At 47.5% G+C, this 125,440-nt stretch overlaps 1 long non-coding RNA gene and 3 pseudogenes across 1 annotated transcript; 2 read left to right on the top strand and 2 right to left on the bottom strand.

The window, feature by feature from the left end:
- Positions 1–19,595: 19,595 nt before the first annotated feature.
- On the bottom strand, positions 19,596–20,547 carry LOC149325169 (uncharacterized; annotated as a pseudogene).
- A 9,507-nt stretch (positions 20,548–30,054) lies between these two features.
- LOC149325168 (uncharacterized) lies at positions 30,055–31,838 on the bottom strand (annotated as a pseudogene).
- Positions 31,839–63,040: 31,202 nt separating this feature from the next.
- LOC149325167 (uncharacterized) lies at positions 63,041–86,518 on the top strand. Its single transcript, XR_016286045.1, has 3 exons — positions 63,041–63,477; positions 85,902–86,101; positions 86,181–86,518. It is a non-coding gene; the product is annotated as an uncharacterized LOC149325167 (long non-coding RNA).
- A 22,520-nt stretch (positions 86,519–109,038) lies between these two features.
- Positions 109,039–111,569, top strand: LOC149325166 (uncharacterized; annotated as a pseudogene).
- The last annotated feature ends 13,871 nt before the right edge of the window (positions 111,570–125,440 follow it).

Here is a 125,440-nt window from a genome sequence, read left to right as displayed (position 1 = left end):
TTGTTCACCCATCCATCTCCCATCTAACTTAGAGATACTGTGGCTTTTGTGCCGCACTTCACCGCATTCAGTCATAATCGGCGTGTGTTATAGGCCTCCGCATACTAGCCCAAACTTTTCTCGTGAACTCAACAATATGCTAAACCAGCTCATGATATCTTATCCGAACGCGCATATTCTTCTGTTTGGTGATTTTAATTATCCAGGTATAAACTGGCTCAACCGTTCTCATTCACAGCCAATCAGTGCAGAATCAAGGGGTTTTCTAGATGTTTGTTTGAACTTTAATCTTTACCAACTAGTAACCAGCCCAACACGCATCGCAGGCGATTCGAGCAACATTTTAGACTTAATACTAAGCTCTCATCCTGACAGTTTGTCATCCATTACATACTTAGAGCCCATTAGCGACCATAAAGTCATTCAAGCAGATTTTTCCTTCCGCACCGAGCGCCATGAAACACAAAAGAAAACAATCACCCTGTATGACAAGGGTAACTACAATGCCATTAATCATGAACTGAGCATTTTTCTCCCACTCTTTGAAGCCGGTTATAACCAGAGATCTGTTAACGAGAATTGGCTAATATTTAAAGATAAACTTCATGAACTAACACAAAAATTTATCCCTAGAATAACTTTTCGTGAAAATCGCTCTAAACCCTGGTTTTCTAAGACACTAAAAAGACTGGAGAATAAAAAGAAGCGGCTTTTTCGCGCTGCCAAATTTAAAAGCAATTCCGAAGCGTGGGAGAAGTACTTTTCAGCCGAAAAAGAATACTTGACTTCCGTCACCAACGCTAAACACTCATTTTTTAACAGCGACCTACCGCGCATGCTATGCGATAACCCCAAAAAATTTTGGCGCATCATCAATCCCGCACCATCACACTCAGTCACTCTCACTCATGCATCCGGTATTCAAGCCTCCGACACAGAATGCGCTAACATCTTCAATACGGCGTTCTCGTCAGTTTTCACCCAGGAGCGCAACCCGCCTCCAAGGATACCTCCTACTAATGCCACCTCACCGATGGACGCAATAACTTTTTCTTCAACTGGCATCTCGTCTTTAATTGAGAAAATGAAACTTTCCTTGTCAGCCGGCATCGACGAGATAAACACTAAACTACTAAAAAACACGAAATGTATCAGTGCAGTGTATCTTCAATTATTGTTTTCGCAATCACTCTCTACAGGTCTCATTCCGGAAAACTGGAAAGTTGGGAAGGTCGTTCCACTCTACAAATCAGGTGACAAAAATTCCCCTCTTAACTACCGTCCTATTTCTCTAACTAGCGTCCCCTGCAAGATCATGGAACATGTCATATACTCTCATGTAATGGACTTCTTAGACGCTAACAATTTCTTCCATCCATCCCAGCACGGTTTCCGCAAGGGGTATTCATGCGAAACACAACTAGCCATGTTCCTCAACGACTGACATGCTGACCTGGACGCTAACCTTCAAGTTGACGCCATCTTTCTGGATTACGCTAAAGCATTTGATAAAGTTCCACACCAACGTTTAATACAAAAGCTTTCTATTCTAAACCTTCATCCTAACGTGCTAAACTGGATCAAGGCCTTCTTAAGAAATCGGTTTCAGTCAGTCATTGTCAATAACCAGTCTTCCAACCCTCTCCCTGTAACATCCGGCGTCCCACAAGGCTCTGTTCTTGCACCCCTATTGTTTTTAATATATATTAACGATCTCCCACAGTATGCATCCTGCCAAATTCGAATGTTCGCTGACGACTGCGTAATTTACCGCCAAGTAACAAACATAACTGATCAAGAAGCCCTCCAGCAGGACCTTAACCAAATTGAACAGTGGTGCGCAGATTGGCTTATGACCCTCAACCCTAGCAAATGCAAGCTTCTTTCCATCACCCGTCGCAAAAAGAGTCATGCCTTCCAATACAAAATCGCTAACGAGTCCGTAGAATCTGTATCATCTTTAAATACTTAGGCGTCACATTATCTAATGACCTAACATGGAATGCACATGTTGATAACGTGATATCATCGGCTAACAAAACTCTGGGATTTCTTAAACGTCACCTTCGCCTCACCTCACATCACGTTAAATTGCTCGCCTACAAGTCACTCATTAGACCTAAACTTGAATATGCATCCGCCATATGGGACCCGCATCATATTAACCTCGTAAACGACCTAGAAGCCATTCAAAACCGCGCTACAAGGTTCATTCATTCTTCTTACTCCTACGACGTCAGTGTTTCAGCCTTAAAAACCAAATCAGCACTATCGCCTCTTTCCGTTCGTCGTCGCATAGCCACGCTATCACTGTACCACAAGTTCTTTTACTCATCACTTAACCGTGCCCCTTATATCACGCCAGCATCATACATTTCCCACCGCACTAGCCACACGCTTCAAGTTTTTCGCCCACGTGCCCGAACTGTTACTTTTTCAGCCTCCTTCTTCCCACGTGCAGCTAAAGATTGGAACGGCCTTCCCCAGCATATCGTCGACATCACCTGTCCTTCATCATTTGCAAGCAATCTAAACAACATTTTTTGTTCATGATCACAAATAGCATTTGTCTTGTACCTTTTCTGCTAATCCCACCCCTTATGTAATACCCCGCGAGGGGTCTTTAAGGTAATAAAAAGAAATGAAATGAAATATGCATCGAGTCTTCAGATATGTTTGCTTAGAATTAATAATTGTTGTTAGTGGGACAGTGACGAGGAGAAAGTTCGTGCCGATGGCCGATACATGAGGGGCGGTACCTATGCAACGTTATTATTTTCTGTGTGGAGGCCCGCAGTGCTATATTTTATGAAACGAAAAAATTCGAAATGTTTTGCGGCGCAGCAACACGGTAAACCTACGCTTAACATCACTACGTTGTGCTCACTTTTCGGTTCCATTTCGGAAATACAAATCAAAATGCGTGCTTTTCCACCATTACAACAGGATTATTTCAAATTTTATAATGAAAATCGCAGATGGCAGCAGCGTATTCAAGTTTTGGCCGGATAAATGTTTTAAATTGTATTTTAATGAAATAGTGGCTTTGATGAAAATACGTTGTAAGTATCGTAACGTGTGATTGGTGTTGCTAGCAATTTGGTCAGAGTGAGATTTCGAATTCAATCAAAAAGAAATGGTTATGCCGATGTATCCGTTTGAGCACATGGGCAGAAGCGGAGTGTTATTGTGTACACCGAGGCACTTTCACCTCGTCGAGAGGCAGGCATTGTGTTAAGTTTGTTAGTGTTTAGTTTTATATGTCATTTCACGCACCAGAGAGGAGCGTTCATTATATCGGTGCGAAGTATTAGTGTGTTATCATTATTATAAGCTTCGCGATAAATGATGCAGTCGTCACCGCATAAGCGCATGCAAGAGGAGATCGAACTCTCAAATTCTTAATGTACAACAGCTAAAGAAAAGTGGCTATAAAACAGAGCCTTGTGGGCACAGATGATCTTCTTTCACTTAAGGGATAATTGTAACCGTTGATGCAGGAGAGCTGGAAGCGAATAATGAGACAATATTCGAGCCAGTTTAGTAAAGCGGGATCAAGATGCAGTGCAGAATTTATTCATTTGTAACTTATGATGAACCCTATCAAAAGCCTTGTAAAAGTCTAGTAATATGCAGTTTTCTCGGGAATTCTGGTCACATATGTCGACTAACGAGTGTGCGAAGCAAAGGCCCTGACTTTGGCACGTGAAGAAAGACTGAAAACTATGCTGAGAGAAAAAAGAAGTCAAGAGTTTAAACAGGTCAATGCCCCCGCGCGGGTATGTGCCATGTTTACTGAGGAGAGGAAGAGGAAGAAGAAGAAGAAAAGTGATAGATATGGGAATACAATTTATGGCGCAATAATTTCCACGCAATACTGGCAAACGATATGGGTCAAAAATAAGAAAAATGACCTTCCCGATTTTCCAACCTCTCGGGAAAACCTTTTCAACGAGCTGTTGCTGGAGAAGTTTTCTAAGAAAAATTGTTGAATACATTATCGTTTCTTTCAAGAACTTTTGATTGAATTTGTCAATGCCACATGATGAGGCAAGTTTTATTCAATCAATTGATTTCACAACTCCAGGAGGACCAACGACAGTGGGAGTCGTCGGAGAAAAACTGTGGTGCGAAACAGCATCCAGCCGTCGAGTGCACTTCCCAGCGATCTACGCTGTTAAGACGCTTCACTGAGCCAAAAATGCTTTCTTTTTTAGTTAGCCTCTTAGTGTTTTAGTGTGCCATGGTGCATTTCAATTGCATGGGATATGTTTCAATGGCACATGTGCAAACTTCAGTGGCAAAAAGGCCCCAGTTTTCTTGAACACTCTGCACTTTCAATGCTGCAAAGTATCAAACTAAATAAAGGACAAGTTTGGAGTTTACGGCATAAAAATCTCCCTTTCTGTAATCCTGAATTGATTTCGCCACTGAAATTCCACGTCGGGCAGAAATGGTAAGGTCGAAATTCTGCAGTGAGTGATTACTGAAACAAGGTCGCCTCGTTTCTAAAAGTGTAATTCAGCGCTACTTATTCAGAGACATGCAAGAGACACATATGACAGGATGGGTGCTGCCATTTCTCTCTACACGTCTGAGATAAGCAGCGCTCAATTACTCCTCCAGAAATAATTAAACGCCATCTATCTCCTCAACTCGTTTTATCAGGTAGGCAGGTTATAGGAATACTAATCCCGGGCGTACAGAAAGGATTGAATTCAGAGTGTTACCTGACTGCGTTTTATATCTGGCTGGGTACGATACAACCCGGAGAAGGTGAAAAGCTGAACATTCAATCAAAAAGTGTTGACACTGCGAGGACGTTCATTTAACAAAAGGATAAGGACCAAATCAGGTGATGCTAGGCAAGTTGAAACCGCCGAGAAGTCCAGTGTGGGTGAGGGATATCTAGAGACCACTGTATTCGCGACGTCGTAAAAGTTGTCAACACAAGCTTCAGGAGCGTACGGAAGATGTAGCAGGAATCTGTAACTACTGGGACATTATAGGCGGTAATACACATAAAGACTGTTTGGAGATCACAGATTGTAAAAGTTAGAAAAGGGAGAATATTTCTTCATACTGCTGTTAGTTTGTCGCAGCAGTGTCGAGACTTTTTATTGCTGCGTTATACATTATTTTCATTGATCAGGAGAAAATTACTGTGCTGAAAACTTTTGCGCTAAGCCAATTCAAAATAACAACACCGATTTCAGCTTCAGTTGTGCAGGTAACAGAGTATAATCGTCCTCGCTTCTTCATGGCGCTAAGGATGTTTCTAAAGATAACTCGAATGAATGAATTCACAGAAATCTCGCCCATATCTTTTGTGAATTTTTAGGATATATCACACTGCGTACCCCTGGTTGGTGATGACGGGTTGTGTGCGCGTGAGGGAGCGTTGATATGAGGTCGTAGAATAACTGAAATATCATGACATATACGAATATAAATTAAATTAAGTACGCTGAAAAGAAACTGGTCAAATCAGTTCAGAATCGAACCCATGGCCCTTGAGCTGTGAGCCAGACAGGCTGCCTCTAGGCCATTGAAATACGTTCGTTCGACTTCGTTAAAGGAGAAAAGATTCTCAGCGCAAATAAAACGCACACAGAAGACCAGACACAAAAAAGACAGGACGGTGCTGCATCAGCATGCCTTGTTTGTTCCAGCGTGTGTTTTACTTGTGCGGCGAATCTTTTCTGCATTATGAATACCAGCTGATTGGCCCAAACCACCGTGCTATTGTTAAAGAGAGACATTAGCGTCTTGTGGCGCATCATGTGGTGCAATATGACGAATGATGTATGGTTATGAGTCTGTGCTATTAGAAATAGGTACTAATTAAGAAAAAATAGTAAATAACATTTATCGCGACCCCTAAGGTGGAGGTCAAGGTTTACCCCAATTTTTTTTCAGCCCTTTTCCTCTCTTGCCGACTGCTGGACTGCCATATAACCCTTTTGGGACTATTTTCCCATGACATTTTCACCACTATACAGGAACCAACTTTAAGCGGTATTATAACCACATATCGAAGAAAATAAAACACATTGCTATTTAGAATGAACTAGAAGTTGTTGTTCTGACTCAAGCGGGAGGTCCTGGTGATCGCAGAAACACTGAGAAAGCCGACCTGAGCCGGCTTCCAGTTCGCTACCCCTGCCCTAAAACGTCACAACCCATTTTTTTTTTACTATTACTGCATGATTCGATAAAACGCACTGTTCGCCCAGGACGGTTACATGTGATCAGGATGCACATAAGCTGCAGCTGTACTCGCAGCGGGAAGGCACTACACATGTCGCACGATTGAAAGAGAGAGAGAGTGGACTGCGCACTTTTATATGTGCTTGTTTTTTTACTGCAGCGAACAGCTGGCGTGACGAGAAATCGGCCACGTCCGTTGGGTCTAGTGTAAGTTTCTGATCGCACTGAAAACGCCCTCGCAAGGCAAAGAATTATAAGGACAAATCAAAACCTCACAGCAGCTGTGATGATGTTTTAACTCGGTATCGTTAAGGGCGTCGTTGAGCAGAGCATCCAGCGTAGCTGGCGTCATCTCCGGTGTGTGCGGGAAAACCGGATTAGTCGAGATGGTCGTGACACGGGGAGCTGTGGAATGATAAGTGATCAACCACATTACAAAAATGAGTTTAGCGTCCCGACATGACTGAACACTCATTAGGACGTCATCATCATCATCAACTTGACCTCACTCACTGCAGGACAACGAACATACAAGTGTGAGAATAAATGCTCTGGGCTGAAAAGAAAACTGCAGCAAATAGTCGGAAGTCGGTCTCCTTAACCTTAAAGACACGCTACCCTAGACCTCCAGTTAACACTATCGCGTCATAGCCTTAGAGGCAGCGCTTACCTGTCACAGGTACCCACGGGTGGCGGCAGCTCCCATCACTGGGCTGTGGCGCGTCGCCTGACCGCTTCATCAGAGCGCCAGGAGTGGTGTAAATGTGCCCAGCTATCTATGAAGAACTTAGGTGGGAAACAGCGCACAACAAGACAAGGACCCGTTTTCGACGTAAGATATGCACCAACTAGCCCACCAACACTCATTACTGCTGTAGGGAATCACCCATTACATATATATGAGCATTAACCGATTAACGCGTCATACTCTTAACGCAAAGGAAGTCCGATTTCGTCTATCTTTGTCTGAAGCCTGCTTGACCTAGAAAACCGAGCTTCGAAGTGAAACCGAAGTGAGAACCGACGTGCTAGCCCCACTGATTCGGATTTGGAGTAACCATGCTAAACCGGCTCCATTTTAAAATGTTTTTTTTTTGCATTTCACCTAGCTCTGGTCTTCTATGAAAACAGCTTTGGGCGTAGCTCACTTAATATTCTTACAGATCTTTTGGGTGTGGAAGTTTGTGCGCTTTAAGTTTCAGTCGCTCGCTCTCACATGCGTGCTTAGATTTTACGCCTTATTTTGCTTTTCATTCCTCGTGATTGAAATACAATACACTGCAATACAATACAATACAATACATCTTTATTTTCCCGAAAACAACTGGATGGTGTCTTGGGCTATAAGCTACACAAAAGCTTGACGGGGCCCAAGAGACCATTACAAGGCAGCAGCGTAATAAATACATAATAGATGAATAGTACATAAGTAGACAATAATAACGAATGTTACTATTATTACGCTGGGAGACTCACCCTGTGCCGCACCATAAAAAAGGTCTACCTCGAGCTCCGCCTCGACAAACGCCTTTGCCCTCCCCCTCATCCATCACTCACGGTGCCGGAGTCTCGCCTTCTTCGACACATCCAAATGAATGCAGTCATCTCCCTGTTCCGCCGCTTTCTCTATCGCTATCGATGGGACCCTTTTTGTCCCAACTGCCCCGGTATCTATGGGGACCTGGCCCATTGCCTCTTCTATTGCCCGGATGCTCAGAAGTCAGGTTCCTACCTCCCACCTTCCTTATCCATCTCCACCTGGCTCGACGTGCTTGGAGCTGAAGGAGAGGAAGAATAGCGACCTCTGGCGCCCAGGCGGTCGACATGCTCGCCTGGAAACTAAGGCCTAATAAAGGTCTACTACTACTACAACTACTATGTCGACAGAAGGGAATCGTGCTTAGTTTTACAAAAAAACACTGCTGGTTTTATTTTTGAAAAAACAACAACGAAAAAACGTACCGTCTTTGTCAAAAGTCTAGAGCCCAGGAGGTTCACTTCGAAGATTTATATTGGGTCTCGAGGAGAATTCTCGGAAGTCCTACGTATTGCAGGAGGCAGTACCAGAAATCTTCTCACGCTCAGGAAATTTGGAGCGCTACAGATTCATTAAGAGCGAAACAGTGTGGCTCAAAAGAAAACCCCCTGGGTTTGACAACGGCTGTACATCAGGCGAGGTGCAAAGCGCCGATTTGCACCTCGTTAGTTTGGATCCCTGCAAAAACTGAGATAAAACTATGTGGAACCTGATTATTTTTTCTGCAATTGTATGCAAACTTTTCTGTTGGAAGCAATGTAAAAATGCTTTTTTTGGCTTGTATATATTAGGAGAAAAAACCGCAAACATTGCTGCCAAAGTAAGGCATACAGTGAGGACAGTTTTAAGGACAACAATGAGGCTAGAACGGGTGATAACTTGTGGCTCAAGTATTTTGTCAGTATTAATCCGTTCTTCTTACTATCGCTGGAGAAATTTGGTAGTTCTAGAAAGGGCAGATAAGTTTTAATTAGACGCTGGAAGCATCTAGAAGTCGAGAATTTGCAAAAAAACGCGAAATTTGGAGAAAATTAAACAAAAAAACCTCTCCTATTTTTTTTTAAATTTCTCTAGAACACCTTCAATACCTGGGGATTCTAGAACTAAAATAAAGTTTGTATTATATTGCCTTAAACAATAAAAAAGGCCTAAGACAGACCATATTTCGTTCATTTGCCATTACTGGATATTGTCTGTTAAAAAGAGCAACACCCATGAATTCGACTTCGAACTGGGAGAATGTTGTTGCGTTCTAGAGAGCACAATGGCAGAGTCCCGGATAATACATTGGATGCATGTTTTTGTTAGTAAGCGTTTTCTATAAGTGAAAACAAGTATAGGTTTGCTTATTCACGTGGCTCCTATACATCCGGTTAATGAGATTCAGAATTTTGCGCTATTTCGAAAGAATTTCAAGGCAACTTCGCTTAGAATCAGATTTATGCAACACTTACCTGAAACTTTTATAGCTTTTACATCAACTATTATTCGTTTCATTGAACTTTAACTAAAGGCGCGGATAATGGTATATTTATGCTTTGTGCTTCTGGTAGTCCAAAAATTTGCCCGGAAAGCCTTTTCTACCAGAAACACGCAGATTATTTCATATGTCGGAAGACTAGTGCCTCCTGAGGCTTCGGTAAGGACAAGCGTTGTCGAAATGAGTAAATTTCGCCACGAAAAGAAAAATCAACTTTGTAGTGAGCACGAAAGATAAACGGCATCTTCGAAGTCGAAATGGATGGTTATATAGCTGAGACTTCTGCATTGCTGTTAAAATAATTTTTATGGAAGGCCCCTAAAGTACTCCACGCAAGTACACAAGATCTATTCGAGCAAGGTTTACGAATGAAGTAAGGAAGGCAGAGCTATAAGTAGGAAATATAGCTTTGCATTTTCCCTCTTTCTAGTACTAAACAGATGGGTTTCCAAATGTTCCCAAAGCGCACCAATGGCACAAAACAAATTCCCGTTCTTCGCATGCTCTGTCTGACGAGCCGGCACCTGCATGGCTCGCTCTGTCGAAACCAAGGTGTAGCATGCATGAACCCAGCGCGTCTGTCTGTATGCAAAGGCAACTGTTGCCAATGAAAGGACTCCAGTTGCTGTCAGATCAAATATTTGCTTCATGAACTCCTACACAGGGGATGTCATATAACAAAGAGCCAGTGGCTTTGTAGGCGCGCTCAGAGGAAACCTGAATGGTGTTAGCATTCAGGAGGTTTGGCAAAGTCAGCTTACTGACATTTTGGACAGGATGGAAGAGAGCACAGAAGGTACAGGACAACCACATGTGTCGAATGCAAAGGTGTTGTATCTCATTTAGGCAATGCTTAGGTGGCCTACACCGCTGTTTTGGAGTGGAATCAGTTCTGTACCTATTTACAGACTTGTGCGGGGCCACTCCTTGTTGGTATAGCGACATCAACGGTCCCTCTTTATTTGGTAACAGAGTGTGCGGAAACGGTGTCATTCGCCAGAAAAAAACCTTTTTATTTGGAGAAGTTCACTGTTCGTCTAAGACATTGAAATGACAACGGCTTAGTGCAAAATACCTTTTGCAGCAACACAATTGGACATGCACGGCCATCATAACCCTAAAACCCGACATATGCAAGAGACGAGAGCATTATTGCCCATCGAGTAAATGAACCTGCTCCGGCTCGTGCCTTAGCCTAAATTAACCGGCCAGTTAAAAGATCCTTTTCCCGTGTTAGTAAGGATATTTGCATTTACATCACGTGTTAGCAAATATATTTACATCTGGAAAAGTTGCCCGTGTTAAAACGCACAAATTACAGTTTTTATGTGGATCGCTGGTGATATAAAATGCATTAAAAGACTATAAATAATGAAATACAATGATCTAACAATACTCACTATAGCTAAGGAATAAAATAACATTGCAAGATTCAAGTTAGGAGGGACGTAATATTTGCCTTTGCTGGCATTAGCGAGACTCAGAGCAATTACGAGAAATGCAGGACATATATTATCGCTGAACGTCATTAAAACAAGACTGACAAGCAAAACTATGTGCACCAGATATGTTGTAACGCATTGTCATTATGATGATTAAAATACAACCACATACGTTTAGTTCTAAGTCGAATTCATGACCGTTGCTCTTTTTAACGCACGCTAATCAGTAATGATAACTGAACGAATTATGGTCTGTGTTGGGTTTTTCATTTCATAGTTTGAAACAATATATTGAAAGACTTTTTTCTTCATCAAGAATTACCAGGTACTAATGGTCTTCCGGTTAAACTTTAAACACAATCGGAGAGGGCGTTTTTTAAATATCCGTCAATGTTTGCCTTTTTTAGATGTTTTCAAATTCTAGAGTATTTGAACACGTACTTAAAAATTATCTCCCCGTCCTAAAAGCACAAATTTAGCCCTACGTTAGTTAAAAAAATGGCTCAATACTGCAAAAAAGTACAGCCTTTGGTTGTTACTGGTTCTTCTCCTATTATGATCCTAAAAACTGGCCATTTTGGAATGAGTTACTTTTCAGCAATGTTTCCGATATTTTGATAAAAATAATAGGAGCCAACAAATATTTTCGCATTGCTTCCAACAGCATTGTTTGCACAAAATTATTGAGAAATAATCAGGTTCCATAAAATGATGTTTCAATTCGGCAGGGAAACAAACAAGCGATTGTGCCAAATCGCTAAAAAGTGTATACGACTAAATAGGAAACTGTGGCGTTTCTTGCAAAACTAAATACGATTCCCTTGTGTCGACACAATTGGCCGTAACATTAAAATTTAATAGAGAACTAAAATGGTCCCGAGACCTCGATTAGCGTTCTTATCTGCACACACCTGTATATATGCAGGGCGCATCTCCCGGGACTTTACACACAATTTTTAAATATAAGTTTTTGAGGTACTAGAGCGATTCGGCATCACACTTTCATTCATGTAGTAAATCCGAATACATCTTAGACGTGTTAACTAGCACGCTGGTTAACTAATATTGAGTAGTTAACTTTTTAATTATTACTCTTAGGCCCCTTAATTTTTTACAGCAATACACATTTATCAGCGAAAGGCATATTTATGAGCCACAAAATTTCATTTAAAGAAATTACCGCCAGTCAATTCAAACTCAGGGAGTACTTATCGAAAAGGATGCGTTGTCACCGTTTTGTAGTAGATGGTGGTGTGGCGTAACCTCAGAGACCCGCACCCGAAAATCAGCCCTCACGCACGCATTTTACTTCCGAAATCTGCTGGTGATAAAAAGAACTGATTTTGTTTCTATGACTGTTCTATGTTATCAAGCCACCGTTTTCGATGCGAATGGCTCTTTGTGATTAGAACGTGGTACCCTACCGATTGTGTGCATAAGGTGGCCACGGCTCGCACGGGACCAAGTTGGTTATATGCTATAAGCCGTTGTCCTGCAGTAAGGGTAGCCAGACTTGTGCTGATGATGACGACCCTTCTGATACAGGCAAACTTTATTAGTCCTCAGTGTCTCTTGAAAGAACCCCACGCGGTCGAAACTAGCCAGGGTCCAGTATGGGGTCTCTCTTAGCACACCGGGGACGTTAAAGGGAGACTGAAGCACTTTTTCTGAAAATCGGGCTGGCAGCGGCATCCTATAGTTCTTCATGCTGTATACTGGAATATCGCATCCAAATGAGGCAAAAACAAGCGCGAATTGCCTTTTTTTGCCGAAATATGCGGCCTGTGCCGCGGGGCACGCCGCGCGGCGCGCCGCCGCCCGTGATTGGTCAAGAGAGGTCGTGACGTCACTTTGAGGACTGGAGAAGCTGCCGATGCGGATCCGGCGCTGCGTTGAGGGCAGATCGCAGCTTTCCGTGTCGTTGTAAAAGCGAATACGGCGACTATTTTTTTTTACTGACCACCGAAGAAAAGGATACTACAGTTTGCTCATTCCACGTATCGCCTGAAACCAAAAAAGACACAAGAAAAAATTCTACGCCTAGCACGAGCATACGCCAGCATCAAAGACGCGATGCAGACCATGCGTAAAAGGTGCCAGCACAACCTCGGCTCATACTCTCGGAAAGGAAGGGGTGCGAACAATACTCAATTCAATTACCACCACCGGACGCCTCTTGGCTCGCCCGGAAGAGCGTCATCCTAAAGAAAAGGCCCAAAGCACTGTGTACAAAAAATCCTGTTCTCAGTACCCGGCGTTGCAGGTTGGGGCAAGAAAGTATTTCAAGGAAACGATGAAGGAGCACAAAGTTGGTGTCAAAACTAGCGAAGCGCAGTGGCCAAGCACTGCGAGGCATGTGACCACAAGATAGTGACGCAATCATGGTGCACTGGAAACCAAGCCAAATAGGCGCACAAATACGCTTCACTCCTGGCGCGTTCAGCAGATGCCAGAAAATATTGATCGCTGCCTCGGAAACGTTCGCCCTTCCTAGATTTGCAGTTTAGGTTCAGTGAAGTAGTTGCCTACTATATGTGTGTTTAAAAGCCAAGCTAGCTGCAACTCGCTTGATGCAACAACTTGATGAAGAAACCGAGTAAGGTTGCGGTGTTTTTTTGCAAGAACTCGGTTGGCATTCATTTCTCTCATAAATTTGCATCCGAAATCAACGTCGAACACTTTCATTTTAATTGCTTAGCTAGGATTAAACGAGATGCCGTATATGAAGAGCTTCGATGCTTGCTTGCTTTGCTTTATTGTGCTTTGCTCTGCTTGCTTGCTTGCTTGCTTGCTTGCTTGCTTGCTTGCTTGCTTGCTTGCTTGCTTGCTTGCTTGCTTGCTTGCTTGCTTGCTTGCTTGCTTGCTTGCTTGCTTGCTTGCTTGCTTGCTTGCTTGCTTGCTTGCTTGCTTGCTTGCTTGCTTGCTTGCTTGCTTGCTTGCTTGCTTGCTTGCTTGCTTGCTTGCTTGCTTGCTTGCTTGCTTGCTTGCTTGCTTGCTTGCTTGCTTGCTTGCTTGCTTGCTTGCTTGCTTGCTTGCTTGCTTGCTTGCTTGCTTGCTTGCTTGCTTGCTTGCTTGCTTGCTTGCTTGCTTGCTTGCTTGCTTGCTTGCTTGCTTGCTTGCTTGCTTGCTTGCTTGCTTGCTTGCTTGCTTGCTTGCTTGCTTGCTTGCTTGCTTGCTTGCTTGCTTGCTTGCTTGCTTGCTTGCTTGCTTGCTTGCTTGCTTGCTTGCTTGCTTGCTTGCTTGCTTGCTTGCTTGCTTGCTTGCTTGCTTGCTTGCTTGCTTGCTTGCTTGCTTGCTTGCTTGCTTGCTTGCTTGCTTGCTTGCTTGCTTGCTTGCTTGCTTGCTTGCTTGCTTGCTTGCTTGCTTGCTTGCTTGCTTGCTTGCTTGCTTGCTTGCTTGCTTGCTTGCTTGCTTGCTTGCTTGCTTGCTTGCTTGCTTGCTTGCTTGCTTGCTTGCTTGCTTGCTTGCTTGCTTGCTTGCTTGCTTGCTTGCTTGCTTGCTTGCTTGCTTGCTTGCTTGCTTGCTTGCTTGCTTGCTTGCTTGCTTGCTTGCTTGCTTGCTTGCTTGCTTGCTTGCTTGCTTGCTTGCTTGCTTGCTTGCTTGCTTGCTTGCTTGCTTGCTTGCTTGCTTGCTTGCTTGCTTGCTTGCTTGCTTGCTTGCTTGCTTGCTTGCTTGCTTGCTTGCTTGCTTGCTTGCTTGCTTGCTTGCTTGCTTGCTTGCTTGCTTGCTTGCTTGCTTGCTTGCTTGCTTGCTTGCTTGCTTGCTTGCTTGCTTGCTTGCTTGCTTGCTTGCTTGCTTGCTTGCTTGCTTGCTTGCTTGCTTGCTTGCTTGCTTGCTTGCTTGCTTGCTTGCTTGCTTGCTTGCTTGCTTGCTTGCTTGCTTGCTTGCTTGCTTGCTTGCTTGCTTGCTTGCTTGCTTGCTTGCTTGCTTGCTTGCTTGCTTGCTTGCTTGCTTGCTTGCTTGCTTGCTTGCTTGCTTGCTTGCTTGCTTGCTTGCTTGCTTGCTTGCTTGCTTGCTTGCTTGCTTGCTTGCTTGCTTGCTTGCTTGCTTGCTTGCTTGCTTGCTTGCTTGCTTGCTTGCTTGCTTGCTTGCTTGCTTGCTTGCTTGCTTGCTTGCTTGCTTGCTTGCTTGCTTGCTTGCTTGCTTGCTTGCTTGCTTGCTTGCTTGCTTGCTTGCTTGCTTGCTTGCTTGCTTGCTTGCTTGCTTGCTTGCTTGCTTGCTTGCTTGCTTGCTTGCTTGCTTGCTTGCTTGCTTGCTTGCTTGCTTGCTTGCTTGCTTGCTTGCTTGCTTGCTTGCTTGCTTGCTTGCTTGCTTGCTTGCTTGCTTGCTTGCTTGCTTGCTTGCTTGCTTGCTTGCTTGCTTGCTTGCTTGCTTGGACACGTCGAAATGTGTATAAAATCACTAACCGAGCCTTGCTGAGCACGTCTCAGGTGGTCTGGCCGCACCTAAGCTGAGGAGAGCGATACATGCTTAAAGGTGCACTGAAGAGGATTCTGAACTTGTCTTTTTGCCGCGGGAACTCGATCTACACGTTCCAAGCATTCTTAGAAACTGCAACTTATTGCCCTGTATGGCCGATTTCCCTAATTAAATCGAATTAACGTCCGGCTCCCGCCCTTTTTTTTTGAATTCTGCCTCGTACGATGGGCGGAGTCGACCAACGCGTGAAGTTCCTTTCAGCCAGCTCCGTGGAGGCTTTGCTTTCGCTTTATTTTGTTTTTTAGGTTTCCATGAATAAATAGTTTCATTCGCAGATAATATAGCCGCAAAATAACCCCGCAGAAATAAAAATACGCGCGGACTATTTGCTGCTACGGACTACTACGTATTACTCCGCCGATGGCAGAGCGGCTAGCCGCCACGGGACTGGGTGAAAGGCACTCCACGCGTTGGTCGACTCCGCCCACCGTAGGAGGCAGAATTCAAAAAAAAAGGGCGGGAGCCGGCCGTTAATTCGATTTAATTTGGGAAATCGGCCATACAGGGCAATAAGTCGCAGTTTCTAGGAATGCTAGGAACGTGTAGATCGAGTTCCCGCGGCAAAAAGACAAGTGCAGATTCCTCTTCAGTGCACCTTTAAGCCTCTACAAGGTTTCTTCAGGGGCTAAGTGAGCATGTTTCTACTTTTAAAAGAGGCACTTCTTCGGAATGGTCGGAATGGAGACACGCCTCTTATGCGCGAGGAAATCGATGAAACTGTGTCATGGTTCAGCTGCGCCTTTTCGACAGAAATCTCCAGAGATCACACTAGGACAAGCTCTGCCTGTAGCCGCTCTTACGAAAGTGTTTCGAGCAGAGTAAGCTTGCTTTAGTCGGCTTGAATTCTTCGTCACAGCAGCGAGAGGTTGCGCTGCGAGCTTGTGATCTTCCGGAAAACAGTGGAAGACGACACAGTCGCGGCCGTAGTTGTTCGTGGACACGAACGCAGAGTAGTACCTGTTGAATCTGATTCTCAGGGTCGGCTGACACGCTTTGTACGTCACAACGCACGCAGTACGAGGAACAACGCATGCAGCACGAGAAACAACGCGCGCTGAAAGCGCGCTCGGGTGCGCCGAAGCATCCCCGGCTCCTCAACATGACGTCACGCTGGCCGACATGGACGAGGTTTCCCTCTCCGCTGTTCCCCTCTCCTGCGCTCGCGCGGGGCGCGGGAAATTTAAACATCGCGTTTTTAATTGGTGATTGCGCCACTGTTTTAGCCAAAATCGAAAAAATAATTGCACAGACGTCATCAGCAATGACACTACTTCAATACCCTAGAAGGTTAGCTGATTCGAAAACCGCCTCAGTATCCCTTTAAACCTGCTATGTCATGTACCACGATGAACTACTGCATCGCGCAGGCCTTCGGACGCTGACTAACCGAGCAAAGGTACATCGCTTGAAGTTCTTATTTCAACTGCTTAACAATGCCTTGAAGATTGATCTCTTAGCCTTTGTTAGTATCAACCGTTCTAGAAACACACGCCGCTCTCACGCTCTCACGCTTCAGGAATTCTCGTGTAAAAATAATGCCTTTCTATACTCTTTTTTTTTCCTCTCGCAGTACGCGAGTGGAACAAACTTGATCCAGTGATTGCACAACAGAGCTCACATGATAAGTATATCCAGCTTGTAGAAGAAGCGCTATTGTGGCCAAACGCAGAGTAAAACTATTTTATCATATCTGTGTCGTTATTACATTGATTATTTTGCTTTCAGTGTTTAGTGTTTCATTTCTTGCATGTATTTTATTATCCTAATTTTAGAAATTGTGTACTTAACGTTGTTATATATGTATTTTGAGACACAGTAAGTATTCTGCGCTGCCCCTTGAATTCTTTCTACATATCCTTAGACACGTCCTGTAATAATGTGACAAGTCGATTGTGCCGCTCTGTCTCTGGTATAATTATTTGTTACCAACGCTGTAACACCTTTTTTATTTTGTATCCACCCCTGTTACGATCCCTCTGGGGATTGACAACATATTTAAATAATAATATAATTCCAAACTACGAGTATGGGGATTGTCGTCTGCCACAAGTCGAGCTGGTAGTAACCGTTGGAAGACGCATAGCCTCCTAATGATTACGAAGTCGCGTCATTGATGTCCCTGCACATTTCCAGAGTAGGAGCTGAGCAATGGTCTTGGAGGCAGGTTTGCGCTTTCGTGATTTAAATCTACCACTCCAAGGACTGACTCATTTGTTGTTGCTATGACTATTGGGGGGAGGGGCACGGACACCAGCGCCTGCTTCCCATAGTTTATTTATTTATTTATTTCTGATACCCTTATGGCCCACAGTGCGTTATTGAGGGGAGTGGTACATAGATATAAAATGAAACTGTTACAAAGAGGGGGGTAAAGCATACATAGACATGCCTACAAAACTGATACGCATGATCGCAGAAAGAAAACTAGCTGCAAGAAAATACAGGATTCAAAAAAGCGAAACAATACAATAATTAGGAATACCAACACCGAAACAAATAAATTCACAAAAACAGTCCAAAAACGTTGCATGTAAACACAAAGATATAAACTAGAACATCACCATTCGTAGAAACATTGAACGGGTGCGATGGCAGAAGGCTATTAATAAAACAAAGTGCATACGAAAAAAAAGGAACAGAGCTAAATACACAATATTCAAAACGAAGTGAACCAATTGAGGCTACGGTAAACCATATTGTAATGACAACAGTGTCCTAAACTCATCAACGTCCTTTGCAGCTACAATATGTGGTGGCAGGTGGTTCCACTCCGACGATGTTTTTGGAATAAAGGAATTTATGCAGGATGTTGTCCGGCAACGAGGAACGCCAACTTTCCGTGAGTGATCGATGCGGGATGAAACATATGTTGGTGTTGTGATCAATGCATCTTTAAGAGTAGAGTTCACGCTGTAAATTTAAAAAAAACAGACACAGACGGGACACTTTTCTGCGCAGAGCAAGAGGGGTTAACGATAAAGTATTTTTTATTTCTGTGACACTGGCAGCACGATCATAGTTGCGCACAATAAAACGCGCTACTCTATTCTGCACAGCTTCTAGGGCGTCGATAAGTGTGTTAGTGAAACGGTCCCATACAGAGTTAGCGTATTCTAATTTTGAGCGCACAAGTGACTTATACAGAAGAAGCTCGACAGGGGTTGGTGCTAAGTAAAAATTGCGCTTAAGGTATCCAAGCATGCGGTTAGCGGAAGCTATGATAGAGCTGACGTGTGCTTTCCAAGTTAGATCTAGTGTTAGAATGACGCCGAGATATTTATCAGATTCCACGGGTGTTAGCAAGGAAGTAGATATAGTGTAGGCAACAGGACTGGAATTTTCGCGACGGGAAAAGCGCATTACTTTGCATTTAGTCGTATTAAGAGTCATTTGCCATTGTGAACACCAGTTAGAGATAGTGGTTAGGTCTGCTTGAAGTAATTCAACGTCATTCATATTTTTTATTTCGCGATAAACGACACAATCGTCCGCAAAGAGTCCTACTGAAGATGTTACATTGTTAGGCAGGTCATTAATATATACAAGCAACCGCAAATGACCTATAACAGAACCTTGTGGGACGCCGGAGGTCACAGGAATGGATGATGAGTTAAAGCCATTAGCGTGTACATACTGCAATCGGTTAGACAAATAGCACTCAATCCATCTTAGTACGTTATGGTCAATATTAAGTTTACTTAGTTTGTAAAGAAGTAAGTTGTGCGACACTGTGTCAAATGCTATGCGAAAGCCTAAATAAATACAGTCAGCCTCGTTGCCATGATCAAGTATGAAGTTAATATTGCTTGTAAGACTTGTTAATTGTGTTTCGCAAGAGAAGTGTTTTCTAAAACTATGTTGTGCACAGTTGAAGAACGAAGATGACTCAAGAAAGTTAGCTAGGTGAGACAGGATGACGTGCTCCATTATCTTGCAGTGAATGGTGGTTAATGATATTGGTCGATAATTGAGTGAAAGGTGTTTGTCGCCTGATTTGTGGAGTGGAACCACCTTACCCAATTTCCAGTCATCAGGGAGTTCACCGTCTTGTAGGGATTGCTGAAATAATTTTGACAGTATTATGGCAGAATATGCTTTAGTTTTTTTCAGAATTTTACTGCTGATATTATCTGGACCGCAAGAAGAGGACAATTTCATGTGATCTATGATACTTATGATGCCTTCAAAATCAAAATGAATAGATCCATTGGGAATCTGATGTGACCATCATAATCCGGTAGTGATGTGGTAGAGGAGAGATAAAATGCCTTAGCAAATGTTTCATTAAGTACCGTAGCACTGTCGCTAATAGGGATGGGATTAGATTGTGCTTCGAGAAGAGATACTGATGGCTGGTCTGAACCGTTGACAACGTTCCAGAACTTTTTTGGATCAGTTAGTAAAAGTGATGGCAGAGCAACGTTAAAATATCGCTCATGGGCTGTTTTTAACGCATTTTTTTACTCTTCAACCACACCTCTGAGTGCTGTCCAATGTCGAGGTTTTCCCCATGACTTTACCCTGAAATATAACCGTCTTCTTTTGTTACCAAGGCGTTTTAATGACCGGGTGAACCATGGTGACCTGCCATTAGTAGTGATGATTCTTCGAGGAACATGCAATTCAGTTAGCTCATGCAGTTTGTTCTTAAATAAGCACTAATTTTCATTAACAGACCTTTGGTCAAACATTATGAGAAATTCATCCAAAAATAGCTTAAGGCCATCATTAATTGACGTAAAATTTGCCTTAGCATAGTCGTAAATGATTTTAGTTTTATTTCGCGATTTGTTAGACGGTAAGCTTAATTCGATAAGGAGTAGGCAATGATCGCTTAAACCTGGCAAGTAGCTTACGTCGGAAACAAGGTCTGGAGAACTAGTTAACAAAAGGTCTAATATGCTTGAGCTTGTAGACGTCACCCTTGTAGGTTGTGTGACTACCTGTGTTAATGAAAAAGTGGAGCAAAGTGCTGAAAAACTTGTTGATTCTGATCATCCATCGTTGCCTAAATGAGTGTCTGACCAGTTAATGGCAGGAAAGTTAAAGTCACCAAAAAGAAAAATAGGCTGATTAGGAAACCTTGTTTGAATTATGTTAAGAATGTCATGGAGGTCATTACAAAAGCCAACGGTAGTAGATGGTGGATGGTAACATGCACAAAAGAGGAGAGCTTTGTTGTTAATTTTGATCTTGACACAAATGAACTCCAGAGTAGTATCAAGGTTAACTTCAAAGCATTCTATATCCTCAGATACAGTGATTAAAGTGCCGCCGCCGCGGCCAGAAGGGCGGTCACAACGAAATATATGGTAACACTTTTGTGAGGAAAATTTTTCGCTATTGCGCACGGATTCATTGAGCCAATTCTCTGTTAGTACAATAATATGAGCCCCCATGGCATCGGCGGTGCAGGATAAGCTGTCACGATGACAAAAAACACTGCGTATATTAGTGAAAAGGATAGAAATATTTCGAAGTGTTTGCGCAGGTCGATGTTCATCTTTATCTAGTTATCTTGGGGAAGAAGGGCTTGAGTTAGTTACAACACGTGTTGAATTGTTTTCCCGGACACTATCAGTTATAGGGCAGTACATGTAACACCTTTTCATGTTACATGAAAAGATGAAAACAGTTCAGGATTACATGAAAACAGTTAAGGAGAGCACTGGGGTAGCAAGGATTAGGATCGCTGGGGGTTCTGTCAAGTCCGGGAAATCACGATTGACAGACCTTGTGCAGGCTGACAAAATCGAGTACAGCCCAGTCGTGCCCAAGTAGACCTCGAAGAGCCGAAGGCTGTGAGGTATTTGCGAGTCGGACACAGGAGGTGCACTCCTGTGTCGACAAGTAGGCCCAGTTCTTGAAAGCGGGGCCTCTGGTTGGTGTGGTGCGCTGGACAGTATCAGAGGAGGTGGTCCATGGCCTCGTCCTGGCCGAAGACAGGGAAGGCTTGCGACTGGGCTCTCCCATGGAGGTAACTCCTGTCCGCTGTCTAGGAACAGCCGACGCGTAAGCAGAGGAGGAGAGAGCGTTCCTTACGCGTCAGCTTAGCAGGTAGGCGTTTCAAGCAGGCAGTTAATGCAATCCGATGTCTGGATGCTGGCAGATGACGCCTTTCTTGATGGCTGCCCTAGACTAGTCGGAGGCCATCACCGCTATGGAGACGGTGGGAAGGGATTCAAGGCCATCAGGAGCTCTCGCAAGCATGCCGGCTTCCTCGTTGCCAGGCGCGCTGATGGGGTATAGCAGCCATTTGGTGTAGAGCCTGTGGCCACGGTCTTTTATCGAATGTGCCTTGGAGAGTGCCAATAGCTACGCACGGGGTTGTCCTGTCGGTTGATATTTTGGAGAGCGGCCAAGCTGCGGTCGCCCGCCCAATACATAGGACAAAGCCGTCCGTGAAAATAGGCTCTCCGCCAAGAGTGATGCGGCTGGATGTTGCATTGCAGGCATGGGAATTCGGCGCTTGCATTGGCCCTGCAGATTCAAGTGGACCGGGATGGGACGTCTGCTTTCTTACTTCCTCTCCCTCTCTCATCTTCCTTCCTTGAAGACGGAAGATGCCACAGCCTAGCGAGGAAGGAAAAACCGTCAGGGATATGCTGCCGCCTGTCGATGAAGAGTGGACACGGTCAGAGTAGGAGAAGAGAAGTGTTCGCACCTTGGCCAAGATGCCAGAGACCGGGGATGACTTCGGAACTCCCAGGCATCTTCGGATGACACAGCGGTAATGGGTCTCCAGCCTATTCATCCGGAAGGGACGGAGGGAGACCAGAGACAAGGCATGCAGGAAGTTGGTCACAGGTGCATCATAGAGCTCGAAACCCGAGGTAAGGGTGCAGCATTTCCTGCCTGCAAGTATCTGGACTGCTCCCCGGCCCACTCGACGGAGTCGTGAAAAAAGGGCCATCTCCACCGGGCGGACTGGACTTCGTTTCTAAGACTGCAACTAATCGGTGCGGTGATGAATATTCCCTAAATTAGACCAAAAAATTTTTATTCTAGACCCTTTTACTCTGAAACAAAACTCGGACAACCTCAGAAAATTCAGAATTTTCTTCTTGAAATACCTCAAAACTTCATTAAACTAATATTTTCGCCAAATTTCACCCCTCCAGTTACCCGAGAAAGGGAAACTTTTCCGACGACTATAGAATGAAACTCCGAAGACTGGCGAGCGCTGTACCAGGTTCCAAACATAGAAATCATTCTCGGCTGGTCCTGCCGTATGACTGCAAAAATAGGGAAAGCTCCTGAAGGCGTGCTGCGCTGGACACAAAGCTTCTCCACCCTCTGAGGTAAGAAAAAATTAATATATGATCACGATAACTTTCTGTGTCTCTACCACCAAGGCTAGGAAGGAAAGGGAAGGAGACGAACTTTTGACACCCTGCTTTGTCACTGTGAAAAGTATCCACGGGGAGTATATAAGGAGAGGGGACATAATCGTTCGGCCAGTTGCCGCACAAAAAAAAACGTATTCGAACTCAACCGGCGTGTCTTGGACACCGCTTTCTCGCCCGATGCTTATTCCCATGAATGTGTGGGGCGACTGATGCCAACAGCATTAGATGCCAACAGCATTAGATGCCAACAGCATTTCTGTACAAAAGAAAAGGCCGTTGTTCCTGACGTGCTGACAGCAAAAGGCCTACTCCTTTCTACGGAGCCTTAAATGCCTAAAACACCCGATCAAGTCTCTATCGACGTCATATTCCCAGCGCTCTCGGGTCATTGCATTATTAACGCATCCGTGGTGGCATGTCGCTTTAAATTCCAAAAGTCGCTCTCGCGACCCGGAGAAATCTGTCAGCGACTACACCGCATCACTGAAAAAGCTTTCAGCGAAGTGTGAGTACGTCAACTTCTCTGCCCAAATGCTGCAGGACAGACTCGTTTACGGCATTACTGATGCGGCAATGCAACGGTGCCTGCTTAAAGAGCCAAAGTTGACCTTCGAGCTTAATTGAAGCATGTTGATGCAAGCGAAGAGCATGGCCGAAACGCAGGCAGTTCACACTATGATGCAAGCGCAAATGAAGCCGGCCATAAGTCATCGTTTTTCAGAGGCACACTACACGACAGCTTTCCAGCACGCCAAATAACGCGGTGCAACGCATGGAGCAAGATTGGGCACGCATGCGGCCAGAGTATTCCACTCAGTGATGCTACCTACACGAAGCAGCAGAATGTGTCATACAAGCAGACTACACTGCGGTGGCCTACTGGTTTGAGCATCCGCCTCGCATGCGGGAGGTGCAGGGTTCGATCCTTAGCTACGCGGGGTACCCACCCATGATACAGTGGTTAGAAGCTTTGGTCTGTGTTGTGGTCGGCTTCTTTAGCGTTGAATGCTTGTAAAATGGGTGTTTGACTTTACATTGTGCAATGAAAACTACTTTGTGTCATGGCGCTCTTTGAACAAAAGGTGCCCTTGCGCCATAAAAACTCATCATCATCATCAAACAAGTAGACTAAGCAAATACACAAATATCAGTCAGTACACAGCCCTGCGAATAGTGAGAACATTTCTGCAATCCAGTCACAGGTCTACAAGAAGTGTCAGATGAAAAGCGAGCAAACAGTTCCTCAGTTTGTATCAGCTTTAGAAGTTGCAGGCGGGCCTCTTCGAATGCAGCTGGACACAGGGACCAGTGTATCCGTAATGATGGAACCGCATTCCAAAGCGGTTTTGTAACCTCTCAGTATGCCTATTAGATGTAGTACTGAGGAGTTATTGTGGAAGGCTAACACCCGTCAGGCACAAGGTTACCGTGCGAGTCCAGTTCGGCCGAAGAGAGGCTACACTGCCTTTGTTTGTAGCGCCTGACCAGCGTCCAAACCTCCTCTGGAAAAATTCAATCAGCGCGCTGCAGGTCCACCTAAACCACATAAGAGACGTTGATTCCCTTACGAGCATTGACGACCTCCTGACTCGCTACGAAGACGCGCCCTCAGAGTCTCGGACCACTCAAAGGTGTGAACTTAAAAACTGTCGAGGACGATGTGGTCCCTAAATTTTTAAAGCAGCTAACAATTCGCATACCAAGAAAAAGTTGTAGATCAGTCGCAAAGCATGTAACGAGAAGGAATAATTACACCCTCAGAATGTCAGACTGCGTTGTCCCAATTGATCCTGTGCTGCAGCAGGACGGCCGCGGGCGCGTATGTGGCTACTTCAAGGTCGCAGTTATTGGGCCGTAGTACTGCAAAACTATCCTGTACAAAGCGTCGAGGACCTCTGGGCGAACATTCCAGCTGATCAAAATTTTACTGGACTGGGCCTGAAAGATGCTTAACAGCAGGTAAGGCTTGGCACCAACTCACGGTGGCTTGCGACCATCAACGCGCGTCGTTGCCTTCTCCAGTACACCAGGCTACGTTCTGCAGTAGCTTCAACGTCAGCCATATTCCACAGGGAAATGTAAAACTTACTACAAGACATTCGAAATGTCACGGTGTGCTTTCATGACATTTTCGCAATGGGAATGGGCGACGCAGATCGCTCGACGAACGTTGCAAGTGTAGCGCCTACAAGAAAGAGGTCTCAAGCTCAACTTAGATACACATGTATATTGCATGTGCAGCGACAGAAGATAAGTACCTGCGCCATATGATAAGCGCAGACGGACTGAGGCCAACACCAAAGACAATAGAAGATGTCGCATATGTTCAAAGTCCCAAGGACGTCAAGACTCTTCAAAGCTACCATGGGCTCCTTAATTTATACAGTTGTTTTCTTCCTACGCTCTCGACAGTTCTCGGGCTCCTGAATCTCCTATATATTTGTTAAAGAAACTACATGGAATTGGAGAGGTGTACAAAAACTTTTCAGAAAAAGAAAGCATGTTATGACTTCATAAGTGCAAACTGCCGGGCTAGTTGCTGATGCATTTTGCGAAGTAGTTAGCGCAAAAAAATGAACAAGGAACAGAATAAAGGACACAGAAGACATTCACGAGCGCTGCTACCAAGTTTTTATTCATGCGGTCGTACAAGGCGTATAAAAAGGAAAACGGCGAGCATGCGCGAATAGAGGGCAGAAAAGGCACAGCAGTCTAGCAACAAGTTATTAAAAAAAGGAGTCTAAAAAGCGCAATCAGCAGAATATATATGAACACATGTGTCGCCCAAACAGCGCTCGGAAACCTTTGATGTAATAAGCCTCTAGAAGGAGGCTAGTCTTATCGTTGTCGCTCTTGCCAAGAATCGTGGTGTTCTCAAATCTTGCCCTACACGTGCTTTCACACGTAACTAGGTGCCGCACGAGGTTCGTATTTGTGTCCTTATTTTCTGCGGTATTACCATGCTCCTGTAGTCGGTTATTAACAGCAGGCGTCCTTGGACCGGTCATTTCAGCTGTCGCTGAAACCCTCATGCAGAAATAAAAAGGCTCCCGGAAAAGAACTGAACCCCCTTCCTGAAGGCCGGTGGTGGTCCCTTATGTCCACCAACTCTCCCACAACCTGAAAAAAGTGGCTGGCAGGCACCATGTGCCCTCGGTGTTCTCTGCAAAAAACAACCTGTCAAAGCTTTGCCCTTGCATCACTGGTTGTGCCGGTGGGGGCTGCAACAAGAAGCATGGGATCGCCTATGTTAAAAGTGCCACAGGTGTGGTTTACCGCAACCCCCTCTCTTGTCGAGCTTTATACGTAGGCCAAACTGGCCACTGCATTAATGACCGGATACGGGAGCATGCTAATACCGTAGAAAATAAAGACAAAAATGCGAACCCTATGTGGCAACTTGCTGCGTGTGACAGCAGGTATAGGGCAAGGTATGAGGGGACCACGATTCTTGGCAAGAGCGGGAATGATGAGGCCAGGCTCCTTCTAGAGGCTTATTACATCAAAACGTTGTCCGAGTGTTGTATGGATGACACATCTTTTCACGTATATTCTGCGGAATGTGCTTTTTAGACTCGTTATTTTGATAACCGGTTGCTAGACTGCTATGCCTTTTCTGCGCTCTCTACGCGCATGCTCGCCGTTTTTCCTTTTTATACGCCTTACGCCTTATTTTCTTCTACCATTAGTCTTTTTGCAAAGTATGAAATTCTTCCCATATTCGCATTTTATACTTACAGACTACTATTAAATTATAAATCTCAATTAAAACACCCCAATAATCTCATCATTTTGCTTGCACAACTCAGAGAAAACACCAGCTGCCGTGACACCAGACATAGAGAAACCTGGTTTGCCCCAACACCAAGAGCCCACTATGTGAATGAATCCGTATGTTATAACCTTCCAACTCTGCTGAACAAATTAATCCAAGAAAATTTTGATAGAACCAACAAATCAAAACTTGAAATTCTGGAATATTGCCGGACAAACTGTTTTCCTTGAATTTCAGGTGCTGTTTATTATTTTTATTTAATTTTATTTGCGGTGTTCTTTTGTGATGATTTATGACATTATCTTTTTTTTGTGTGTTCGTTAGTGCATGATGTGCATAAGTGGTCTGTAAAATGCAGATTTATTTATTTTTTTGAGCAGTGAGTGATGTATTCATCTTGCTGATATATTTTTTTATGTATGTATGTACGCATGTATGAGTTTAGCCATCGTCTTCCTCCTGTACTGTCGGGAATGTAAAGGAGCCGGGACCCTTTGTCAAGCTGTCACTACAGCTTTTAGTCCCGGCTCCTCCTTCGTAACAAAGGAAATTAACTTCAACTTCAACTTCAACCTCAACTTCCTTGTACAGTATGGTCCACTGTTAAAGGGAACCTCGCGCTGCGTTGCCGGCGCGCTCTGCGAAGCGCCCCTTTTGAGGAGCGGCGAGAATTGGCGACACCAGGCGCATGCGCAATTACCGCGGAAGGTGGATCCAGCCCCGCGTCGTCTGCTACGGCGCTCTTTCGGCGCTTGGCTTGCTGAGGTAGAAACTCTGGAACGCGACGGGTGAACTAAACATAAAAACCAGGTTTGCCTCGCAGCTATGTGGTGCACGTGCGTTTAAGCAATATATATTTTTTTCATTTCCGATTCTTCTTAGGCAATCTTTCCGCGATGCAATAGCGGTGCAGGACAGACGTCTATAGTTCTCGTCCACTTTCTGTTCTGAACCCACGAAAGCAAGAAGCTGCGGCGGGGCTATTAGTGCATTTGGTCCGCCGCCATCTCGACCTGACTGCTGCGAGACAAGTGAAACCATTGGGAACCGAACAGCGTCTTATCACCGCCGTCTGCTCCCTGGGAAATACGAAATGCCGCATCATCTCTTTTGCGACCGGGCTGCTTTATGGTATCTTCGACTGGTGCATTGAGAGCGCTCTGTAGTGCTCTGAGAGGCGAACACGCATTCGGCTGGTCGAGAGCTGGCGCTCTGATCACATTCGCCTGGTTCTTGCGCAGTGCTCTCCTCTCACTCAGAGCAGCTCGAGACGCTCTGGCTTTTCTCTCGGAGCAACTGGACGCTCCCGCCGAGTTCTGATCACGTGACAGGCCCTCGCCCTATTTCGACGGCCACCGGCGATTCTGCATCGGCAAATGCGAAGGGGCGAAGGCAAGGTGGCGAAGGCGCGAATAGTTCCGTTTCTTTCCGTAGCTTGGCCCTTATCTTACGCGATTTTTGTCATGGGAAAGCGGAAGCATATTGCGACATTTGGAGCACCGTCAAAGCTTCTTCTGGAATTAGGAGAGAGCAGTGACTCCTCTAGCTCCGACGACTGTGAAGCTTACGAGGTGATGTTCGCCAAACTGTTCAGTGTTCCGCAAAAAATACCGAAGGTCACAAACTACGTGGAGACAGTAGTGCGGCTTTACTCCGAGGAAGAGGTAAGAAAAAGTTGAGTGAACATTGTGACAGCGGCTGTCTATATATGCCTGTTCTAAACCAGTTTCGCAGGAATTTTCGTCTCCCTATGAAGGCATGCCATGGGCTAATCAAGAGATTCGAGGGCTCTAGGTTTTACCCCTGGGACGCAACTCACGGTGGCTCCCCGGTGAAAACTGCAGAAGAGCACATTCTCTCCTTTCTTTGGTGAGCAGTCTTTTGTTTATTCTATGTATTGAATCGGGAAAAGATATGTTCTTGGGGTGCGTTTCTCGTGTTGTTTTGTACTGTACATGCCAAATAGACCAGCTGCATGACTGCTCTTTAAAGCGATAAAAAAAGTACTTGTCCGTATCCTTTCTGGATTTCACCTCCATGATTGATGTCTACTCACGAACTGTATTATAGTCAAGGGTATGGCTGGGAAATAATAAAGATGGCAAAGAAATAAAGAGAAAAGAAGCGTCCCTTTATACAACCACTCCTTTGCACCGATATAAACGCAATCCTGACGCCTAATCTTGAAACGTAATTGGTTGCCTGACAAATATGCGATTATTGAAGGAACTAAAGAATTTTTACTACCGCTACCACCGTTGCTACATCAGGCAGGCGATTGTTACAACTCATAAATCGGCACGTCAACCACACCTGTTCAAAACTTGTGTAGCTTTTCTGCCAGGCTGCGGTGGAAAAGATGAGGGTTTCCTTATATATATTTATTGGTCTCTTATATCGTGTTTTATAAAGTGCTTCCGGGGCACTTAGAGCGCAGCCAGGAACATCGAAGTGCTCTGCAGGGACAAGGCAAATCACATCTCCACACATGTATATCTACATTGATGCTCTATGAATGTAGGCCATTCTTATGCAATGATAATTTCCAGGTACGCTGGCAACAAGGCATCAATGCGGCAAGTAGCCACCCTCTTCAACATGGCCGATTCAACAGTGCAAGTGGTGATCACAAGAGTCATGGAATTTTTATGTGACATTGCCCCAGAAATCATTTACTTTGCAAGCGACAAAGAAGTTGTGGCTCAAGAATTCGAGAAGGTAAGCTCTTGCATGAATGATGTTACAAGCTTTCTAGGGATTATCTTTTTAAAAGTCTGCCTAACAGTTGTGGGCAGGTAGCCGACGTAGTTGCTTATTAGGTTTGATGTCAAAGTCTTAGCATTTATACAGTAGAGAAGAATCGAAGCATGGAAGTAACATGCATATAATGCTATAAGGAAATGTCATGTTATGCTTCTAATGCAACTAATACATTTCAGATTGCTGGCTTCCCCAATGTGCTTGGCTGCATTGATGGCACCTATGTGTGTATGCGATGTCCGGACAACAAGGTTAAGTCTACCTATGTTAACAGACATGACCAGGTGTCACTGACGATGCAAGGAATTTGCGACTCAAGATGCAGATTTCAAGACGTTTTCACGGGAACACCTAGCAAGATACATGATGCCAGGGTCCTCAGGCTGTCTACAGTGCACGAAGAATTACCAGTGGTATGCGAAAATAACAAGTACCACATCTTAGGAGACGCAGCGTATCCAATAAGGGAGTATATGATCACACCTTTCAGGAATTATGGCACCATGACTCGGGCAAAGATTTCATACAACTACCGCCATGCTGCAACACGAGTGAAAATTGAGAATGCATTCGGCATGTTAAAACAACGATTTCGGCAGCTTCGGTTTGTGGAGTTTCATACTGTGGACAAGATTACGCAGCTCATCCTCAGCTGCTGTGTCCTTCATAACATTTGTCTGGATGCCGGCGACTGTGATGTTGGTGACCTGCTGAGTGATGACGATACAGACGAAGGGCATTGCAGGCATAAGCAAGGAGACTTGGCAACGCACCAACCGACACAACCAACTGCTCGTGATAGTGCCCTTCGGAGGCTTGGAGAACTGAAAAGGGAAGCTTTGGTACAGCTCTTTTGAAGCTGCAATGATGTTGAGGACAAATGATTGCTTTTCTCGAACTTTTATTGCTGTTTTAAGAACACATGTTGTGATTTTCAACAGGTACAAACGAAGGAACTTTGTCTAAAGTGCTGCTTGATAATATTCTTGAATAAATAGGATCTTTCAATCATGAACAATTGTTTATTTGGAGTTAAAAATCTCCCTCATCAGTGCCATTTGCTCAGCATGAGCTTTGAGCAGTGCCTGGTGCCTTTCGACTTTTCTCTGCTCTCTTGCTTCACGCCGACCTTCTTTTTCATTGTTAACCTTTCTCATTTCTTCAAAAAAAATGCCATCTCTTGCATCCTAGATGTGCTTGGGCGCGTCTTTCTGTCTGGGCGGCACCTTTTATTTTCTGTCCCTTGACATGAACCAGAATCTGCTGCATGGTCATCAGACGATATATTAACACTTTCCTGGCTGCAGCCATCAGAACTGTCTACACTTGAAGGCACTGCACTAGCAGTATTTGGTATGGTCTTCTTATACGAAACTTTTCTTACACCTCGCAAAATCTCTGGCTCGATGCTATCATCGATTGCCCTGATTGCTGCAAATTCCTCTTCATATGACACTGCGCAGCGAGAATGGCCGGAGGTTGCATTATTCTTGTCCTCGTTGCGCTTTCGTTTCGCCAGCGTCTTGAATCTGGTTTCACACTGCACTCCTGTGCGAGCGATTCCAAGCACTCTTTTAATGTCTTGTGCGATCTGTTCGTACATAATCTTCTTGCTGCGGAATCTCCGTTGAGGGCCAACTTGTGGTGTGTATCGCGCATAATGGTCGAGAAGCAGCCTAGTTTCACCTGTAGTCCACGTACCTGTCACAGGATATAAAGAGAAAAATTTAGCACATTCATACCACTTGAAGCTTGGAGCTTGCTTGCTCTGGTACAAGTGCAAAATCCACATGTACTAATGCTACTGCTTGATAAATGTTAGACGTGCAAGGCTTTGCAAGAAGGTAAGTGATTTCAAAGCGAAGAGGTGAGATTTCCACCTGGGAGTATATATACATACCATTAGGTGAAGTGATGCTGCTGCTGGACTGCCCATCTTCAGGCACTGTTTGCAGATGTACTTCGTTTTCACTTCCTTGGCTTTCTGTTCAGGAACAAAAATTGGAAAAACATTTTAATTTACTTCCTCACACATGGATGACAGGCAGGCAAGGCAATTTATTTATGCCCGGAGAGTCTGCCACAGAAGCCAACAACAAAAAAAATCTTCACACTATCAGAAGTGCGTTAACTCCAACAGCTGTCAAGAAGAAAATAATCCAAGTCCTCAGCCCCATGCACATAATTTAACTGATGAGCTGACATAACCGTCTCAAAGTGTATTATGACCCCGGTAGTGAATTTCGTGAGGGATCGCCTAACATTTTGGATTTTTACAATTGCTGACGATTTCACTACTGATCGTGGGGTTTCGCATATGCACACCGCTACATGCTTGCCCGCAAAACACAGGTGGGTCATTTGTAAGTGCATCTAACAAATAAATGTTTTGATAAGCAAAGCGACAACGCTCGCAATATCTGGTGCCGCGGCGCAAACACATTTCGAGCGGCCACCGCGACGAGGTTCCAACACAAGTCGGTAATTTTTCGCTACGTCGCGTCACTTGTAGAATTCGCTCAGTCACTTGCATGCTAAACTGCCTCAATATGTGCTTTCGAAAGTGGCCTGGGACGCACACAGAACACCAAGCGACACTATGGCTGAGCGCGGGAAAAAGCCTGCGTCAACAGCACGTGAGTCGAAAGCCATAACACACTGCGCGCGTTCTTCGTATTGCAAACTTACCGTCATAAAGGCAGAAGAGCAGATGCTGCGCAGCGGTCGTCGGGGTGTCCATATTGGGAAGCTGTCGGGACGGTACAGATACTTTTTTTCGCCTACTTTTGCCTGCACCTAGCAGACAGACGGCACTATCAGCCTTTCGGAACGTCGCGGGCATGGTTGCGGGGTCGGGCGGCGCTGTGGTCTGATATTGGCGGAAGTAGCCCTCTGCAGCTATTTCCGTCCCTCTCACTGCTCGGAAGAGCGTTCGGCTGGTGCGTCTTCCACCCCGCCTCTGATTGGGAGCTGCTCCAGTCGCTCTGAACGAGAGAACCGGAGCGACCAGCCGAAGGTACCATTAGAAATCAACGGCATTCTGGTTACATCCATCTCAGTTTGCGTTCTGCCTTTATTTTAGTCTTTCATGCGAAACAAGTTCGAAGAACGACACTCTTGGCGTGTGGCGGCGGGGCTCCGTTTATCGTTCTGGAGCACTAATACCGCAACCATGTCGGCACTTGATGTTGGGCGACGGACCAAAGGCACTAATAGCCCCGCCGCAGCTACTTGCTTTCGTGGGTTTAGAACAGAAAGTGGACGAGAATTAGAGGCGTCTGTCCTGCACCACTACTGCATAGCGGAAAAATTGCCTAAGAAGAATCGGAAATGAAAAAAATATATATTGCTTAAATGCACGTTCACTACATAGCTGCGAAGAAAACCTCGTTTTTATGTTTAGTTAACTCGTCGCCTTCCAGAGTTTCTACCTGCGCAAGCCAAGCGCCAAAAGAGCGCCGTAGCAGACGACGCGGGGCAGGCTCCACCTTCGCCGATTCCCGATTACTGCGCCTGCGCCTGGTGTTGCCGATTCTCGCCGCTTCTCAAAAGGGGCGCTTCGCGGAGCGCGCCGGCCACGCTGCGCGAGGTTCCCTTTAACAGTGAAACATACTGTACAACCGCATAAATAAAGAGTTGGTTGTAGCGGTCATGAATGTCTTATCTGTACTTGCTTCGTCCTTTGTTCATTTCTTGCGCTAAATTCTTCACAAAAAATTCAGGGGGCACTTTGACTGTCTAAAGTGCGTAGAGGCGAAAGCGTTTTTCGCACCACTTTCACTGCTTCTGTGGCACTGGTGGCGTCACATGTAATTGAGTACTAATTACTAAGTGATGGCAAATCACTAATTAATTGTTAATTACTTATTAATGCCTGAATACTATTTAACTGCTAATTAATGACGCTTAAGTTTCGCCTTTACGAGTGGAACGCGACAGCGTGTTGTAGTGCTGCCAGGGAGTCCACGGAACGCCACCACCCGTTCGGCGCGATGCCTTGCCGTTTGAACGCAACGGTTTTTGAGGAAAGGGAATGGCGCAGTAACTCTCTGTCATCTCGGTGGACACCTGAACCCCACCGTAGAGGAACGGAGGAAGTGGGAGTGAAAGAAGAAAGACGAAGATGGCCCGTAATGAAGGAAATGAAAATTGTATTCGAGGAAAGAAAATTACGCAGTAACTGTCTCACATATCTCGGTGGACACCCGTCAAAATTCAGGGGGGGGGGGGTGCACTTTTTGACAAAGTGTGGTCACTGATGTGTGGTTAAGATGTTAGCTTCGCCTCTAAGAGTGGAACACGACAGCGTCTTGCAACGCTGCCAGCGAGTCCATAGAACGCCATCGTCAATTCGGTTCTACGCCTCGCTCGTCGGTAAAATGGTTTTTCAGGAAAGGAAATGTATCTGTCTCTCATATCTCGGTGGACACTTAAACCTCGCCGGAAGGAGGATGGGAGTGAGCGAAGACACCGTATTCACTAGGCGCCTTTGTTCATTCCAAACCGTCGAGCTGGCATGGCCGAGTGGTTAGCATGCTCGTCTCACACTCCGAAGACCGGGGTACGATTCCCGAGCTCGACCAATTTCTTACTAGGTTTTATTTATTTATATGGCCTCACTAAAGAAGGTAATTAGGCTATTTGGGTAATTAAGTAATTAGCTAAGCTCAGTCCCACTTACTTGGAGCATCACTATATGGTCCCTTCAATTGGTTGCATGGTTACTAGCCAAAGTACAATTGGCTCCGTTAGAAATTGGCGCACTGTGACGTCACGACCGTTTCGACCAACTGAAAAGCGTGACATTCTCTGTCGACAACTGCTGCTTACAACGGTGAGACATTAAAGGCTTTCGCCTTAAAATCTATTGACTTCCCCGCCGGTACTACATACATTTTATTCTTCCAGGCAAATCGTACCCACTTGCGACGCCTCACCATAAGAAATTGAGGCTCTTCTCGCCCACCGAGATGAAACAGCGGAACATACTATTGCTGTCGCATCGAGAAGCCATCTTCAAGCAGAAATGAATTACAGGCTGCTAGATTAAAAAGTTCTTGCCCGCACTTTCGGCGTTTCGAAGTTTCATCATCATCTCTGTGGGTTACTGAACACAAACCGCTTCTGGGACTTCTCGGACAGGTCAAGTCTATCCTATACAAATGGTCACCAAGAATAATGCGCTGAACAATTACACTGCCTGCGTACAAGTACACACTTCTCTGCCGCCTTTTCACCAACATCAGCAACACTGGCACGCTGTGTGGGCTACTGCTTCTTACAGAACCCGGCACATTACAGAAGACCGTTGATGTCTGCATACCTGAAAGTTCACATCGACGAATTCTTTCATCATCCGCCATCGACAAAGCCTTTGCTCAGTTTTCGTTCAGCGCATTCCAAGGTTGTTAAATGTGTAATAAACAGATTCACAACAGCGCTACGGAACAAGGACAGAAGGAACACGAAAAACACAGGACGGGCGCTGACTACCAACTCTTTATTGCGTGAAAAACCAGCACAGATTTATACTATTTCCTGGACCACGTGATGCACTGTCAGCCACGGGACACAGCGAAGGAACGCTTCACACGTTTGGGGAGTCATCACACAGCTCGACAGAACTCATAAAACGTGCATGCACTATCAAAAAATATAGCATTACCAAGCTAATGATAAAGGGACTAACAGATACAAAGATGTGCATGGACCAGCTACAGCCAATGACAACTGCAGCTCAGATAGGCAAGAAAATGAGTACTTCAAAGCAAACCGGAATCTTTGGGCTACGTAAAAAACATTCAGGAGAGCGAGAAGGCGTAAAAGCATGAGAAAAGCATGAGCAAAATGGCGATGAAAAAAGTAAAAGTTGCTAGGCAATAGGCACAGTCAGCAGGCTAAAAGCGAAAACAGGAAACCGACACCAACAAATAACACGGTAAAAGTAACAATCGTTAAAAAGGGAAACTAAAAGAAAGAACAAAAAACATGAACCCCCACCGGCCAAGCAATGAAGACGGTAAAACAACTAAAAGTCTTTAAAAGACAGAGGAGCAAAGCTCCGCATAAGGTCAACAAACAAACCAACGCAAAATAAAACACTATAAGGTGAGATGCAGGAAAAACCGTTTGTCAGGATGTCTAGCAGTTAAAACGCAAGAATCGCGTCCGTTCAAGAAAGGACCTTTCTTTCTCCTGTAAACAGACAGATGAGCTGCTGATGCACTCGTCCCCAGCCTTTTCAATCAAAAAACCTTCAATAATCTCCCTTTCTATTCTACTCCTTGCGGTCGCCAGAAACTTGGTGTCTGAAAACATAGGTCGACAATCGTGACGGGGTTGGTTACAATGTAGTGCCATGTGGCTCCCAGACTTGTTTTTTACGTTCAGGAAGTGTTCGCTTGCTCTGTCATTGAAGCAGCGTCCGGTCTGGCCGATGTATACTTTTCCACAAGTGACCGCAAGGAGTAGAATAGAAAGGGAGATTATTGAAGGTTTTTTGATTGAAAAGGCTGGGGACGAGTGCATCAGCAGCTCATCTGTCTGTTTACAGGAGAAAGAAAGGTCCTTTCTTGAACGGACGCGATTCTTGCGTTTTAACTGCTAGACATCCTGACAAACGGTTTTTCCTGCATCTCACCTTATAGTGTTTTATTTTGCGTTGGTTTGTTTGTTGACCTTATGCGGAGCTTTGCTCCTCTGTCTTTTAAAGACTTTTAGTTGTTTTACCGTCTTCATTGCTTGGCCGGTGGGGGTTCATGTTTTTTGTTCTTTCTTTTAGTTTCCCTTTTTAACGATTGTTACTTTTACCATGTTATTTGTTGGTGTCGGTTTCCTGTTTTCGCTTTTAGCCTGCTGACTGTGCCTATTGCCTAGCAACTTTTACTTTTTTCATCGCCATTTTGCTCATGCTTTTCTCATGCTTTTACGCCTTCTCGCTCTCCTGAATGTTTTTTACGTAGCCCAAAGATTCCGGTTTGCTTTGAAGTACTCATTTTCTTGCCTATCTGAGCTGCAGTTGTCATTGGCTGTAGCTGGTCCATGCACATCTTTGTATCTGTTAGTCCCTTTATCATTAGCTTGGTAATGCTATATTTTTTGATAGTGCATGCACGTTTTATGAGTTCTGTCGAGCTGTGTGATGACTCCCCAAACGTGTGAAGCGTTCCTTCGCTGTGTCCCGTGGCTGACAGTGCATCACGTGGTCCAGGAAATAGTATAAATCTGTGCTGGTTTTTCACGCAATAAAGAGTTGGTAGTCAGCGCCCGTCCTGTGTTTTTCGTGTTCCTTCTGTCCTTGTTCCGTAGCGCTGTTGTGAATCTGTTTATTAAGCATGAACCAACTAGCCCACACCAGAATCCTCTTAGAATGTTAAATGTGGCATAGCAGTTTCTTGCTTAGGTGCTGCCATAGCCAAATCATGCGTGCATGCTATCAGTACAAGTTTTAATCAGCAGGTTCAGAGGCTAAGAAGTGCGGGCTTTCCAGATGATGTTTTATTACTTGCTTCCAGTAAGATAATTTAAAGGGTCAAAAGGCATGAACCACAGGAACCTTCAAAAAAGGAATAAAAGAAATTCGTTGTTCTATCGTACATTCACCAAATGTCACACCGTTTGAAGCAAGTAGGCAGCAGATATGGCATTGATGTTCTTTTTTCGGCACCAAACAAGCTCGGAAAATTGTGCGCCATTGTAGATAGAAGGGCCACGGAAGAGGAAAAGAAACGAAGAAAAACAAAAAAAGGTTGCCAGATTAAGCATGACTGGAGGTTTGTCCCTTGTGCTGAAGGGGTTGTGTATCAAGTGCCGTTCACGTGCAGGAAGACCTATATAGGTCAAACAGGAGGGTGCTTGAACATCCGCTTAAGAGACCACAACACTTCATTAAAAGGGGCTCCGTCAAACTTGGACTTGCATTACAGGAACTGTTCCCAAAATAACCAACCTGATTCTTCTGAAAAATCATGTACCCCCCTTTTTAATGAAATTAGGATTCTGTACAAGCACAAAGATAAACTGACACGGGAAATCAGTGAAGCCTTTCATATCCAAAAAAACAGTGACTCGTGCGTCAGCATCCCCTCTGTAACAGTTCATAACTGTGAACTGAAGTATCTTGATCCAGGCGATTGATATATCATTGTAGCTTTAGGTGTTGCCATGCGTTCTTGGTTGTCGATGGAGTATATATTGCGTGTTGTTTCTAATAAAGCCTTCAGTTGATAGCCAGCGCCGGTCCTGTTGTACTCTTTTCTTTGTCCTTCGTCTTAGCGCTGTTTTTTCCAAGTATGGACAAAGCTACAGATCGTGATCCTGTGACAGCATGCCTGCGCCGTGTGCTGTTTACTGGCGATGAACTGCAAAAAAAAATGATTGGAAACTATTTCAGAAGAGCTGTAAAGAGTAAAGCGTTCATAAAAATTGCGTCCTGCGAGGAACACTTGTCGTCGTTTCTAAACAACTACAAGCAGAAGTCCTTGATCTGCTTCATGAAACTCAGCCAGCGTGGAGAAAAAGAAATCAGTCGCACGGAGCCGTCTGCTGGGAAAGTCTCGGCAGCAGCACCGCAGAGAAAGTGCAAGTTTCCAAAAGCTGTCAAAGATATCATAGACTCTGTGGTGTAGCCAGAAAATTTGGTCCAGGCGGTGGGGGGGCGGGGAGGGGGGGGGGGGGGTGGCTCATGTGGCAGCGCGGCCTCCTCATAGAATTTGTGGAGTGATCAAACGAAAGAATAATAACTGCACTGCCATTGAGAATGCCACTGTATATTAGATACCACTAAGCACTCTCTAGGCAAGTGAAATATGTATTTTTGTAAATAGAAGAATTTATTCGTACGTCTTAAAAATCGTACCAGATATAACTGATACCAGTGCTTCCAAGTTTTTGCATATTTAATAAATAAAGGAAATGTCACACGAAGTCTAGGACTATATCAGTCCGAAACCAGCAAAGCAGTGCATGCTGCTGATATGAAAAACGTGAAGGTCATAAAATGAACAAGTAGGTTGGTTGGTTGGTTTATGGGGTTTATCGTCCCAAAGCGAACTAAGGCTATGAGAGACGCCGTAGTGGAGGGCTCCGGAAATTTCGACCACCTGGGGTTCTTTAACGTGCACTGACATCGCACAGTACACGGGCCTCGAATTTCTCCTCCAAAGAAACAAGTAGAAGACAAATACTTTAATGAATGTTACAGAAGCCAACAGCCACAGAAACCAAGGGGCACAGGGGATTTTTTTTTAATTTATTTATTTAGTTTGTGGTGTTGATCAATTTAGAATATTACAGAATATGTTATCGCTTAAAGATAATTGATTAGAAAAGCAAAAGAAAAAACAACCACATGCCGCCGGTGGGATCCGAACCCACGACCTCCGAATTACGCGTCCGGTGCTCTACCTCTGAGCTACGGCGACGGCTGTCAATTCTTCTGCTTTCGGGGGTATTTATGTTTACAAGTAACCTAACCTTGAGAGTGTTCATCAGCGCCACCCACGTTCATAAGCGGCGGACGTAGAACGTCCTAAGTTACCGCAGGTGTGACGTAGAACGTCATCGAACGGAGAGGGTGGAAGCCGCGTGAGAACCCTCTTATGCTTCCTATGGCGTCATGGCTGCCAGAATCGAGGCCCTCGCTAAGCAATTAAGCAAACAAGGGAAGGGGAATGAGGGGCTCGTTATAAATATGACAGAAGCCAACAGCCACAGAAACCAAGGGGCACAGGGGAATTTTTTTTTTTTGTTTGTCGTTCAAGAACCTTTTTTTTTGTGCATATCCAACGGCCAGGAAAAAATATGAACGACGCTGCACTTTGTTCCAGTGTACGGCGCAGCAGCAGCTGTCACAAGTCATGCATTGCGAATAATTGCATGGAAATTTTAGTCGCAACAACGAACACATGCATAAACGAGGAGTTCTGCAAAATATGCATTGGAAGTGCGAAAATGAAATGGAGTATTTGAAATGCGACGATACAACTTGATAAAGGACAAAAAAGTATGAATGGAAACAAAGCCACTCTAATGATACACAAAACCTTGCCACAAGATATTTAATTACACGTATGTCTCCATTAAATCTACGTATCTAACAAAAGCCACTCTATATAATGCGTCAAACAGGGCAAATAATCATCTTGCGCAATCACAGATAGTACACTTTACACACGGAAAGACAGACGATCGAGGCAAGAACAAAAGTATGATAGCAGAAGTCGTGGTATGTACTTGGGCCATACATCACATGGTTAGAATAACAGAAGAACAATGCAGAAATCAATTCGAAAGTACGTATTTTTTAACTGCCTGAACGGCGACCATTATTCTGCACCCATAATTACAGAAGGGTCTCCCTTTGGTTCAAAGAAAAAGTAAAAGCAGTTAGCTAAAAGGAAACAGAAGAAAAAACGAAAGCCACGAATGATGCCGCAAGTTGAAATAACCAATATCCGAGTGTGCATGATGGTAAACGCCGCGTGGGCAGGGCTTTCAATAAGCAAGGTCAAACAATATCGGTTATTGATATCCTCAAAATTTTCGTATTCGCTTGCCAATTTTGATCATGATACTAACTGATGCTTGCTTTACGTGACTCCAAGTTCATGAGCGTTGCCACGAATTCCAACCCGAGTCAATGTTCGCGCCAAAATGTCTTTTCTAGTGTTAAAAAGATATTGTAGGGGGCAGAGAGAGAGAGAAAACTTTATTGTCAGCAATACGTTGGTGAAGTTCTTAGGTACTTTAGCCTCTCCAGGTGGCCGGCAGTTTGAGTCTGTCGACGACCTCTAGCGCTCTTGCCGTGGCCCTGGACTGAATATCCGGGTCCGGGCTAGTGAGAACAGCTTCCCATTGTTCAGGCGTGAGCGATGTGACTAGATCTGCCGGAGGCGGACCCTCTGTGCAGCGCCTGATTATGTGGTCTAAGGCGCCAGGCTCGCCGCACAGCTGACAGTACGGATTTGCCATATCTGGAAAGTTATTGGAATATGTCCACGGGTTTGGCTGCGACCGCGTTTGCAGCCGCCTCCACGTGGTAGCCTGTTCGCGGCTGAGCGAAACGTGCAGAGGAGGCAGGCTCGCTCTAAGCTCCCTGTAATAATTTGTTCTTGCCTGATATGTAATTAGCGTCTCACCCCTTGGGGCATCAGGGTCCGAGACCCCGTCACCGGCTCGGCTGACAAAACCTCGAGCATACTGGTTGGCGGCCTCGTTCCCTGGAACACCCGCGTGGGCTGGGACCCACACCAGATCCACTTCCTTCCTACAGTTTGGCATCGTACGAAGATTTTTGTATGCAATGGCGGAGATACGTCCCCTTACGAAGTTGCGTAGGACCGCTTTAGAATCACTTAGAATTGTGCTGGTGCCTTCTTGAACGATCCATAGGGCTATTGCAGCCTCTTCGTCGTCTTCTACTAGGTCCGTGACCACCGTAGCCGCTACCCTGCGGGAGATGCTCACCGCGCTCACAGCGAAAGCGTCTTTGCCTGTAATGTGCCGCATCAACATACACGGCACTATCGTCCACTAGATACTTTTTGCTTAACGTCTTCGCCTTGGCCCTCCTCCGGTTGTCGTGACGGTCCGCTTGCATGTTCTTGGGGATAGGTTTGACCCGCATGCGTTCGCGCATCTCAGTCGGTAAAATTACCTGGTCTGAAGGGTCCTCGCCCTCTATGCCTAATCTAAAAATGTAGAGCCCCGTATCTGTCTGCCTAAGCTGCTGCTCTTGTGATGTAAGTTGCGCCTCAGTCAGCTCTTCGAGGGTGTTATGGACCCGAAGAGACAGAAGTCTCGCGGTAGATTTGTTTCTGGGGAGGCCGAGAGCCGCCTTGTACGCCTGCCTTATCAGGCAGTTCAGCTTTTCACTCTCTGCTCTCTTGAGATCCAGGTAAGGGGTAGCGTACACGAGCCGACTGAGGACGAAAGCCTGAACGAGCCGACATGTGTCGCCCTCTCTCATGCCCTTTGCCGAGTCGCCACGCGCTTAATGAGCCATATCGTCTGCTGGAGCGAGGTCGTCAACCTGTCCAGCGTTACTTTGTTGCATCTGTTGGTATGTATATGCATTCCAAGCACACGTACCGTTTCCACTTCTGGAACTTCGTTTCCACGGATTGTTACTTGTATCCTCTTTGGCTTCGTTTTGCAGGCCCATCCGTTATACGGACGACCAGCAGCTCCGACGTTTGTGGGGAGCATTCCATCCCTGCGCAACGGGCGTGGGCGTCTACGACGTCCGCCGCTTCTTGTAGGGCCATCTCAGTCTGCCGGTCTGCTCCGCGATTTATCGAAATCGTGACGTCATCTGCATACAGGGTATGTCTAACACCATTTATGGAGTCAAGCTTCATAGGGACTGTGATCAGCGCGGTGTTGAATAACAAGGGCGATAAAACCGATCCCTGCGGGGTACCCTTATTTCCCAATGGTATGTTTTCGATTTTAGTTCCCCTATAGTTAGCTTCGGCGTCCTCTTAGACAAAAAATCTCCTATGTACTCGTAAGTGTGTCGCCCTACGTTGAGTTTTGAGAGGTTGGCGAGTATTGCTTCGTGCTAGATGTTATCAAACGATTTCTTCAAATCCAAACTCAGGATAGCCCGCGTACCATGGCCGTTCACTGGGTTTACTATTTCCTAAGAGAGTTGTAGCATTAGCCCTGCGTGGACAGGTGCGGCCTAAATCCGATCATCGTGTGCGGCATGAGGCGATGGATCTCTACATCATTCTGTAAACGCGTAAGAAACAGGTGCTCCATGAGCTTACCCAGGCATGACGTGAGGGAGATAGGCCGAATGTTGTCGATGTTCAACTTCTTGCCGGGTTTCGGTATAAAAGTAACTTTTGCATGTTTCCATGCCGGTGGGAGGCTCCCTCCTTTCCAGCACTCGTTCATGTAGTCTGTTAGAGCCTGGACCTAGTCATCATCCAGATTTCTGAAAATTTTGTTAGTTACTCCGTCATGCCCCGCTGCCGAGGACGTCCGAAGTCTCCCCATCGCATCCATTACCTCTGTGGCCGTGATGCCCGCATCTAATTCCTCTGTAGGGCGTAAGCTGCTCGGAGATCCTCAGAGAAGACAAGACGTGATGAAATTCTAGAAAGCTGGAATTGAGATTCCACTTGCAGGAACCACACGGCTGGGTTGCGTTCCCAGTACGGTGGGAGACGCACTGTGACTGCAGAGACGGCTTCGCCGGGCACATCTGGCGTTGTCTGGTTGAACCAAGTCAGCTCTTGCGGCGGATGACGCAGCTTCTCGGTAGCAGTGTGCAGGCCAAGGACAGTGCTGTGCTACGTGAACTTTTTCTACAGCGCCTGCCGTCCAACGTCCAAATGGTGCTTGCCACAGCCACAACCATGGACTTAACATCACTCGCCGCGCTAGCCGACAAGGTGATGGAAGTTCCCACACCACACTTGACCGTCGCTGCCGTCAGCACGCCCACACAGTCGTCGCCGTTGGCCGTCCCCGTCACCACTCCTCAGCCGTCGCATATTGCATCCACCACCGCTACGCCTTCCGAAGTTGGCCGCCTTTGTCAGCAGCTCGAAAAACTGATTGCGGCAACTAGACACTCAGAGCCGCCTCTACGCCGTGGACGCCAACGTCACCGCTCCTCAACGCCTGGACAGCGCGGACAGAGTGAGCGAAGTCAATCCACAGGCCCACGCATCTGCTATTACCATCGTCGCTTCGGCGCCAACGCCCGCCACTGCCTCCTGCCTTGCAGCTGGACGGAAAACCGGCCGGCCGACCACTAGCGGCGACGAGCGGTCTGTGCCAAGAAGAGTGTCGCCTTTTCCACGTCTAAGACAGAACCACCGGACATAAATTCCTTATTGACACCGGCCCAGGTGAGCCTTCTCCCAGCCACAAAAGCAGAGCGTGCTTCCGCTGCAATTTCGTACCTGCAAGCAGTGAACGGTACGCGCATACCTGTTTACAAACAGCGCTCTGTGACGCTCAACCTCGGGCTTCGAAGAGTCTTCCGGGGGGTATTTTTAGTCGCCGACGTTGGTTCTGCCATAATTGGTGCCGACTTTCTAACGAAGCACGAGCTCCTAATCGAAGTCAAGCGGAAGCGTCACATTGACTCCGCAACGAAACTCTTTATTCACGGCATAGCAGCGCGCGCAACTACCGATGTAGCACCCTCATGTGCTACAGTTGCCAAAGAGCCGTTTGCAGCCCTGATTAATGAATTTCCCGTCTCAACCCGTCTGCCACGACGTTCAGCACCACATCATAACATCGGCACCACCTTTTTTCTCTCGCCCACGACGCCTGGCTCCGGACAAACTCAAGGTGGCCCGTGCAGAATTCGAGCATATGCTGGAACTTGGCATTATTAGGCCTTCATCCAGCAGCTGGGCATCTCCACTCCATCTTGTCCCGAAGAAGTCAGGAGATTGGAGACCATGCGGAGACTATCGTTTTCTGAACACCAAGACCGTCCCGGACCGATACCCATTGTCCAACATACAAGATTTCACGTCTTCTCTCCACGGTGCAACCATCTTTTCAAAAATCGATCTTGTTCGGGCATATCATCAAATCCCTGTAACAGAAGAAGATATCCCCAAAACAGTGATCACGACACCATTCGGACTGTTTGAATTCTTGAGAATGCCATTCGGACTTCGCAACGCTGCGCAGATCTCTCAGCGTTTCATCGACTCCGTCGTACGTGGCCTTCCCTTCGTGTTCGCCTACGTGGATGATATTCTCGTGGCAAGTGCATGTATTGAAGAACACCTGCACCACCTCCGCCAACTTTTCGAGCGTCCTTCGACTAAAGGCATTGTTGTCAATACCGAAAAGGGTGAGTTTGGGCAACCAGCTCTCGTATTCCTCGGCCATCACTTGGGCAACAACGGCATCCGCCCGCTTCCCGAAAAAGTGAAAGCAATCACCGAGTTTCCCAAGCCCATTTCAAGCACGAAGCTCCGCCATTTTCTTTGCCTCGTAAATTTTTACCGCCGATTTATCAGAAACTGCGCCACACTGCTTGAACCACTTGACCGCATGTTGTGCGGCAAGCACGCGGCGAAAATACTACACTGGGACACCACTGCGGGCGATGCCTTCAATGCCATCAAGCGCGCTCTGGCCGACGCCACTCTACTCGCCCACCCAAACCCTGATTATCCGCTGGCACTCATGACAGACGCTTCCAACACTGCGCTCGGAGCTGTCCTTCAGCAGCAGGTCAGTGGCGTGTGTTAACCCCTCGCCTTCTTCTCAAAACGCATGACTCCTGCCCAGACACGATACAGTGTTTTTGGCCGCGAACTTCTCGCCATATACCTGGCAGTGCGTTATTTCCGCCACTTGCTTGAGGGCAGCGCATTTACCGTTTTCACGGATCACAAGCCTCTTACTTACTCAATTGGCCGTCCTGCATCCCTATATACGCCACGGGAAGTGAGACAACTTTCCTTCATTTCTGAGTTCTCGACTGACATCCGACACATCAGTGGTGCCGACAACACCCCGGCTGACGCCCTCAGTCGCGTCGATGCCGTCACGCGCAGTCGTTCCGAAACATCGACTTCGTCCTCCTTTCCCTTCGACATACATGAACTGTCTGCAGCGCAAGCAAGTGACCCCGAGCTTTCCCGCCTACGTACAGCGCAAACATCCCTGAAGCTCGAGACAGTCCTCATTGAAGACGTGCCAATCGTGTGTGATACCTCCACAGGTACGCCAAGGCCCGTTTTGCCCATCGATTTCCGCAAGAAAATTTTCGAATCCTTGCACACCCTTTCTCACCCTGGAATTCGTGCAACTCAAAAGCTGATCACATCCCGCTTTGTCTGGACCCGCATGAACACCGACATTCGCGACTGGGTCCGCGCGTGTGCACCTTGCCAGCGTGCGAAAGTACACCGGTACCCTGTGCCCCCAAAGCAGCGTTTCCTGCAGCCCGACCAACGCTTCGCAGTAGTCCATATCGACATCGTTGGCCCTCTACCCCAATGTCAAGGCTACCGGTATTTATTGACATGCATCGATCGCTTCACCCGATGGCCTGAGGCTACACCAATCGCCGACACCACAGCAGCCACTGTCGCCGCGGCCTTCGTCTCTACTTGGGTAGCGCGGTTCGGCTGCCCCACAACCATCATCACGGACCGCGGTCGCCAGTTCTAGTCATCGCTTTTCACAGAACTCCTCAAAGTGCTTGGAGCAGCACGGCTACGGACTGCATCTTACCATCCACAAACAAACGGACTCGTAGAGCGTTTTCATCGGCACCTCAAAGCAGCACTTACGGCGCACGGACCCCCCGCCAAGTGGCTCGATGCTCTCCCGCTCACGCTGCTCGGAATCCGATCTGCCTTCGAAGAGGACCTTTCGTGCGCCTGTGCCGAGCTTGTTTATGGAACCTCTTTCCGTCTTCCAGCCGATTTCTTGGAAAGCACGAAACCCGCCGTCCCGTCCACAGCAAGTGAATACGTCGACAGGCTTCGGCATATTCTCCCCCACCTTCAACCACAGCCGACGCGAGAACACCAACGCACTGTGTACGTGACTCCAGATCAGAAGGTTGCGTGTTCATCACGTCCGGGTCACCAATTGTAGGGCGTAAGCTGCTAGGAGATCCTCAGATAATAAACGGTTGAACAGCACACACGTCTTGTCTTCTCTGAGGATCTCCTAGCAGCTTACGCCCTACACCTCATTCTCCGCTCCAGTATAAACCGCAGCTGCGTTCCCACCCTGTGTCGTGCTGAGGTATTTATAATTCAAGTCGTTCAGTAGGTCTTCGTCCGTGCCACTGTACTGGTGTACTATCTGGTTCACACGCGTCCGAGCCGCGGACTTACTCTGAGTTGGGTCTATTTGGTGCCGCAGCAGAAGCCACCATTTCCTATTTCGTAGTTTCCCGTTTCAGTCCTCACATATCTACCACCACTGTAGCCTGTTGAGCTCATTGGCGTGGTCTTCAATCTCCCATTCCAGCCTGGAAATACGGAGTCTCAGCCTCCTATTTTGTTTTCCCGACTTCCACCTGCCCAACAGGGACGCAGGTGCCTCCCAAATGTCCATGAGCCGTTTGTCTCCCGCACGGTGTTCTTCAGTGATGTCCACCTCTCCGGTGGCGCGCTCAGCGTCTCGCTTGAGATCGCTTACCCAGGCGTCCAGATTGACTTAAGATTGACTTCAAGCGCCGGTGGTTGTTTTGGTCAGCGGTGGGTGACAGATAAAAATTCGGTCGGGGCGGGAAGGGGGGGGGGGCGGTACTGGAGCCCTACAACCCCCCTCCCACGGCTACGCCACCCCTACATGGAAAGCAAAGTCTAATCCGTGGAGGTTTCTAAAGAAACCATGGTCAAGAGTGCATGATGAACTTGGTGGACCATTTCACGGACAGTACATTTGCGTCCTAGTCGATGCCTATCCTAAATGTGTAGAGGTGATTCCCGTTTATGCGCTCTCACCGGACGCGCCACGATTAGATGGCCGCGCAACACATTTTCCACACAATGCATTCCAGACATCTTTGTCTCCGACATGGCATTAACCAGCAATACGTACGCTGACTTCTTATCCCGCCATACCACCAGCATCTAAAGGAGCAGCGGAACTCGTCGTGTAGACAATTAAGGGGATACTCCAGAATGCAGGGCCTTGAGATACTTAAGCAAACATTGACAGAATCCTTCTTTCCTACAGAACAACGCCGCACGCGTTTACTGTGTCCCCTCATTGTAAATACTAATGGGTTGGTAGCTCTCATTCGACGAATCCACCCCGGCATAACGGCCTATGTGGACATCAAGCAACTAAAGCAAAAATGCGATGCGTTACTAAAGCACGCAAAATGTCTTTGTCTTCGTCCGGACAGCACGTCTGTGTTCGAATCTTCCGATCAGGCCCGGCTTGTATTCCCGAAACGGTTCGCCATCCCAGATCCGTATGCCTGATACGGACCACGAGCGACCTCGAAATACGCGATGTGTTCTCTCGGGCGACGACGAGACTCTTCCTGTACTAGCCGCGACAGCGAGCGGACACAGAGCAGCCGTCGCCATCTCGCTGCTCATTACGCACCAAGCCATCTACAAAAGCCTCGATGCGGCAAAAACAGCCAAATGCTACCCACTCGCACCCCCAGCTTGGCCGATCTTCACGGGTGCGAAAGCATGTTAGCTGTTACCTGCCACAGAAACGTAAACAGTGCACCGTTCGTGCCACAGTGCCGTGCAGCAGGCTTCATAACAGAGGGAGGGGAGGGAGGGGTGTGGCGATTTTCCAAAGCGGAGAACGAGACGGACACCGCGCGCGCCTTCTCAGAAGCATCGAACTGGGCGGTGACGAAACCACAAAGTTAAAAGGAGCTAGGCGTCTGTTCCCGGGCCCTCGTTACGACATGTCTGGCCTGTTTTGTCGTTGGTTTCAAGCTTGCCCACTTATTATGCAATTACACAATTCTCCCCCGAAAAGCATCGCGTCGCACACGTAGACGCCTACAGCGCCCCCACTAACAAAATTTTCGGGTGTCCTCAGGATTTTACGTGAAGGTGTAACTGTCCTTTCTCAAGAGCAAGGAAGACAGATCCGTTCCTCCGTGCCTCCTTTAGGAACCCCAGCAACCGTTGGCCTTTTATTCGATGCTCTACTCAAACTTCACCTTGCCCCGGCTTGGGCGGATGTCCTACCAGCGCATAACATTTTTGAGCGAAAGCTGTGCTTGCTTTGTATAATCCATATAAGTCGTACAACCGCGTACAACGCGTTAAGCGTAACGCTTTTGAGTTTGAGGTGTCCACTGTGAATCGAGACAGTTACTTTGCCGTTATCTCCCTCAAAACTTGTCGGCGGCTCTCACTCCCACCGTTCACCCCCACCGTTCAATCCCTCCCGTCGAACGGAAAGAGTGAAACCACGATGAAGCCTTTCGCCGCTATCATAGCGCGGACGCCACGATCTAGTTTGAGCCGGGCACTCCAGCTCAGGAACCGAGTGCATTAACCACCGAACCACAGCGGAGCGCAGTGGTACTGTGCTACCAAACTAGCAAACACCATCATTCGCCGGCGCCTTCCATAGAGCGGGGGCTCGAACTTTCCTCCAGGACCCGCTACATGCATGAGATGTTGCTTAAACGAGTATCAAAAACTAGTGTTTGCCGTTCATTCTAAGTGTCCGTTAACGCTATGTCCGAGGTTAGTTTTGCCAAGTATACGCACAAATTTAACGTCACTTACAACAACGACAATGTGAAAGCGAATACACCGAGAAAAACTACTGTGATTTCAATGCTGAGAATGTCGGTTGGAGTCAGCCATGAAGCTTTCAAAAGATGCAGAACAGCGCTTTGAAGAAAAGGATAAAGGAGGGAGTGAAAGAAGGAAGGGAGAAAGAGGCGCCGTAGTGGAGGGCTCCCTTACTGCCTATGCCCCGGGTGCTCTTTTGCGTTTTATTGCCAAAGCACTATTTCGCAAGGTCTAACCGGCTCATCGAGTTTGCGTGAAGTTTGACCTTGAGGGTGACCTTGGAAACAATAAATAAATCATAAATATTGTCGCGACTGAAACTCGAACCCACGGCGACGCGAACAGATCAGCTTCGCTTGCAACTGCACGACACCACTATGCTATCGCCGCAGCCGATCATGCTTCGCGTCAAACTGCAACACATTCTCGCGCTTTGCATTGCACATCGTCGTCTTCGTCAAGTAATACTACTGCTGAACATCGTCGCCAGGCGTGCCGACAGCCCGACAATGCAAAGCAAGTTCATGAACCAACCATGCTAAACACATGCTTTCGCACGTGTACTCGTTTGAACTACGTTAATACCCTACCAGTGTATTCCTTTCCTCCCTGTCCTCCTCGCCACGCCAGCTGTGGCTGCGGCTACGGTGTCCACCGAGAGATGAGACAGATACTGCGTCATTTGCTTTCCTGAAAGGACGCAGCTGCGGAGTTCAACGGTGCGTGGACGAGGTGCAAAGAACAGGAGTCCACGGCGGATGTTCGCGCAAAGTGTGCGCCAAGTGATGCTCGTTAAATCGCCACGTGGGCGGAAGGAGATATCCTCCGCTCTGACAAGAAAGTCGGTAGCATGTTTATTTAATTTTACAGATACTGCAATCCACGGGGGATTTTATCAGGGTGGGAATATAACGCAAACGTAATCAAAGGCAACACAATGAAGGGAAGGCAAAGTACACTGCCAGGTACAACAACAAACGCCATAACAATCGCCATTTTTTTAACACAATGCACTAACCAGCAAAATATTAACAATTAAGTTTTTTTTTCGGCCGTCAGCAGAGACTGGCGGCAAACAAAGAAAGGGAGCGTTGAGTTACTGCAGTATTATTTAAGTTAATGCAGTAAGTTACAGTTCTGGGAAAAAAAGAATATTTAAAACAATAATTTCTTACACGGAATGGTGTCATAGTTATTTATGCCTTTGCCTGGTGGCATATCCGGAAGATAATTTAATTGGTTTGGTTTATGCGGTTTAACGTCCCAAAGCGACTGAGGCTATGAGAGACGCCGTAGTGAAGGGCTCCGTAAATTTCGACCACCTGGGGTTCTTAACGTGCACTGACATCGCACAGTACACGGGCCTCTCGAATTTCTCCTCCAAAGAAATTCTAGCCGCCGCGGCCGGGATCGAACCCGCGTCTTTTGAGTCAGCAGACGAGCACCATAGCCACTGAGCCACCGCGGCGGCGAAAATGTAATTATTACACAGATGTTAACTTTGCAATGTCTATTTACAATCTGAAACATAGTAGTAGTAGTAAAAGACTTTTAATCGACCATAATTTACAGGCCGAGCATTTCGACCGCCTGGGCGACCAGAAGCCGCTGTTCTTCTTCCCCTTCAGCGCCAAGCCAGTCGAGCCAGGTGGTGATGGATAGAGAGGGTGGGGGGAAGGAACCCGACTGCTGAGCAGCCGGGCAATAGAAGAGGCAATGGGCCAGGTCCGCATAGATACAGGGGCAGTTGGGACAGGAAGGATCCGATCGATAGCGATAGAGGAAGAGGCGGGACGGGGTGATAACTGTATTCATCTGAATGTGCCGAAGAAGGCGAGACTCCGGCACCGTGAGTGATGGATGAGGGGGAGGGTAAAAACGTTTGTCGAGGCGGAGCTCAAGGTAGACCTCTTTTATGGTGCGGCGAAGGGTGAGTCTCCCACCGTCCTCCGAGGGCTTGGGCCAGGGGATCAACGGTGCCCGGAAAAGTGTGTCGCGGGCGAGGTGATGGGCCAGCTCATTGCAGTCAATCCCTGAATGCCCAGGGACCCAGCGGAGGAAAACGATGGAAGGCTGCAGTGCGGAGACCGCTCGTTCGACCTCCTGTTGGAGAGAAGGGGTCAGGGTGCGTTTCTGTATGTGGTGTAGAGCGGCTTGTGAGTCCGAATAGACTGTGTACTCTTGGAGAGAGGGAAGGAGGGAAAATGACTGGAGGGCATGCGCAATGGCGAGGACCTCGAGGGACAATGCGTCTGGAGGGTGTAGATACGGCCCGCTGGTGTGGGTTTCAGGAGCAGGGAGGTGTGGATGGTACAGGGCGTAGCCGCAGGAACCTCGAGGAGCCACGAAGGAGGCACCCGTGTAAGCTACACCCTGGGTATCAAAGAGAGGGGAATGGTGCTGTGCGGCCGCATGACGACGTCCGGCGTGCAGGACGGGGGACATGTTGGTCAGGAGGGGAAGGATACGAAGATTGGGGCGGGGGTGGGAATAGGAGAGGTAAACGGGGAGATTGGAATGGGCGAGATACCCGCTTGAGTCAATAACCACTGACCCTGACGGGTAAGGGAAAGCCGGGCAAGCTGCGAGTCACGATGGAGACTGAGAAGAGAACGAAGAGGATGGAAGAGGCCTGTGGCAAAGAGCTTAGTGGTAGAGGTAGTGATAGGGAGGTTGAGAGCTGCCTTGTAGAGGCCCACAAGGGCAGTCTCGAGAGCGTTAAGTTGAGTCTGAGTGAAGGAAGCGTAGGGTGCAAAGTACAGGACCTTGTTGAGGGCCAGCGCGTGGGCAACTCGGCACGCGTGAGCCTCGTGGAGACCTGAGCGTCGAGTGACCACGCGCCGCAGGAGGTGAGTTACAGAGTGGCAGGTGGTGACAGCGCGGTGAAGGGATTGCACATTCTTAGCCGCATGCAAAGGGAAGCCAAGAACTTTGCACTGTGGGACGACAGGAATGGGAAAGAGAGAAAGGTGGAGAGAGACGAAGTGGTTGTGTGAGCGCTGGTAGGAGGAACGGTTGAGAAGGAGAAGCTGGGATTTCTCAGGAGCAGGAGAGAGGCCAGCGGTGGTGAGAAAGGAGTCGATGAGATCTAGGCCACATTGTAGGGTGTCCTGTACGTGACCGGGAGAGGCAGACGAACACCAGAGAGTGATGTCATCGGCGTAAAATATATGATGCAGGTCGGGAATTTCAGCTAGCAGGGAGGCGAGAAGGGCCATAGCGAGATTGAAAAGGGTAGGAGAGAGAACAGCACCTTGAGGAGTGCCACGGGTGAGGTGGTGTGGGTTAGACAAGTGGGTATCTACTCGAAAGCGAGCCACACGTTTAGAGAGGAATGAGTGGATATAGGAGTACATGCGGGAGCCACAATCCAAAGAGGCGAGTTGAGAAAGGATGTGATCGTGGCAAACACCGTCAAAGGCCTTGCGAACATCGACGGTCACAAGTGCGTAAATTTGAGTAGGTGTAGGGGACAGGAACGTTTGCTGGAGAATCAGAAACATGTCCTGTGCACAGACGCGGCGTCGGAAGCCAATGAGAGAATGGGGGAAAAACTCCCGTGCCTCAAGAAAATCAGAGAGGCGAGTCAGAGCCATTCGCTCAAGGGTCTTACCAACGCACGACGTCAGGGAGATTGGGCGGAGGTTAGAGAGAGAGGGAGGTTTGCCCGATTTTGGAATCATAGAAATAAGGGAGGATGTCCAGGAGCTCGGCAAGCAGCCGCTCTCCCAGGCCTGATTGTAGGTTTGAAGAAGGAATTCTTTGGCGCAGTCAGGAAGGTTGCGAAGTGTGGTGTATGTAATGGCATCCTCACCGGGAGCCGAGCGTGCAGAATTAGCAGCCAGAGCAGATTCGAGCTCCCGGAGAGTGAAGCATTGGTCCAGATCGGGGTCAGGTCCACCCGAGTACACCGGGTAGGAGGGTGCCAGAGGGGGCGGGAGGTAGAGAGAGGCGAGTTGATCAAAAACTTCGGAGGGAGTCCCCTGAGTGAGGGCTTTAGCTAGAGTGGGAGCAAGGGCAGGCTTAGTGCCAAGGAGGGATTTAAAGAGAGACCATGCGGATCGCGAGTGCAATGCAGAATCAAGGCCATCACAAAGAGCACTCCAACGAGAGTGCTCGAGGGAGGCGCAGTGGGCGACGATGTCGGCCCGCAAAGCAGTGATCCGGGAGGAAAGTTGGGCATTGTGTGGTTGGGAGCGAAAGGAGCGTTGAAGACGTTTACGGCGACGCCATAAACGGAGAAGGTGAGGATCTGGGTCTTGGATTGGGTAACGAGAGCGATTGCGACGGCTACTGGACGTGAGCGCTGCAGAGATGCGCGACGTCCAGTCGTCGTAGGATTGAAAGGAGTCGGAGGCGAGATTAGTGCGAAAAGCATGCCAGTCAGTGTGAATAATGGGATGACAGCGAGGGATGTGGGAGAGAGAGATGGTGATATGGATGAGAAAGTGGTCACTTAGAAGAGTTTCGGCTGTCACCTGCCAGTGAAAGGAAAGTGAACCCCGAGAGAAAGTGAGGTCGGGTGTCGTAGGGCGTTGTGAGGCAGTGCCCGCTCGAGTAGGAGAGCCAGGAGTATTAAGGAGGGTGAGGTGGCGTTCCTGGGCCAGACAATGGAGGAGGCGGCCGGGTTTGAGGGTCTCTTTCTTCTACCTCCCATCTCCTCTTTGGTGGTGACTTTAATGCCCCTCACACACTCTGAAATATAAACTTTAGTCGGGAAACTCGATTACGCTGGGTTAGTTGAAGCAAGTTGGCTTGTCTTAAAACTTCTGTGACTTACGTACGGCAGAAATTATTATAGATAAAGCAAACTGCCTTTTTCTGCACTCGTTCAAGCTTTTTAATGTTAGTTTACGTAAAAGGGACCCAGATAATTGCGGCGAATCTAGTACTGGAAGTATAATTGTGTTATATGCTAGTAAACGGACACTGATTGTAGACAGTTTTAAAGCTCTTCTGAGAGAAAAACAATTTACGAGAAGCATTAGCGGTCACTTTATCAATGTGCAGATTCCCTTTCAGGTTGTTAGTTATCCAGAGACCAAGTTATTTGTATTCTGTTACTTCAGAAAGAAAGATATTGTTAGCTGAGTAATTGAAATTGAGCTTATTCTTTTTGTGAGTAATACAAATAGACAGTTTTCTCAAAATTTACCGACATCTGCCACTCGTCACACCAAGCAACAACTTTCTGAAGAGCATTATTTAACAACACTTGATCCGAGGGATTTCCGAGTACAGTACACAGTCGTCTGCATATAATCTTATTTTTACAGGGGCATCTTTTACAACATCATTGATATAAAAGAGAAAAAGAAGAGGGCCAAGGACCGAGCCCTGGGGAACGCCAGATTCAACGGAAAGCTTTTCTGAGTCTTGATTCTTGAAATTAAGGAATTGATTACGTGCCATAAGGTATTCCGATATCCAATTAATAAGCTGAAGATTTTTAGAATTTTGTTTAGTTTATGCAGTAGTTTATTATGAGATCTTAGAAAAATCTTTGAAAACCTTTGAAAGCTTTGAAAAAATCCATAACAATTATGTCTGTTTATTTACCGTTTTTTATAGCATTTACAAAGTCGTGTATTGTTTGAACCAATTGAATTATTGTCGAGTAGGCTTTTCGAAAACCATGCTGGGGATTTCGTAGGAAGTGATGTTCCTCAAGGAAAGCCAGAATATGTTTTTTAATTATGTGCTCCAAGATTTTACAAGTAATGGATGTTAATGTGATTGGGCGGTAGTTCTCAATGCGCTGCTTATTTCCTGCTTTATGGAGAGGTTTGATTCTGGCGGTCTTCCAGTCGCTCGGCACTTGACCAAGGCGCAAGGATTGTACAGGTGCGGCCAGAATAATACGGAGCACAGGAAGGGTCGCGGAGCAGCGGAAACGTGCTTATGCGCGCTGCCTAGCAGTAGCGACAGGAACTATCATAATTTGGACGCAGCGAGATGGCGCCGGTAGCACGGACCCACTTTTTCCGCAGGCCCATCAACATCACAGCATATAGCATGCAATCCCTTGCTCTATGATCGACTGATACTCTGCTGGCAGCGCCATGCGCTTCGTTGTCCCGTTTCTCGCATCGAGGAGCGGCGGGCGCTGTAAACGGGCGCAAGACGACCGTTTTGGCATATCTCGGCCCTTCAGTCCGCGCAGCCACCGCTTTGCAGTTTAGTCGACGGCGCGCGACACCGAGGCTGAAGTGAGCACGCCTTGATGAAGGCAGCAGCTGGCGGTGTTGCCCGAACCAGCTCAGCATCTTTCGAACAGTGATAACGGCAGGGTTGCAGCAAAGAGGGGCGCTCGGCGGCAGGCACTCTCGCTGCGCGCGGATAGCCAGGGGTGTCTTTGTTGTGCTGATAGGTGGCGCTTAGATGCAGTTTCTGCTAGCTTGGCCGCCTTTCGCGTGCTCCGTATTATTCTGGCTGCACCTGTACATACAGAACAGGTAAATATTTTGACACCCATTCTACATAACGTTTAAGAAGTCCATTCGGGATATCATCTGGGCCAGAAGATTTTCGGATGTCAAGATTAAGAATCATATTCAAGATGTCCTCTTCAGTTATCTGAACATCAGGTATAGGAGGCAGGTATGTAACATCGTAACATGGTAAACTGCCTTATCTTTGGCAAATACAGATTTGAAGTGTGCCTTAAAAAGGTTTGCTATATCTTTGCTGTCATGAGTCAACGTGCCATTCACATCAAACACATCACACTGTTTTCATAGAGGGCTAATGCATCTCCAAAATTTATCTGGTGCCGATGTGATGTAACTTGGCAGTAAGTCACCATAACACCGCTGCCTATCTCTGACTACTTGGACTTTAAGCTTGGAAGTTAAATCAGAGACTTCTTTTTTGATATTAGGAGAGTTTTTATTTTTTTCTTTAACCATTTCAGCCGTCTTTCTAACCTGAGTGTTTCACGTGATATCCACGGATTTCTATGCTTCTTTTTCTTCGTGATTCGCGGCACAAACGAGTTTATACAATCGGTTATAATCTATTTAAAACGAACCCAAAGCTCATTTACATCGCATTTGCCGCTTGCAAATTCATCAAAATGACACGCTAGCTTGTCAATAGTTGAAACGTCACCTGCCCGAGTGAAGTCAGGGAAGGATAAACACTATTCTTTTGTCTGGTGAAGTATTGCTGAGGGTTAGTACCACCGCATGGTGGTCCCAAAGTCCTGGAAAGACCTCGCAGTCTGTCTGAGCATTGATGGAACCACTTACAAAAAACAAGTCCAAAATTGACTTAGAGGATCCGTGAATTCTGGTATAGTCTTTAACTATTTGCAGCAAGTCACATGAAAATGCAATATTCAGCATTGCTTCACCACCAAGATCGTGTTTTATGAGTGAGAAAGTGGGACAATGTATATTGGGCAAATTAAAATACCGTTGTAATATTTCCATGTAAATATTTCTCCAGCTCCTCGAACACAGAAACAGGTCAGTTAGGTTCTCTGTGTATTGTTCCTAGAATGTATCTAATACCATTGTAATAAGGTTTACAAAAACTACCTTCAATATTGTGTATATCCGGCATTCGCAGGACATTTAGCGATGACTTGAAAAGAATACAGACACCTCCGTATCTACCGTCTCGATCTTTCATATATGCGCTGTAGCCAGTAGGAACAAACTCACTGTCATATATGAAGTCATTGAGCTAACATAGATAGATAGATAGATAGATAGATAGATAGATAGATAGATAGATAGATAGATAGATAGATAGATAGATAGATAGATAGATAGATAGATAGATAGATAGATAGATAGATAGATAGATAGATAGATAGATAGATAGATAGATAGATAGATAGATAGATAGATAGATAGATAGATAGATAGATAGATAGATAGATAGATAGATAGATAGATAGATAGACAGATAGATAGATAGACAGACAGACAGACAGACAGACAGACAGACAGACAGACAGACAGACAGACAGACAGACAGACAGACAGACAGACAGACAGATAGATAGATAGATAGATAGATAGATAGATAGATAGATAGATAGATAGATAGATAGATAGATAGATAGATAGATAGATAGATAGATAGATAGATAGATAGATAGATAGATAGATAGATAGATAGATAGATAGATAGATAGATAGATAGATAGATAGATAGATAGATAGATAGATAGATAGATAGATAAAGATAGATAGATATAGATAGATAGATATAGGTAGATAGATATAGGTAGATAGATATAGGCAGGCAGGCAGGCAGGCAGGCAGGCAGGCAGGCAGGCAGGTAGGTAGCTAGGTAGGTAGCTAGGTAGGTAGGTAGGTAGGTAGCTAGGTAGCTAGGTAGCTAGGTAGCTAGGTAGCTAGGTAGCTAGGCAGGCAGGCAGGCAGGCAGGCAGGCAGGCAGGCAGGCAGGCAGGCAGGCAGGCAGGCAGGCAGGTAGGCAGGAAGGCAGGCAGGTAGGCAGGCAGGTAGGCAGGCAGGCAGGTAGGCAGGCAGGCAGGCAGGCAGGCAGGCAGGCAGGCAGGCAGGCAGGCAGGCAGGCAGGCAGGCAGGCAGGCAGGCAGGCAGGCAGGCAGGCAGGCAGGCAGGCAGGCAGGCAGGCAGGCAGGCAGGCAGGCAGGCAGGCAGGCAGGCAGGCAGGCAGGCAGGCAGGCAGGCAGGCAGGCAGGCAGGCAGGCAGGCAGGCAGGCAGGCAGGCAGGCAGGTAGGTAGGTAGGTAGGTAGGTAGGTAGGTAGGTAGGTAGGTAGGTAGGTAGGTAGGTAACTTTTATTCATGTCAATTGCCAGACAACATAAATCAGGCCTACCAAAGCCTCAAAGGGCTTGAGTGGCAGCGCCAGGCGGACAGCGAACATTGGCAAAACAAAGGAAAATAGAGACGTTGCAATGAACTTTGCAAAAAAAGAAAAAGGTCACCAAACATAGTGAAACAAATATATAACTATTACAACTTCAAGAGAGATTGCAGTAATTTGAAATTAATACAGTAAATAGATGAAGTAACTGCGGGGCAGAAAGCACCAACAATTCCCTTTAACGCCTCCAGGAAAGAAGGTCGCCGACCGCATAATGGCGGCGTGCCCAGCCACCGTCCCAGATGGCAGCGAACCTCTCCTCGCCGGTGAAATTCCATCGAGGGGTTGCATTCGTAGGATGCGATGGACCCATGAGAGACGGGCTGATATGGCCTGGGCTGCCCGTTCTCTATTGAAGGGAGGTCTTCAATGCGACAGTCACCTGCAGGAAGAAAGAAGGTCGTGTTTCGATATTTTGCTAGCCTTCTTAAACTTTGCCTCTGGCTGACGTTGGAGGCTGACCAACTTCTGCCAGCAGCTACCTACTGCGTCGTGCTGCTTTGCGTTGCACAAGTAAACGTATAATTCACTTTCTTCGTAACTGTTTACGTTCTCAATGTTTTTTTCGTTGCTTCCTTTTCGTGTTAATATAATGAATGATATTCGACGCACAGGAATGGGTTTTAAGAGCACGAATTAAATCACTAACGTTTTTAGCCAGAATAAGGGCACCAGCCTGTTTGTTTTTTCTTCGTTACCGAGGCTATTGCGAAAAGCGTTCCAGAAACCGGCTTGCATAAAGAACATTTGTTCCGATGTAAAATTGAACAGCAGAACCCAAGGTCGCAGGTTCGGCGCGGCCACCGCTGCAGCTCTGTTTCTGTGGAAAGGAAATAAAAAATCCCTTTTGCACTGGGATCTCGGTGGTGGCAAAGTTAATTCGGAGCACACCGCTACGGTGTGCTTCACGCATGGCTGCAGTGCTGCTATGGCATACAAAAAATGCATCTGCCGACAAGGCGATGGAATTTTCAGAAGTGATCACACTCTGCTTGCCCATTTTACTCTCCCAGTAATGGAGTTGGCCGCTACCACTTCGTACTACGCCTCGTATCCTCACACAAAAAAAGAGTGGGCGCTGTATTAGGCGGCTGCAGCCAAAGCCATGTGCGCACTATTTGACGGCGCCGTTCTTTCGACCTCGGCATTGCATTCAACATATGGGGATACTGCCAACCTGCGGTGGGCCTTCAACGTTTCTCTGTTGCCTCTCGCTTACGCATCCTTGTGCACGCCTCCTAATGTTCAGCACTCTCCGCGCTTAGACGACTAAAATTGCTCGATATATGAAAGTAGCGAAATCCTCCTTTCTGTTCCCGTCGTCCTCCTTGGTTCTCCTCTTTCGCCTAGCACACGCATTTTAAGGCCACGGCGTACTTTTCGTCCTTATGCATTGGCTGGAGCCGTAAAGCGCACCATTGTTCACGCTAATTTGCCACTTGAATATTTAAGGGAACCGTAGTAATAAGATGTGAAGTATTTGAAAAAACAGTATAAGTACTGCTACGGGGAGAAAAATATTTCAGTGCCAAAATTTGGTAGAGAAGGCGCAAGCATTAAGAAAAGCGTTTATTATATTCGGTCAGAAAATAGAAAAATATGGGAATAAAATGTATAGAATATATGATTTTTGCGTAACTATGTGAAAAATGATTATTCGAAATTACCGAAATCTTCATGATAAACTTACCGATCAGTAAAAAAAAATATATTGCTCGAGCGAAGTGTGTGGGGCTACACGGCAGTAAAGCGAAAACTCGGTGAAAACTCGACGCGCTACACTTCTGTTGGCACGGAATCATTCACAACATGCCTGGTGCCTTCATGCAGGCTCGGAAAGCAGTCAGTCTCCTCAGCAAGGGTGAACATTAGGTTGCCGATTGTCACTTGTCAATAATCCTGTTTGGGCATCGTAGTAATCTTAGTGTGAACTAAAATGAGACGAATAGACGCCATATTTTCACACAAAGCTATCGCTTGTATGAACAAGCGAAGTGTAAAAGCTGCGGAACCGCTACAACTCCACCGCTGCTGATCACGGCTGGCGTGAGACGAAGGCGTAGCCTTGGATGCCCTGCTCGCCGTGATCACTTCGCGAAGACAGGCTTTTGCAGAAAGTTAAAAATATGCTCTCATACGATTAACGAAAAAAGCGAAATTAAAACTCAAGTATGGCTTTTTCGCAACATACTAGAAGGTGGTACTTCTCCAGAAGCGGCCCTGATCGTGTACAATATGCACCATTCCGCGCCATTCTTCAAATTGAACGATTTGATTAGTCATGGTGCGGAAGGGTTAATAAGAACACACATATTCTTTTCTGGAAGCTTTGTTCGCTTTTGTCAGCAAGTTTTTTATTGCTCTAATATTATAATATTTTGCACTGTATCGGATAGAAGGTGATCCCAATGCTAAGAAAAGTAGCGGCCCGATGTTCTGTGCCTTCCAGACAATACCATCACCGTTTCCAAAAAACACCAAATTTCCAATAGAAACACATTTTCAACGCACCGTTTGCGCTATGCAGTGGTGGTTAAGTGATTTAAGGCGCCAGTCAGCTGTTTTACTAGGTCCGTGGCGTCGTAGGTTCAAATTCGGCTGGAAATATGGGGCTCTCTTTCTCTTTTATGAAAGCGTTTAGGACGGAAATTCGCTTTGGATTCGAAATCACTTTCGACGTCAATTTCTTCTCGGTTTTTGGACAATGTCCTGAGGAAATTGCCCAGAATTCGAGATAAAAAGTATTTCATGCTTAAAATCATATGATCGCGCAACTCGCAAGGCTAAAAAAAAACAACTTCATAACGCAAAAAATCGAGACTTCACGATGGTATTGGCAGGGTGTTAAGGTACTCGCCGCTTATACTGGCGGCTCTTCTGGGACTTGTTTATGCACTAACTCACTTGCAGCTGAGGACACATCATGCGATCTAGTGAAAGCTATTATTGTTAAAAAATTATGGCACCTATGTGTTTTAGTTATCGTGCTGGAAGTTCCTGCTACAACTGCAGCCACAAGGGCATTTTACATCACGATGCGTTTCTAACCACACATTCATTGCGAAATAAACTACTGAACGGGTATTTATATGTTTTGCGTTTAAAGTGGTGTCTCCTTGCGCGTCAGTTCAGACAGTCAAAAACAATAATTATTTCTTCATTTTGAGTACGCCGTGCAGAGCCAAAGCACTGTAGCAGGAGGTTGGGTACAACACCAAAGTGATTATGAGTAAAATAAAATCACATCAAACGCATACGCTCATATCGCATACAGGATCAATCCTCAGGCGAACAGAGGGCTTTTTTCCGACTGCATTGCGTACATATAGCAGCCGGAAATATTTTTCTTAGTAGATAAAGTGCAGAATTTTCGCGTTTACAAGTGGCCAACGCCAGCAGTGTTTTTCGCTTGGCAGAGGACAAACCGCTATTGCTCAAGGCTTAGTGGAGGCACAATTAAACTGCCGCAGAATTTATTTACTTCAGTTATATGGCTACAAGCTGATCGTATAAATGAGCGCTGTAACTAAGCAAGAGAACGAATATGAAAACGAGGTCGGACATCGGCAAATCTATTTCGGAACAAGAAAAAGGTCACTCCTAAATGTGTTTGACTCCGTAATGATTTGAGAGGAACATTTTACATATTAGGCAGTCTGTCATTCTATTTGCTGTGAATTCATTATGAGACGTATCATTCAGAAATTGCCACACTCTTGGCCACCTACTAGCGCCGCCATCCGGTGCGATAGGATCCGCCTCACCTCCTTGTCTTCACCTGCTCCAGCGTGGGTTGTCAGATTGTGGCTACCGTACTAGTCCTGGTGTGCCCTTCTGCCCTTGTTCTAACGCTGATCTGGCTCTCGGGGATATTTTGGCGGTGATTCTGGGCATTTCCTGATGTAGAAAGAGCTCCCGAGAGCGTCCAACGCCCAGTTACACCACGTAGACAGGAGAACCTGTCCCCAAGGAAAGCCTCCGCTTGCGAGTCTTAGATCCCGAGTTGCCACCTTTCAAAACAACACCCCGCACCATGACGTCCACGGCGGCAAGCAAGACCATCCAGAACTCCGTCAGGTTTCCACCGCTGCTTGTCCATGCGCTTCGCACGCTTCTCGCTTCATGGCGAGAAGTTTGAAGACATGGAGGATTGATTGCAACGCTAGGATAGGGTCGTTGCGTTTAATCTCTGGGGCGAGGATCGAAACATACGGAGGGCCAGTTTCAACCTCGAAGGCGCTGCCAAGATGTGGTTTGAAAGCCACGACAACCAGCTGGCGAGATTTCCGGCGACAGTTTCTCGACACCTTCGGCAGCAACGAACGGAAGGAGCGAGGTTAACTTCACCTGCAGTCCCGTGCGCAGCGGCCAACTAAGAGCATCGCCATGCTCGTAGAAGACATGACGCGGCTCGTCAACTGCGGAGATGCTTCCATCTCTGAAGCGATGAAGGTGCATCACGTTATGCGAGGGGTAAAATGGCAGCTTTTCGCCGGACTTGTGCGCGAGCATCCCAGCACTATGGTCGATTTGCACGGGTGGGGACAAGCATGGAGCGCACCCTACAGCAGAGGTTCGCGCATTGCCACTGTTCGGCACATATATTTCCTGCGGATTCCCACATGTCGCTGTCCAGCTCCAAGAGAGAGGCCCTCCGGGTGATTGTTAGGAGTATTGTGCACGACGAGCTACACAAGCTTCGCCCTGTCAAGCAACACCAGGGCGTTAGAGCCATCTCGGACGTCGTTCGTGACGAGGTACGTCGAGCGGTACAGCCAATGCGCTACCCACAATCGCCGCCTGCGCCGTATGTCATAGAATACAGTCCTTGTCAAAAGTAACCAGGCTCCATGGTATGCTTCTCATTAGCATTACAAAGCCCGCACGGCTTCCCTAAAGATCAAGAACTTCTTTGAAGGTAAGACCAGGGGATCTTCTTACCATAGAGAGATTTAGAACTCGAGGGTTCGCATAATAGCTTTAATGTACGACTAAGAAGAAATACGTACAGCCTGGTTACTTTTGACAAAGACTGTAAAGCGAAGCGCTACGCAGTTTTGTGCCAGCACAATCAGCCTCTTACTGCCCTGCTCCTCCCGCATCGTATCAACCATTCCCGACCTCGCCTGCTCTGCCTGACACACAACCACCCGTCAGCAAAGCACACGTCTGGGGCACGTCGAACAACTGGCGCCTGTGCTTCCATTCCGCTGAAGCCGGCCGCATACTGCGCCGCTACCCGTTTCGTCGGAAGGACCTGCGAAGGTTTTTAAGCATGAAATGCCTTTAGCTCCCGTTGTCGGCAGTGTGGTGACGTCACGCCGAGACCGAGAGCCATCATCCGGCCTCTGAAACGAGAACAACCGGGCACCGTACGAGACTTAACGAGATTTAACGAGACTCTCTAAGCCCTCCTACGCGACAGGCATGCAAGCGCCGGTTGGTCTCCAAACGAGTCACAAAAAATAACTGCTGCCGGTGCCTTCTCAATGTTTATCAAGATATCAGTCGAGCTGTGCGTTTGATAATGCACGGAATTATAATTTCCGATTTGTAATAACTCGTGCAAAAAGCACATATATGCCACAATATTTAAGCATGAAATGCTTTACGGTGCGGTTCGGGTGTCCACCGCGATGACAGAGAATTACTGCTCCATTTCCTGTCCTCAAAAAACGTTGCGTTCAAAGGGCAAGGCATCGCGCCGAACGGGTGGTGGCGTTCCTACCTTCCTGTAAGGTGCGGCTCGGGTGTCCACCGAGATGGCAGAAAATTACTGCGTAATTTCCTTTCCTCAAAAAGCGTCGCGTTCAAAGGACGAGGCATCACGCCGAACGGGTGGTGGCGTTCCGCGGACTGCCTGGCAGCGCTACAACACGCTGTCGCGTTCCACTCCTAAAGGCCAAGCTTAAGCGTCATTAATTAGCAGTTTATTAGCATTTAGTCATTAATCAGTCATTACACACTAATCAGTAATTTGTCATTACTTCGTCTTGAATTATGTGTGACGTAATCCAGTGGTAACATCACCAGCGTCACATACGCAAAGTGGTGCTGAAAACGCTTTCGCCTCTACGCACTTCGGACAGTTTCGAACGCGCTGCATATACATTCTTGTCAGGCCTGCGTCTCGTCGTGTCCGCGTGCGCTTCGCATTATGCGCGTAAACATTTCATGCTTACTCTACTCTCGGTTACGGGAGAGGCAGAGCTTTTTTACCACACGCACCCTGACCACGCTATATTTAACGACGCCGAGATATGGACAGTACCTGACCAACAACGTCCGCTCTGTGCCGTGGCCACGTCAGATCAGGTCGCCATCACCCCGTCGGTTCTCTTCCCCAGGTAAGCAATTGTCCCTACGGCAGTCCTCTAGTCTGCGCCAGAAAAACTGTGGGTGGCGAGCTTTCTGTAAGTCGACCGTCGCATCGCATTTCGAACAACATCCGCCGCTTGCCGACATGACCCTCCAACCCGATCTTCCACCCCATGATCCAACCATCTTCCGATGCCTAGAACAGCCTTTGCTCGACGCTCCATTTTGGCGCACACGAAGACCCTCATGTGCGGCTCCTTCCATGACGCACGTTCCAAAAAGTTAGCTCCTTTCTGCCGAAATCCCAGTCGCCGTTGAAAACCGCCAAGTGACTGCCCCCATGCACACCGGCGCCGGCTTCAGCGCTCTGAGTAAGTCTTACTACTACCTTGAGAAAAGCCCTGGCACCATGGGATGGAAAACACAGCTGACGACCACGTGGCGATTCTTCTCGGCGTCTACACCGCGTGGATAGAGTTTCGCGGTGTCACTTCATTGGCTGCTTACTTGTGTTGGGTCAGTGCTGCTAGGACCTGATAACCGGCGTCGATTTTTTCTCGAAAAATATGGTATCATCGACCTTTGCGAATTGATGCTGTCATTGCCCACCGCGTTCACCATAGCCAACGGCAGTGACCAGACGGCCGTACTAGCCCTGGTGTATGGTGTATCCTTCTGCCCTGCTTCTAACGATCTACCGACTATCGGTGAAAATAATTTTTGTATGTAATCTAAAGCAGATTCTTCCTTTACTTCACAGGCGTTGAATTCTTGTTAAGGGGTGCAGCACCAAAAAGGAGCCGCAAGGACCAGCACGATCGGTAACCGAGCATTTCATTCTCTTGCAGCGAAATCAGAGGGGCGCTGGAAAACCTCGGTTATCTCGCTTTCTGTTCTGTCCAATACCATCACCAAGACTTCCGTCCTTACAAATAATGAACTGCTTTTCTGCATTTCCTGCTTGAAAATTATGAAATCAAGTGGTTTTATTACAATGCATTTGATTGCTGTTTATTATCTACCCCTAATGTGTTTATAACAGCACCCCAGCTGAATTTTAAGCCTCTTGATATTTGTGCCTTGTTTTCCTTCTTCCTTTGTAAAACGACTGCTCTGCTGTGGGTCATGTTGATTTGTCTTCTTTACCCCCTTTTGATTATTTTAATGGACTTCTCCTTGAAGTTTTTTTCACATTTCGCCGGGTTACTTGCTGGCTTTCTGGTAGTTTGCATATTGTTTTTCACGTTTACTTTGCTGAAAAACTTTGCAGAATTTTAGCTGTCTGTTTCACACCTCATGCACCGTTCACTGCCGCCATTTTAGTTTCCTTTTAAAAGCACACAAGCGCCACGCTAGCCTTTTTAGGCTCTCTCTTGGACATCGTGATTTGCTTCGATGTTTTTTAATTGTTACGTTCACATGCGCGCTTCTCGGTTTATCTTCGGGTTAGGCCGTCGCGGTGACTCAGTAGTTAAGGCACCCGGCTGCTGACCCGAAAGGCGCGGATTCGAGCCCGACCGCGCCACCTGAATTTCGATCGAGGCGAAACTCTAGAGCCCCGTGTTTGTGCGATGTCAGTGCACGTTAAAGAATCCCAAGTGGTCGAAATTTCCGGAGCCCTTCACTTCAGCGTCCCTCATAGCCTGAGTCCCGTTGGGACGTTAAACCCCCTTAGACCAAACCTCATCTTCGGCTGTACCTTTCTCCCCTTTTGCTTCTTTGGCTAGAAGGTGTCTGCTCTTTCAAAATTAGTTTTTTTTTGTTTCACTATTGTCACCTTAGGGCCTTAGTTCACGAATTATTGTACAATTAGCCTTTGCCCTGTGTTGATGGCTATTCTGTTCGTACATGCTGCAACGTCCTATTTTATACTTGTTTCTTTTCTTTAGTTTCGAATCTTAAAGCATGTGAAGAGATTTATTTGCAAAGTGTGATTTAAACGACTGATAATCACAAGGTCAAGTGTCGGTGTATACTTGTTTCAGCAAACACTTTCAAAAATTTTTAAAAATAGCCTTATGAGGCAAAAATATCGCTTTTACCGCAGAATATTACCAATGTTAGCGGATACCAGAAAACCGGCGAAAAGTCTTAAGTAGTAAGCTGGTTAAGCAATTTTTAATAATTAACTTTTTAATTAGTGGAGTTAGGCGCCTAGATGCAACCAGAGATTTTTGGACGGTCGTTGCTAGTAGCCGTTTTAGTTTTTCGAATTTAGAAAAACGCGATCTCCCTTGGCCCAGTGGCTCGACAAAATTTGGCTTTTCGGCTAGTTACGTGCCACGGACGGGTTGCTATGCTTGCATGTTTTCGAAAGCGCATGTATTTGTATGTAGCCAGTGCTCACAATGTTCCACGGCAGTAGGAGGCGGTCAGAATATATCACACGCAATACCCGTGTGATGTCAGACATAACAGCAGCTAGACGACAAGCGTGTGGTGGCCGCCGATTAAACTCTGTGCAGTAGTGTTGTTGGCATGCTCGCTATGCGATAACGTGCTTTCCTCACCTGGTTTGCAAGAAGGATAGCGGCCATCGATCCTTCCAAGGAAGCATCGAGGTTGATGTTGCTCGTAATCGGCGTTCTGCATAGTGTAGCCTTTCTTGCACCGGAACCTTATCTGGTGACCATGAGGCACTTCCCAGTTTTCTTCAGCTTCAACCCCTTCCGGGAGAAGAGTAGGAATTGTACAAGGCTCTGCGATGGACAAGGTAAAATCATTATTCAGTATCTTGCACGTCGTAATTTTTGGAAAAACTGGACTAATAATAATTTTTGGAAAAACTGGACCCTGAACCAGTTGCATTACAGATGACGTTTCAGTGCTCAACACTGGGTCCTTAACCAGTTCTTATTGTCCTAGTTAATTCTCTCTCATGGTGCAGATCTTCGGTGACTTGTTGGCCACAATAAAGGTGCTCCCTTACAATTTTCGATACCTCAACACTCATTCCAAACCGTTGTTCTGTCTTTCCAGCCAGACTTTCCAGCATTAGCTTTCTTCATACCAATATCCCTCCTACAAGCGAGAAATTTAACTTGGGGAAAGTATGCCGAACCTCATTTGTTGAAAAAATATATACATCCAATAAATACGTGGTTAAAATGAGACCGCCCCCTCCAAGAGTGACCCATAAATCTGCTCCTTTGTTCGGCTGAGAAATATCATTAAGGTGAAAGCTGAATTATCGGGTGGCATGACAGAAAACTTGCGATATTATTATACACGGCAGCACAAACCGCGGGGGAGAGTTGGTAGCACTGAAGTATTATTTTTCTTGTATGCACACGAGCAGTAACACTCCGTGTCATGTGGCATGCGGTAGCTTGCTCAACTTCAATTTCAGAAATAGTAAAATTCGCGTGTAGAGTTCGGCGACTAGAATAATGAACACAGAACTGCAGATCTGGGCTATCTTTCTTAAGTCTGCGATGAGACACGAAAAACTGAAATCGCCGCTGGGTGAGCGCGGCTTCTAAGTGTCGCGGCGTGCATGCCATCTGAATCAACGTCACCCAAACTTACTTATGACCTAGCACACAAAACAATGGTTTCTAAATTTCTTTGGGAAGTGAGCGACACATTGCTGGTCCGAATTTTTAAAACGCACTTAATTCTCGATTGCCTCCATCGCTTGCAAAACGAAGCCTACGAAGCCGACGTGTTCTTATTTTTGAAACGAACAGCTCTGAAACCACCGATCGCTGCTTTATGCCGTTGTTTCTGCCGTCACTTGTTGGTTAAGTATATTTTCAGAATTAATGCACGGTGGATGTTGAAAATGGGCTACGGGCAGGCACCTAAAAGACTGAATAAACTCTTGGACGGTTATAAGGGGGTGTTACTGAGTGAACCCTAAAGCAAGATGGACTCCAGAACATCCAGCGCGATTCCCCTTGCGCACACTCCCAGCGGTCTTCCTCTTCTTCGTGCCGGCGGGCAGCGAAGATGATGAAAAGAATTCAACGGTGCCAGAACTGTGCAGGTTGAGCTGCTTACGCTATTTCGCCTCGACTACTTCAGTTCAACCACTTCCAGAGGACGATAGTTTTTAAAATTTATCATCTGTGGGTCCAAACTATCAGGAGCACTCTGAGGGCTGTTGGCATGTATGCCAGAAGGAGAGATTCGATGCACCCACTTACTTTCGGTGCACCAGGGCCCTGATGGCTTCCACATGCCGTCCTGGCACCTCAGTGGTAGTTTTCGTTCTCCCCCGCGTGGACGCAACTGCTGTATGAAGTCATACCCGTCTACACATTCCACAAAGAGGCTGCTTTCGGATTCAGACACCTTGGTACCAGATTCCACCACCGACCACTGAAAAAAAAATTCAGGGGGCACTTTGAGGATCTAAAGTGCACAAGGCGAAAGCCTTTCCACGTGGCTGCGCGGCAATAGGCACACACGAGGCGGCTATGGGGCGACTCGGATTGGCTAGTCAGGACCAATTAGACATGACTCATGATTTAACAAATCATGACTAATTAGCTGATGACTGGTTAATGCCTATATTCTGTATAGTTCCGAGTCAACCAAAACAACACAGGAGTAAACCGGAAACTTCTACATTTAGAAGAATTGATGAAAACAGCTTATCAGAGTTTCGACGTTTTTGTGCTAGCATAGATTGGAGTAATATTTTAAGACAGGAGGATGCATGCCAATCGTACACAATTTTATATCTACTATTCAAGAACACTATAATACTGCATTTCCGCAAGCAACGCACAGAACTCAGAAAATCAAGAAAGCCGTGGATTTCAAAACAACTATATGACCGCATACAGGAAAAGAACAGACTTTTTTCTTTTTTTGTCAGAACAAAAGACACTGGCATTCTCCGTCAATTCAAAACGTTCCGCAATAAGTTAGGCGCTGGCATTAAAAAAGCAAGAAGTGATTATTACGTGAGAAAGTTCTCCATGTCTGATGGCTCGAAGGGAACATGGAATACACTTAACGATCTTCTAGGTAAAAACAGAACCAACACACCCGTCTCACTCAACATTCATGGTGCGAACTATCATGGCGCTGACCTAGCGAATGAATTTAATGGGCATTTTTTATCTGTCTTTCCGCCAAAATCAACTGATGGTCCACATCAAGATGTCTCAGTGTATATAACCAGTAAACAAAGTAACTCCATGTTTTTTTTACCATGCACTGACTCTGAAATAATTACCATTATTCACTCCTTATGCAGTAATAGTGCTCCAGGTGTCGATGGCATAGCTCCAGTCCCGATCAAGAAAGTAGCAGATGTCATTGCGATACCATTAGCACATATAGTCAACCTAATGTTCACGACAGGCACATTTCCATATCAGTTGAAAATAGCTCGTGTCGCTGCCATTCATAAAGGGGGTGGCATTAATAATTTAAATAATTATCGGCCGTTCTCCATTCTTTCAGTTTTCGCTAAGATTGCGGAACTTGCAATAAACACACTTCTTACTCAATATCTCAACAAAAACCATGTTATCTCCAAGCAACAGTACGGATTTCAAAAAAACAAAACAATTGAGGCCGCCTTAGTGGAAATCAAAGAAAAGCTAATAGAAAACATAGAAAGTAAACTGCTAACAGTTGTCATATTCCTTGATATGAGGAAAGCGTTTGACTCGGTTAACCATAAGATATTGCTTGAAAAAATGCAGTGTTAGAATACGCGGCGTTCCTTTAACCTTATTTGCTAGCTACCTTGACAACCGATCTCAAACAACTATCATTAACGGTATTTCATCTGGGATCGGTCAGATTGTATCTGGTGTGCCACAGGGCTCGGTTCTAGGACCAACGTTGTTCTTATTATATATCAATGATATCGTCAACCTTCGTCCAGCAGACAATATTATAATCTATGCAGGCGATACTAACGTGAGTAAGACACGTTTTTGGGCAAGTTGGTAACATTCTTGATTCATATTGCAGCGAAGAAGCACGAACACAAGTAGAAGGAACACGCAAAAAACAGCGTTCGTCCGTGTTTTTTGCGTGTTCCTTCTACTTGTGTTCGTGCTTCTTCGCTGCAATATGAATCAAGATACTAACGTATTTTTTTCAGGGCAAAATAGTAATATTTTGCAAGCAGCCTCCAATAGTTGGTTACCCCAATTGTATGTTTGGTTAAAATCAAATAGGTTAGAACTTAATTTCAGGAAAACAAAGCACATACTGTTTAGGGCCAAAAATAAGGAAGTTCCTAACAACTTCCAAATTCACTTCGACCAAGCTCCGATAACTCGTGTCAGCTCTACAATGTTCCTTGGAGTCATTTTTGAAGAACATTTACTCTGGACAGATCATGTAAACTACGTTTGCACTAAAATGGCTCGCTCTGTTGGTATCTTAAATAAATTTCGCACAATACTGCCTCGAAAATTCAAACTAGAAATTTATTTCTCTCTAGTCTTTTCGCATGTACAATATTGTTTGTTGATCTGGGGAACGACTACCTCAACCAATCTTGTGAAAGTACTGACTTTACAAAAAAAGAGCTGTACGAGCGATTGATAATTTACATTACAGTGAGAGCACGGGTCCTTCCTTCCTCAACCATAGACTGCTAACCATCACGGCCGCTTACCACAAGAAGCTTGCTGTTTATGTCAGAAACCTTATGAAAGGAAACTGGCAGACTTTTGAGAGCACATATTTAATTGCCCAAATAGCATATAGTCTTAGGCACCCTCAATACCATGCATCAAAATCCCGTACAAACTATGGGTTCCAAAAACTAACTCACATAATTCCTCATACATTAAACACCTATCCATACTTAACAGAATTGTCACTACAAAATATGTCCAAGGTCAGATACAGGAAAACTGTTCATGAATATTTTTTTATATCTAGTTGTGGTGTGTTTTTACCTAATCAGTTTTTGTCTGTTATGTTTCGCTCTTAGTTTTGTTGTGCTTAGCTCTATGCATGACTGATCTGTGTTTCGTTGTCGATATATCCGCTGCTTCTCTAGTTTCTGTTACTTATGGAAATTTTGTACCATTGCCAAGTGCCACTTTGATTTGTTTTTTTTTTACATGGGGAGGGCAGGCCTCTGTCAGGCGCTACTAGGCGCCTTTAGCTTGCTCTCCCTTGTTTGCAGTCTCTGTACTGGCCAAACAAAACCAATAAATGAAATGAAATTTGCTGATGACTAACTAGTGATGATTGGTTAATGACTGACTAGTCACAACCGGTTAACGAATAACTGGTCATGACTGGTTAATGACTAGTTATCCATTACTTGTGACCGGTAATGACTAGTTATGACTTTAACTTCAGATTTAACGGACGGACGGGCGGACAGTTATGGCCGCGAGTATGAGCCATTAAAGGCTTTCGCCCCCAACGGCAAGCGCCGACGAAGCTGATGAACCCAAAGGCGAAGCTGACGAAGTTCGCCTTGGCATTGGCAAAGGAATTTGTTCTAGAATCTCTCGAAAACAAAGAAGTAGCCCTTGGGGTATACGTCGATTTCACAAAAGCTTTTGATTACTTAAATCACTCTATCCTACTGAAAAAAGTTGAAATGTACGGCTTCCGTGGAACTGTGCTATTGTTTTTGACGTCCTACCTAAATGATCGAAATCAGTGCGTATATTTAAATGGCTATTCATCCCATGTATTGCCCATTTCTGCAGGTGTGCCTCAGGGGAGTATTCTTGGTCCTTTTCTTTTTAATTTGTACCTAAATGACATCGTAAGCATCGATCCCACGGTGAAATTTGTCATTTACGCTGATGATGTGGCACTGTTTTTGACTGCAGCTAGCGCAGATGAGGTCATCACTAGAGCGAACAAAACTCTTGAGAAATTAGACATATGGGCTGAACTGAACAAATTAAAAATAAACGTTAGTAAAACGAAGGCTGTCCTATACCGTGCGAAAAACAAAATTATTAGCATTGACAGAGACATTAAGTTGAACAACCCAAAGATAGAGATAGTAAACACATTTAAAATACTTGGAATATATTTCAGCGAAAATATGACGTGGGACAATCACGTGAGCCACGTTATCTCAAAACTGTCTTGCATCGTGGGAGTAAAGTATGAAAACAGATGTACTCTACCTCCAAAGGTTAAACTTTTATTGTACAATGCACTATTCCGCTCACACATAAACTATTGCCAACTAGTCGGGGGGAATACAACCAAAGGAAATTTCCAAAAAATCCTGACATTGAAGAAAAAAATGTTAAGAAACATTGAAAACGTCCCCAGAAGTCACCCTTCCCACCTTTTGTTCTCGACGTATTGTATAATGAAAATAGACAGCCTACATGGTCTGTTCTGAAAGTAGTAGGACTCATTTTTTTAAACAAAATTTATTCAAGAGAATAGTAGAAACGATGACAATTTTTAAGGGAGCACCCTTCCGCACCTACACGCTGCTGCCGACGAGTTTTACAGTTTCCGTACGCCTCCAGGAACGCCTGGACCGGAATGCTGTTTAGCTCCCTCGTCACGGCCTGTTGAACCACCTCTACCTATCCGTGATGTTCCCCCTCAAGCGTCAATTTTATTCTCGCGAATAGAAAAAGTCTGGCGGGGCCAAGTCGAGGCTGTAGGGGGCTGAGGCAGCGTTGCCGCCTTGTGCTGGGCAAAAAATCGGGGTCCTCATTCACATGATGAAGAAGATCCTACCGGTTGGTCTTTTCCTCCTCTGACAACACTCCCGGCACCAACTTCGCGCACGCTTTCCTTATGGATAAGTTTTCTGTCACGATCTCAAAAACTTGGGATTGAGGAATGCTCAAGTCATCAGCAATCATTCTGATACTCATTCTACGATCACTGTTAAGTAGATGTTTCACTCGCTACACATTTTCGTTGGTCATGCTGATCGAAGGGCGTCTGGAGCGGTCGTCTTCCTCCACTCTTTCCTTACCTCCTCGGAAAAGCTTGTTCCACTCAAAAAACACCTGATCTACTCATGGAAGCGTCACCGTAGGCCTCCTTAATCATGTTGTGAGTCTCTTTGCCCGTTTTACCAAGATGTACTCAAAATTTGATCGCGTATCGCTGATCCAGTAAACGCTCGACGATTCTGCGTGACGAGACGTTTCGACAGGGGTTCACAGTGCAAGCGACCTCCTCTCTTCAATGGCCGAGAGACGACTGCCGATTTTCTCCAGCATTCCCAATATCCCCCTTCAACGATCGTGCACGCGCAGACCACCTCTCGTCCGCCCGTTCGGCCCAGGAAAAAACCAGTCCTACTACTTTCAGAACAGACCCTGTATACTCGCACGGCTTGTGTTCGCGTTATAGGATTGAAATGAAAAACAACACCCATTGTCTATTATGGTTGGCATCTCTTTGTAAAAGGACACTACCTCATGAATATAGAAGCACACAGCCTTGGTTAGTAAAAACGTGCAGGACAGATTATGGACGACAAATGATAAAACGAATGCTACCACACTTATTAAATATCTGTAATAGAAACGGTATAACTGCCGAGTTAACTTCAAAAAGAGAACTGAAATTACTGTTCATAGACAACAATCCGTTCATATGATGGTGTATTTCTCGTATTCTGCATATGTACGTTGTACCCTTCCTTGAGCAACGCTTTTCTGTTCATGCGCATTGTTTTTCTTTGTCTTCTCCCTTTACTCATGTAACGTTCTTGTTTTTTCGGGCTTTTTCCGGCATGTACTTTCGCTTATCACCGGTGTCTCATACAGTTCAATTAGAATTGTTGTGTTTACTTTCCTTGTACAAGCCGATCTGACTTTGTAAAGAAAGCATTTCTGTATTTCGATTTGTGCTGTTCTTATGCCGCTCTGCCATTATTTTATTTTTTTTTCTCCTCCTCTCTTCTTTTTTTTCTTGAATTTTTTGTTGTCTGGGGAGCTGGGAACTAGTAAAGCTGAATTTTCAGCTTTTATTCCCGCACTCCCTCACTTCTTGAGTGAAATAAAGAATTTATTATTATTATTATTATTATTATTATTATTATTATTATTATTATTATTATTATTATTATTATTATTATTCAGGAACACTGGTCTGCTGAGCACGTTCCAACAAAGGTTGTGGTAGTTCAAGTAAGCTAAACTGGGCTAGTCGGACCAATTGCATCTTAGAAAAACGTAGCGCGGTAAACGAGACACAGAAAAGGTGAAGACAGGACTAGAGATGTGAAGGCCTGAAAAAAACACTGCAATGTTGGAAAAAAAAACGGTTTTTTTCGTTTTTTTCAGACGAGGAAAAATGGAAAGAAACATTGAAAATTTCACAATGCAATTTCAAGTTTTTTTGACTGCTTGCTTTTAGTTTAGATTTTTGTTTTTGCTTTGAAAACCATTATAGCGTGCATCGTTGAACGATTGGAGAACATTCGTCATCGCCGGTATACCAGGCAGTGCTTTTAAAACGTTCGTGCTGCGAGTGCGCGGGTTGAAGGCCAGGTCACATTTAAGATCCCGGCTTGACTTAAAAAAACACTAATACTTGAATTCACGGCTGAAGTAGAACAAAATGGCTGCAAGTTCTACAGCGCTACGCACATGGCATAAATAACATAGGCTGCTGTGCACGTAAGCGGTTCTAGCCAAATACAGGCCTAGCTTCTTGATTTCCAACGTAGCAGAGTACAGGACATCCGCAGGAATTTGGTCCAGGACAGGGGTCTTCAGCGAAGCACGTGGCCCCATCTACCTGGTGGCAAGGCCTTTGCACCAACCAGCCGCTAACTCGTCTGGCTTGCCGACTGCTGCAGATACCACCATCATCCGCCAGCTGCGAACGAAACTGGTCACGTTTCGGACACGTCATACAAAGATTCGCAACAGGCTTTCAGGGGAACGCATTCGAAAGCTTGCGTATGTGCAGTCAAACGTAGCTGTGGACACAGCTTCAGTCCATGCTCCTGCGCGTAGTGCCGCATCCAGCGACACTGACTCTGAGTCCGGTATGGAGTGACTTGTAGATCAGTTTTCATGTTCCATTTCTCGGTGCAATAGAACAAGAAGTTCGTTCCACAAATATTATATTTATATCTCCATATTCGCCTGAAGTGGAAATTATTATATATCTTCTCGGTTTGATTTGGTTTATCGGGTTTAACGTCCCAAAGCGACTAACGCTATGAGAGACGCCGTAGTGGAGGGCTCCGGAAATTTCGACCACCTGGGGTTCTTTAACATGCACTGACATCGCACAGTACTAGGGCCTCTAGAATTTCTCCTCCAAAGAAATTCAACCGCCGCAGCCGGGATCGAACCCGCTCGGTGCAATAGAACAACAAGTTCGTTTCACAATATATCTATAAGTGCATATTCGACTGAACTTCGGAGCATTATTATTGATCGTTGTGCTGTTGCAAATAAATCTGTTTTTGTGACGTTTTGCAAAATTTCCAATTTTTCATGAAAAAACCCTGAAAAAATGGTTTTTTTTCATTGCCATTCAAAATTTCTTGAAATTTTACATCTCTAGACAGGACACGAGCGCTTTCTCACGACGGAATTTTTATTGGAAAGGTTATCATGTAAAGAGGAAGATGATCAGCAGTCAGAGCAGCAGAACCGAGGCGAGGCGCGAGACGAGAAGACGACGATCGGCAGCTGAAGCAGCAGAGCCGACGCGCGGCGCGAAACGAAAGCGTGAACTGTTCCGAGACCGGACCTGTCCTTGCCCGCTCTAACCGGCCTTCACAATTGTCAATAAAAGCCGTTACATCTTGGTGGAGGTGCGGATTCCGTCCTGGAGCTAAGCAACCGGACCATCGCTACCCCCATGCCTGCCAACGCCAACCAGCCAGCCGGCTCCTCGCCGGCACCCGTTGCTTGCCATGGTGCGCTCCGCCATCGAGACCCGGCCGTCTTGAGCGGCACGGACGACAACGACGTGGAGGACTGGCTGTCATCTTACGACAGGGTGAGCGCTCATCACCGATGGGACGACAGTATGAAGCTTTCCTACGTAATCTTCTACCTGACCGGCGTGCTCACATTTCATTCCAAAACCACGAATCGGACTTCACCACTTGGACCGAATTCAAAACCAGCTTCTCCGACATCTTCGGCCGTCCGGCAGTACGCAAACTTTGCGCCGAGCAGCGTCTTCGCGTTCGTGCACAGCAGAGCGGTGAATCCTACACTAGCTACATCGAAGACGTCGTCAATCTCTACAAGCGTGTCAATGCGTCCATGGCATAGGCCGATAAAGTTAAACACGTCCTTAAAGGAATCGAAGACGCCGCTTTCAATATGCTTGTGGGCAAGAACGTCACCTCTGTTACCGATATATTCGACCACTGCCAAAGCTACGATGAGCTTCGCCGACAGCGCGTTTTCACTCGGCAGCCGTCTCCACAGACAGACAGTTACTAGCCTCAGCATGACGACAGCAGACAGCTCGCTACTGCTCCAGATCAAGCAGTTTGTCCGTGAGGAGGTTGCGCGGCAGCTTTCGCTTCTTCCTGCAGTTCCGAGTCCTTCTAACCTAACTCCGACACTTCAGCACGTGATTCGGGAGCAAGTGTCCGAAGCCCTGCCATCGGTATCCTCTCCGCCTCCCGTCGCTGCGCCACTTACCTATGCCGAAGCCGTCAGGCGTCCCCGCCCAGAAACGTTCGTTTCGTACCATCATCCACCGCAGTCGACACCATTTCGTCCTGCCCGGCCACCACCGCAACGTTTCCGTCCATGGCGGACACCGGACAACTTACCCATTTGTTATGCCTGCGGCATTCCTGGTCACGTGATGCGTCGTGCACTGCCGCCGCCAAGTGTTGTCCCCTGCTGCCGATTCCGACCCTCGAGGTTACGTCTACGCCTCTCCCCAGCCTTTTCACCGCACTTCGCCTTCTGAGACCACTGCTTCCTCCGATCTCAGCCCGTCTATTCGCCGCCGTTCTCCATCTCCGCGTCGCCGCTCGGTTTCCCCGATGCGCCGTCGCCCCTCTTCCCCTTCGGAAAACTAGTGCCCGCAGTTCCGGAGGCAAGAACTGCGTGCTCGTCGCCAAGCTCAAGGCCTCGACTTTCTACGACAAATTTGATCGCGGTTTCTGTGGAGGGCACCGATGCTTTCGCGCTTGTTGACACCGGTGCTGCTGTATCTGTACTAAGTGAGACATAGTGCCGCCAGTTACGAAAAGTGATGACTCCGCTATATGGTGTTATGCTTCGCGCCGCTAATTCGCAACTTATCGCGTCTTTGGGGGCATGTACAGCCCGAGTTACTATTCAGGACGTTCTGTATGTTGTTGAACACATCGTCTTCCCATCGCCGTCTCATGACGACATCTTAGGCTGGGACTTTCTCTCCCAACATGACGCTGTCATCGACTGCACTCGTTCCGAAGTCGCCCTTCTTCCCTTCGGCGACGACTCGGTGAACGCTTCCACTAACTTGTGCTCCAAGCTGACTGTGGCTGATGACGTCATGATCCCGCCGTGCTCTGCTGTGCTCGTGTCTGTTCATTGCGACTCTGCATCCGATGGCCCTGTCATCTTCATCCCGTCCGACTCCTTCGCTTCTCGCCACTTTCTACCCCTGCCATTCGCCGTGCTTACCGTCTCAGCCGGCTGCAGCGCCTTGCCCCTGGCGAATCCATTCCTGTGCCCCTCCACTCTTCTTCGCGGTGAATGCTTGGGATGTGTCCAGCCTTTCGCCTCCGTCGTCGCCTGGGACCCTTCTGAGGACGACTCCTGCCGCCTGCAAGTGTCGTCACTTACTTGTTCCCCACCGTCTCCTGATCCCGCACCCGAGGCCGTCTTCGCGCGCTCAATCGACGCGAATCTTTTGCCCACCGGAGAAGACCCAGCTTGCGGCCCTGCTAGATAAGTTTCGGTCATCGTTTGACTTCTCTCACCACCGTTTGGGCCGCACTTCAGCTGTTACACATCGGATCGACACTGGCGCCCATTCGCCGTTGCGCCAACGCCCATATCGCGTTTCGGCCACTGAACGCCAGGTTATCGAAACCCAGGTGAGTGATATGCTGCAGCGTGGCGTCATACAACCATCACACAGTCCTTGGGCTTCTCCCGTCGTCCTTGTCACCAAGAAAGACGGCTCTATCCGCTTTTGCGTTGACTACCGGCGCCTCAACAAAATCACCCGAAAAGACGTCTATCCGCTGCCCCGCATTGATGACGCACTTGACTGCCTGCAGGGAGCTGAATTCTTTTCATCGTTAGACCTCCGTTCAGGGTATTGTCAAGTCCCGATGGCCGACGATTACCGCCCCAAGACAGCCTTTGTGACGCCTGACGGGCCGTATGAATTCATCGTCTTGCCCTTCGGACTATGCAATGCCCCTGCCACTTTTGAGCGAATGATGGACACCCTACTGCGCGGCCTGAAATGGAAAACCTGCTTATGTTACTTGGACGATATCGTTGTTTTCTCCCCAGATTTCGAGACGCACCTCGTTCGCCTGGAGCACGTTTTGAGATGCCTCGCGGCAGCCGGGCTTCAACTCAATTTAAAGAAACGTCGCTTTGCTGCTTGCCAGTTGACGATTTTGGGCCTTGTCGTGTCAAAACAGGGTGTTCTTCCTGACCTAGCAAAGCTTCGTGCTGTCTCCGAGTTCCCGAAGCCCTCTACGATGAAGGAACTCCGCAGTTTCATCGGCTTATGCTCTTACTTTCGACGCTTTATCCGAAATTTCGCTCCTATCATCGCACCTCTGACTTCCCTTCTTCGTGGCAGTAGTGACCTATCAAGCTGGAGTCCTGCCTGTGACGAAGCGTTCACCACGTTGCGCCGTCTACTTACTTCTCCGTACTGCGTCACTTTGACCCTGCTTCTCCAACTGAAATCCACACAGATGCCAGTGGCGTTGGTATCGGTGCTGTTCTGGCTCAACGGAAACCGGGGTGTGCGGAGTATATTGTTGCATACTCGAGCCGCACGCTGACGAAGCCAGAGCAAAACTACTCAGTCATTGAAAAAGAGTGCTTGGCAATCGTTTCGGCAATCGGGAAATTTCGACCTTACGTATACGGCCGGCCTTTCGCGGTCGTCACGGACCATCATTCCCTATGTCGGCTGTCCTCCCTAAAAGACCCAAATGGCCGCCTAGCCCGATGGGCCTTACGCCTTCAGGAGTACGATATTCGTGTGATCTATCGCTCTGGCAGGAAGCATAACGACGCCGACGCTTTCTCTCATTCACCTCTAGCCAATGAATGTGCCTCTCCTCGCGCCATCGACTGCTTCCCCTTGTCATTGGACGATATGCCCAACGAGCAGTCCAAGGACCCGTGGATCACTTCTCTTGTACGTTATCTTTCAGACCGTTTTGTCGTGTCGGTACCGCGTGCAATCGCGGTCAGGCTGCCCACTTCACTATTCATGATGGGATTTTGTACCGCCGAAATTATCTCCCTGATGGCCGCAAATGGCTCCTAGTGATCCCTGGACATTTACGCTCAGAAATATGCGCAGCCTTTCATAGCGACCCGCAAGCTGGTCACGGCGGTGCTTTCAAGACCTATAACCGGCTTCGCCTCCGCTATTACTGGCGCGGCATGTACAACTACGTTCGAAAATTCGTCCGTTCCTGCCCCGATTGCCAGCGCCGCAAGCTCGGTCATCATCATTCGACCGGCCCTCTGCAGCCTTTGCCTTGCCCATCCAGGCCATACGACCGAGTTGGCATTGACCTGTATGGACGCCTTCCCTACACTGCTGCAGGAAACCGCTGGGTTATCGTCGCTGTAGACCACCTGACACGGTACGCCGAAACAGCCGCACTCCCAGCTGCTACAGCGCGGGATGTTGCCGCCTTCCTCTTGCACCATTTCATACTTCGCCACGGAGCACCGCCTGAACTGTTGGGCGACCGTGGGCGGGTGTTTCTGTCAGACGTCGTTTCATCTCTCCTGCAGCAATGCAACATTACTCGCCGCACCACTACTGCCTATCATCCCCAGACGAACGGCTTGACTGAACGTTTCAATCGAACATTGGGTGACATGTTGTCAATGTACGTGGCGGCCGACCATACTAACTGGGACGTCGTCCTCCCCTTCGTCACACATGCCTACAGCACCGCTACGCAGAGCACTGCTGGTTTCTCGCCATTCTTCCTTCTGTACGGCCGTGAAGCATCCTCGCCGCTCGACACTATTCTTCCTTATCATCTTGATTCGTCGGAAACGACAACCGTATCTGAAGCCTCCAGACACGCTGAAGAGTGCCGCCAGCTCGCCCGGTCATTCACGTCCGATGACCAAGGGCGCCAGAAATACCGCTTCGACCACTCCCATGGCACCGACACTTTTCAGCCGCAATCCCTTGTTTGGCTCCGTGTGCCTTCTGCTGCACCAGGTCTATCTAGCAAGTTGCTGCCAAACTACCACGGACGCTACCGCGTCCTGGAGCGCACTTCTCCCGTCACTTACGTAGTTGAGCGCGTGACGCCATCACCCGATCTTCGACGACGTGGGCGCGAGACCATCCACGTTTCGCGTTTGAAGCCGAACTACGACCCCTGCGTCGTGTTGACCCCCTAAATCGCCAGGATGGCTCTTTTTCCCCCGGGGCCAAATGTAAAGAGGAAGATGATCAGCAGTCAAAGCAGCAGAACCGAGGCGAGGGGCGAAACGAGAAGACGACGATCGGCAGCTGAAGCAGCAGAGCCGACGCGCGGCGTGAGACGAGAGCGTGAACTGTTCCGGGACCGGACCTCTCCTTGCCCGCTCTAACCGGCCTTCACAACTGTCAATAAAGGCCGTTACAATCAGAATATATACTGTAGATATGGAAGAGGGGAAGGAAGAAGGAAATACAAAACAACAACACAAAAAAAGAAAAAGACGAGGAGATAAAAGGCCGGCGATGAAAGCATGTACATAGCAACATAAAAACACGTCCAGTGTTACTTAACAACCGATTCAAGGTACACAATCTCATTTTTTGTCAAGGCGATGAATGCATCACTAACACCCCCCCCCCCCTTTTCGCGATATAGAAAGCTTCATTAATCTCTCTCGTACGCTGATTATGTGCTTTGTCAAGTACTACAGTCTTTTGAAAAAGGGGGCGGCATTTGCATTCTCTGCAATGTTTCGGTAAATATTCGAGAGCTATTGGCGTTAAAGAATTTCTGTGTTCGAACAGCCGGGCATTAAGACAAAGCCCGGTCTGCTCTACATAATATTTATCACACGACAGAGGAATCTTGTATATATACTGTTTTCTACATGGCACAAACCTAGATTTGTGATTAACATGGCAATGATGATCACTTTTTAATCCCTCTGCTTTCGCTCTGACCAGATAACTTCACGGAAGCTGAGATTACTGTGCGCACCTCGTACCGATTAGCAACATTTCGTAAGCCATGTGAACATCGATGTAAGTACATAGGGCAAAACGACAAATTTATTTTTAGCGTCGAATAACATAGCCCTCTTAGCATCCTTGCCCTTGAGCCACAACAGAAGTTTTTCACAGCTAGTGCTAATCAAAGAAAACAGATAACTGGACTTGGTCAATCTATTGACTTCTTCATGAAGACTTGTGGCTATTTTATCATGTCAAGACTTAAGCAAAGCAGAGCGTAGGCATGAGGAGACAATTGCATTTTTTACAACTTTAGAATGCCCGGAGTGAAAATGGAGTAAAGATATCTTAGATGACCTAGGGTTGTAGCCCCAGCAAAGATTCTTATTGCCGACATGAAGCGATAAGTCAAAAAATTGAAGAGAGTTTTCATTAGGAAATTCAAAAGTGAAACTCAAACCTTGACCGCATGTCTTAAAAGCCTTTAAGATGTCAACGACAGAGTGATTGAAACGATCACAGGGAAGATGAACCAAATAGTCATCAACATACCGAAAAATGTTCAATAATAGGCCGTCTAGATTCTTCTCAATTTTTTTATCGATATGGCTAAGGAAAATGTTTGACAGAACAGGAGCTACCCGTGTACCGATACAGATCCCTGATTTTTGCAGGAAAAACGACCCTTTCCAACCAGCAAATGTTGACTTCAGGTAAAATGATACCAATTCCAAAAAGGAATCCACGGGCATGCCACTATGATTGATGAACCGCGCCTCATCATTGCAGTCACATATGCACATCCGAATACTTTGCAAAAGAGCATCGTAGGGGATATCATAGTAAAGATTCTCCACATCAATGCTGAAAGCCGAAGCCCCCTCGTGTCAGACGTCTGTAGGTGCTGGACGACCTTTTCCGAATTAGGTACTACGAACGGGTCATCAATTCATAAGACCGAAAGGCTCATAAGCAAGAAGCCTGAGATGGCATGTTGCCATGAACCCGCTTCAGACACGATCGCCCTGAATGGAAAGTCAATCTTATGTGTTTTGACAGAGAAAGAAATGTCCAAATGCGAAACTTTTGCGCATTGACAACTTTCGCTAGGCGATCCAGCGACATCTTTTCGAGCAGAGATATCGCCCTCTGCTTGACCTGGGCTGCTTTTTTAGTGACCTGGCGAAAGTTCTTTTCCATTGCAACTTTGGCTTTTTCCAGATACATATCATTGGGCATGACGACAAAGAAGCCCTCCTTATCCGAAACCAGCACCCTTAATTTTGAAGAAACCAAGAACAGCCAAACTTTTGATTGGGGACTTACAGTGCTCGACGTCACATGTCCTAGTCACAGCATCTACACACTTTTCCACACAGGGAGCCCGCACATCGTCCTGTGTCCGAGCAGAAATGGACCAAACCAATACTAGTTAGTCGAAGGGGTTCAAAGCTCGTTGGAAGGCGTATTTCGGCCCAAGCAGTATTGTCCTCGGGTGTGTCTCTGGGAGGCGCTGATTTCCTAGTACGATCACTTTTTTTTCCGGTGGGCGTTTTTTCTTCTTGCAAGGCAGACGGATACGCACCGAAGCGTGTTTTTTTGTGTTGTTGTTTTGTATTTCCTTCTTCCTTCCCTTCTTCCATATCTACAGCATATATTCTGATAACTTTCCAATAAAAATTCAATCTTGAGAAAGCGCTCGTGTCCTGTCTTCACCTTCTCTGTGTCTCGTTTTTCGCGTTACGTTTTTATAAGATGCGATTGTGGCAGTTCATTTCTGGGAACGGTGCTTCTCAGCAGACCAGTGTCCATATACATGTGTGTGCGTGCGTGTGCGTGTGCGTGTGCGCGTGTGCGCGCGTGCGCGTGTGTGCGTGTGTGTGTGTGTGTGTGTGCGTGTGTGTGTGTGTGTGTGTGTGTGTGTGTGTGTGTGTGTGTGTGTGTGTGTGTGTGTGTGTGTGTGTGTGTGTGTGTGTGTGTGTGTGTGTGGGTTCGGATTCCGCCGGCGGCATGTGGTTGTTTTTTCTTCTGCTTTTCTAATCAATTAGCTTGAAGCGATAACATATTCAGTAATATTCTAAATTGATCAACATCACAAAGTAAATAAATAAATTTAAAAAATCCCCTGTGTCCCTTGGTGTCTGTGGCTGTAGGATTCTGGTTGGTTGGTTTATGGGTTTAACGTCCCAAAGCGACTAAGCCTATGAGAGACGCCGTAGTGGAGGGCTCCGGAAATTTCGACCACCTGGGGTTCTTTTACATGCACTGACATCGCACAGTACACGGGCCCCTAGAATTTCTCCTCCAAAGAAATTCAACCGCCGCGGCCGGGATCGAACCCGCGTCTTTCGGGTTCGATCCCGCCCTACCATAAGCTTGCCGTCCCGGTTAGCTCAATTGGTAGAGCGACTGCTCCGGTGTGGCGGTGGTTCCGGGTTCGAACCCCGGACCAGGACAAATTTTTCTTTAACTACGAAGTTTCTGAGAAAGCTGTATAGCTTTCCTTTGTAGCCGTATGGCTGCGCTTGGGTGGATGCCAATGAGTAATTACTCCCTTATTACAAATCTACTCCACCTTGGGGGATTCCCCTAAACATTTGACCAACACTCTTCCCACTTCGAATTACTGATCAATTCGCTCTCGCCCTACCATAAGCTTGCCGTCCCGGTTAGCTCAATTAGTAGAGCGACTGCTCCGGTGTGGCGGTGGTTCCGGGTTCGAACCCCGGACCAGGACGAATTTTTCTTCAACTACGAAGTTTCTGAGAAAGCTGTATAGCTTTCCTTTGTAGCCGTATGGCTGCGCTTGGGTGGATGCCAATGAGTAATTACTCCCTTATTACAAATCTACTCCACCTTGGGGGATTCCCCTAAACATTTGACCAACACTCTTCCCACTTCGAGTTACTGATCAATTCGCTCTCGCCCTACCATAAGCTTGCCGTCCCGGTTAGCTCAATTGGTAGAGCGACTGCTCCGGTGTGGCGGTGGTTCCGGGTTCGAACCCCGGACCAGGACGAATTTTTCTTTAACTACGAAGTTTCTGAGAAAGCTGTATAGCTTTCCTTTGTAGCCGTATGGCTGCGCTTGGGTGGATGCCAATGAGTAATTACTCCCGTATTATATATAAAGATGTTAGCACCAGGTTGCAGGCAGTAGTGGGGGCAGTAGTTAGCAGTGGCGTTTACTCTCCCGGCGGTGACCATGGGGGACGAGGGACGCTGAAGTTGTAGGCTTGGGGTTAATTTAGACCATCTGTTGTTCTTTAACGTGCACTGACATCGCACAGTACACGGGCATTTTTGTATTTCGTCTCCTTTAAAATAAGGCCATCGCGGCCACGATCGAACTGAGCCACCCCTGAGCCACCGCAGCGGGTGACAGCAGCAATGTAGGGCTAACATTTTTCATGCGGATATCCTTCCAGCCGCGGTGCAAATGGTCATTCACGTCGGCTGCATACTGGCTGAATTTTACATCTACTGCATTTATAATGAAAGGGGCACCGTTAAATTGATACATTTGGGAAAGACCTCAAATTTTTTAGAAATTATTTTTTCTTCCCGATGTGCATTAGGGATGCCAGTGATGGTCTGACACTGAAATTTCCTTGTTCCTTCTATTGAGTTGAAATTCTTATTAAAAACAGCATACCAGTCCATAGCGAGAGTGGGACTGCTGCAGGTCAGTTGTGTTGAACTTGCAGTTCGCGATCATGTCAATGCAAGCAAGAATATACCAAAGGCAACCAACATGTTTATATTTCGAACACTTTAACACAAGCCCGGAGATCGGAATGACAAAACAGCAAATTAGGCTTGTATAAGTAGGGCTTTACGCTAAACGTTGTAGGGAGCATGGGTTGGTTTAGCTCTACTGGAGCAATCCTCGTGTATAGATGAAGTAACACTTTAGTTTAGGCGAGTTGGTTAAAGCATACTAAAGACGGCGCAAATGAGAACAGAGACAAAGAAGGGCCATAAAAACGATGGGCCCAGCAGCACCTACAACTGAGCTTTATTTTTATACGACTGCACATTTAAACTACAACAGAGATATATCGCGGATAACCTTCAACTAAAACATCAACAAGCTCCCAGAACTCAAAATCTTGGAGGGTATCTGTGATACTGCTTTGTTGTATTTTGAATGTGTAGCCATGTGCGAATAAAGCACGTTTTAAGCAGGGCTGGTGCCGTCGTTTTAATATGTCGTCTTAGCCCATGCCCTCTTTTGCGCCGCCTTCAGTATCCTTAGCACAAAATAAATTTTAAGGGGGGGTAAGCGAGCTCAGTTTTTATCGTTCTTTATGTTCTCGTGAGCGCATTCTTGCTTGCCTGCCAAAACTCTTATTTTATGGCATGTTATGGTATGGTATGGTATGGTATGGTATGGTATGGTATGGTATGGTATGGTATGGTATGGTATGGTATGGTATGGTATGGTATGGTATGGTATGGTATGGTATGGTATGGTACGTAGCGTTTGCAGTCTGGAGCGACACGTGGATTGACGATGGGCGCTGTAGTAGAGGGCTCCAGATTAGTTTAACTATATGTGGATGTTTGTCACGGTCAGGCTCTGATGGCACGAAGTCGACGAGGTGTTTGAATTTGATTTTCAAAACAGCCACCGAGGCCGGGGTTGTATCCCGCGACGTTGGGCTCAGCAGCTGAACGTCAAAGCTACTGGAACACCAGCGCGTCGTCACGATGTACATGCGACTGAGAATCTAGCCCCCTCCGTTGCAATTCGCTACGAGCTGCTTTGCTTCGAAGGTGTGTTTCAAAGCAACCGGTGTACTTTTTGTTCCCGTCGTCGTTGTTTGTAAGTGGAGTGCCATGTATGAACTTAAGCAGGTACACCAGTTCTATAGTATGTCCTCTTTACCAGGATCGCTGTCTATCCGCGTAGCAGAGCATGACGCTCCAGCAGCTCCAAATCTCTGGCGGGTGTGTAGACCTCTCCTTAGCACCCCTGCTTAGCTGCGATGATTGTGGGGCGCCGTAAGCATCCCAGTACAAGGAACCGAACTCCCTAGGCCGGACAGTTTTGCTAAATTATATACATATATTCACAGGCGTTGTCTTGCATGATACCTGGGGGGGGGGGGGGGTGTAATCGTCAAATTGTCAGTGGGCGTGGGAGCAGCTATGTGATGCGGCTCTTCAATTTGGTCCATTTTTTTGCCCAGGTCACTTCATGTCTAAAGCTTTGTGCCCTGTGCTGTACTTCATCGGATGCGCGGGATTGCAGTGACACGGCTACACCTTTCGTCAGCTTTCACGGTGAAGACTTTGACCACCACTGGCGACCCTGCTGGATCACCTCCCCGTGTTTCAAGACATCCGGATCGACTATGTCATGAACCCCCGTCGTCGAAAAGAACTGCTGGTGTGCTCCAGAACTGTTCAGTGGGCGTGGGAGCAGCTACGTGATGCGGCGCTTCCATTTCGTCCGTTTTTTTGCCCAGGTCACTTCACCTCTAAAGCTTGGTGCCCTGTGCTGCACTTCTTCGGATGCGCGGGATTGCAGTGACATGCCTACACCTTTCGTAAGCTTTCACGGTGAAGACTTTGACCACCACTGGTAACTCTGCTGGATCGCCTCACCGTGGTTCAAGACACCCGGATCGACTATGTCATGAACCCCCGTCATCGAAAAGAACTGCTGGCGTGCTCCGGAACTGTTCGATGGGCGTGACAGTAGCTACGTGATGCGGCTCTTCAATTCCGTCCATTTCTTTGCCCAAGTCAGTCACGACTCTTGTCTATACGCAAGTAATTCGGGAAATACCTGCTTGTTGCTGTTCCCACGCCCGGGAATACTTTTGTCTTTACTATGTGAGTGCCTCGTTGTTGTTAGAGTTAGTTCTGCTGTCTGGTGACGTGAAAGAAAATCCAGGACCGGGATCCAGGACGCGTTCCCAACACACAGGGGCTGGTGATGACGCACAGCAGAAGCCGCTAAGTGATATGTTTACGTTGCTAAAGTATATGAATACTCGAACCGCCAAAATGGAGAAAGACCAAGTCGAATTAATCAGTACTGTGAATGAAATCAAGAAAATCAGGAGGCAATTCAGAATCATCTATCAGGTATTTACAGAAGGTTAACTGAGGTCGAAGGCAACGCTGCTGCAAGAGATTCTTTTGAGAAAGAATTTCAGCGACAACAAAGTTTTGCTGGTAACCTTGCTTGTGAAAATTCGAAATTGAGGGCTAGTCAGGCGGAGCTCGAACATAGGCAGCGACGTGATAATCTTCTGTTTAATGGCCTTCCTGACACCAATTCAGAGTCCTTGGACGAGACCGAAGAAAAACTTGTGAATGTAGTTTTATCTGCCTGGAATTTGCCACCGTCGGAACTGACGATTGAACGAGCTCATAGGCTTGGCGCTTTTTTGGAAGATAAAAGCAGGCCGGTTATCGTGAAGTTCTCATCTTTCAAAACTAGGCAAAAAATTCTCTTTTGAAGTTCTAAACTGAAAGATTAAGACTTTCGTGTAAGCGAAGATTATTCTCTCATGACTCGGCAGGCGCGGAAAAAACTCGTAGAATTTGGTATCACGCAAAAGTCTAAATTCAAACTGCGCTATAATAAGCTTTACATGAAAGGCAGGTGTTACTGGTTCGACCATCTTAATGAATGCGTTTCTGAAGTTTGCGGTATTACAAGCTCTTCATCGGAATCTACTGGAGAATAACGTTGCGTGAGGGGTAGTGGGCACCTATCGCTGTCCCAGCGTTCATTAACGTTTCTTTATAATAATATGAGAAGCGTCTTGCGTAAACGTGGTGAGCTTTCTGCGACTATCGATGCATGCGATGGTCACATTGTTTGAAGTACTGAAACGTGGCTTTCAGCGAAAGTCGATAGCTCTGAAATTTTTCATTGCAATAAGCATTTTACCACTTATCGGTATGACAGAGGTGACAGACGCGGTGGTGGCGTTTTGAAAACTGTTGCCGACACAATTTTTTCTTCTCCTGTTCATGTTGCTACCAGATTAGAACTCCTTTGGGTTGAACTGCGCACACGCGTGAAGAAACTGATCTTGGGCGTTTGCTATCGCCCTCCCTCGTACAGTGCCACTTTCGTTGAAGAACTTCATGATGCTCTTTGCGCGATAACCGTTCGTTTTCCAAACGAATTCCTATTCTTTTGGTAGGTGACTTCAACTTTCCAGCTATTTTTTGGTCCAATGTACGTTCTTATGCTGGCCCTTTTTCTACAGAATGTGACGATTTTTTGCGAATGTGTGCCGACTTCAATCTCTCCCAACTTGTTTCTCAGCCTACCCATGCCGCATCTTCATGGTGAAACTTGTTAAACCTTGTTCTTACCACGCCGCCTGATCTTGTTGCTCCAATATCTTGTTTTCCAGGCCTAAGTGAACATTGTATGCTTCATTTTTTAATGAGCGTCGCGATACCACACCAAAATAACCATTTTAAATATATGCGTGACAACAAAAAGGCAAACTTCGAGGCAAATAATCGGGAACTCGCTGCTTTTATCGATGAATACTTACCCTCTTTTCATGACCGTCCAATAGAAACTAACTGGAACCCTTTAAAGCGTAAAATTGCATCTCTGACAAATTCTCGCGTGCCGCTGAGAAAAATAGTAACTAACAGATGTTCGCCCTGGTACAGTCCTTCACTAAAAAGGCTATCTAACAAAAAGAAACGTCTGTTTCGCTCCGCCAAACTGTACAATTATATGCCCAGGTGGGATGTTTACCAGTCCGCTGCGTCTCAATATAAATCAGCACTAAAGCATGCTAAGCACTCATTTTTTAGCCATACTCTTCCATCCATGCTTATAAATAACCACAAACAATTTTGGAACGTGGTTACGAAAACTTACTCATTTACAACCATTCTCAAATCTTTAGATGATCAAGTAATTTCTAGTGAAATGTGTACTGATGTTCTTAATGATGTGTTTACAACTTCTTTTACTATTAATTTAGTTACCACAATTCCTCAGTCCCTGCCCTGTGACTTCTCTCTTATGGACCCCGTTATAATGAATCCTGTTGACATTGAAAGCAATTGAACAGCTGCAGATGTCATCATCATGCGGAGTGGACAACATCAACTCGGAACTTTTGAAAAATACCGAAGTGTATAGTGCTGTTATTTTTGATGAACTGTTTCAACAATCTCTGGAGTCTGGCTGTGTGCCTAGTGAGTGGAAGGTGGGCAAGGTGGTTCCCTTGCACAAGGCTGGGGACAAACATTCTCCTAATAACTATCGGCCCATTTCACTTGTTTGCATCTCTTGCAAGATCATGGAACGTGTCATCTGCTCGCACCTTGCAAATTTTCTTCAGTCAAATTCTTTTTTCAGTCGTTGCCAACACGGGTTTCGGAAATTATTCTAATGCGAGACTCCGCTTCTATGCTTTTCACAGGATATTCATTTCATTCTTGACCGGGGTTCCATGGCTGACTGTATATTCCTTGATTTCTCCAAAGCCATTGACAAAGTTTCTCACCAATTACTACTTTTCAAATTAAATAATCTCAAACTCGGCCCTAACATCATTTCATGGCTTCAGTCTTTCCTCAATAACATTTCCCAATACGTTACAGCAAACAAATCGAACTCTCGTTCCTCTCCAGGGGGCTCAGGCGTTACTCAGGGCTCTGTACTAGGCCCCTTCTTTTTATAATTTATATCAATGACTTGCCTAACAACATTGTTCCTTCCCTATGTCTTTTTGCTGACGATTGTGTTATTTACTGTGAAATTACCAGTTACTCTGACATTTCTGCTCTTTAATCTGACATTAACCATGTTTCAGAATGGTGTAAATTATGGCACATGGAACTTAACATTAATAGTGCAAACATATACGTGTTTCTCGACGTAACACTGAAGTAGCCACTTACAACCTTAATAATGCTCTTCTTGAAACTGTGTCTTCCTATAAATACCTTGGTGTGCACATAACTTCTAATCTTTCTTGGAATCTGCATATGAAATTTGTTACTAACAATGCTAACCGTATGTTGAGGTACCTGCGTCGTAACTACTACCTGTCTTCGAGTTCAATAAAATTGCTTCTTTATAAAATACTTGTTCCGCCTAAATTGGATTATGCAGCATATGTCTGGGACCCTGGTCTTGCATCATTAGTATCGGATATCGAATCTGTTCAAAACCGCGCGTCACGTTTCATAATTTCCAATTAAAACCGTAACTCCTGTGTTACCGCTGTGAAAACTACTTTATCATTGCCACCGCTTTCACTCCGCAAAAAAATTTCTCGATTATGCCTATTTCATAAGATCTACTACTACAATCCTGTCCTTAAGAACCGTCTACTAACTACCCCTACATATGTTTCATGTCGCATTGATCATCTTCACAGAGTAGGTGTGCCTTTATTTCATACCAAACACGCTTTCTATTCGTTTGCCCCTTACACTTCTGACAGTTGGAACCACCTTCCCAGGCCCATTGTCGATATTACTGACCCAAATGCCTTTAAGACTGCTGTATGTAATCTCTATTTATAGATTTCAGTTAATTTTCTTTGCGTTGGTTTTCGCTGTGACAATGCTGTCTGCCGGAAATGTTCTTTCTTTTTGCCTCACTTGTTCTTTTTTCCCCTTTTATTTTTTGGCTTATTTGTTTCTCTCGCTTTTCGCCGCGTTATAATTTCCTCTATTTTATGGCGAAAGCCTTTAATGTCTCATCGTTGTAAGTAGCAGTTGTCGACAGAAATGTCACGCTTTTCAATTGGCCGAAACGGTCGTGACGTCACAATGCGCGAATTTCAAACGGGGCCAACTGTACATTGGCTAGTAACCATGTAACCAATTGAAGGGATCGTATAGTGATGTTCCAAGTAAGTGGGACTGAGCTTAATTAATTGCTTAGTTACCCAATTAGCCTAATTAACTTTTCTAGTCAGGCTATATAAATAAATAAAACCGAGTAGGAAATTGCTCGAGCTCGGGAATCGAGCCCCGGTCTACGGCGTGCGAGACGAGCATGCTATCCACTCCGCCATGCCAGCTCGATGGTTTGGAATGAACAAAAGCGCGTCTACTGACTACGGTGTCTTCGCTCACTCTCATCCTCCTCCCTTCCCTTCCGGCGAGGTTTAGGTTATGAGAGACAGATACATTTCCTTTCGTCAAATACCAATTTACCGACGAGCGACGCCTAGAACCGAATGGGCGATGGCGTTCTATGGACTACCTGGCAGCGTTGCAAGACGCTGTCGCGTTCCACTCTTAGGGGCGAAGCTTAACATCTTAACCACACATCAGTGACCACACTTTAGGTAAAAAAAGTGCTCCCTTCAATTTTGACGGGTGTCCACCGAGATATGTGAGACCGTTAATGCGTGATTTCCTTTCTTCAAATACAATTTTCATTTTCTTCATTACGGCCCCCCTCTGTCTTCTTTCACTCCCACTTCTTCCCTTCCTCTACGGTGCGGTACCAGTGTCCACCGAGATGACACACAATTACAGCGCCATTTCCTTTCCTCAAAAAGCGTTGCGTTCAGAGGGCAAGGCATCGCGCCGAACGGGTGGTGGCGTTCCGTGGACTCCCTGGCAGCGCTACAACACACTATCGCGTTCCACTCCTAAAAGCGAAGCTTAAGCGTCATTAATTAGCAGTTAATTAGTATTCATGTATCAATCAGTAATTAACCGTTAATTAGTGATTTGTCATCACTTAGTAATTAGTACTCCATTAATATAGTGACGCCACCAGTGCCACAGAAGCAGCGAAAGTGGTGCGGGAAAACGCTCTCGCCTCTACGCACTTTAGACAGTCAAAGTTCCCCCTGAATTTTTGTTTTTCTGCTGCACTCTACTTTATACAATGTACATCTTTCCCGCTCCCCTCTTTGATGCTTTCACGCCCTTCATACCTTCACACCTGTATGCAGCTTTTTTACACTACGCGTATGCTGTCTTTAGTGTTGTTTTCTGTCTGTATTTAGAGGCAGTACATTGTTCCATCCCCTCTCCAGCGTCCTCTTTCCCCTTCTGTTACATTTTTTCCGGGCAGCCTTATGATGCTGTAAGTTTTCACCACGCTTCACGAAGCTGTAAACGTCGTAATGATCTTTAGCCTTCTCTAGCTAAAAGAAATAGGGAAGACAGCCTTTCACATTGCTCATTTTGTAGAGTGCCGGAAGTGACACGTAGCGTTCATCGCTTCTATTTATACCTGATGACGTACTGTATTTTCTTCTCTTTGCTAGCAAATAATATCATGCACAGGATAGCTGAGTCCATTTGTTTTACTCTATGCATTAAAACCTCTGATACATCACTTTGTTTAAAAGACTGGTTCCTTATTTCCTAGATACTCTAAAGATCTCATTCTTTGCCTCACTCTTTTCTACTAATAACAATCTTTCGGCAATGTGAGCAATCTTCTTAATGCATGTAGGACTCGCAGGCGATGTTGAAGGGCTCTTTGTACAAAACGTCATGGCCAGGATTCTGGTTCATGCGCCCCTAGTTCAGAAATCCGCCACCACGCGCCGCATGAAGTTGAGCTCCTCCTTCTCCTCTTACATTCCTCTTTCCTGGTTTGGGAGAGAGATGCTTTCACCTTCCCCCATTGTCTACTTAGTGCGTACTCCACTCGCGTGAACCCAGCTTTTCGGGGCCCCGGATGAGATTTTCTTTATTCTTTTGTCACTGAGCGTGTTCAAGGCGCGCTGATTGTGTGCCTCCCCTACTCGCTCCCTTCTTTGCTGGGGTGAAAGAAAAGAAGCCGGACCGTGGCTAGTGCGGTGTACGCACGCCGTCCTCGTCGAAAAAATGGGGGGAGTTTAGCACTGGTTACTACGAAATATTTTTTGAAAGCAAGTTTTTGCATGTGGACACCAACGCCGCGTACCTGTTTCCTTTCCTTTCGTGACTTGGGCACAGAAGGAGGTTGTTGAAGACGACGAGGCGCAAAGCACAGCGTGAGAGTGGGTTGCAGTTCAGCATGAGGCGTGATCGGCTTCGGCGAGAGCGTAGTGCTCTCGTGTACAGGCCAGCGAGACTGATCTGTTTGCACCGCCGCGGGTTGCAAACTAAGTCGCGGCAATATTTCTTTTCTTTGTTTGTTCATTTATTCACATAACCACGTTACAGCGCTGCTATGTCGCTGCAGATGCTATGTTGCAGTTGCTGTGTTCTTCGCACAAACTTACATTTATAGCAAGATCTTGCTCGGGATTTACACACCGGAAAAGTGCTTTCGTGCTAATAATGCAAGTCTGGATACGAGACAAGAAATACCCAAAAGTTCCAAAAGCCGTTCAGAACTTCGAGACAAAGAGAATGCCAAAGCGGCTGATAAAGACAAGCTTATTGCTGCGATAACCAGACAGTGGCGCCCTAAAAGCCCGGCAGTTGCTCTCATTAACACCATCGACAACTTCTCTAAAGTATGAAGAACAAGGTAAATGCGCATTCACATTCTTAGAGAAAGTGCACCACTAAAAATTAAGAGCCTGGACAGCCGTGAGGTGCACAGTGAATCAAACAAAAAATTCAACCTAAGAAACTTAAGAACCACGCAAATATATTGCTTTGAGTTGCGGGAAATTGAGATTGTCTAAACGCCCAGTTTTGTCCCTAATTGCGTTCAGCACATGTTCTACGTAGTACGAATGTTTTTTGTATTTACGAAATTATTTCCATATCAGTTATTTGGATTTTTCTGTGAGGAAGTAATTTCTGCACATCACTGTCATATCGACACATGTCGCAAGCTTAAAGCCCAGTTACAGCGTGAACACCTCAATGCACATGCAGTAGTGCGGGAAGCAGGCACTGACGGGAGCCATGTTATCCTGTCCCATATGAAGCATCAGATCACGACAACAGGTATGGTGTCGACAATACTATCTCCCTTTGTGAAATACGAGAATGTTTTGAGGAAGAAAAACAAAAATTACGGAGGCAACGTACAGCTACTTAGGTTCTGTGAATGCGAAAGCATGCACGCGGGCCGTTACGCTGCGGCGATATTGTACCACTCTAATGGAGTGGCTGGGGAATGTGACCTCTTTGCGCTGCCCGAATGGAAGTTGGTGATGCCGACTATAAAAAAACCTAATTTGGCTCGTGGGGTTTTGTGCTACTGCGGCGACGGCAGAGGTGTTGGTGGTGGAGGTGTAAATGTACAGGCGGGATTAGCCTGACAGTGACCTGTCGGAACTGCTCTGTCTCTGAGTCAGTGATTCAAGTAATTGCGCCTCTATTACTGTTCCTTAAGCCCAGTGTCCCCTAAAAACTTCAGCACTAATCGTGACACTAGTCGCCGCTCAGTTCGGGGGCCCTCAGGGTACACGATGAGTGGGACGTTGCCCATAGGAAAGTTCAGTGCCCTCAGTTTTTCCAGGAGAGCCTCACGCTCGGCAGCAGAACGCGGGAACGCTAAAACGAAACGGTGCCCATCACCCACAACATCACTCTGTACACACATAGGTGAGGTAGCGTGGTGAATCTTGAGCAACCATACCGGCGTGTAGGCGAGTCCGTGCGCAGTCGGTACGAGAGAGTGGCTTTGTCGCTCGACAAGCCTGGCGTAAAGCAAGCGAGGTGTAAAGATGGCTGAAGTGCAGAAAAGTGTTGCACCTCTAGCTGCCTAGCGAAGTTTTCGTCCTTTGGGACGAGCACTGTAGATAGATATGACCGAGCATTTTAGCAAGTAGATCGTCCGCGGTGTTATCAGCGACTACAAAGTGTGATTTTAGCCACTGGATACAAAGTCTCAATTTTTCCAACTTTAGTTTACTCAGCCTTCCTCCGCAAAAATGATTCTCTGTCGCCTGCACAAAGACGGACGTTTAACCTACACTAGTTCACACGGAGTCATACAGAAAAATGACACTCTGTGGTCTGCAGAAAGACGGACGTTTAGGCGTCCTTGCAATGACGCCTACTACAAATGCGATTCAGCTATTCTTTGCAAGCGCCCAGCCCAAGACATTTAAAGGTACGGAACTAAAAATGCGGCTTAGTATAACTGTTCATGCCTGCTCAATGTGTGAACTTGTAGGTGGCCATCATGGACGCTGTTCAGATGTTCAAGAACGAAATATCTTACTTCCGCCGGAGGCAGTGATCGCTTTGTGGGTAAGACTGGGATGCCGAGGGCGCAATGAATGTCCTCATAAAGTCATGGCGGGTACTGCTGACACCAGCGTATCGTGGGTGGCCGGCCAACTGCACTTAGGGTGTGAAGGGTGTGGGAATTTTGGAATGGCGTATCCTTCCCTGGCCGGCAAGGCGCGCCGTGGAGACGGCGGAAAGCGGACGCTTTTCCCCTCTACACGGGTGAGCAACCAGATGGCCCGCTCGACAGTCGAGAGCGCTGCGCTGCACTCTTCCCAAAACTGGTCACAAGCGCTCACCGCCAGGCGCCGCCGAAGCGGTCGCAGATTGGCCGAAAGTGACCACGGGCAAGTGCGCCGAGATCAGCGGGAACCGGCTGCGGCTGCGACAGCGAAAGGACGTTAGGTGAATACCACCAATTTTTCTCTCTTTGTTTCGTCATCTTGCCCTGCCAGCCGCACAACCAAGCCAGACGGCAAGGGTCGAAGATCAAGCACCCAGCGATGTTGGGAGAACCCAATAAACGTTTGGCTCCGGGCAAATCGCCCTGTTCCGTGATGTGTCCTCATTAGCAGCTCCGCTGCGCCGCCGTGAGAACGGCCGCGCGTGGTGTGCGATGCCGGGAACTCGGAGTTCACGGTCTAGACCTCAAAGGTGGCTCAAATGCGTAGTAGCAACCACTACAACTGGAACTTCAACGTGGTTCTCACGCGCAGAAACGCTCGAGCAACTCGCTCCTGGCGGACATGGAGGATCTGCAGTGTGAACTGCCTAATCGGATGTGGCTCACAGAGCTCAGCCAGGGGTCAAAGGAAGGTCCTGCCCCAGGCACACCAGCAGCAGATGCAGCTCAATGGACGGGATGACGCACCACCGCAGGCGCTACGTACGCAACAACGTGGACGCCGGAAAACTCCGCCATACGCCACGGTACCACCACGCCAAGCGTTGGCGTCCATTCACCATCGGCGCGTGTCGCCTGGGCACAGGCTCACGCAACGCCTTTTGTCTCACAGCTGCCAAACAGCGCAAACGAGACCGCGCCAGAAGCGACGTGGTCACCGCTCATCACGGCCCCTGGCAGCGAGACAACCGCAAATGCGAAAAATCTCGCCGAAGTTCTGGACAGGAAGCGCTGGCCAGAACTTCGCAAGCGCTAAAATCCGCACCGTCAACCCCGCGAATCGGAACTCCGAACCCCACATACAGTGGCTACGGCGATCAAACGAGTGCGAACCACTTTTTGGTGGCTCGCACTCAACCGGCACGAGTGAGCGGGATATGATACGGAGAGTGATCCACGTCTTGCTCGTCGATCAGGCCGCTCGGTGGTAGCGGTTGGTGGCCCACACCGCGACACGCGGCCGATTTCCGAAGAATATTTAGGGGGGAGTTAATGACTTAAGACTACCAGCTGCGGATGAGGCGGGAGTTGGAACTGCGTACGTAGGTCCCTGATGAATCCTTGGTCGTGAACGTCAAGGCGATGCAGTAGCTATTCGACTACGCCGATCCCGGGGCTTCGATTGCCGAGCGAGTGGAACGGGTGGTCCCACAGAGCCACCCCACGTGTGCTCTGTATGTGCGAAATCTCGCCGAAATCTCGGCAGAGCGCGCGTAGCGGCCCCCGCCACCCACATCGGATTGTCTGGAGCCCATCTGAGCCTTGTTATGATTGTACTTGTGGCCACGTGGGCCCGAGCAAGCAGACACTGAGAACGGTCGAGACGGCCGACAACCACGCGACGGCGGCAGACCAGTGTAGTGCGTGTGATGCTCCCCCCCCCCCCCCACCCTAGCCTAAGTGGATTAAGGCAGCGGACTTCCTTGACCGGAGGTGATCACGGCGGCAGCGGCGAAGGTCGAAGACTGGCGAAGGCCAAAGATGCGAAGAGGGGTGGCGAAGGCACTAGCGGCGACGGAAGCAGTATATCCACGATGGTGGCGTCAGGCCGAGCCTAACCTCGGGTCGCCGGACGACAGAGTGGTGCTACGCAAAGTGAAGCTGTTGCTGTTAAATGAAAGATGGCTGTGTCCTCGATAGAAGTCTCGTGTTTTGGACATCCAGCGGAAAAGCACGAGGACGTTCGTTCACCTGCTGGTAGACTGCGGTAGATTCATTTCCCGCAGAGTTTGATTACTCAGCCTTTACCTCTTCCCATTGACCGAGCTGCGAGAGAGCGGGACCGCCCAGCACCACCCTTGGCGCGGGTGGTACCACTGGCGTCCACATCTGCCCTTGCGGTTGGACATCGTTCTTCTACCTTTATTCACCAGTCAGGGGTCTGAGGAATCCGAACCCTATTTAACTCGGCTGTGAGTGTGGCCGACAGACGCGCCTTAACTCGCGTCGACTCCGGTTGGCGAAGAAAATTCCTTCCACTGAGAGTCACTCTCAGTCGCTCTTTTGTAAATAATGCAAATAATTGTATGAAGTTCTCTTTGCCTTCCTCATAACCCAGTCTCGCATCCTCCTCCTCCCATCACCGGTCCGGCCATGCCACCGGGATCGCAACAACTGATGATGCAGCGGCGAGATCGTCTGCGTGGTGTCCTGGCTCCGGTTTTGGTGAGTACATTGCCTTCTTTCCTTGAGTATTGCCTGGCTTAGCATTTGTGCTGCTCTTCCTGGTATTGTACGTTGGTTGTAGTAGCCTGTTTGGGTTTGGACTGTGCTTTGCACCACAAGCCTTGAGAGACTAGCGATCACATTCTTAGCGAGCACTTAAGGGCAGTCATGGACTGGCGAAAGCTGCGTAATATGGACCTGATCCCCTTATCTAGAGAATTAGAGATTGACTGCGGGAAAACAATGAAGAAACTGCAGGTTGTCAGTGCGTTAGAGGACCTCGGTTTTGAGGACGAGGAGATAAAAAAGGAAAGAGGAGTTAGAGAAACAAGAAAGGAAAGAGGAACTGGAATTGCAGGAACGAATAAGAAAAGAGGAGTTAGAGGAACAAAAGAGAAAAGATGAGGTGGAGCTAGGAAGGAAGCGTCTCGAGGTGAATCTCTCTCTGAATCTCTAGCTGAAGCTCATTCAGGAGCAGCAAAGAGGGCACGGCCTCTGTTGTAAGCAGTCAGTCATAGAAGCCGCCCAAAATGAAAGACCTGTCACCTTTCAAAATGGGCGAAGATATTGGGCTGTTCATTGTGAACTTTCAGCGCACGTGTGAAAACCATAAAATTCTTTGTACAACCTGGCCTCAGCACGTCTTGACGGTTCTGCCATGTGAGGCTGCCGACGTGCTTGCTCGACTGACAAAGGCGGAGGCGGATGATTCCGGTAAAGTGAAGGCCACCTTGCTGAAAAAGTACCGCCTGTCAGCCGACGCCTTCCGTCGATGGTTCAGAACCACTGGGAAGCGGTCCTCTGAGTCATTGCCAGGTTTTGCGTACTATCTTAAGGCAAATCTGATCGAATGGCTCAAGGACGCGGAGGTTTATGAGGACCGTGACAAAGTTGCAGAAGAAATCTGTTTAGAACAATTTTACAACAGTTTAAATGAGAAAACGCGGCTCTGGGTGCAAGACAGGCCCGAAAAGAAAAGCTTAGAGCGCGCCGCCGAGCTCGCAGAAGAGTTCCAGATGAGACGCGAAACAGGAAAGGAAAGCCTGCGGGCAGCAACAAAGCCCTACACGGAGTTCGGGGAGCGCCCATTGAGGCGCGAGAATAGAGCCGCTCCGCCAAGGGTAGAGAAAGTGGCAAATGAGGGGAAGCGCGAGAAAGGATCCGTCCGTAGAAATGACAAAACAAGGAAAAAAAGAGAGAAGTATCGTGCTGAAGCCTTCGAGGCGAGGAAACCGACAGTCTGTTTCCGCTGTAAAGAGCCCGGGCACATCGCGAGTGGCTGTCAAAGGATTAGGCTGTTTTTTTTCGCTCACTACTCTCGACGAGGAAAATGTCCGCCTGCTAGAGCCCTACATGCGCGAAATGACAGTGAAGGGGCGACGGTGTCGCCTCCTGCGTGACTCCGCCGCGACAATGGATGTAATGCACCTCTCGCTCGTTTCACCGCATGATTTCACTGGCGAAAGCGCGTGGATCGGGCAGGTGGCTCGGGAAGAGAGTGTCTGTCTGCCTGTCGCGTGCGTCACGATTGAGGGCCCGTTTGGGGTGCTGCATACAGACATGGCAGATCGACGCGCTATAGTTGAGAGCGGCCGTGATACAGAAGCGGCGGTGTCAGCAACCTTGCCGGAGCAGTGCCCCTACCTTTTTCAAACCGCTACGAAGACGAGCTAAAGAGGGGCTTGAGCTACGATAACCATAACAGAGGCACAAGCAATGATTTGGTTAAACACGCTGGCAACAAAGAAATGTGCTGCAGGGCAATATCGAATCCTCAGAACCATGCCGATTTGAAAGGGAAGGTCGAGGCAAGGCAGCTCAGGGTCAGATAGGCTGCGAAAGATCTCACTCGAATACAGCTGGTGAGACACCTGAGAAAGGTTCTTTGAAGATGGATGACGACAGAGTCGCAGCGGCCAGTGACAGAACGCTAGACAGTAAAGCATCGAGCTCAGACAAACTTCCTGAGGCGTACGAGTTTTCAGAGAGGTTGTTACCGAGCGCTGACACCAGGGCTTAGGTAGTTTCGCTATGCGAGGAAAATTCCACACGCAACGAGCCTCCACGAATTACTGAGTCAGCTTTTGACGCTGCGGCGAGGGCCGGAAGCTTAACACGTGACGGCACCGCGATAACAGAAGGCGCACCACACTGATGCGCTGGGGCAGCTTCCAAAAAGCGGCGCCGTGCAACAAAAAACCAAATTGTGTGGTGTCGCAGTAAAGCAAAAAGCGCAGGTCGGGCTTCTACAATTGAGGACCCCGCGTAACTTCTCAGAGTTGCCACCGCAGCACTCAAGAGCTCACAGGACTCACGTGAACAACACATCGACTAAGCGGGTACATGCAGGCCGTAAGCCACTTGCTCCATTGTTGGACCGCAACAAGGGTTGTCATGAGACATATGACGCCTGCTCCTTGCTAAAGAAAGGAGCGCGCGGCCACCAGACAAAAGAGCGCCGCCGAGCGCGCGCGGGTCCGATAAAGACGAGACATGCAGGCAGTCGAGAGTGGAGGAAGCGCCCCCCTTGCGTAGGGCTTTTCCAGCGCTAGCCAGTCTTCGCATGTCAGTCTCAAGAGACGGAACTAATCAGCCCCGCAGCTTTTAGGAAGCATCAGCTGGTAGACCGGCCGTCGGACCGCGCAGGGCGCGGTTGAAGCATCGGTATTCCAAGAATACATGTCTTGTATTCCCTATTTTTTTTTGTTCATTCACTCCGGTAGAAAAACGCAAACGATGTTTTCAGTTTTTATTTCTGGCTGGAATGATGTAGCTTAGTGACTCTTCTTAATTCTCTGCGTAAAATGCTTTTTCTTTATGACAGCATTTGAGCGTTTTTTGTAATGTATACTTGCAGTGTCTGGGTTATGTACGTTCTTTGTTATGTATAGATTAGCGCTTGAGATTACATGAATAAGACTTGAGCTCTACTAAACTCTCAACTGATCTATCGGCCGGCCGTCTGTGGATCGCAACGGCAGCTGTAATTTCTTCCAGCATAAAACCTGATTCAAAATTTAAAAGTGCGGTGCCAGTCAATCGTCCGCATAGGTCACGTCCGCAGCTCACCCAACCAGACCGCCTGAGGGGAGGGAACAAAAAGGGGAGTTATCTAGCAGCACTGCTTAAAGGCCTTGATCTTTGTTTTGCCTGGCCTGACTCGGGAGAAGGGTGGTGCTCATGCCTTGCCGGGGTGGGGGCATTGTGCAGGATTGATCGCTAAGGCTCTACCTGAGACCCTTGGCCTGCAGACACCGACCCTTGGATCACCCAGGAAACAGAGGACCTGCCCAGCTGATGCGGCCTCTTCAGAGGACAGCGAGGAGCTGTAACCCCTTTCGAGGCCTCTACCTGACGGCGGACTAGTTGTTATGATTGTAGTCCTGGCCACGTAGGCACGAGCAAGCAGCAACCGAGAACGGTCGACAAGGCCGACAACTTCGCGACGGCGGCAGACCAGAGTAGTGATTGTGATGCCCCCTCCCCAGCCTGAGTGGATTAAGGCAGCGCACTTTCTTGACCGGAGGTGACCACGACGGCAGCGGCGAAGGTCGAAGACCGGCGAAGGCCAAAGATGCGAAGAGGGCTGGCGAATGCATTAGCAGCGACGGAAGCAGTAGCGACGGTGGTGGCATCAGGACGAGCGGTCGCCGAACGACGGAGTGGTGCTACGCAAAGTCAAGCTGTTGCTGTTAAATGAAAGACGGCTGTGTCCTCGACAGAGGTCTTGTGTTTTGGACATCCGGCGAGGAAGCACGAGGACGTTCGTTCACTTGCTGGTAGGCTCCGGTAGATTCATTTCCCGCGGTGTTTGGTTACTCAGCCTTTACCCCTTCCCATCGACCGAGCTGCGAGAGAGCGGGACAGCCCAGCACCGCCCCTGGCATGGGTGGTACCACCGGCGTCCACATCTGCCCATGCGATTGGACATCGTTCTTCGAACTTTATTCCCCTGTCAGGGATCAGGGGAATCCGAACCATATTTAACTCGGCTGTGAGTGTGGCCGACAGACGCCCGTTAACTCCTGTCGACTAAGGTTAGCGAAGTTCTCTGCCACTGAGAGTCAATCTCAGTCGCTCTTTTGTAAATAACGTAAATAATTGTAAAGTTTTTTTTTTGCCTTCCTCAAACCCAGTATCCCATCCTCCTCGTCCCATCAACGGCCCGGCCATGCTACCCGGGTCGCAACAGCCATGGCCCAGGAGCACGCGCCCACAATGCGAATCCGCTCGGGCACCGGCTCGGTTCTCGGGCGAAAGCGCGCTCATCGAAGTCTTGGATCGCGCTTTGGATCCGTACTGATACGGGTTGAGGACCACAGGGGTAACATGGCCGGGGTCAACCTCGCGCCACCCGCCCAAGAGAGATTCCCAGTCTGAGTAGAACGATCCTGAAGGGATTACGCCTCCAGACGGGCAACGTGACTGGGTGGAAATGCGGGTTCGAAACGCGCTCACGGATGGCGGTGCGCGACAGCAGCCTCGTACCTCGCTCCATAATGCACGGAATGCATAATGCAGGGCGCTAGGCTGCAGCGGCACTGGCGTCATGTTTAATCGCTGCTTGCTCTTCATGCAGTTCATCGCTTGTTTTGCTGACCACGGCCCCTGCGGAATCGTCTCGTCTGGTTTGGCTTCTTCGCTTCTGGATGGGCACGTGGATACCACCGTGTGCTTACCCTTGGTCTTGCCAGCTGATACCCTGCGTGATGGCTTCGGGTTTCCCGCTTTCTTCAAACATCTGCAAGCCAGTCATCTCGGCAACTTCTCGTTAGATCAGCCAATCTCGCTGCACTGCTGCTCTATGACTTCACCTGCCAAGGATATAAAAGCCATGTGCGCGGATTGACTCTTCAGTGGGCTAGGCTGCAGCGGCCCCGGCGTCATGATTAATCGCTGCTTGCTCTTCATGCCGGGATGTTACTATTCTGACGCTGAGTGCGTCCGGTCAGATGATCGATACTTGCTGCTGTACCGTTGCCCACGTACTCTTCTTGTCCTGCTGCGTGCACGCGGTTTATTGCGCAAGTCAACTCCTCCTGAGTGGTGACGTAGAACTCAATCCAGGCACCCCATCAAAGCCAGCGAACTCCAGTCAAAACAGTAAATCTGGTACCAGACCTTTAACCCGGACTGTGAGTGGTTCCAGTCTCACTCTCGGGGAGGCTGACGATGCGAGTTCTTCCACTGTAAATCTTGACAGTGAAATGTCTTCAAATTTTTCAGTGTCTGACATGTTTTCTAGAGCACTAGCATTGCATAATCAGTTGGCCCATGACATCGCGGACATTAAGCAATCTTTTGCTCGTCGCTTTGGTGCTTTAGAGTCACGTGTGGCTACATTAGAGTCTTTACCCACGCCCGAAAATTCCATTCTAATTTCTGATTTACACGCTGAAATTAACTCTTTAAATTCCAGATTAACACAGCTGGTGCAAAAGAAGGATGACCTTGAAAATCGCTCTCGAAGAAATAACATTATAATACACGGCGTTTCAGAAGACCCGAGCGAAACCGCTGACACATTGTTGGCTAGCATCTCATCTGTATTTACTGATAAATTGAAGATTAGCGGCCCCAGTATTGAGCGCTTCCACAGGCTCAGTGCAGCTCGCAGAGGTTATACTCTTCCAGTTACCCTAAATCTTTCTAGCTTCAACGACAGAATTGTGGTTTGTAAAAACGTCTCTAAACTCAAGGGCTCTGCCTTCTTCATTACAGAAGATATTTCTGCAAGGGTTAGGTCCATTCGGAAAAAAAATATGAGAAGCAATCAATGTCTTCTCGTGACAACGGTTCTGTCGTGAGGTAAAGTTTCGATCATGCCTTCATTGACAAGGTTCGTTACAATTGGGATGAAAGTTCTAATTCGTTGATAAAAGCATAAATTATCCTGCTTGTTCTGGGCCTGTGTCCTTGACTGCCGCATCATCGACTCCCTGACTTAGCTCTGGCCGTTCTGATAAGCTAGTTGTCCTAAATATTAACGCTTGCAGCATTGTTAAAAACTTTCCAGATTTACTGTCCCTTATTTCTGTTCACTCCCCCCATATTATTGGCATAACGGAGACTTGGCTGCATAGTGGAATTTACGACTCCGAATTCACTCCACCACGTTTTGTTGCCGTGCACTTAGACAGAAGTTGCAGTACTGCTGGCGGTGTGGCATTGCTTATCAGATCGGATTTACGATTCTCAGTTTTACCTTCTCCCCCTGATACAGAATCCTTGTGGTGCAAAGTTTACATAAACAATTATAGTATTCTAATCAGTGTTATTTATCGTCCACCTGGTTTTTCCGTTGATATCCTTCACGCTGTTGCAAATTTCATGACTAAGATCAACATTACTTCATTAAGATTTATCTGTTTGGGAGACTTCAACACTCCTGGCATCCACTGGCCATGGCTGTCTACATTTGGTCGTGACATTGCAATTTGTAAAGAACTAATAAACATCTCCTTATTGTTTGGACTAATCCAGGTTGTATCTAGAGCTACTAGGCTGAATTCCATCCTCGATTTAGTTTTTCTAAGCTCTACTTTGGACCAAAATGACTTCTCTTGTGAAGTAATTGATGGGCTCTCAGACCATAAAGGCGTGTTATGTTCACTCTCTTGTCCAGTCTCCAAATCACCCTGTTTGTTTACTACTTTTCCTGACTTCACTCGTTCTGACGACAATTCCATTATTGATGTTTTAGCGGATCGTTTCGATACATGCTGCGCTTTCTCAGCAAGCGAGGACGTAAATTTTCTTGCTAATTACTTTGAATGTCTTGTCAAGGATTGCGTCCAATGATTTCTTCCTATTAAAACTAAGAAAAGAAATACTAATGTTCCTTGGATGACTCGAGACATTTTGCATTTATCTCGTCGCGTTCGTAGGCTAAGACGTTCTAGAAGAAGCAACGATCCCATAACATTAGAAAGATTTCACAAGGCAAAAAAGAACTTAATCTTAAGTTGCGCATGGCCAAGGATTTCTTTTTTCGTGTCCACCTACGTGATCTGTTAATTACCAACCCCCGAAAATTCATCCATCTTACCTCGTGATACTTCATCCACTTCGTTCAGATTAGATAATGACTTCATCAGTGAGCCTGCAGTAATATCGAATGCTTTCAATAAATATTTTCACTCAGTGCTCGTTCCGGATAACAACGTCATTCCGCCACTCACTAATATAATTTCTTCTCTAGCAATCAGTGACGTTGTCGTAAACACTGATGGCATCCTAAATCTTGTATTAAACCTCGACGTTAAGAAATGCACTGGCCCAGATGGAATATACAATGCGTTCCTGGTTCGTTACTCCATGTGGTGTTCGAAATATCTGACCATCATATTCAACAAGTTCTTATCATCTGCTACCGTTCCTTCTTCATTGAAATCAGCCAAAGTGCTCCCTCTTTTTAAATACGGTGACAGACAGTGCTTGTCGAACTATAGACCAATTTCATTGACATTACAGTCATGCAAAATGTTGGAACACGTCATTCATAAACACATCATGCTTTTTCTTGAATCCAATAGTTTGCTATCTAACATTCAGCATGGCTTTAGGCGCGGTTTTAGTACGGTAACACAATTAACAGAATTCACTCATGATATATTACATAACCTCAATGTCGACAACCAAGTTGATGCCATTTTTATATACTTCTCGAAAGCATTAGATTCTGTTCTACATTCCAAGCTTCTTGCTTCTAAATGCTGTACTAAACAATCATCACTTGGTTTATCGAATTTCTAGCTTTCTCTCATCTCGTTCCCAGTTCGTATCCTATAATTCTTTTCATTCTGATGCTATTGATGCAACGACAGGAGTGCCTGAAGGCTCCCGCCTGGGACCGCTGATCTTTTTAATATATATAAATGACTTGACACACAACATTTCTTCTAACATTCGTCTTTACGCTGATGACTGTGTTTTATACGAAGTAATTAATGGCCCTAATGATCATCGTCACCTCCAAGAGTCATTTGCTATGTTTTGTAGTTGGTGTAGCAGCTGGAAAATGAGAATTAATTTAGACAAAACCGTCCTCATGTCTTTTTGTAACAAATCTTCCGTTTTCCATTTTTTTGTGTAGCCGCCGTGGTGGCTCAGTGGTTATGGTGGTGGGCTGCTAACCCGAAAGATGCGGGTTCGATCTCGGCCGCAGCGGTTGAATTTCTTTGGAGGAGAAATTCTAGCGGCCCGTGTACTGTGCGATGTCAGTGCACGTTAAAGAACCCCAGGTGGCCCAAATTTCCGGAGCCCTCCACTACGGCGTCTCTCATAGCCTTAGTCGCTTTGGGACGTTAAACCCCACAAACCAAACCAAACCAAACCAAACGTTTCCCATTTTAGTTACTCTTTCAATGGCCGTGTGGTGATAGGGTCTCTCAGCACAAATATCTTGATGTCATATTCACGCATAACATGTCTTGGTCTAAACACATTGATTACGTATGTAATAAAGCACTAAAAAACTAGGTTATCTACGACGCACGCTACCCAATTGACGAAAGGACCCAAAGCTAGTGTTATATAAATCTCTAATCCGCCCTGTTCTTGATTACGCAGCTGTAGTGTGGAACCCGTACAAGCAATTTGAAATTAACATGTTAGAAGCAGTCCAGAAGAAAGCTGTGCGTTTTATATGTCATCGATATGATCGCGATTTCTCACCCTCTTCTACACTTATTTCATTCAATTTAACCACGCTGTCTGCCAGTCGCCACACTGAATCATTAAAATTCTTACACTGTGTCGTCAATTCCTCAGTAAGGCTCTCAGCTAACCACCACATTAACTTTGCACCATTACTATCTAGAAGAAGTCATCACGAGCTAAATTTGATAACGCATTTTGCGCATGCTAATTTGTTCAAACTCAGTTTTTTTGCCATTCAATAAAATCCTGGAATCCCTACCTGGGGTACATTCGTTCTTCTCAATTTCAAAATTTTGTAACTGCCATTGACGACGCCTAATAGCTGTATAGTCTTACCCTGCCGTTTACAGTTCCTTTCTTGTTTGATATTTCGTTTGTGATTTTTAAATTTTTTTGTAGTGCTCACTTTGTACATTTTGCTGCATTTTATTACCTTGTTGCGCATTATACATTTGCATTTTGTGTTTTTCCCACTCCTGCCATAGCGTATATAATTGCGCTGCAGTATGTATAAAAAATAAATACATAAACTCTGTGCTCCGTTCATAGAACATGAAATCGCAGGATTTACATTCAAAGCCCTACTCAACACAGGAACTAGCACGTCGCTCATCGGAGAGGAGGTCGTCTCTCATCTGGGACGGAACGGCATTCGGCTGCGAAAGCGCACCCTGCCCCTTCAACTCGCTCGCGGAGAGGCGTGCTCCGGCGGTCATCCGCGCCTGGTCGTGCACTGGAATCAGCGTAGGCGACGACAGCGCTTTATGCACCTGCATGGACTCGAGATCCCCGTCAATCTTGGACGAGATTTCTTGGCGAAGTCGGGAATCATGGTTGATTTCGGCTACGGCAGCGAGCGGGAAAGCCCGCTCACGCCACTCAAGCCGTTCCCTACCACACCCCGCCGCGACTGCTCGGATGTCAAAAGTCGAAGTGGAGAGGAGGAATGCCTTTCTAGAGAGCAACGCTCCCCCCAGCCGCTGGAAACAGTAGCTGCGGCCTGTCCCCGTCACCGCGTGTTTTGCGCGTACAGGGAAGCGAAATTACACCGTCTCCTCGCAAACGCGGCTGACTTGACGCAGCGTGAGCGTGTCCGCATTTTTCCCTTGTTAAGCGACTTCGAGGAGATATTTACGGACGGCTGCACAAAAGTGGTGCAGCATCGCATCGGAACAGGGGTCGCACAGCCTTGGAAATACAATCCCAGACTGGTCATCTCCGCTAAACGGCACGTGATTGACGCGGCACTTGAAGAGCTTCTCGATGCGGGCATTGTTCGCCGCTCAGCGAGTTTCTGTGGATCCCCAGTCGTACACGTCCCCCCAAAATTGGCAGTGGCTTAGTTCTGCTATGCCAGGAGATGAGGGTGAGGTGTCCACATCTCGGTGAACAACTGAACCAGAGGAAAGGCGCTTAACTAAAATCTTGAAACAATGGACACCTGAACTGTTCTTTAAGCTAAGTGGCGGTAGTGACAGGTGTGCGCTGCATGCGTTGGCATGGACAACGTTGCGCCCGAAACGCGGCGCTGAAGCCATAGACCATTGGCGTGCGTTGTGTTCATTGGCGTTGGCGTTGACGACGTTTTACACTCCAATCATTTTAAGGAAAGAAAGTGCCCATGATGGCTCCCTGGGTCAGTGGACGGCTGAGTCCGGAAGCCCGAGCACTTTTTAGTGGCTTATTGTCTGCGTACTCGGCGGCGCCAAATGCCATCACACCCTCGCCTACCTGGACGACATCATCATCTACTCCCATACTTTCGAGGAACAAACACAACGATCATCTCCGGGACGTCCTGAGAAAGCTCAGTGCGGCAGGCCTCACACTCAACCCCGCCTAGGCGCAGCTGCACAGAGCGGAAGTCAGGCTACTCGGCTACCGCATGCTACGCGGACAGGTGTTTCCGGGCCCACAGAAGCTTCGCTCGATCCTAGAATTTCCAGCGCCGAACGACGTGAAAGCCGTGCGCCGATTTCTCGGGATGGTCGGCTACTACCGCCAGTTCATTCCCAACTGCATACGCCTGCAAGCATCCCTGACAGAGCTGTTAAGGAAGGCAGCCCCGTGGCAATGGGGAGAGCAGTCGACTTTTCGTCAGCTGGCCCAAGCCATCGCCGACACCGCATCACTGAAACAGGCCATTCGTCATCAGGAGACATGCCTGCGATTTCGGTGTGGGGTTACTCCAGATCGAGGACGAACAACTGCGATCCCTTGGCATTTGCCAGCCGTCATCGCCGAGCTCACCCAAAGAGCGGCTGAGTACGCAGCCCGACTCGAATTGTGTGGACCGCTGCAACACGGCCGATAGACATATGTCTAGCAGGAGCACTTCGCGCCTCTTACGCGCCTTGATCGATCCGACTAAAACGAGAGCCGAGACACAAAAACATCCCCAACGGCCTATCCATAGCTTCCGCGAAGATACCTCAAATTTAGCACGCAAACTACGCGATCAATACCTCTGCACCCAACAGGACCTCCGAGGGCCAGCGTACTCGTATGCAGGTTCCGAGAACGTGGAACTGGATCAAACGATCGGGCTCCGCGACTTGAAGGTGCCCCTGAGTAAAATGAAACGAGGGACGGATCCCGGAAGAGAAAAAATAACTGTGCAATAACTTGCCAACCATCCCGACCAGGCCTATGAGCTTCTCCTCGCATACATAAACTCAATATAGCTAGGTCAGGCACCCCTCCCAATCGAATAGAAGACCGCCCTGCTCACATTCATTCCTAAAGCCGGCAAAACCATAAACACGGACAACCTCCGCCCCATCTCCCTCACGTATTGTGCGGGAAAGCTAATGGAGACTTTGGTGCGAGACAGGCTGTCTGAGTTTTTGGAAAACCAAAACGTATTCGCAGACACCATGTTCGAGTTCCGCCCGCACCAATCCGTGCAGGATGTTCTGCTTCAATTAGACCGCGAAATTCTGAATCTCGTCGAACACCCCTTTAATGACAAGGAAGTAATCGCTCTCGATTTGAAGGGGCCGTTCGAGAATGTAACAGAAGAGATAATTTTGAGGCACCTCTCTCAAACCAACTGTGGACACTACAGGTTTCAGTACATTAGGGAATTTCTCTCCACCCGGCAATCGTATATCCGGATACAGGATGAAGAACACGGCCCCTGCCTATTACGTACGAGAGGTACGCCGCAATGTACGGTCCTCTCGCTACTATTCAATTTGGCAGGGATGAAACTTCCGGCCCAACTTCAAAGAGTCGAAGGCACACAGCACGCGCTATATGCCGAGGACATCACCACCTGGGTTAAGCACGCATCGGTAGGAGACGTTGGAGGCAACCTGCAGCAAGCAGCGGAGATTGTGGACGCTTACGCCCGCCTCTGCTGCCTTGAATGCTCTCCGGCCAAATTGGAATTCGTGCATATTCGACCCTCGCTGAAGTGCACTACCAAAATCGAACTGTCCCTAGCCAGTGGACCCATCTCAGAACACGCTGAGATCAGAGTACTGGGTTTCTTTGTCAATATACTCCGCAGCGTCGGCACAACACTGGCCAAATTGCACAAGGTAAGGGACCAGGTGGGCCGCATGATCCGCCGGGTTTTCAATAACCGCGGGAGGTTATGGTGCAAAGATGCCTTGCGGCTGGCGCACGCATTCGTAACCAGTCGAGCATTGTATTCGACTCGTTACCTACACCTTCGCAAATGTGACGAGAAAGCCCAGCCCTTGAGGTGGTTCTCCGTACGATTTACAAGCGTGCTCTTGACCTCACGGTCATCGCGTCCAAAGTAGCGCCTCCTGGGTCTGGGGATGGTCAACACTTTCGTGGAGCTCTGATAAGCACGCTTGACAAACCAGTACACAAGACTCTCAAAGACGCCGTCGGGTCGCCGGCTGCTTGCCCGACATCACATCCACCATCCAACACCGACGGAAGAGCGCATGTGCATCCCCAAAATCTGGAGATACTCCCTGCACGTGCGCCCTCTTCTGGCCAATATGAGGCGAGGCGACTGTAGTAGCCGGCGCCTCGCGTGGCCGGGAGCCTTGGCAAGCTACTATGGAAACAAACACGGAGTGTTTTACGTGGACGCCACCGACCCACACCACGGGGATTTGTACACGGCCGCAGTCGTCCACGAAAACTTCGCAGTGAACAGCCTTACGTTCAAAGCCCAAGACATTACTCATACGGAAGAGGTGGCAGTCGCGCTCGCCGCCGACGATCAGGACTCGCGGGTCACCATTACCGACTCGCGAGGGGCCTGCAGGAACACCGAAAGGGGCTTTATTCCCTATTTGGCATACCGAGTACTTCAGCATAGCAATTATCTCAGGACTCCCGCGTCGCGCACAATGGTATGGACTCCCGCGCACACGGGGCTCGACGGCAACGAAGCTGCCGACGCCGCTCTCCGTGCGCTCACATTCCTAGCATCGCCCTCGCTCCCCTTGGTGCGAACTCCGACCCAAATCCGGCTTTCACCTTCAAGGAAATCATCCAATGTTACCAATTCGGCCATGCAATCTTTCCCAAGCCCTGCACGGGCCTCACGGTGGTGGAGGAACGCTTACTCCTTTGCCTTTATACTAAAACACTGCTGCGCCCGGAAGTCATAAAACATTTCGACCCTGCGTGCACAGTGGAGTGCCCGCACTGTAGGAAGTCTTCGGATATTTACCACATGGTGTGGGCATGGTGTGGGTGAGAGAAAAAACACGGGTTGATGACATTCTAGTGGAAATCCAGAGGAAGAAGTGGGCTTGGCAAGAAGTGGGCATGCAATGCGAGGGCAAGATAACCGCTGGTCCTTAAGGGTGCGGTGTGGATTCCAAAAGAAGGCAAGCGTAGCAGAGGGCGGCAGAAAGTTAGATGTGCGGATGAGATTAAATCATTTGCGACAATACGGTGGCCGCAATCGGCGAAGGACGGGACTAATTGGGGAGACATGGGTGAGGCCTTTGCACTAAAGTGGGCGTATTCAGGCTGATGATGATGATGATGTTGACATGCCAATTAACCCAGCACCTTCCGCCATCCCCAACCCTACTCACGAGGACTGGAAGGCGGCCTTGCTCGGCTGCACTGCCCTGGCTAGCCAAAAGGCCCTGGTCGGGCACGCCCGAGCAGTAGCTACAGGCAATGGGCTCCAGTAATGACCAGCCCATCGAGCGTTTGTAAGGAATGGCCCCTTAAAGATCGCTACGCTCCCTCCCTGTACATATTGCGAACATAAACGTTTTTCAATCAGTCAGTCAGTGCGCTGACGCCGGCCGAACGCAACTACTCAGTGACGAAGGACGAATGCTTGGCATTCATCTACGCACTATGAAAATTCGAGATGTACGTAGAAGGCACCAGGTTCACGGTCGAAACCGACCACATGGCCTTTACATGGCTAACCCGCCTTAGTGAGCCGAGCGGAAGGCTCGCGCGTTGGGCCCTGATGCTACCGCGCTTCGAATTCGAGGTGCGCTACCGAAAAGGGGCCGCAAACATGGCTGCTGACGTGTTGTCGCGCACGCTGGTGAAGGATCCCTCCCCAAACGGCGGAGAGGAGGAGCCGGCGCGGCAACTTTTCCACGCGTCTAGAGAGCGGAGCCGAGCGAAAGGTCTCGCTCGGTTGCACGCGCATGTCGTTGGTGTGAAGGTTCCCATTGAGACAGCATTAAGCAGGGAAGGGATTATCCAGGCTTAGCAGGAAGGCTCGTACTGTCGGAGGCTGGTCACCAGTCTCAGTGAAGAGACGGACCGTCAGACGAATCTAGTCAAAGGGCGCCCGGAAACCGCACGGAACGCGGTAGGCGCGAGCTCTAGTGCAGCTTGCAGCGCTGCGAGTGAGCTAGAGAGTTTGCAGTTTGATGCCGACGGAGTTTTACTGGAAGACGTGCCCGACAACGAGGCCTCAAACGAGTGCTTCAAAGCCGTCATCCCGCATGAGCTCAGGCAAGCTGCGATGAAGGATTAACACGACCCGGACAGCCATGGGAGCGCTCCAAAGACATGGAAGAAACTGTCGGTTCGCCACCCGGCACGGAATGAAGGTTGAAGTAGGCAGCAATGAAGGTTGAAAGTTGGTAGCATCTAGGTGGCACATACAAGCCTGTCATTTCTGCCAAGAGGGGAAGCCGAGAGGCGAAAGGCCACCCGGCTTGCTTCAGCCGATCGTGAGCACAAAGCCGTGGGAAATCATAGCGCGACCTGCTCGGACCGCTGCCGCGCAGCAAAAGAGGGCACCGATTTGTGCTGGTGGTCACTAGCCTCTTCAGCGGAATCGCTGGGCTCTATTCGTTGCGAAAAGCCACTACGAAGGAGATCCTGGCGAAAATCTCAGGATTATTTGGCCGTTTTGGATTCCCCGGTCGGAATGCATCGTACTTCACGTCAAAGGCTGAGAAAAATGTACAGACTAAGGATAAGGACATGTAAGAAGACGACAGAAATTGCCTCATTAATCATCAAGCAGGGTGTACTGGTTTTGTTTGCGTTCTAGGCTGCCCTTAGCAAAAACTAATACGTTTGGAATATACGGTGGGCTATTTAAATTGTATTTTAAAAATATTTTGTATTCATGAATGCACTAAAAATATGTAGGAAATACGTACCTGAAATTTCATGCTTGGTATTCGAAATATCATCTTAAAATATGCCCAAAAAACCTCACTTAAAGCATACTTCAAGCACTCTTCAAATACGTGAAAAATTATGTATGCAGTTTTAGCATCTTGTCAGTATATTAAAGGTGTATTTTCGGAAATCTGAAATTAATTCATCCAAAGTATACATCAATTCTAAAGAAACGGGCAGTCCTTGTAAACGTATATGCATGCAGTTTTAGCATCTTGTCAATGTATTAAAGATGTACTTTCGTAAATATGAAATTAATTCATCCGAAGTGTACTTCAATTCTAACAAACAGGCAGTGCTTTTAAACGTATTTGCAGCACACTTCTAGCTGCTGCTGAAAAGTCGAGTGCTCGCAATCGAGCTCAGGGAAATCGAATTTTCGTGTTGGCAACGTTTTTAAAGGGTACTTTGTAAATACGCAATTAACCCGTCCAAGTATACTTCGATTCGAAGAAATGGGCAGTCCATGTAAACATATTTGCATTACACTTCAAGCTACCATGGAACAATCTAGAGCTCGAAATGATGTTTCAGGCAACAGTGAGAACTCTTCCTGTCCTGTCGTCCTTTCGTTGCAACACAGTAATCATAGCGCGGGAACAACGCAGGACAAAGACGAGATGGGACGGGAACGTCTGCGTTGTTCCCGCGCTACTGTGTTGCAATGAATTACCAACCTGGCCTTTTCTGTTCTGAAATCCTTTCGTTTATGGTAACTTCTAGCAGGAAGGTAATCATCACTTATTTACACTACGTGCGAAGAACGTGGTAGCATGATACCGGCATAGGCGCCCTGGGTATTTCCGGGCCCGAATAAGCCAGCGAAAAGGACCACGACCGGCAAGGCCGACCGGCTCTCTTAGACGCCCGTGTATCTTTTGGTTGACAGTTCGACTCCTGACCTATTTCTGACGCAAGTTTCGACTAGCAATTGTGTTCTAGATCGCCTCCCGATTCGAACGCGACCAGTAGGGCACTCCTCTGATAATTTTTGGTCCCACAGTCTTTGCGCAAAAAAACGCCTCACCGGGCAAAATATTGCGTCGCTCTCGGGGGTATATATAATGCAAACCAAGTATGTCACTTGTCACTTGTCGGAACAGTCTGGGGAAGAGTCTCTTCGTCCGGCGATGGAGCACCCGCTTCATCGCCGTCGACAGGGGTCGCGTTACGGTGCGGCTCCTGCCTTACCGAATGCGAATTGTGCGCGGTGGTAATGGTAGCTAGGAGTAGTGCGTGCTTCCCCCGCGCGTTTTCGACATTTGTGGACACTTCGGACACTTGTGGTGTTTTTGTGTATGGCGAATGTTGTCGCTTTTTGTATCTTTACGCGACTTGTGTTATTGAGCGACGAATGTCGCTTTTTTGCTAATTTGCCTTTTTGAGGGACTGAAGTCCCTTGTACTGACTTTATGGGTCCAATAAACTTCTATCAAATCTGTCCTCGCTTCGGCGAGCGCGGCTTCGGCCGCTTATCTGTTTTCTCAGCAGCGTCCGCTCCGGTGGACGCAGTTGTTGCTGCGACGCGCGTCTTTTCTTTCCTCTGATCTCTTAACTCTTCTCTATATGCACGTGGCAGCGGTGGTGGCTCGACTGGAGCCAGTAGGCAGGCCCGTGCAATTTCCTTTTCATCCTTATCTCAGTCACAACAACAACAACTTGTCGGATCATTTGTTGTTTGCTGCGGCACTTCCGTCACTGAAATATACCTGCGCTTTAAAAGACACGGACTGAAAGATAGAGACACACACACACAGCGCTTCCGTCATGATTTGCTGCGTGGGTATCTTTGCCGTTCCCATGCCGTCACGTACGTGCCCTTATAATCTCATGTACATCATGATTGATGACAACTGCGCTTGTACAATTTGTTCTGCAGTTGAAGCATTAACCCGTCTCATTCTGTGAAGCCGACCTGTAGACCTTTTTAAGCCGAAGTGAATATATTTTTAATGTATCGAATGTATATTTTACTGCATTTCTAACGTAATCTAATATATTTAATGTATATTTTTAATGCATTATAAATATGGTAAGCGGGCAAAAATGTACTTTTCACATATTTTAAAAAAACATTCGAAAATATTGGTAGTATACTTCGTAAATATTCGTAATACCATAAATAAATGTTCCTCTACGCAATCCTCGGGTTCGATGGCTGTTGGCTTTCTTAATACGTGTGTCGTAACGAGCCCCTCAATTGCATATCCTTCTCTGCCAAACAATGTTTCGACGCCCTTGAAGAAGCGATGGCTCTTCATGGCATCGCCTCTGGCATGGCAGACTGAAAGCCTTTCGCAAAATGACAACTCCATCTAGGTAGCACGTGCACATCTCCCATTTAAAACAGCGCACTGTAGCGTGCATCAATCTCTCGAAAGTGGCAGGCGCATTGCAAAGGCCAAATGGCATCATATTAAATTCATAAATGTCGTCAGGGGTAATAAATTCAGTTAATAAGCCCTCTTTCTCCGAGGGTTGAATACCACCTTTGGTTAACATCTCGTTCACTTGCTCATCGATCATCTTGCGCTCAGATTGTGTCGCTTGAGCTGTGCAAAGTAAAACACAAATGAGTGTCGCAGGACGACGACCAACAGAGCGCGGCGCTCATGCTGGACAGAGATTTGTCAATCATGCGAAGTAACTGCAATTCTGCGGGGAACTCGGGCATTTGCACGTCTAAGGCATCGGTGAGTACGGTAACAGATACTGGCGAGTCGGGACAGCATAACGGAAGCTCCAAGCCTTGAGCCAGAAGTGCAGGTTCTGTTCAACAATTCACTGTCCATAGTTCAGCGTGACCTTTGGTGGCGGAAACCTCGGCTTGAGGAACCAAGGGTTTCTTCTTTATGCAGGTCAAATGGTTCGGCTCAACAGTAGCATCAAACTTGGCGAGAATGGTATCGGGGCAAGAAACCGTTACGCATACAGCCGAAGAAGGAGGCATGAGAGTATCACTAGAAACACAGAAAACAATATCACCACTGCACGAGTCTTCCATAAGGCGAGACATTAACCGACATTGAGTTCACCGGTGCTACAGTGGGCGTTAACGCCAAACATCTCGAAAACACCTTGCCCCAAATGACGTAGTGCGTCGATCGGGAGAGCACTGCAAGTTTTCTGCTGCGTACTACACGACTCAAAGAAACCTGACGCCGCAAACTCCAATTGAAGACAAAGGTTCATCTCTCATACCACACAACTGGACATTTTTATCCCACTGAAACAAAGCTACACCTCCGAGGAGACACTTAAAACCAGAACTCTTAACGGAAACAGTAGCTCCGGTATCAACTAAAGCCATGACAGGCATACCATGAACTGGCACGGGGGCTTTGTGCCGTAACGTAACTATAGGCGGGGGCATCTCTTCCTGCGGCAGACGTCCAGCGACCTCAACTCCATCGGTGGTGCCGAGTAGTTCTTCGTCGGAGGCAAGGAGGAGCGGCTTCGGGGTGATGGAGACCGACGCATGCAGGAAGCTGGAGGCGATGCCACGCTTCTGTGCGATGCGGGCGAACGATCCCTCAACTGCGCAGTCCAAGGGTCCACGGAATCAAGCGGGTAGGATGCGCGCCGAGAAGGAACTGGTTGGTGACCCGACCTCGGAGGATAGGTTGAAAAGCCCTAACAGGATGGCTGGCGGTGGGAACAGAATCCTGAGGTGTGACCGGGCTTACCTCAGAGGTAGCCCAGAAGAGAGGGACCAGTAACAGGCAGCACCGGTAAGTAGTCACCGTACGAAGCACGGGGCCGAATGTTCTAGTCATATATGTGATCGGCGTATGCTTGCGGTAGCTGGGCAAGTGCTCCGGGGCCGATCGCGGTATGTTGCTCGGCCGCAGCGTCCGAGGTACCCGGCGCTCTTGAAAGTCCCCTGCCTTAACGGCCGCTACCGAAGGAGCGAACGCTGGCTATGCGGGAGGGTGCGCTGATTAGCTCCAAGTGGGTTCCAGCGACCTAATAATCCGGCGGGTTGTGCATGCCAGATCGCAAGACGGTGTTGTGTCACAGCTGCCACCGTCGTCACTCCTGCCAAATGTCCGAATTTGGGGGTAATGTGATGGATTTTCAATGTATGCAGTGCTGGATGACGTCAAACACGGACTTGAAACCTGCTTTGCCGATAAGAAAATTGTACGTCTTCGGTAAATGCTTCAAGCAAGCGACCAACTTTGTCTTCTTCTCTCATGGGAGGGCAAACAACCTTGCATAATTTCACACATTCTTGAATGTACTTCGTACATTTCTCATCGGAAAGGTGAGCCCTTTGCGCTATAGCTTGTTGAGCCCACTCCTTCTTCGAGACAATGTAGCCGAACCACTTCTAGAGCTCGTCTCCAAAGCGGTCCCATGTCGTTCGGGAAAGAATCCTCGTGGTTGTCAAACCATGTGAGGTCCGTGTCGGTAAGGGCAAAGACTTTGGCAAGATGGGCGGAGAAGTCACACCTATTATGGCGGCTCACCCGTTGGTAGCGGGTAAGCCGCCGTACATGTCGTCGCTGGATGAGCCCGCGAACGACCTCGGCTACCGGTAATGCTGCCACGAACTGCTGGTCACCGAGCTCGAAGCGTCTCCGTCCTGACGCATCGTCAGCACACAAGGCGGCAGTCCACAAGCCAACGACTCCGGCGAAGTTGCATCCGGGATCCGTGTTCGGGTGACCTGTATCACGGCCGCTTGATGCAAAGCGCAAAGCGAGGCGCTTTGTATCTAGCGGCCGTGCCTGTATACCCAGCGCATTTCCACTAAGATGTTAGGAGAACGGGTTTATTGAGATCAGAACGGGCGACTAAAACCGCTGCGTCCGCTTGCTGAGCATGAAACGCGTCTACCTGATTCTCTTTATGTTCTGCACAGTCAGTGACGCCGATCATCTCGCGTGACAGGCATCTGTTCTTCATGGGCGTCTTAATGTTATTAGTTATCCCAATTTCAGTGGCCATTCAGACGAAAAGAATAACTACAGCAAAGAATAAGGAAAGCACGTTACCTGTTCTCTCCGCCAGATGGAAGTCAGGCGTTGGACTACGGAACCTGGCCTAGGAGGTACGATACAGTAAGCTGTAATAAGGAAAAGAAACATAATTTTGCGCAATTTCTCTGCAAACAACATTACTGGAAGCCTCTGTAATGTTCTTTTATCATTTTGTTTTCTATGCAACAGGCGACTAGATTCCTGTAAAAAACTCTCACTGTGACCGACAGTCTTTTAGAGATCAGAGCCAGAGTTTCGTGCTTTCCGATCTTCGTCACCTTTCATGTTTTTTCCGAGAGCTACGGCGATTCTGATTTTCGGCGACCGCCGAGCGCACTGACTGCGTAGACGCCGCCAAGTTGCTTCTCTTTTCCGGTATAGCTTTGATTAATAACCAGTCAGAGCTTCGCGTTCGTCTTTTGTTTGGTTTGGTTTATGGGGTTTAACGTCCCAAAGCGACTGAGGCTATGAGAGACCCCGTAGTGAAGGGCTCCGGAAATTTCGACCACCTGGGGTTCTTTAACGTGCACTGACATCGCGCAGTACACAAGACTCGAATTTTTCCTCTAAAGAAATTCAACCGCCGCAGCCGGGATATCCTGCCCAGGTATTAGTCCATGCTGTCAACACAACTAGATGACGATGTGATTGATTTGCATGAGAGGTTTAACACTCCGAATAGGTCAGATAGAGCCTTTTGGATAATATAACAGTCGATCATATTCTATCTACAGGCGTAGGGAATTTATATTCTGCTGTGAAACTCCGCCCGCATCCAGGACCGCTACACAGAAATCCTTCGCGACAAAAAAGTAGTCCGTTGTTAAATCTTTTTCTCATACTTAAACGAGAAGCTAACCAAAAGTAGAAATGGTAAGCTTAATGGTACTCAAACATTCAAAAGCTAATTTTATTCAGTGTTCTGGCTTGTCAGCAGACTAATGAAGGACGCCACGGACCATGGCCCACTGTTGCCAGCTGCTGTTTTTAAGTCCTATCCTATTGTACAGAATATGTATGTGTTGTATTCACCCTCATTAATGCACTCTCTCGAAAAAACAAGACGCACCCACAAGAGTCCTTTCTTCTTTAGCTATTATGTATGGTGACAGCAATCAAAAGCGCCCTGATTGGTTACTCTCTTGAAGGCGAGCGAAGTTGGTTTGAACGGTTAGTTTCTTGATAACGAAACAAGTAGGCCCATGGAGCCTTTCCCGATTCACAGAAGTTGTAACTAGCTGCAGCAATGAAAAGCAAGCAGAATATTAAAAAAGTATAAAAAAATTTATGAAATGAAAGCAAGAAACTATTTTTTTGCATGCCTGCGTAAGCACCTTGATGAAATAAGAGAAGGTCGATTTCTTTTATAATATACAGCTGGCGCTGTGCGAATGGTGCTTTCACAAATGCGAAACTAATACATGTAGTTTAGCTTTGCTAGCGAATCGAATTTTGCTGAAAGCCTAACCAAATATGAACCGAATAGTGATAAAAAGGAGTCGAATAGAATTCAAATATCTTTACCAATATTCGCTACTTTAGGGAACATATCGTACAAACTAAAACTTCAGGGGGGCACTTTGTTGACCTAAAGTGCGGTGAGTCGGAAGCCATAAGCGCGGTGGTGCTGCTTGTGGTGCTGCTTATGTTGACATTATGCTTCGCCCCTAAGAGTGGAACGCGACAGCGTCTTGCAACGCTGCCACGGAGTCTACAGAACGCCATCGCCCATTCGGCTTTACGCCTTGCTCGTCCGTAAATTGGTTTTTGAGGAAAGGAAATGTATCTGTCTCGCATATCTAGGTGGACACCTGAACGTCGCCATAAGGGGAAGGGAGGAAGATGGGAGTGAACGAAGACGCCGTATTTACTAGACGCGCCTTTGTTCATTCCAAACCATCGAGCTGGCATGGCGGAGTGGTAGCGTGCTCGTCTCGCACTCCGCAGACCGAGGTTCGATTCCCGAGCTCGACCAACTTCCTACACGGCTTTATTTATTTATCTGGCCTCATTAGAACGGTTAATTAGGCTACTTGGTCAATGAAGCAATTAACTAACCTCAGTCCCACTTACTTGGAGCATCACTATACCATCCCTTTAATTGGTTGCATGGTTACTAGCCAAGTGCAATTGCCCCGTTTGAAATTCGCGCACTTAGACCTCACGACCATTTCCACCAATTGAAAAGCAGACATTTCTATCGACAACTTCTGCTTACAACGATGAGGCAGCAAAGGCTTCCCCCTTAAAAAGTTCAGGCGGTGTAGCATCGCTAAGCACGAAATACTGTAAGAACGCAGGCAGCGGACATTACAGCCACGTACCAGGAAGCACGATTAAGGTGTTCACTGACCCAGAGAGTCAGTTATGCGCCTTTCCTTTCCTCAAAATTAGCGGAGTCTTCAACGTTGTCAATGGCAACACCAATGAACCCAATGAATGCCGCGGCCTATAGCTACTAATGCCGCGTTTATGCCCAAACATTGTCAACGCAAACGGAAGCAGCGCTCATCTTCCTGTCACTACCGCCCCGTAGCTCAAAGCGCGATTGAGGTGTCCACTGACCCAAGATGCCAGTTATGCCCGTTTCTTATCCTATCGCGAGCTTTGCGCGCAGGTGGAAGATGACGAAGACGACGACGTGCAATGCACAATGCGAGAGCGTGTTGCAGCTCCCCCGGTGTTCCTCTCCGGTGTTCTTTCCTTTTGCCTTTACTATGTACAGGTGAATACCAACCTTTACCTCCCGATTCTTGGCCGATCTCCCAGTGTGGGTATGTGCCATTCTGCCAAAGGTTACAACAACAACAGCTTAACCCTGGGCAGTTTAACACAGTGCTCGCGCGCAATGGTCAGCGGAGCTCATCTGTTCGCGCCGCCGCGGGGCCGATACTGAATCACGGCAATATTTTATTTCTGCAGGGACCTCAAAGGCTTCAGACAAACCTCGGCTTTTTCAAGATTGCTGGAGAAATATCGTTTTCGTACTAATAATCGCGCGAAGCACTGAAGCGCCAGCGGCCTCACTCTGCACGGCGCTATAACTTTTCGCGTAGAAGCTTGTGGGACTTTACACACCCTTCAAGTGATTCGAAGTGCGCGCGGTGCTCGCGCACGTTCCTTTCCCGCCACCTAGGTGCGTGAAGCTGCAGCGTAAGTCAGCAGGAGCGAACTGCTACTCGGCGAGGAGGCCTGATAACGGCGGTGGAAACGGCGCAGTGAATTCTCGCGGTACCGCTGCTGAGGCGCTGTTTCCTGTGCTGTCTCGCTGTCGGCAGCGAGCACGCGCCCTCTCTATGTTCATGGATGGCGGGGCGGTTGCAGAGAAAAGATGGAACCGATACCTCCGAAGATGGAGTTAGGTTTTTGGCTTCAGTGGCTGCTACGTGAGCAGGTTGGTTAGTTGAAGCGCTTCGAGCCCTGACCTGTGGCGCAACTGTCCATTCCCGCCGAAGTGGTTTTGTTTTGCCACATTAAGATGCTGCCGCCCGTTCACCTCTGACCGGAGCATTGCGCTCTCGACAGCCTAGACGGCACGCTCTGCTTCGCCGCTACGTTTCAGGTCCTGCTGTTTACAAGCTTTTCTTGGTCCGGAATAAACTGTGTCGTTTATACTGACGTTGGGTGTGTCGCTCGTCGGGCGATACCAAGTCTCTTGGAGTTATTCTGGTGCGGCCACAATTTGGTAGCCCGCGTTGGGTGCCAAAGAGCTTCGCTAAAGCGTTCGCGAGCCGCTACCATCAAGAAAACGAGTAACTCAAGGTATAGAGATAAGTTTTTATCGCAGGCAGCAACAAAATAATCCCGGCAACCTGGCGGTAAGAAAAGCATCGGTCAGAAAAAAACGCAAGCTCCTGGGTGGCGACGTAGACAAGCTTGCTATGAATGAATATCAACAGCAGAACAAACTATCACAAGCACTCCCGCAGTAAGCGTCGTCACTACGGACAAAAATCATCATCATCATCATCATCATCATCATCATCATCATCAGCCTGACTACACCCACTGCAGGGCAAAGGCCTCTCCCATGTCTCTCCAATTAACCCTGTCCTTTGTCAGTTGCCGCCACTGTATCCCCGCAAACTTCTTAATCTCATCCGCCCACCTAACTTTCTGCCTTCCCCTGCTACGTTTGTTTTCTCTTGGAATCCACTCCTTTACCCTTAAGGACCAGCGGTTATCTTGCCTTCGTATTACATGCCCTGCCCAAGCCCACTTCTTCCCCTTGATTTCAACTAAGATGTCATTAACCCGAGTTTGTTCCCTCACCCACTACTCCCTCTTCCGATCTCTTAAAGTTACACCTATCATCTTCCTTTCCATAGCTCGCTGCGTTGTTGTTAACTTAAGCTGAACCCTCTTTGTTAGCCTCCACGTTTCTGCCCCATAGATGAGTACCGGTAGTATACCGCTGTTGTATACTTTTCTCTTCAGGAATATTGGTAAGCTACCATTCATGATCTGAGAGAACCTCCCATACGCGCTCCACCCCATTCTTATTCTTCTAGTTATTTCCCTCTCATGATCCGGATCTGCAGTCACTACCTGCCCTAAGTAGACATATTCTCCTACTGCTTCCAGCACCTCGCTACCAATTGCGAACTGCTGTTCCCTTGCTGGGCTGTTTAACATTACTTTGGTTATCTGCATGTTAATGCTTAGCCCCACCGTTCTGCTCTGCCTGTCTAACTGAATGATCATGCTTTGCAGTTCTTGTCCTGGGTGGCTTAGCAAGGCAATGTCATTAGCGAATCGCAAATTACTCAGGTATTCTCCATTAATTCTTATCCTCAACTGTTCCCATTCCAGCCCCCGGAATACCTCCTGTAAGCAGGCAGTGAAGAGCATTGGCGAGATCGTGTCTCCCTGCCTGACACCTTTGCGTATTGGAATTTTATTCCTGTCTTTATGGAGAACTATAGTAGCTGTGCAATCGTTATAAATATCTTCCAATGTTTTCACATAACCCTCTTCCACACCCTGATTCCGCAATGCCTGTATGACAGCTGAGGTTTCCACTGAGTCAAATGCTTTCTCGTAATCAATGAAGGCTATATATAGGGGTAGGTTATATTCTGCGCATTTCTCTATCACCTGATTGATAGTGTGAATGTGGTATATTGTCGAGTATCCTTTACGAAAGCCTGCCTGATCATTTGGTTGACTAAAGTCCAAGGTTGTCCTGACTCTATTAGCGGTTACCTTAGTAAATACCTTGTAGGCGACGGACAATAAGCTGATCGGTCTGTAATTCTTCAAGTCCTTGACGTCTCCTTTCTTATGAATTAAGATAATGTTAGCGGTCTTCCAAGCTTCCGGTACTCTCGATGTCACAAGGCATTGCGTATACAGGGTGGCCAGTTTTTGTAGCACAAAAATAGGCTCGGCAAAACTCTCGGTGGGCCAACGCTGTAGAACGCAGCCACAACAAACTAAAAAAACTTGTGCCCACTCTCCGCTCTATATTATACCTGGCATTAAGGGAAACAGAAGGCCAAGGAGTAACACACAAATACTTTTCACTTGAGCACACCTCCGGATGAAGCGCGCACTGCCACATCTATTGTGATGGCTCTGTCACGATCGTCTCATCAGCAGACGGCGTACGGATGCCATCAACGCGCACCACAATCTTGGCGGCGCTCAGTCACCGCACTTCGACTTCTGCGACCGAGCTGGCTGCTCTGCAAGCAGCTTTTACTTTGCAACAACCCCCAGCAGCGTGGATTGTCTTCACTGACTGTAGCACGGCACTAGTGTCGTTAAAGTCTTCCCGCATTCAGGAGTGGCTATTGTTATGCCGGGAAACCCGCCCGGATTCCAAATCTGCAGGCCGCAAATTTCTGCTCCGAACGTCCCTTTGACAAGCCCTGGTGCTGCGCCGCAAGACAACGCACCCTAACGCTCCCTTGACAAGCCACGATGCTGCGCCGTAAGTCAGCGGGGTCTCAAGGAGAAGCATCGACGAGCAGCGTGCCTGGACACGTCGCTGGGTGCCAGACTACGAGGCGCCGGTTTCCCTTTCCCCAGGGTGTCACCGCGCGCGGCAAAATTTGAAGCGGTTGGCCCGCGCGGTCGCTGATTGGTCCTTTCGGACTGCCGTCGAGTCCTGCCTTTGGATTGGCCAGTTCTGAGGGGCCGCCGTTCCTCAGGCTATATAAACCCCACCGCTGCCGCTTCGGCAGCAGCTACAACTACCGGAGTGACGGAGTGACCGAGTGACCGACCCACCGTGAGTCGAGTGCTGCTCACGAGTGGAGTCGGATGGTGTGACGTGCTGGTGTCTCGCTAATCGTCGCTGTGCGAGAACAGTCGCGTTGTGTAGCTCTTGGCGCCCGTGCCGATGTTGAACTATATTATGCCCTGTACATAATGTATAAAGCGTTTTCTTAGTCTCACCGACGCCTGACTCGGAGTCTTCGCTACCGCTAAGAGAGCTGGCAACGCTCAGTCACGAAACGGGTGGCGAGCGCTACGGGACCACCTTTATGGCACAACATTGGTGGCAGCGGTGGGATGGCCAGTCACAACATTGGTGGCAGCGGTGGGATGCCCCAAAGTCACAACATTGGATGGCAGCTATGGGATCGACCGACATCAGCTACCTCGGCGCGGTGAGTGCCTGAAGTTTTCCTCAAACGCCAGACTTTCTCTAACACAGGTTATGGTAGCTTAGAGAATTTTGGTGTAGCATTGTGTTAACCTTGTGTATTTCAAGCCTAGGAAGAGTGTTTTGAAAACCAAGGGATGCTGAAGGGGAAAATAAGGCAGTGTGTAAAATGCTTGCGCATGGCTAACTAGTAGTGATCTAGTAGTGTACGGCAAGTATTTTCTAAAAGGGCAAACAGCAAGACGCCATTGTGAACGATGGAGGGTTACAAGGTCAAAGAACTTCTCCAAATTTGTGAGGAGTTGGGCATTGATTTGGGCCCAGCAAAAAGAAAGAATGCGATCCTTGAGGTCATGAGAACCGAGGACGTGACGGCTGAGGAAGCCGAAGAGGCCTGGGCTGATGTCATTGAACGGCGTGAGCGGGAGGAAAAGAGGGAAAAGGAACGTCGCGAGGAGAAAAGGGAAGAAGAGGAGAGGCGGCAGCGCCAGGCGCTTAGAGAGCACGAGGTAAGAATGATGGAGCTGGAGCTGCTCGAAACCTCGCCAACGCCTATTCTTGCTTCTACAACGGTTCCCTCTAACGGTCCAAGAATAAGCGACCAACTGCCGCTCATGGTCGTCGGCGAGGATAGGGATAGATACCTCGAGAAATTTGAGCACGTGTGCAAGGGTAATGACATTGAGGCTCTAATCTGCGGCCCAGAGCGTGGCTGTGAGTCACATGACGGTGACGCTGAAGCGCCAAGCCAGAGCGCAGCGTTAGCTGTAAAGTGCGATGCTACAGAGATTACCGCTGCGATCCTGAAAGATGAAGGCGTAGCGCCAAGATGTAGACCACAGGAGAGCGAGCAGCTGTTCTCTGCGGAAATTGAGACAGGTCGCTCTGAGTTCGCGGCGGGCAGTGGCGCACCGATAGCGCCAACTGAGAGTTCGATTGTAGGCGAGGAATGCTGTTCAGCGCTGCATCGAGACAAAGATCAGCTTAGTGAAGGTCAAACTCCAGCGTCTTGTGATAGACTGCCGGAAAACGAGCTATTGTGCTCAAAGGAAACAGTACCGAACGGTTCGTCAGGTGAACCGTCGCCTGACACTGCTAGAAAAGCGCAGGTTTTGTGGCTGCGCGAGCAAAGTCTTGCTCGGGACGAGTGCATGGATTCTTCAAGACCAGATTTTGCTGGTCAGACGAAGGCTG

The sequence above is a fragment of the Amblyomma mixtum genome, chromosome 10 (assembly GCF_055824585.1).
Source record: "Amblyomma mixtum isolate Tamu chromosome 10, ASM5582458v1, whole genome shotgun sequence".
NCBI lineage: Eukaryota > Metazoa > Arthropoda > Arachnida > Ixodida > Ixodidae > Amblyomma > Amblyomma mixtum.
Note: the sequence above shows the minus strand (reverse complement) of the source record. Positions and strands in the feature narration are given on the sequence as shown.